Here is a 132,585-nt window from a genome sequence, read left to right as displayed (position 1 = left end):
CCCCTCTGCACACCCCCATCCCCATGCCTTACAGTCACTGCAAATCTGAGAGCCCAGATTCCTCCAGTTAAGGAGCCTGAGTATAGACCACAACTTTCCAGCTCTTCCCTGGAGCTCTATAGTTCCAAGAAGGTGAAGGGGCCACGAGGAGGAGACTGGGACGGCAAGGCCTTGGGAGCCATACACATACACATATACTCACATTGTGCTTCAGCAAGAGCAGCTCTGGTTTTCATCTATTTTATATTGTAGTTTTCCACAGAAGATTTCATGGAGAATAGAAGCTTCCCTGCTAAAAAATAAGATATCTGAAAAACACTGGTGTAGCCCATGTACTGGGACTATGATCTCTAGGAGGGCAAGAGGTCAGAATTGTACCGTTCATTACCCCCCATACCTGGCACAGTGCCATAAAATTAAGTAGGAAGCACCTTAGTGGCACCAGGCGAGAAGTGCCAATAACCCGAGTCCTGGTCCCAGCTCTAGTAGGAACCAGTTCGGTGAGCCCCTTCTCTGAGCTTCAGTTTCCTCATTTTCAAAACAAGGGGAGGGCACAAAGAGAGGACACTCAAACTTACAGCAAAGGCACAGGATATGCAGGACACTAAGTAACAGAGACTGCAGGATCCCCAACATATCCCAAAGAAATCTCAACCTTGGCTTTAAGGGCTGAGGTCTGAGTCGCTGCAATGCCTCACTCACTGGCAGCCCGGCGATGCCGGCTCCTAGTTAAATGGGCCGACGCCGTGGGGCCAGGTGGCCCCATTTATGCGCAAGTGCGGGCTCCAGCTCGACAGTGTGACTCCAAAGTGCCGAGCGCAGGCACGGCAGCGGCTCGAGGCTGCGCGTTAGAAAACATATATATATATTTTTTATATTAAGACATTGAGCTGTACTTTGAAGTGTTTGAGAAAAGAAGAATTTACCTGTACTTTTATATACTCTATTTTTATTTCATTATTAAAATTTTCAACTGTTTTAGCCAGCTTAGGCTAAGTCATGCTGCAGTAACAAATGATCTCAAACCTTGTTGATGACACAATAAAAGTTTATTTCTTGTTCAAAAACAAAACAAAACAAAAACCAAGGGATTTGTCCAGAAGATTCTAGAACACCACTGTCCAACAGAACTTTCTAAGAGGATGGAATGTTCTATATCTGTGCTACCCAATATGGTAACCACCAACCATATGTGAATAGTGAACATCTAAAATGTGGCTACTGAGACCAAGAAACTGGATTTTAAATTTTAATCAATTTAATTTAAATTTAAACAGCTATATGTGGTAATGGCTGCCATATTGGACAGCACAGCTCTAGAACATGATCTCCAAGAACTCTTTCAGCTCTGACATTCTAGAACTCTCTAAATAACCCTGCCGCCACCTCACTACTCCCACCACCAGGCATTGTGATTACAAATCCCTCCCACTAACAAACACACACACACACACACACACACGAACACACACACACACACACACACACACACACACACACACACAACATTGGATTCAAAGGACTAAAGTTAGCTGTCTTCCTCAAAATGAACAGTAGGTGTCTCCCTTACCCTGAAACATCCACTGCTGCAATTACCTCAGAAGCTTCGGTGATTAAAGCAGCCGTAAGACTCAGGGATCTTAGATGGGCAAACTACCCAGAGCACCATAAGACAGAGGGAGAAAGGAAAACCAGATTGGAGGGACTCCATGATTCTTCTCCAACCGTGTGTCTGACAGGGTCTTGGTGCTCCAGCCAGGTGTCAGGCCTGAGTCTCTGAGGGGGGAGAGCCGAGTTCAGGACATTGGACCACCAGAGACCTCCTGACCCCACGTAATATCAGTCAGCAAGAGCTCTCCCAGAGATCTCCATTTCAACGCTAAGACCCAGCTCCACACAACGACCAGCAAGCTCCAGTCCTGGACACCCCATGCCAAACAACTAGCAAGACAGGAACACAACCCCACCCATTAGCAGAGACGCTACCTGAAATCATAATAAGTTCACAGACACCCCAGAACACACCACCAGACGCAGTCCTGCCCACCAGAAAGACAAGATCCAGCCTCATCCACCAGGACACAGGCACCAGTCCCCTCCACCAGGAAGCCGACACAACCCACTGAACCAACCTTACCCACTGGGGGCGGACACCAAAAACAATGGGTAGTTGCAGGTTCGTAGCCTGGGGGCTGCAGGCTTTGAACCTGCAGGCTGTGAAAAGGAAACCCCAAACACAGTAAGTTAAGCATAATTAGAAGACAGAGAAATACGCAGCAGATGAAGGAGCAAGGTAAAAACCCACCAGACCAATAAATGAAGAGGAAATAGGCAGTCTGCCTGAAAAAGAATTCAGAGGAATGATAGTAAAGTTGATCCAAAATCTTGGAAACAGGATGGAGAAAATACAAGAAACGTTTAACAAGGACCTAGAAGAACTAAAATGCAAACAAACAATGATGAACAACACAATAAATGAAATTTAAAATTCTCTAGAAGGAATCAATAGCAGAATAACTTAGGCAGAAGAACAGATAAGTGACCTGGAAGGTAAAATAGTGGAAATAACTACCGCACAGCAGAATAAACAAAAAAGAATGAAAAGAATTGAGGACAGTCTCAGAGACCTCTGGGACAATATTAAATGCACCAACATTCGAATTTTAGGGGTCCCAGAAGAAGAAGAGAAAAAGAAAGGGGCTGAGAAAATATTTGAAGAGATTATAGTTGAAAACTTCCCTAATATGGGAAAGGAAATAGTCAATCAAGTCCAGGAAGCGCAGAGAGTCCCATACAGAATAAATCCAAGGAGAAACACGCCAAGACACATATTAATCAAACTATCAAAAATTAAATACAAAGAAAAAAAGCAGCAAGGAAAAGCAACAAATAACATACAATGGAATCCCCATAAGGTTAACAGCTGATCTTTCAGCAGAAACTCTGCTAGCCAGAAGGGAGTGGCAGGACATATTTAAAGTGATGAAAGGGAGAAACCTACAAACAAGATTACTCTACCCAGCAAGGATCTCATTCAGATATGACAGAGAAATTAAAACTTTTACAGACAACAAAAGCTAAGAGAATTCAGCACCACCAAACCAGCTCGACAACAAATGCTAAAGGAACTTCTCTAGGCAGGAAACAAAAGAGAAGGAAAAAACCTACAATAATAAACCCAAAACAATTAAGAAAATGGTAATAGGAACATTCATATCGATAATTACCTTAAATGTAAATGGATTAAATGATCCAACCAAAAGACATAGACTGGCTGAATGCATACAAAAACAAGACCCGCATATATGCTGTCTACAAGAGACCCACTTCAGACCTAGAGACACATACAGACTGAAAGTGAGGGGACAGAAGAAGATATTCCATGCAAATGGAAATCAAAAGAAAGCTGGAGTAGCAATTCTCACATCAGACAAAATAGACTTTAAGATAAAGACTCTTACAAGAGACAAAGAAGGACACTACATAATGATCAAGGGATCAATCCAAGAAGAAGATATAACAATTGTAAATATTTATGCACCCAACATAGGAGCACCTCAATACATAAGGCAAATACTAACAGCCATAAAAGGGGAAATCGACAGTAACACATTCATAGTAGGGGAATTTAACACCCCACTTTCACCAATGGACAGATCATCCAAAATGAAAATAAATAAGGAAACACAAGCTTTAAATGATACATTTAACAAGATGGACTTAATTGATATTTATAGGACATTCCATCCAAAATCAACAGAATACACTTTGTTCTGAAGTGCTCATGGAACATTCTCCAGGATAGATCATATCCTGGGTCACAAATCAAGCCTTGATAAATTTAAGAAAACTGAAATTGTATCAAAGTATCTTTTCTGACCATAACACTATAAGACTAGACATCAATTACAGGAAAAAAATCTGTAAAAAATACAAATACATGGAGGCTAAACAATACACTACTAAATAACCAAGAGATCACTGAAGAAATCATAGAGGAAATCAAAAAATACCAAGAAACAAATGACAGTAAAAACACAATGAACCAAAACCTATGGGATGCAGCACAAGCAGTTCTAAGAGGTAAGCTTATAGCAACACAATCCTACCTCAAGAAACAAGAAAAATCTCAAATAAACAACCTAACCTTAGACCTAAAGCAATTAAAGAAAGAACAAAAAAACCCCAAAGTTAGCAGAAGGAAAGGAATCATGAAGATCAGATCAGAAATAAATTAAAAAGAAATAAAGGAAACAATAGCAAAGATCAATAAAATAGAAGCTTGTGCTTTGAGAAGATAAACAAAACTGATAAACCATTAGCCAGATTCATCAAGAATAAAAGGGAGAAAACTCAAATCAACAGAATTAGAAATGAAAAAGGAGAAGTAACAACTGACACTGCAGAAATACAAAAGATCATGAGAGATTACTACAAGCAACTCTATGCCAGTAAAATGGACAAATTCTTAGAAATGCACAACCTTCCGAGACTGAATCAGGAAGAAATACAAAATATGAACAGACCAATCACAAACATTGAAATTGAAACTGTGATTAAAAATCTTCCAACAAACAAAAACCCAGCACGAGATGGCTTCACAGGCGAATTCTAGCAAACATTTAGAGAAGAGATAACACCTATCCTTCTCAAAGTCTTCCAAAATATAGCAGAGGGAGGAACACTCCCCAACTCATTCTACGAGGCCACCATCACCCTGATACCAAAACTAGACAAAGACGTCACAAAAAAATAAAACTACAGACCAATAGCACTGATGAACATAGATGCAAAAATCCTCAACAAAACACTAGCAAACAGAATCCAGCAGCACATTAAAAGGATCATACACCATGATCAAGTGGGGTTTATCCCAGGAATTTGAGGATTCTTCAATATATACAAGTTAATCAATGTGATACACCATATTAACGAATTGAAGGATAAAAACCATATGATAATCTCAATAGATGCAGAGAAAGCTTTTGACAAAATTCAACATCCATTTATGATAAAAACTCTCCAGAAAGTAGGCATAGAGGGAACTTACCTCAACATAATAAAGGCCATATATGACAAACCCATAGCCAACATCATTCTCAATGGTGAAAAACTGAAACCATTTCCACTAAGATCAGGAACAAGACAAGGTTGCCCACTCTCACTACTATTATTCAACATTGTTTTGGAAGTTTAAGCCACAGCAATCAAAGACAAAAAAGAAATAAAAGGAATACAAATTGGAAAAGAAGAAGTAAAACTGTCATGGTTTCCAGATGACATGATACTATACATTAAAAATCCTATAGATGCCACCAGAAAACTGCTAGAGTTAATCAATGAATTTGGTACAGTAGCAGGATACAAAATTAATGCACAGAAATCTCTGGAATTTCTATACACTAATGATGAAATATCTGAAAGAGAAATTAAGGAAACACCCCCATTTACCATTGCAACAAAAAGAATAAAATACCTAGGAATAAACCTACCTAAGGAGACAAAAGACCTGTATGCAGAAAACTATAAGACACTGATGAAAGAAATTAAAGATGATACGAACAGATAAGAGATATACCATGTTCTTGTATTGGAAGAATCAACATTGTGAAAATGACTCTAATACCCAAAGCAATCTACAGATTCAATGCAATCCCTATCAAACTACCAATGGCATTTTTTCACAGAACTAGAACAGAAAATTTCACAATTTGTATGGAAACACAAAAGACCCCAAAAAGCCAAAGCAATCTTGAGAAAGAAAACGGAACTGGAGGAATCAGACTCCCTGACTTCAGACTATACTACAAAACTACAGTAACCAAGACAGTAAGGTACTGGCACAAAAACAGAAATATAGATCAGAGGAACAGGATAGAAAGCCCAGAGATAAACCCACACACATATGGTCACCTTATATTTGATAAAGGAGGCAAGAATATACAATGAAGAAAAGACAACTTGTTTGATAAGTGGTGCTGGGAAAACTGGACAGCTACATGTGAAAGAATGAAATTAGAACACTCCCTAACACCATACACAGAAACAAACTCAAAGTGGATTAAAGACCTAAATGTAAGGTCAGACACTATAAAACTCTTAGAGGAAAACATAGGCAGAACACTCTGTGACATAAATCACAGCAATATCATTTTTGACCCGTCTCCTAAAGAAATTGAAATAAAAACAAAAATAAATAAATGGGACCTAATGAAACTTAAAAGCTTTTGCATAGCAAATGAAACCATAAACAAGACAAAAAGACAATCCTCAGAATGGGAGAAAATATTTGCAAATGAAGCAACTGACAAAGAATTAACCTCCAAAATTTACAAGCAGCTCATGCAGCTCAATATCAAAAAAACAAACAACCCAATCCAAAAATGGGCAGAAGACCTAAATAGACATTTCTCCATAGATGATATACAGATTGCCAACAAACACATGAAAGGATGCTCAACATCACTAATCATTAGAGAAATGCAAATCAAAACTACAACGAGGTATCACCTCACACCAGGCAGAATGGCCATCATCAAAAAATCTACAAACAATAAATGCTGGAGAGGGTGCGGAGAAAGGGAACCCTCTTGCACTGTTGGTGGGAATGTAAATTGATACCGCCACTATGGAGAACAGTATGGAGGTTCCTTAAAAAACTAAAAAAAGAACTACCATATGACCCAGCAATCCCACTACTGGGCATATACCCTGAGAAAACCATAATTCAAAAAGAGTCATGTACCAAAATGTTCATTGCAGCTCTATTTACAATAGCCAGGACATGGAAGCAACCTACGTGTCCATCAACAGATGAATGGATAAAGAAGATGTGGCACATATATACAATGGAATATTACTCAGCCATAAAAAGAAATGAAATTGAGTTATTTGTAGTGACGTGGATGGACCTAGAGTCTGTCATACAGAGTGAAGTAAGTCAGAAAGAGAAAACAAATACGGTATGCTAACACATATATATGGAATCTAAAAAAAAAAAAGGAAAAAATGGTTCTGAAGAACCTAGGGGCAGGACAGGAATAAAGACACAGACATAGAGAATGGATTGAGGACATGGGAAGTGGGAAGTGTAAGCTGAGACAAAGTGAGAGAGTGGCATGGACATATATACACTACCAAATGTAAAATAGATAGCTAGTGGGAAGCAGCTGCATAGCACAGGGAGATCAGCTCAGTGATTTCTGACTACCTAGAGGGGTGGGATAGGGAGGGTGGGAGGGAGACGTAAGAGGGATATGGGGATATATGTATATGTATAGCTGATTAACTTTGTTATACAGCAGCAACTAACACAACAATGTAAAGCAATTATCCTGCAATAAAGATGTTAAAAAATAAATAAATAAAACAGCTGTTGTCCTCCCCAGTGTGTTGTCACTCAGCTATAACTAGGCCCAGGAATCAAGTCGCTCTATGGAAACTCTCCTATATGCCAAACTGTTGGGGAGTTACCCCAAGAAGCAGAAAGTCAGGCTACTCGCAGGCCCCCGGGCAGTTGTCCAGCCATTCACCACCAGAGGTTCTCCCTACTCCCCTGAGCCCCAAGGTCCCCTCCACACTTCCTCATAGATTCCCACACTTTGTGGAAAATGGTGACAAAGAAATTGTAGCTTGGTATGTATTTGTCCAAGATGACATTCTGCAAACAAATTTTTGCAAGTCATTCACCTAGTCTCTGAGGCAGTGCCAGGACATCATGTCTAACTATCCTCCCACGAAAGAGACAGAAATTGTAGCTGCCAAGTAAATAAATGTATTAGAGTGGGGGCAATCCACAGGGCACTGAGAGAGTCAGGGCAAAGATCCAGATTCCCTGCAGCTTCCCACCCTTTGTAAACCCAGGCTGACTTGGTTGACCAGCTCCCTCATTTTAAGGAGCTAGTTTCAGACATCACTGTTACACAGACATTGCTACTACACAGTGATTAACGGAATGGGCTCTGGAGACAGCCTGGATTTGCATTCTAGGTGCACAGTCAGTGAGCTGTGTTACTTAACCTCCCTACTCATCAGTTTCCCCATGTATAAAGTGGATAGTTGACAAAACTGCAAGAGATAATCACAGTGGCTGTCTTCTACTTGTATGTTAGATATTATTAAAGAAGATTAGTTCTTTCTTGTAGCTCGGCTATATGATAACTGCTGTTCCATCTTACTCTTTAAAAATTTTGCCACCAAATTAGAGATGAAGCTGGCCTTCCTTCTGGGGAGAGCGTCTGGCCTGAAGAGAGTCTGTGACTAAATCCTTCAGGAGTCACTGCAAAGTCTGGGGTGGATCTGCAGAGCCTGGAGCCTCTCCTTCCACCCATGTTCCTTGTACGGTTTGAGAAGAGTGGAAGACTGGGGGAGTCACCTTGCTCCAGGTCAGCTGGACAAGTCCTGCGAGTACATAGGCAGGAAATTTAGCTCGTACCTGAGTGGTCTTCTGGAGGACACAGGCTAGCAAAGGGGCCAAAAGTCCCTCTCATTTGGAGGTTTCAAAAACAGTAAGATCCTTTACAAAAGGGATATAGATGGACAAAAGGCACAGTATTAGGAACACAACCTTAGATGGGCCAGTGTCTTATCAAGTCTCTGATCCAACGACTCACCAAACTTTATGGGCATTGGTCAGTTTTTGGGTCAGGTAGTACTGGGCTCAAATTCTGATTTATCAGCTATTAGTGGTGCAACTTTGGTCAAGTTATTTACCTACCTGAACTTCAGTTTCCTCATCTGTAGATTAAGAATAAACAATTCCTCTTTCACAACAACAACAAATGGTGCCACTCTGGAGATATTCCTGTTTAACATCTTAGTAAAACTATCTCTTTTATTATTTTCTCAGCTTAGTTGAAATTCTTCATTTCAACTAAACACATCCTAATGAAGCCTTTGTTTTGATAATTGGTCAGCTTACAGCACACACATACATATACACACACTTTCACTCCACACCATCCCCCTACACCTCACCCCACATCCCACTGCCCCAGGCCACCCTGGGACCCCAATCCCATCCCTTTCCAGATGTCAATTAAGAAGATAAAGAGGTCTCATTCTCCATTTACCCTCAAACATCTTCTTGAGAGATAATTTAATCTGATCTAATAAAGTGGCCTGGTGGACAAAGCAAAAACAATAACTCAAATTACTTAGTGCCCACAGGAGCGCCCCAATAACTAGCTCTATTCTCCTCCAAAATCAATGTGGTTTTCATCCTCTGAACATTTACTCTAGTAGGATGGGTTGTGTCTAACTCAAACAGCTAGGGAGCTACCACTCCCTGCCCAACAGCTGTGCTTTCAAGTTATGGTTCAGTTTCTGGCCACATAACTGTGTCTATATTGCTCTCTATGAAGCTATAAAAAGTCAAATATACTATACATCTCTTCAAATTCACCCAGACCAAAAATAAAAGATCAGTTATCTCACAGATTATCTATAAAAAACTCAAAAAATCCGAATAAAAACAGAATAAACATTTAAAATACACTAAAAAGGAGTTTAAAGTTTTTTTACATTATAACTCATAATTAGCCAAATTCTTCTGGACTGTTGATACGGGATATTTGGTAAACTGGCCAAGTTCAACGATACCTCTCCCTATGAATGGCAAGAATATACTAAAAGGTCACTCTTCTTCTGTCGAATAATACAGAAAGCACAGGAAAGCCAACAAGGACTTTATTTTGTAATGTCCAAAAGTATAAAGAATAATATATATGAATCCCTATATATCTATCACCCAGCCCCCATCACCAGTTAATTATCAACTTTTGCCAATTCAAAGACTTTTGAAAGGAAGATTTTTTTTTTTAAAGGACTAGATTTTTTTTTTTTTTTTTTTTTTTTTGGCTATGCAGCTTCATTGCTGCACTCGGGTTTTCTCTAGTTGCGGCGAGCAAATCCTACTCTTCATTGCGGTGCACGGGCATCTCACTGCAGTGGCTTCTCTTGTTGTAGAGCACGTCTCTAGGCACGCTGGCTCCAGTAGTTGTGGCTCACTGGCTCTAGAGCTCAGGCTCAGTAGTTGTGGTGCACGGGTTTAGTTGCTCTGCAGCAGGTGGGATCTTCCCGGACCAGGGCTCGAACCCAGGTCCCCTGCATTGGCAGGCAGATTCTTAATGAAAGGTAGATTTATACCATCATCTAAAGTATGTGTTTTCACAAAAAATAAAACAGGCACCTGGTTGTTTTGAGTGAGAGGAAAGACTGGATTAAATTTCGGAGAAACAAGAGGAAGGCACTACCTATGCTCTGGCCGAGAGTAAACTGCAGAAGTGTGTTGCCTTGAACTAAAGTCCTTGATCTCTAGGTGCTGAGAGAGGCTGGGGAGGAGGGATTATAAAGTTCTAACCCACTATGTTCCTGGGAAACAAGTCTCAGGCAGCCACAGCCCAGTCAGTCTCTGACTCACTGGCAGCAGACTTTCTTCCTTCTGACTCCATCCATTCCCCACCCCAGTCACAATAAAGAAGAAATCAGCCTTGCCCTCGGGGCTGCAGCTGGCCAGGAATGTGAACTGCAGGTGATTCCAGGTTAGTCCAGGAGGTGCACCAACATTGCTGAGTGCCGTCTGTGTGCCAGGTAACACTTTACCCCAGCACTTCTCCACGCTGACTACTGCTTTATAATCACCTGGGAAACTTTGGGAGAAATGCCTGGGATCACCCCAGACTAAGTATCTCAGCGCGAGAACCATTACTTTACAGCAGTCCTTTCAACAGCCCAATAAGCTAGGTATCATTGTGCTCAGAAAGGATGTGGATGTTAAATGACAGGGCCAGGGTTTAGAGGCAGGGCTCTCTCATTTCCAAAATCCTGCTCTTCTCACTGACCACAGCACCGGACATTAGTATTTCTAAGTCTCTATTTAGGCCATAAGATCCATTCAGACAGTAACTCCCGGATCTAGCTCATGGTAGGTACTTTATACATATCTTAAATTGAATGAATAAGTGAATGGATATTTCAGGGTTAAGTGGGTCCACATAGTCCAGATCAGTGAAACAAAGAATCAGATTGCAAATGTAGGCTCAGACTAACAAAGAAAAGTGCAAAGACTTTCATGCCTTCACCAGGGTTAAGTCTTATCCTATTAATTACCTCTTCAAGTATTTCTTCTGCCGCCTTGCCTCTCTTCTTATTTGGATTTCAATTACATGACTGTTAGTTTGATATGGTCCCACGGGTCTTGCATGGCCTGCTCTGGGTTAATTTGTTTCTTTTTTTCATTTTTCTCTTTGTGCTTCAGTTTAGACAATTTTGATTGACTTATCTTTAAGTTCCCTATTTTCTCAGCTGAGTAAAGTCTCCCAATGAGCCCATCAAAGTGATTAGTCTTTCATCATATTTTTCATTTCCATCATTTCTATTTGGTCCCTTCTTAGTTTCCATCTCTCTGCTGATAGCCTTCCTATGGTCATACAGTTGCCCATCTTTTCCACTAGAGACTTTAACATAATAGTTATAATTATTTCAGCTCTCTTTCTGATAACTCTAACCTCCAAGTCATATCTGAGTCTGATTCTGTTGATTGCTTTGTCTCTTGACTGTGTGCTGTTTTCTTTGCTTCTTTGTGGGTCTCATAATTTGCAGTGTTTACTAACACTGAGGTAAACAGTTTCATGTCTGGATATGTGAATAACTCTTCTTTTTCTAGGCCTCTACTGTGAGGAATTGAGTCAGTCTAGTGAGGAGTTGATCTGGGTTTGCATTTATTGTTGCTACAGGTACCCTCAGGACACCTCAGGCTAGAAATGCCTCTGGCGTTACCTCATACTTCTGGCTGGGTTTCGGTTTCCAGAGAGCATTTCTCAATGTTCTGTTCCACTTCAGCCTTAGGCTTTGCCTATGTCCCTAAACCTCAAAGATATTTTCTCCCCTCATTTTTGCCTCCACCTAGTAGTAGACTATTGTTATTTGTTACTCAGTTCTTGCTGTCCTTGGAGTGGGAAGTGGGGAGACATTTTCTGTTGTCCATATTCAGGCCCAGTCCTAGGCAGGCATTGTGTGCCTTAGTCTCAGGTGTGTGACCATCTCAGTGATCCTATCTCTGCCCTAGTGGCAGAGGCTCTTTTCCTGCCTCTCCCTCAGAAACAGAGGGTTGGTTTTTTCTCTTCCCTTCTTCTAGCTACAATGTGTCTTCACCTCGACCCTGAGGGTGAGAGTATTTGCTGCCCTTTCCTCAGAAACTTAGGGCTTTTGCTCTGTGAAGAAGGTAGGGGTAAAGCATCCTGGCAGAGCTTTGTGCCCTGCCTGCAGAGGTGGCTGCTCTTGTCCCCTGCACCAAAGGGGAGGCTCGTTCCAGTCACTGCCTTGCCCCCAGCTTTCTCTGGTGAGGTCCATGGAGAAAAGCCTGCCAGCTAGTGTCAATTCTCCTTATGTCTGTAGCTCCCAGGGGTGCTATATTTTTATGCTAAGCCACACTCAGCCCTTAGGAATTCATTTTAAAACTTACCTGAACTCTTCCGATCAGCTTCTATGATGTCCAGCACCTCTTCCGATCATGCCTTTCTCTGGGTAAGCAGGTCCTCCCTGGAGGTACCTGTCTTCCCTTAGATTTCAGCCTACTTGTTTGACCTGCAGCCTCAAGTCTGAGAAGTTAAAGAAAAATTATGATTTTGTAGATTATCCAGATTTTTCTTTGTTATAAATGTGGAATTAGCACTCTTTCCAACTTTCTACATCCTAAACAGAAACCAGAAGTCTGCAGCTAGAGTGCTGCAAGGATCAACTACTTGTATACTGAAAGTCCCAAGAATTAAGACATAAGTAGGAGTAGAGAAAGTAACAGGAAGCTAGGATCTAAAGTTGTCAAATAAAGGGATTCCTCAAAAAGCTTAACATAGATTATCATATGACTGAGCAGTTCTACTCCCAGGTATATAACCAAAAAGCAGGGATTCAAACAGATATTTTTACACCAATGTTCATTGCAGCATTATGCACAATAGCCAAAAGGTGGAGACAACCCAAAAGTCAATCAGCCAATGAATGGATAAACAAAATGTGGCATATAAGTACAATGAAATATTTTTCAGCCATAGCAAGGAATGAAATTCTGATCCTTGCTACAACTGAAATAACCTTGAAGACATTATGCTAATTGAAATAACACAAGCAAAAGGACAAATATTATAAGACTTCACTTACATGAAGTATTGAGAATAGGCAATTTCATAGAGACAGAGGGTAGATTAGAAGCTGCTGGAGGCTGGAAGGAAAGGGAGATGGGGAGTTATTGCTTAATGATTACAAAGTTTCTGTTTAAGATGGCTAAAAAGTTTTGAAAATAGACAGTGGTAATAGGTGCACAACATTGTGAATATAATTAATGCCACTGAATTGTATATTTTAAATGGTTAAATGGCAAATTTTATGATATATATATATATATATATAAAAAACCACAATTTTAAGAATTAATAGCTACATATCAAGAACCATTGAATTGTACATTTTAAATGGGTGAATTGCATGATATATAAATTATATCTCAATAAAGTGGTTTAAAAAAAATGAAACGAAGGGGACTGTCCCAGTGGTTGCAGTAGATGCAGCAACAGTGAGGTGGTGAGTGATCTAGTGGGGTGACATGAGATGCAAAGCTGGGGGTTGCGGAATGGGGGAGGAAAATAGTTTGTTGCTTCATTACCTAGAAAACTCACCACATAGAAACCTCTGACCCTGGACCACATCTAAATGACCGAACTATAACCAGAAAGATTTGGTGGGAACCTCATGAAGGTCTCTTCTCACTCTAAGAGTTCACTCAAAGCTCACTCTAAGTCCAAAGCTCAGAAAATCAAAAAAGTTACAATTACCACTTTGCCACCTGCCCTACTTCAGGGAAATCCCGTTCCCACACGTGTCCTTCTTCACTGGAAGGCAGGGGACAGGGCTACCCAGATCCCACATCACAGGGTAGGAGAAGCAAAAAAGCCCACTGCCCCTCCACTCTCACCACTTGCCACCACCAATGGAGTCCCCAGTGTTTCAGTTCAGTGAGTCATTCAACTCCAAATCCTACTTTGTGGGTCTAATTTACAAGGTCACTCCCAACTCCTAGTGCCACTCCCAACTGTCAGCGTGAGCTCCCGGAGGGGAGAAGTTATGTTCTACCACTGTCTTAGAGATCAAAATACTTGAGAAGGGGGTAGCAGGTGGTGTGAAGGGAGAAAAGAGGAGTGTTGAGGAGAAGCACAATACAAAGGTGCATGGCTGAACAGGAAACCTCTTGGCATCAGGCACAACTTATTGCTCAGACTATCTTCCAAGAACTCTAAGAATTAGTGCTTCAAAGAATAGCTTATTTATCAACTAGATTCCATCTCCTACTAATCAATAGATTTCCCTAAAAGGCTTGAATTCCCCTACATTTCTACATCATACCCTAGATCTCAGCAGCAGCAGTGGAGTCCAGTGGTGGAGGCAAAAGCTGTATCATGCAGGCATGAGGCAAGGTGCTGTCAGGTGGTGCCCAATATGGTACAAGGCCATGCAGAATTGGTCTCCACAGAGTAGGTGGAGAAGAACAAGTGGCCAAGGTCCATGGATTTTTTTAAATATTTATTTATTTATCTATTTATTTGGCTGCACCAGGTCTTAGTTGCGTCACGCAGGATCTTCAGTTGCGGCATGCAGGATCTTTAGTTGCAGCATGCATGAGGGATCTAGTTCCCTGACCAGGGATCAAACCTGGGCCCCCTGCATTGGGAGCATGGAGTCTTGGCCACTGGACCACCAGGGAAGTCCCAAGGTCCATGGATTACATGAGGCCAAGGGGATCTGTGGTGACACACAAGAGGTGTCTGATACAGCAACATTTTTGTGATCACTTTCCATGCTATTTAGTGGTTGCACAGAATGGTTGTACTAATGAATTATAATTTACTTATTATGATATGCAGAATAATGTTCCCACCCACCCAAAGCTGCCCACATCTTAATCTCTAGAGTCTATGAATCTTAGTTTACTTGGCAAAGAGGAAATGAGGTTGTAGATGAAACTAAGGTTGCTAATCAGCTCACATTAAAATAGGGAGATTATCAGAGTGAGCCCAATGTAATCACAGGAGTCCTTAAATGTGGAAGTAGCAGGCAGAAGGAAAGTCAGTGTCAGAATGAGAAAGACTCCACCAGCCATTGATGCCTTTGAAGCTGGAAGGGGGCCAAAAGCCAAGGAATGCTGGCAGCCTTTAGAAGCTGGAAAAGGCAAGGAAATGGATTTTCCCTTAGAACCTGCAGAAATGAATGCAGCCCTGCTAATACCTTGGTTTTAGCCCAGGGAGACCCACATCAGACTTCTGACCTACAGAACTGTAAAATAATAAATTTGTGTTGTTCTAAGCCACTAAGTTTGCAGTAATTTGTTACAGCAGCAATGGGAAACTAATAGGCTTACCTAATTCCTTACTTGGGGGCATTTAGATTATTTTCAACTTTTTCTCATTAGGAACAATAATGCAATGGAACTCCTTATTGCTAAATTTCACAATTTTTTAAATTATGAATCATAAACATGACTTGTTGGGTCAAAGATCATGCAAAATTTAACAACCCTTTCATATGTATTGCCTTCCAAAAAGATAGCAGCAGTTTGAAATACCATCAACACATGAGAATTTCCAACAACAGAGAGTATTTTTTGTGTGTTTTTTAATTTTTAGTAATTTGACAGGCAAAAATAGTACCTAAATGTTTTAAATTGCATTTTTATTACAGATAACTTGTGCTATGTGATTATGCATTCCTCCATAGGTTAGGAAGATAGGAGCCATTTTTATTTCTTCTTTTGTAAATTACTTGTTCAAATTCTCTGACCATTTTTCTTTTCAGGTGTTCATATTTTCTTATTGCTTTATAAAAATATCCATTTGTGTCACATAGATTGAAAATGTTTGCAATTTGGCTTTGTGTTTGCTGTGTTAAGGTACAGAAACTTCAATTTTACATCATTGAATCTATCAATCTCTTACAAATTCTGCCTTTGATGTCATATCTCAAAGTCCCTTTCTCATTTCTACATGTGTGTGAATATCTGTATCTTCAGTTAGTGCTTTTATAGTTGAATGGTGTGCTTTAAGAATCTAACTTCAGTTTTCCCTTGATGATTACCCAGCAATCTCAACAATGAATGCATCAAATATCTGTCCTTTCCGCCACTAGAATAGGTTTAAAGATGCTATTTCAAAATAATTTCTTATACAGACTTGAATTCTCAGATTTTTAAGATAAACTCATATTTGAAAGTGAAAAAGTTGCCAAAGAAGAGCAATTTTCTATTTAATGTTCTTAATTTAAAATAGTCCCCATGGCTGATCTGCTTCGTTGTGCAACAGAAACTAACACATTATTGTGAGGCAATTATGCTCCAATAAAGATGTATTAAAAATAATAATAGTAAATAAAAATGAAACAGTCCCCATGGCTTCACATTTACCCTTTAAGGTAGGAAAGGTCTAACCCTGAAGGAAATGTGAAACAAATAAGTAACCACACCATCTCTAAAATAAAGCTATGTTTTCCAGTAATAAAATACCAAACTCTTTAGCCACATAGCAGAGAAAGATAAAAAGAAAGAACCCACATCCTTTGTGTTTCATTATATATGACTAAGTCAGTACCTGAAACTAAATAGTCTCCATATGTGAGTAACAGAAGCCATGAAAATTCCTTTCCTTTTCTCTTTTCCCACTGGCATGTGTCTCCTTCTAATTCCTGGAGGTAAGACATATTTCCATATGCTTTTTAGTTTTGCTTATAAGAAAATAGACTTTTATATTGCTTTAATTTTTGTTTAATATTGTGTAAAAGGGAAAAAGAAATCACAACTTAATTTCCAATAATTTTTCATGTTACGTTTTTTCTTTGCTATCTAAATGGTATATTGGCTTTTTAAGATGAAAACATACTCTATTGTGTCTACAGCAAAAATATGAAAGCATTAACTATATCTGGAGGTTATCATAAATTCAGGCCAGATCTACAGAGCTCAACCTTCAAGTGAAAAACCAACAAAGCCATTAAATTGGGGATGGATAGATTACTTATTAACTGGAGGGCTCAGTCATACAGATACAACTGAGTAGTCATAGCTCTCAGATAAATCTTAAAACTTTGGTTTTCAGAAGGTATTTGTGAGTGCCTATTTCCAGCAGTGGGGGTGGTGAAGAAAGCAATAACATCAATGTAAAATACTCTAATGAAGTGTGTGTGTGTGTGTGTGTGTGTGTGTGTGTGTGTGTGTGCGCGCGCGCGCGCACCAACACTGCATAAAACTTACAATGAAGTATAGCAGTATTCTATGTGGTTTACTTATACTCTTCTCAAGTATCATTGTTATCAGCCCATTTCATATATGAGGAAACCAAGGCACAGAGAGGTTAAGTCCACTTACTAAAGTCATCAACTAGTAAGTAGTAGGGCTGGGATTTGAACCCAGAGTTCAGGTTCTTAACCACACACTATGATATCTTATAGCTCAATGATACCTTCAGAGCTGGGATTCTTAATGTGGGATCCATGAGCTCCTTCAAGGCCATGGATGGGCATCAAGAAGTCTGTGACTCTCCCAAAACTGTATGCAAATATTTACATGCATCTGTGTGTCTGTACTATATCAGATTCTCAAATGGCTCTATATTTCAAAACTAACAAAGGTACAGAGCCACTACTTTAGGCAAACAGTACATCACAATGGAAAGGATATGATTTTTCATGATGCGGAACTGTATTAGAAGACTGCTTTGCTATTTATTAGTTGTGCAAACTTGGGTGAGGTAATTGCCCTGTCTAAACTTCATGTTCCTTATCTCTACATGGGAATAATAACACCCACCTTGCATTGTAGCAAACATCAGAACCAGTGTCTGAAACTAACCGGTGCCTGGTAAATCATAGATGCTTTCATTATTATTGCTACTATAGTTGTTGATTTTTTTCTTTGAATTTAATATAACTTACCAAACCATCATTCCAAATAATAATCTCACCATGGAACACTGTGAGATTTTTAAGGTCAATAACACAGTGTCCCACCCAAGACTGAGAAAATGCAGCCTGTAATAGGAAGTGAACAGACTAGTAAAGGCAGAAACAGGAGAATGGGGTTTCTCCCCAATCTGCTTTTACTGTGTGATGTTAAGTCTTTAATCTTTTTGCTTTTTGAGCTTTAAGAAAAGAGACTCTATTGCCTGACATTTTCTACCTCCTAGGGATAGGAAGGAGACAGACATTATGTTAAAGGTGTTTTGCATTCTTGAGGAAGAGAAGATTGTTTAAGTTCAAGATGCTATTATACAGAGCTGTCATGGAAAATTTTAAAAACTCTGTGCCACCTGGACTGCTTCGATCTTCTCTCCCTGACGCAGAGTGCACATCTATGTACTCGATCTCGATCTATTCGTTATATCAGAACTTTTCAGAGGGAAGCATGACTTGGTAAGATAGGATTTCACTCTGGATCACTCTTTTAGTTTTTCCAGTATCCTGTGAGGGAATTATAAGAGGAAAAGAAGTACCACCTCACACAAGACGCTACATGGCTCTAATCAAAGGGCTGAAAGTCTGTGCAGGGGCTTTGATCAAAGAAAACTGGGTGTTAACAGCTGCTCACTGTGACCTGTAAGTAATTCTGAGCTCCTCTCATTCTCAGGCAGTTTGCGGGGTGGGGTGGGGGGGACAGGGGCTGTGAAAATGAAGTCCAAAACCAAAATTAGGTAGGGATGGAGAAGAAAGTACACAAGCACATTCACTGATATGTACTATTATTAAGTTTATCTCTATAAGCAAAGGCCAGATCCTATAGAATAAAATTGAAATACATGACCATTTTCTCATATTATTTAAAAATATTTTTCGCTATAAATACCAATATTATCAACATTTTGAAAAAAAATGGTGAGAAATAGCACTCATAATCTTATCAACTTCACACAATCACTGTTAATGTTTTGCTATATTTTGTTGCAGGCTTTTTCCATAAGTATATTTTACACAGTTGAGCAAGTTAAGTGTTCTCTATGATTACAAGCGATTTACTTAATATTATATAATTAGTTTTGTCCCATGTTGCTACATATTAGATTGAACCGTAAGAAATTACTGATATTTAACTGTTTGACTTTACAAAATAGCCATTTCCTATGGTTCAAACTAATGTTTTTCCTAATTGTGATTTGAAAGTCAAAATAACGTTTATCACAAGGATATGCTGCTGTTTTCTTTAACAGTACCTGTTGTTGGTACCTACTATTTCCCTGCTCACTTTTGCATAAATTACATGAATAAAAGAAGAGACTTAAAAACTAGCTTCCCACAAAGAAGATCAAAAGAGATCTGCATTACGTTGTTGTATCAAATGAGAATTTATCAAGTAGGAAATTCAGCACAATGTACACTGTGAAGATCACCACTGGCACTTTTGATTAACAGACCCACTTGGTGCAAAGTCTGTCCGGCAAATCAAGAAATGCTTGCACCCACCTCTCCCAGATTAGCTATCATTAGGTTCACAAACTAGACTTGGCGGCTAGCGGTTTATTCGCTCCTGTGTGTGTGTGTGTTTAGATTCAGCTTTAAAATTTCACTATAAAGTTGATTCATTTCTTCAGTCTTACCTATTAAAAGCCTGACTCTATTCCATCTTTGTCATCTTTTTTTTTTTTTTTTTCTGGTACGCGGGCCTCTCACTGTTGTGGCCTCTCCCGTTGCGGAGCACAGGGTCCGGACGCGCAGGCTCAGCAGCCATGGCTCACGGGCCCAGCCGCTCCGCGGCATGTGGGATCTTCCCGGACCGGGGCACGAGCCCGTGCCCCCTGCATCAGCAGGTGTACTCTCAACCACTGCGCCACCAGGGAAGCCCCATCTTTGTCATCTTTGAAGACTTAAGCAAGGTACACGGTCTCCCTGAAACACAGAAAAGCAAACCCACTACCTCTGCTCTCACTCTTAGGTTTAGTCTCTAGGTCTTGGGTTGAGTCTCTTCCATTAGGTGTTGATTCCACAAATCCAAGGCAGATGGAGACACTGGCAGCTCCTCTTCCTGCAGCAGTCCTCTTTGGTCAGCACCCAAGCATACCTCTCCAGGCCTTGCCAACCAACGCTCTTGCCTCTGCCGGAAGACCTGGGATTTCTCTCCTGTTGCTTCTTCCTTGAAAAGATGTGAAGCTGAAGCACCTAAGATAACACGTCTTGGGAGTTTTAGGTAAAAATAACTAAAACAGGGCTTCCCTGGTGGCGCAGTGATTGAGAGTCCGCCTGCCGATGCAGGGGACACGGGTTCGTGCCTTGGTCCAGGAAGATCCCACATGCCGCGGAGCGGCTGGGCCCGTGAGCCATGGCCGCTGAGCCCGCGCGTCCGGAGCTTGTGCTCCGCAACGGGAGAGGCCACAACAGTGAGAGGCCCGCGTACCGCAAAATAAATAAATAAACAAATAAAAAGTAACTAAAACACCAAAAGAAAAAAACCTCATAAATTCCCCCCTGCCTTGCTGTGCTTGTTTATAAATAGGAAACCATCTGAAATAACTGGTCAGATTTAATAAATTAAGTTCATGCTTAATTTCATCTATTCTCTCACATAAATGATACATCGTCCTTGTTTTTTTCCAGGAAAGGCAATCCTCGAGTTATTCTTGGGGCCCACTCTACCTCCCATAAAGAGAAATATGACCAAGTATTTTCCATTAAAAAGGCAATTCCCCATCCATGCTTCAATCCACAGACATTTGAAGGGGATCTTCAACTCCTTCAGGTAAATATGGCGTTTTTTTTCAATAACTATTTTGAAATTGCAAAATTTTGAAATTTGATCAGTTTAACTTGAAACTAGTTTTTACACACTGGCCTCATAGCCAGTGGTTGGCTAATGCCAGGATGTAAGGGTAAGAAGTACAGATGGGACCCAGCGCAATTGTACAGATGTTCACCCTCTTGGAATTCAGTTCAATTTAACAGATATTGACAGAAGTCCTACTGTGGTAAGACCTGTCAATCCAAAGTGGTAATGCCACCAGCAACTCAACTGCAGACAAACCACATTGCATTTATTGATTCTTGCTCAGCAAGGGAGACTGTACACCATGAGGAACCATAGGGTGGCTCAGTAAGAGAGTGTTAGATGGGGCTTATCCTAGGATTTGTCGGATGAGGGGGAGGGTTCTAGGAAGTAGGAGTTTGCTCTGAACTGACTGTTGTCAGGAAGTGGGGTAATTCTATGACTGAGTATCTCAGTGAATCTTACTTATCTAGGAGGCTAAATCTGTGATTGATAAGAAGCAGCAATCACTCGTTTTAGCCTATAGGGGGCGCTTGGTCATTTTTGTGGTGGGCACAATGACCTTGCTTTTGCCTGTACTCAAACCTGACTGCAGAGTGGCCTGGGTTTTGCTCCCTTCTTGAGGCTCACCCTGTCTGATATTGGTGCTCTATGACAAGTGTTCATGATCAACAGGAAAAATTGTGGCCCAGCTGTGAGTGCCAGTAAGCTTTTCTCTTCCTCATAAGATAAATAGGTTCTGTTCTCAAAGTGTTCACAGTCTAGTGGGAGAGACAGACACATATATCAACAGCTCTGATCTGGTGGTATGTGACTCATCGGTGATGGAGATGACTAAGACGGGGACTCTACGGGAGCACATGGTGTGTCCAGGCGGTCAGGGAAGCTTTCTTAGAGAAGGTGCAGGGGTTAGTAGGAAAGAAGGAGGAAAGGGCCTTTTGGGCAGGAAGAGCAGTGTGTATAAGAGGAGTCTTTCTGGAAAATGCATTTGGAAGAAGGGAAGAAAGGGAAGTTAGCATGAGATCTGAGAAAGCGGGGACCCACATATTGTGAACCATGGGAAGAAGTTTGAACTTTATGGGGAAATGGGAAAGTGTTTTAAGCTGGGCAGTGACATGATCAGACTTGTTTTTAGAAGGATTATCTGGCTGCTGTGCAGAAAGTATAACAGAAAAGGCAGAACTGGAAGGCAGAGTGTGAGCTGAGGTTCACGCTTGTCCAAAGGGGCTTGATGAGGAGCTTCCCTAGCAGGAGTCAAGAGGATGCTCAGGGGATCCACACACCCTCATCAGTAGGAGTAAAGACAGGGTCCTAGAGTGCCATGTGTTTCCGGCAAACTCCCCACATTCCCTGCTCCCCAGTACTTATCAGTGACCCCCATACTATCTGCCTTGAGACTCTCAGGCTGGGCCTCTCTCTCGGGTCAACCCTCCTCACCCATACTCTAATTCCCTCCAGTCCCGCTCCCTGGGCAGGGAAAGGCAATTCCCTCCCCTGTCCAGTAGAGGGCACTCCTTGGCCTACTTCCCTCCTGCGGTGTTTCTCCACAGCACGCGCTTCTTTTTTTTTTTTTTTTTAACATCTTTATTGGAGTATAATTGCTTTACAATGGTGTGTTAGTTTCTGCTTTATAACAAAGTGAATCAGTTATACATATACATATGTTCCCACATCTCTTCCCTCTTGCGTCTCCCTCCCACCCTCCCTATCCCACCCCTCCAGGCTGTCACAAAGCACAAAGCACCAAGCTGATCTCCCTGTGCTATGCGGCTGCTTCCCACTAGCTATCTGTTTTACATTTGGTAGTGTATATATGTCCATGCCACTCTCTCACTTTGTCACAGCTTACCTTTCCCGCTCCCCATATCCTCAAGTCCATTCTCTAGTAGGTCTGTGTCTTTATTCCCGTCTTACCCCTATGTTCTTCATGACATTATTTTTTCCTTAAATTCCATATATATGTGTTAGCATACCGTATTTGTCTTTCTCTTTCTGACTTACTTCACTCTATGACAGACTCTAGGTCCATCCACCTCACTACAAATAACTCAATTTCGTTTCTTTTTATGGCTGAGTAATATTCCATCGTATATATGTGCCACATCTTCTTTATCCATGCATCTGATGATGGACAGCACGCACTTCTGATGTACCTTAGTTTGTTTGTCTGCCCCCCTCGCTGGAATGTAAGCTTCAAAGAACAGATATTTTTGTCTTTTTATTTGTATGCCCTGTACCAGGTAGTATAGTTCCTAGTACATAGCAGGCCCTCCATAAATATTTCCTGAATAATTTTGGATAAGGGATGGAATTAAGCCAGACAGTGGCAAAGGTCATCAAGAGAAGAGATTCTGCGCTCAGGTTTCAAGAAAGTGGTAGCAGTTGTCAAGTCTCCTTCAGGAACTAAAACTCTTACCTTTACGATAGTGTGGGGTGAGTAGGGGGTGCGAGGGGTTCTTGGTCTTGAAGTAAAGTCAGGAAACTCCCCCTCACCTCTGACACTGTGGCCAGTGGGGTGATGTTGCTAGAGAACTCATGAAGAGGGCATCAGGACCTCCGGGCGGTCAACCTTCCACGGTTAAAACCTACCGATGTGCTCATCACTGCTGTGTGTGCCTGACCCCAGGAGAGCTACTTACAAACATATGCATCCCGACTCCAATTCTGATCCATTCATTCAGACCTGAAGTCCTTTCTGGGGGTTCTCCTGTCTCCTTGTCCATCCAACCAGATAACAAGCATGAAGGCTGTGAGAAAGCATGAGTAGGAGAGAAGGAGAGACGTTGCATGTAGGTATTTGAAGTCATGTTCTATGGAGAGATTTTAGACTACGGCCATCTCACTTTCTAAATGCTAGCACGGTAAGGGTTGGGCACACCAGCAACTCAGAGTGGGCACTGAGGAAGTGGGAACTGTCTAATGTCAGGAAGTGGAGCCTGAAAGCAATGCAATGATAGGAATGTGACAGCGGCCTTTGCTGCTGTGCTCTTATGTTTTTAGAAGGTCTGTAACACCAGGACTCCCTACAGCTTGAGGCAAGAAGAAAAGAAAGAAGTAGAATTATCTTCCTCTACCCTCTACTCAACCTTGATCACACTCCCTGCTCTCCTTGCCTTGACTTTTCAGAAAGAGAGAAAGCAAGGTGGTGAGCCAAGAAGAGAGCTTTAGTGAGTCAAAGAAAAGGGCAGAGCGTGGGTGAGCCCCCAAAGGCAGTTAGGCTGGTTAGCACCTGCTCAGAAGCGGGGAAGCCACATTTCCACGTGGAAAATGAGGACACTGGCCCTTTTCCCACCCCGCCCCACTGCACCTGGAGCCCTGGCTTCCTTCCATTGGTCTCAGTACCAGTCAGTTCACAAACCTAAGACCACCTGAATAAAATAATGATGGCACTCTCCAATACAGCTTTTCAACCACAGAGCTGTCAGCCACCACCAACATAATTTCATCACTGACAGGTCAACTGGACTGAAGTTTATCTAGACTAGTCTAGCAAAACATGCATGAAAAGGTGTGCCGTGACTTTTAAAAAATCAGTAACTGATGGTCAATTAGGTTGGAACAGGACTTCGGCCACGTCCTTCGTAAGAACATGCTAAATAAGCAAGATATCTATTTCAGTCAGCGCTGTTTTCTGGGTTTGGTTACTGTTGTCCTTCCCTAAAACTGCATCTCCTGCCTCTTTTCTAGCTGGATGGTAAAGCAACTATGACCAAAGCTGTAGGAATACTTCGGCTACCGAAAACAGGAGACGATGTCAAACCCCACACCAAGTGTCATGTGGCAGGATGGGGAAGCACCAGAAAAGACACGTGCAAAATTTCAAGTGCCTTGAGAGAAGCCAACATTACTGTGATAGATAGGAAAATATGCAATGATGCCCAGCACTATAATTTTAACCCAGTTATTGATCTCAGTATGATCTGTGCTGGTGGTAGAAAAGGTGAAGATGATTCATGTGAAGTAAGTAAATTAAAAATTTTAACCGTTTGGGGGCTATAGGAAATCAGGCTAAATAGAGTGCCTAGGAACAAGATGGCGGACTGTCATTATTACTTTTTACGTGTGAGGCCTGCAAGAACGTCAGCTTGACACTGGGCTGGTGTGTGCTCCTTTGTCTCAAGGGAAACATTCTGCCCAGGGAAACTTCTCTCGTTCCTAATAATCAGGATCCCATTTAACCACCGCTTATGGATGCTTTTCAGCCCTCTCAGAACTGATCACATCAGCGGGCATTTATCAGATGGCAGGAACTATATCAAGTCCTATACTCTATGCCACTTGATCCTCAAATAGCCCCATGGGATAGACACTATTATTACCAACTCTATTTTACAGATAGGGAAATTAAGGCTTAGAAAGTTACTTCCCCAAGTTAGATAACTCGACTGTCAGTGGGGAGGACCTGGACTTAGACTGGGGCCATCTGATTCCCAACTCCTGCGTTGTTCTGCCTCTCCATGGGCTTGACTACAGTTTGGCCCTATTTGGAACTCATGATCCAGAAGTGGTTTGCAAGGTCAGAGAGAATATGAAATGAGGGCTGATGAAAACTGGAAAAGATCCCTAAAAATTGAACTATCACAAGTACTCCTTGGTCTGAGACGGCTTAACCCATGTCCTCCTTCAGAGCAGGGAGTAGCTCAGATCCCATCTCATGCCTTCAGGCAGCGCCTACATTCAGTTTTTTCCGCTAACATCTACTGACCAAGAAAAGGGGATACAGGTCAACTGAAGGAGACAATTATTTTCACAATTATTTTAAAGGCTTCCTTTGTTATTCTTTCTTTGTTTTACTGATGAAAATGAGTTTGTACATCTTCTCCAGAATTGCCTTTTGCAAAATGAAAATGATCGGAAAATATAAACAAATCTGTGTTAATTGATGCTGAGGGCAGACAATTAATAAAAAGAGATATAAAATTAGCCTTTAAAAAGGAAAGAGAGAAACAATGTGTGAGCGAATGAGTGAATAAATGAATGACTAAAAAGGTAAGTAAATATCTTTGGAAAGCACTCTTGTTTAAAACATATGACTTTCTTTTCCAGGGGGATTCTGGAAGTCCTCTGATATGTGATAACGTTTTCAGAGGTGTCACTTCCTTTGGGAAGTGTGGTAACCCCCAGAAACCTGGCATCTACATTCTCCTTACCAAAAAATACCTCAACTGGATAAAGAAAACCATTGCAGGAGCAATATAACATTTCTTCTTCAAAGTAGAAAATTGAGGTAACCAAGTAAAGGGTGTTTTAACTTGACCTATCTGAAGAAACACCTCACAACCCTCTTAACCTCATGTACAAATGACAGTCTGTCTGAAATAAAATTAGCAATGAAAGAAATAACCTCCTGCCTTCACTCTTCCACGACTAGTGAAGACTGATTCATCACATGTTCTCTATCCATGGCAAGAGATGTCCCTGGAGAAAAAGTTCCCCAGTTCAGTGATTCTCTGTTTTATTCAGAATTTGAGGATTGTCACTTTTGTGTTCATCCGTAAAAGGAAGTCAGTCTCAGGGAAATTTAGAATATTCTTCTTTCTTCCAAATGAAACTACAAAATATTTGTGGCCTTAGGAATTTAGAGCCTGATATTCTATTCCATGTTGGAATAAGGACAGAGATAAAGAGGGATTTTTCACTTCCTACTCTATGCTTCTGTATAGTTTAACTTTTTACAAAAACTCTAATTATAAATACAGTGGGAAAGATGCAATGTGTGTTTTAGATAGTTGGAAAATTTGGAATTTGAGGTTAGAGATAGTTCAGGACAATTGCATCATTTATTAATTATAAGTAGACTAAAATTTCATAGACCAATAGGCCACAGTCCAGCCAGTATCTTGATATGTATTTTGCCTTAGCTAATCAATTTATACATGCAAGCACTAAGCTTCATTCTATGTTATTCTTTTTTGGGGGGAGTATAATTGCTTGACAATGTTGTGTTAGTTTCTGCTGTACAACAAAGTGAATCAGCTGTATGTATACATATATCCCCTCCTTCTTGAGCCTCCCTCCCACCACCAGCATCCCACCCCTCTCGATCATCACGGAGCGCCAAGCTGAGCTCCCTGTGCTATGAGGCTGCTTCCCACTAGCTATCTATTTACACATGGCAGGGTATATGTGTCCATGCCACTCTCTCACTTTGTCCCAGTTTACCCTTCCCCACTATGTCCACATGTCCATTCTCTACGTCTGCGTCTAGTTCTATGTTATTCTTAATAGATTGTGATATGTAATAAAGGAAAGTGGCTTTTTTATCACCTACCATTTGTATCTCATCTTTTTGTTGTGTTTTTCTCCAAAGAGTTGATTTATAATAAACTCATTCTCTAATAATCCTGGGTGATTTATCCAATTTAATTCCTCAAACATTTCCTGAGGGCCCACCATGTACCAGTCATTGCGTCCAGATTTATAAATACTGAGACATGACCACTGCCCTCAAAATATTTGAAGTCTAGTAGAAAACTAGGAGAAATCCATAAATAAGAGGACATCTGCTTCAGGTTCTGAAGAACACATAACAGAGTAAGGCTGTCTACTGTGTTGGGAAGGTGATGGGGGAAAAGATAAATAATATTTCACACTCCCAGCAGACCTCACAATTAGCCCTCAGAGCCTTCCTGCTGAGATCTTCCCTGTATTTAGACAGACCAATAAAAATTTCAGATTCCTGACTAGAATGCCACAGACATCACAACAGCCTGGTGGAAAGAATCACTGGTCCACAAGTCAGACACCAATTCCATCACTGGACAGTATAAGACCTTGAGCAGGGAATTAGTCTGTGCCTCCATTTTCACATCTGTAAACAGTAACATAAAAGGGTCTAATGGGAGGTGCCCCCAAAATCTGAAGTTGAGTGGTCCCGTCCTCCTAGCTCACACCTCCTAGGATGGCTGTCGTCAAAAAACAGACAATAACAAGTGTTGGCGAGGATGTAGAGAAACCCTCGTACAACACTGATGGGAATGTGAAATGGCACAGACACTGTGGAAAAGTTTGGCTGTTCCTCAAAAGGTTAGACATTGTGTTAACATATGACACAGCAATCCCACTCCTGGGCACATGCAAAAATCCGTGTCCTCGCAAAAGCTTGTATATGAATGTTTATAGCAACATCGTTCATAATAACCAAAAAGTAGAAACAACCCAAAGTCTACAACTAATGAACAGATAAACAAAATGTAGTATGTCTATACAATGGAATGTTATTCAGCCATAAAAGGAAATGAAGTACTGATACATGGTATCATGTATGAACATGGCTGAACACAGCTAAAGCTTGAAAACACTATTCTAAGTGAAAGAAGCCAGACAGAAAAGGCCACATGTATGATTCCATTTAAAGGAAACGTCCAGAGTAAGCAAATTTATTGACAGAAAGTAAATGGGTATTTGCCAAGGGGTAGAAGGAAGTGGGGGTTGGGGAGTGGCTGCTAATGGTTATGGGGTTTCCTTTTTGGGAGTGATGAAAATCTTTGGGAATTAGATTATGGTTATGGGTGCACAACCCTGTGCATATACGAAAAACCATTGAATTGTACACTTTAAAATAGCCAGGTTTATGCTATGTGAATTATATCTCAATTTTTTTTAAAAAAAAAAGAGCTGTCTGTCTTCTAAGAATGAAACTGGAAGCAGCAACTTTCAACGGGTGCACAGGGGTTACCCAAGCATCCCACCCAAAGGGAGGGAGTTGTCAAGAGCCCGCTAAATAGACTTGAGAAGAACAAATCAGACAGTATCTCCAAAGGGCATCCTAGAGATTGAGAAATAGCTGAAGAAAGCTATTCTGTTGTAATCTAATCCTCTCTGTTATCACCAGTATGTCTGAGGAAAAGAGACAGGAGAGACAGACCACTTGCTGAAAAAGGAGAGATAACGATGAATCATTTGTCAGTGCTTATTGTTGCAGAATTACGGTATGCTGATTCTGGAGGCCTGATGTCAGCTCCTTTGAGAGAGACAGCACTAGATCAGCAAGGCAAAAGTCTTACTGGAAGGAAATGTGATTTCAGATTCGGGGTAGGAGTTAGGGGAGTTATAAAATCCTATCTAACCAAGCAATCTTCTGCCTTCAAGCTGATGTGCCTTGCGAGGAGAGAAGACGTGCCCAGAGCAAGTGAAAAATGCCATTCTTCTGTCACACGATAGTGTGCTAAATCTGCTCTCCATTTTAAACATTACTCTCCTCCAAGTTTGGGTACGAGGGTTAGGCCTCCAGAGCTTCAGCAAAGAGCAAACTGCAACATGGATTTTAAGGAGTGCCTCTCACCAACTCAAAGACATCAGCTCCAGCAATTCTGCATCCCTCCCCAGCCCGCCACCTCATCCCCAATTTTTTCCATTCCCATAAGCATATAAACATGCTTCTACCCTCCCCAGCTTAAAAAAAGAAAACGAGACTCCTTCTCCAGGCATTTCCCCCATTTCTCTGTTTTGCTTTATGTCAAAACTCCTCAAATGAGATGTCTATACTCCAATTTCTCTCCTTCCATTCTCTCTGAAACTGCAATATGGCTTTTGCCCCACACTCTACAGAAATGGCTCGTCAAGGGCTTCATTTTGTTAAGCCCAATGGTCAGTTTTCAGTCCCCTTTCACTTGCCTTCCCAGCAGTATTTGACACAGTGGAGCTCTTCCTCCTCTTTTTTTCGGTAGGCGGGCCTCTCACCGCTGCGGCCTCTCCCGCTGCGGAGCACAGGCTCCGGATGCGCAGGCTCAGCGGCCATGGCTCACGGGCCCAGCCGCTCCGCGGCATGTGGGATCCTCACGGACCGGGGCATGAACCCGTGTCCCCTGCATTGGCAGGCGGACTCTCAACCACTGCGCCACCAGGGAAACCCTCTTCCTCCTCTTTGAAGCGCTATCTTCACTTGGTTTCCAGCACGCCGCCTTCTCCTGGCCCTCCTCCTGCTTCACAGGTCCCTCCTCCTCAGGCTGGACCTCCTCTTCTCTTCTACCTCTTCATGCTGGGGTGACCCGCAGCTAAATCCCGGGACTTTTCTGCTCCGTCCTCACTCCCTCTCCCATGGCATTTAGGTTCTATGACTCTGGAGATGGTGCGCCATCTACACGCTGATAATTCCTGATCTGTCTTTAGCGCAGACATCTCCCTAACTTCAGGCTGCTAGAGCCAGCTGCCTTACTCTGAAGCTCCACTTGGGTGTCTAGCAGACATCTGAAGCGCAACCTGTCTGGAGCAGACCTCCTATCTTCCCTTCCAAACCTGCGTCAACTCTAGACTTCCCCATTATTTCATGGCAGCTCCATCCTCCAACCTCCCCATTGCTCAGACCAAAAATTCTGGAGTCTTTTGGACTCTTCTCTTTTTCTTTCACTGCACATCCATTCTGCAAGGGAATATTACCTGCCCTACCTTCAAAATATATCCAGAATCAAACTATATCTTATGACCTCTGCTGCTACCTGCTGGGTCCAGCCCACCATCCTCTCTGTCCTAAATCACTGCAATCACCTCCTAACCTCCCCGCTTCCTCCCTTGCCCGCATTCGGTCTGCTCCCTGAACTGCAGCCAAAGTGATCCTGTTCAGACACTTCAGCTCATGTCTGTCCCCTGCTCAAAGCCCAGCAATGGCTCCTGTTTCTGTTGGGGTCAAGGTCCCATGAGGCCCTCACAGTTTTGTCTCCAGCATTCCCCTGACTTCATTTCCTTCTGTGCTCGCCTCAATCTCCTCTCTCGAGCCATGCTGGCCTTCCTGCCCTTCCTCATACTCACCAGGAACCCACTTAGGGCTTTTCCCCTGTTCCTGGAAAGTTCCCCCCAATATCTTCATGACTAGCACCCTACCATCCTCCAAATCTTTGCTAAAGTGTCACCTTCTCAACACACCTTCCTAAATTTCCCTGCTTAAAATCGCATTGCACACACATCCAATTCATGCTCCCTCCCCCTCCCCCTGACCTTTATTTATATAGTTGACCCTTGAACAACAGCAGGGGTTAGGGGCACTGACCCTCTGGACAGCCGAAAAATCCATGTATAACTTTATAGTTGGCCCTCCATATCCATGGTTCTGAACCCGCGGATTGAACCAACCTAGGATCAAGTAGCACTGTAGTGCTTATTTAGTGGGAAAAAAAATCTATGGATAAGTGGACGCTCGAAATTTAAACCCATGTTGTTCAAAGTACAGTGCCTGGAAGGCACACCCAGCAACCTCCACTCACTGAAACCCAGCGTGCATAAAGCCCATGCTGAAAGAACCCCAAGTGATCAAAACCGTGGTTTCAGAAACCCACACCCTGGCCTTGTATATTCACTGACTGTTAAGCCTAGAAGGGCTCCAAAGAGCACTTAGTCCAACTCTCTCCCTCACTATGTAGAGAAGGATGCTGAAGGCTGGAGCAGTTCAGAAGCCTTACTTGCAAGAAAATACTTTCTGAAATGTCAGTTTTCCTGCTCCTTCCCTCTCCAAGTCTAAATTATCTCTTCTTTAAAATATGTAGAAATAGACATTTCTGTGTATCCAATGAGACAATTCCAAATATTGAATGCTTGTTACCTACAAGGCACTCAGCCCTGAGCAATCTCCCCCACTGAGAACACTGAGACAACTTGTACAAAAAGAACTGTACCTTCTCTAAGCAGAAACCCAGCTACAGAAGCGATTTGTCTGCAGCCCTGACTGGCAGAGTAAGAGGAGCAGTGAACCTGGGACAGAGCTCCTGATCTCACTCTGCCTCTGACACACCCCAGGACTCTGAAGAAACCATTCAAGCTCTCTGGGCCTTGGTTTCCTCAATCTGTCATGAGCGGAGAGGACAAGAACATCACCCTGTTCCAAAAGTGTGTAAATAGAATGTCCTCTAACAGAGGCCTTTTCACAGACATTGAGAACAGATCTGAACTTCCCATGGTGTACAAGGCCCTGCTCGAGCTGGAGTCTCTGCCTCACTCACTCCACTCTGGCTGTGCCAATATTCTTCTCTCAGTTCCACACATACACACACACACACATGCACTTTGTGAGCACCCACCTGCCCTCACACATACACTCTCACATACGTCCCCATCCCCACAGGCACTCACATTCACACCTGCACACACACTCACTCCCCATAAACTAGGTTTTCTCAGGTTGGCACCCTTTCATCCGGCAGTTCTGGGCTTTAACGTCAGCTGCTCATCTTCTCTGAGACAGACCATCCCTTAGTATTCTCCATTTCGGCACCCAATTTTTTTCCTTTATGTTACTTACAACAATTTAAAATCATTTCACATGTCTTCCTTAGTAGACTCTATGCTCCATAATGGCAAAGATTAAATGTGTTTTATTCACCTTTGCTTCTTATCCCCAGCATTTACACTGTGTCTGGCACCTGAGAGGCATTCAATAAATATTTATGTAATGTATCAATCAGTATGATTCCAGGCCTTTTCCCCAATAGCTGATTCACTCCTCTATGACCATGGAAAGAGGACAGCAAATTCAAATACAAGTGCATGTAACAGCATGCATTGCTTTCTTGAAAAATATCAATTCATTGGGTTATGTAGATTTTCCAACTGTTGACACATTCATTGCACAGTATGTTTTAAAATACATTTGTTAATGTCACTACCATCTCATTGGGAAAGTCCTTAAGTGTTTGGAAGATGTCAAGCTTGTGATAGCAGATACAAGTGTTCCCAAAATTCTAATTTTCACTTGAAAGCTCTAATTTTATCATTAGCAACACATTGTCAGTTGTTTTCTCTAAAGCAACAGGCTCACTTCATTCATGTTTGAGAAAATGTCTGTCAAATACCCAAGTCTGAATAATCATATTTTGTCTGTTAGCATTCTTTCGAATAAAAATAGTATTCCATGAAAGAGATAGATAAGTTCACAACTCAACCAGTTGCACCAGTGCCTTTCCCCAAAGCAACCATTGTACTTTCATGTGTAACCAACGTGTTTCGTGCATATTTTGCACAGTTCCCACATCACAGAGAATATTAAAGAGACATTTACTACAGGGTAAAGATGTGTTACATTTTTTTTTAATTTTCCTGTTTCTACTGTCTCATCAAAGGCATTCTTTTTTTTTTTAATTTTTATTGCAGTATGGTTGCTTTACAATGTTGTGTTAGCCTCCACTGCACAACAAAGTGAATCAGCCATACACATGCAGATATCCCTTCCCTTTTGGAGTTCCCTCCCATTTAGGTTACCACAGTGCATTAGGTAGCCTTCCCGAAGCTACACAGTATGTTCCCATTAGCTGTCAAAGAAATTCTTAGTTGAAACTGGTTTTCTCTTCTGAGAGTGTCTGACAATGAAGAATACAGTGACTACAAGTACAGTTTGGTGCTACTGCACTGACTTGTGCTAAGGCACCAGCAGTTTTATCTGTCCTTCCCTTTGTGACATCAGTGAAAATGTCAACACAGATGAAAAACCAACACCTTAGTATTATTATGAAAATAATTTTAATCTTGCAGACCCCTGAAAAGGTTTCAGGAACCCCTAGGGGTTCACCAACCACACTTTGAGAACTACTGGCTTACAATAGTGCAATGGCTCACTCACAGCTGGAATAAATTAAAATTTTTCCCAAGAACGTAAATAAACAGCCTTAATACACAATTTTTAGAATTTACACTTTACAGTCAAAACATCTTGAAAAAGATTGTTAGAATGAACAAAGTTAGTGGGAAAGTTAGTGGACACACACCTTTCAATTTCAAAACTTTCTACAAAGCCTCAGTATTTAAGATAGTATGGCACTGGCATAAGGACATACGCCAATACGGTACTGACATAAAGACAGATAATGTTATAAATTGAGAGTCCAGAAATAAACTCTAACGTTTATGGCAAACTGATTTTTGACAAAGGGATCAAGACAATTCCTTGGGAAAGAATAGTCTTTTTAAGAAATCATTCTGGGACAAATGAATATCCACATGCAAGAGAATGAAGTTGGACCCCTACCTCAAACCACACACAAAAATTAATTTGAACCAGACAAAATTTTAATTAAAAAGGCGACCTAAATGTAAGTACTAAAACTGTAACACTCTTAGAAGAAAATCTAAGAGTAAATCTCTGTGATCTTGGATTAGTCAGTGATTTTTCAGATGTGAAACTAAAGGCACAAGTGATAAAAGAGATGGATAAGTTGGACTTCATCAAAATTTAAAACTTTTGTGCTTCCAAAAGACACCATCAAGAGAAATAAAAGACAACCCACAGACTGGGAGAAAATATTTGGAAATCATTTATTTTATAAGGGGCTCATATCCAGAACATATAAAGAGCACTTACAACTCAATAATAAAAAGACAAATAAGTCAGTCAAAAAACAAGCAACATTTTTGAATAGCCATTTCTCCAAATAAGATATACAATAGCTAGGAAGCCCATAAAAAGAAACTCAACATTAGTCATTAGTCATTACAGAAGTGCAAATCAAAACCACAATAAGAAACTGCTTCACACCCACTAGAATAGCAATTATAAAAAATACTAATAGCAAGCACTGGCAATAATTTAGAAACCTGGAACCTTCATTGTTGATGGGAATGTAAAATGATGCAGCCACTTTGGAAAATAGTTTAGAAGTTCCTCAAGATGTTAAACGTAGCTCCAATATGACCCAGTAATCCTGCTCCTAGGTTTATGCCCACACCCCAAATGAAAACGTATGTCCACCCAAAAATTCGTACATAAATGTTCATAGCAGCATTATTCATAATAGGTAAAAAGTAGAAACAACCCAAATGTATATCACCTGCTGAAATGGTAAATAAAATGTGATATTTCCATATGATGGAATATTATTTGGCAATAAAAAGGAATAAAACACTCATACATGCTATAATATGGATAAACCTCAAAAGCATTATGCTAAGTGAAAGAAATCAGTCACAAAAGACACATATTCTACGATGCCATTTATATGAAATGTCCAAAGTAGGCAAGTCTAAGGAGACAGAAAGTGGATTAGAGGTTGTCTAGGGCAGGGGAGTGGGGGAAGGAGGGTAATGCTGAGTGACTGCTAATGACTATGAGCCTTCTTCGGGGAATGATAAAAATGTACTAGAATCAGATTATGGTGATGGTTACACAACTCTAGAAATACACTAAAAGCCATTGAATTATACACTTCAAACGAGTGAACTTGATGGTATGTAAATTATATCTCAGAAAGCTGTTAAAAGTCAACATGAGTCTAGGAAAGGTAACCATAGTCACATAAAAAGAAACAGAATTATCAATGTTTCCTTTAGGAAATTTTCAGTAGCCGTAGTCAATTAAAATTTGATTTTTTTTAAAGTCTGCACTAAAATTATTCACCAAAAACAGAAGCAGGGTATCCCACTGCTTTACTGAAAATGATTCATCTTTGATACCCTAGTAATATCTGGGAAAAGGAAACACAGGTATCTCAGTAGGGCTTCCTTCCAAGGTCATGTGATTTCTGAAAAAGCAACTTCTGAGTCTGAAGTCATCAGGGTGTTAATTCTGGGGATGGCTGGTTAACACCAAACACCCTGATCAAACCTATGACCATACACATGTCATATAATAAAGACCACATCCTCAGCTCAGAAAAAGAGCTAAAGACATTTCTAATAGAAAGCACACTGAATACTGTTCGTTCAGGGACTGAGGATGATCCTTCTTAGAGTGAGATATTTTCCTTACTGAAACAAAGTAGCCATGTCTGACACCCATTTTCCTTTCTTAGCTAAATCCAGAAAGAAGGAAGGAAGGAAGAAAGGAAGGATAGGAGGGAGAGACAGGAAGGGAGGAAGGAAGAAGCAACTCAGAGATACTTCCATATGTCTAAAGTTGTAAACTCAAATGATCAGGGGAAGCCCGATCAGGGGACTGGAGAGAGCTAACCCTCCCTACCGCACCAGCCTCTGTCCCCACCTGCCAAACTCCAGACAGGGACACAACAAGTTACCCTCCACAAAGTGGGGAAGGAAAATCCAAGCAGGAGCTTATGAATAAATAAGCCTCCATCCTATATTTCCACGTGCCCTTAGCTGATTAATCCTTACAAAATCCAAGGAGATGACTAGAAAGACACTTGGTTGGTGACCAACTTTTAGGTTACCAATTTTAAATCTCTGATTTAAGTCTTTAAAGAGCTTTCATTTGTGGATAGAAAAGATAATGTTGCTGCTGATGAAAACCAGAATCCACGAAATCTCAGCTGAAACATTTGGAGTCTCTTCTTGTATACTATGTTCTGATGGCAACGAGGGCCCGTTGTCCCCACCCACTCTGTAGAATTACAACCCTCTCCCCTCGGCAATCCTAGCCAAGGAAAGCATGCCCGCAGATGAGTGATTACTCACTGTTCTCACTTGTGGCTTGTTTTTTCTTTTTCCTAAAACTCAACTTTGAAATTGGAAAGAAAGAAAAGAAAGGAAACCACATCCTTTGTACTCTCGATATATAAATAAGAGCCAATCAAGAACTGAAAACAGATTTTCACATTGATTGACGTGGGGACACCAGCCACAATGAGGAACTCCTCTACCTTTCTGGCAGCCACTCTCTCAATGGTCATTTTCCTCCTTCTAATTCCTGAAGGTAAGACTGATTCTTGTCATTTCCATTATAGCAGTTAAGCAAAATGGAGCAGACTCTTTGGCAGTATTAGCTAAGTGTACTAAGAGGAGATTTTTTTCTCGCAAGCCTTAACATTCTTTCTTGGATTCTACATATATCTTTATTTTAGAAAGAAAAACAACCTTCTTTCCTCTTTACAATTCCTTTACAAAAGATAATAGAACCACCAGTGCTGCCAACTTGGGGCTTGAAAACTGCCAAAAAGGACACTGTAAAAACAAGTAAACAAACAAACAAAAAGTTCTTAAGTTAGGAAAACAAATAGGACCTTTCAGGGAAGGAATAGTGATGCCTCAGCCTTTCTTGCTGCAGAAAATGCATAATAGCTTTAATGACAAAACCGACTATACTTCAATAATAAATAAATAAATATATATATTTTTAAACCTGACCTAGGCACACCCCAAGAATCAGGAATGATTCGAATATTTATCATTATTTCTCTAGGTTAGTGTGTCCTTGGGAATACATTAGGACATTGGGAGCATCCCCGCATTGACTCTTTGGAAGTGCTATAGTATTTTGTATTAAGCTTATTCTTTGATGTACTAAGTAGTAACCAACTTGCCTGGTTTTGTGTGAGTTGCACATGCATCAGTTTGAAATGCTGCAAAAGTCATGGGATTATCACTAGAAGGGTAATAGCCCCGGGGTAGCTCTAGGTGTTCCTTAAAAACTTTCTAGGCAGTGAAAACACTCTGGGGCTAGGCTGAACTGTGCTGGACAAATGTGGAGCAGCCATGGGTTTTCCCCACCTCCCGGCAGCTTTTGGAGATGGAAGTGGTGGGCAGATGCTGATGCAACAACATATCTTACCAAAAATTCCCAAGGAAGTTCTCTAGTTTATCTTGCACCTAAAAGTTTTAGAAATAATAAGGTTACAGGGCATTAGAAACAAAAGGGTGGGCAGAGTACTATAAGTATGACATAGTACGACTATGTTCAGGCATGTCAAACCCTCCACAACAGTGAAAACAGAGCAGATTTTAAAAATCCAATCTTATCTTTTCTTCAAAGGAAACAACAAAAGCAACTTACTCTTTGTTTCCTGTGGGCAGAGAGAGCAATGTGGGTCCCTAAGAGGAACAGACACAGCAAAGCAAGACTTGATGCTCTGGATGGGAGGTCTCAATCCTTCTACACGTTAGAATCCTCTGGAGGGTTTGAAACAATGCTGATATCCCAGCCCCAGTGATTTTAATTTATTGTGATTCTGGGTGGTCACCAAGAATTGCTAGTTTTAAAAGCTTCTCACCTGCTCTAAATCCTATTCCCGAATCCTAGGTTGTGGGATATGGGGACTTTTTCTGAGGTGGTATTTGTGCTCACCAAACACAGGACTCTGCAAAATGAACTATTATACTGAGTTTATGATTTCTGCAGCCCAGACGGTCCAAAGATGCATCTTTGAAATCCATCTATTTGTGATACACCCCAGGAAAATTGAGATGTAGGTGAAGTTCTCTTGGTTTCTCTAAGTTCCTTATCTTTTTACTTCCAGAGTCTAGGACTTCTCCTTCCCAACTCCCTTCTGGAAACCCACTTCCCCTTCCCCCACTCTCATCATTTACACCTCATTGTAAATCTGGCAATGAGTTAGCTTTAATAATGGAGTAACAGGCACTGTGCCCTATTGAAGCAAACCTGAGTCCCAGCCAATGGTCAGGAGAAATGTCTGGGGAGAACCCAAGAACATCTGGTGTAGGAAGGTGATGCTGAGAGTATATCACACGGGCACAAGATCCTCTCAAACAACATGTATGGTTTGCCTCGTGCTTTGGTCTCACTGTTCGCTAATAGTGAATCTCTACTCTTGTTCTATCACCAAAGAAATTTTACTAAGGCAGAATTCTCTCCCTATAGCATCTTCTCTCCTCTCTTCATTGGAAAAGGGCTTAAATTAAACCATGTGGTTCAGTCTGGAGATTGAAGGGGAGCTTCAGTTGCAAAAGATATTATTCTCTCAATTTATGAATGAGAAAAGTGCAAATTTCAATAAGCAAAAGTCTCACAATGACCAAAGAACTCAAGGGTAGGGTCACAGCTAAAAGGTACTAATATCAGTTTGTAAGCTGTGGGGTTTTTCAAGGGCTTGGGGCAAAAAGGGTGGTTTTCAAGCTTCTAAAAGCCACTCTGCTTCCCCAAATTAATACTTAGCCAGAAAGGGAGAGGTGTGGGAGAGCACTCAAGGTTGTCATCATCACCAGCGGCTCCTTGTGTTACTGGTATAAACCCATGCACAGTTGTCTGCCTTTGCAAGCCCTGAGGCCTGAGGTCAGCGGTTGTGACAGATTTCCAGCCTGATAATCCCTGGAACAACCAAAGGCATGGTTTCTGTGGATGAAAGAGCAGGACCTTCTCAGAAAGTCCAACAGGAATGGGATTTACATTCAGATATCTGAAATCCACATGAAGATGGGGAGGATGCCCTCATCTCCCCTCCTCTCTAAGTGGGAAATGCATGTCTAGTCTTAGAAACATGGCTTTAGGTAGAACTCTTTGGAGGGGTCACTGATATGACTTGTCTTTTTCTTTTTAACAGATCTCTGTGTAAAAATTATTGGAGGAAATGAAGTGACTCCTCATTCAAGACCCTACATGGTGCTACTTCAAGACAAAGGTATCTGTGCCGGGGCTTTGATTGCAAGAGACTGGGTATTGACTGCAGCTCACTGTAACGTGTAAGTGCTTGGGTTTAAAAAACATTTGTGGAGATATTCTAACTTGGGGGAATATTAATGAAGACAGTAAAGCCACAGGATCTTTACATCGCTTACATCTTTGACAAATTGCTTTACCCCAAAAGGGAGTTGAGCCCAGGCTCGGCCCCAAAGAATCCGACCAATGAGGAAGCAGCAACCAGAGCTCTTCCGGAAGATCTCCCCTAGAGCTTCCCTAGATGCTTCTGATCTTGACTTCATGATGGTGCGGAAGGGTGAAAATTTCAGTGTCCCCTCAGGGGCCTGAGCACCACTGTCAATCAGAGAAAGCTTCTTTTGAATGCCTTCCTGTTTTTCTTATGAACTTCTCACGCCTTCAGCCATCTCTTAACCACCGTCAACCACTGCCTTCAAACCTCTTCCAGGGCTGGTCTTTTCTCCGCTCCCTAAATCAAGCTTCTAAACCTGGGCTGTCTATTATGATAGCCACTATCATGCTGGCTATGTAATTACCTATGGCTATATACAATTTACATTAATTAAAGTTAAACCAAATTACAAATTTAGGTCCTCGGTCTCACTGGCCACATTTCGAGTCCTCAGTAGCCTACACGGGGTTCCGTATTGGACAGTGCAGATTTATAGAACATTTCATCATCAAAGTATAGTCTACTGAAAGCACTGTTCTAATGTCTTAAGTGAGACTAATATCAGCTGTGTAATGGAAAAATAGCAATGTGAATATATGGTTGGTGTAGTTTATACACTAAGATGTGAGTGATAATGGCCTTCATCATTAATGCATCAGAGAGGATCTTGATTTTATTAACCAAAATGAACCTTTAGCATGGAGTAATAAAAGGAAAGAATGCTGGGACCCTCCTGCAGACCACCATCCCCTCAAACACACACTCAATGCCATGCAAATAGGGTCTTCCACTAAGCGATCTATCTCTGAAAGTTTTCCCATTTAAGTCTGCTGTTCTCTTACAAAGATTTCTTCAGTGCATTAGTCTACAACTATCGAGTGTCTTTTGCTTTTGTCTCTAGACTACTGAGATCTCTGTTTTCCAGTCATCTGCAACCTGATTCTCTATGACAACTAAAGGAAGGTTGAGGGGATGGCAGTAAAACCCCAGCAAAGATCCCAAGACTTGGCTTAGCTGCCATGGAATTCTCTTATCATTTGTTTTTCGGTGAAACTAGTTTAGCTTGTTATAAATAAGCTGCAGGTGATCATGATGATAATGGTAATGATAAATTCATAAACAATTCACTTTTTATTCTTTAAAGTACACATTTTTTTCTGAGCCACGAACAAGTATTTTCACAGCTAGCGTATTTACAAATGGGACAATGAAACTGATCAGCACATAATATGCTCAGCTTCTGATTTAAAGAGTAAACCAAATTAACGGTGCTGTGTCTGTTTTCAGGAACAGAAGATCCCAGATCGTTCTTGGGGCTCACTCAATAACCAAGAAAGAGCCTGAAAAACAGATCATGTTTGTTAAGAAAGTGTTTCCCTATCCATGCTATGACCAGGACACGCATGAGGGTGATCTTAAACTTCTACAGGTACGAACCTTTGATTATACTTTTGATTGAAAGTATAGAAGCTCCTACAGTCTGGCCACCTACATGGAAACCTTTCTCAGTGCCCCGATAACTACAGACTGTAGCTGCGTAAGGGGGTGGGGGGTGGGGGTCCCTGAGGGTTCAGCTAGAATTTAAATAAAAATGTGCAATTTTTATTTTTTTTAATTCATTTTTATTGGATGAAATTCTTAATTATCTCATTCTGTTAACTTTTTGCTTGTCTTCCAACAGCTGAACAAAAAAGCAACAATTAATAAAAACGTGGCTATCCTTACTCTCCCTAAATTGGGGGATGATGTGAAACCTGGAACTATGTGTCGAGTTGCAGGGTGGGGTAGGTTTCACAATAAGTCACCTCAGTCTGATATTTTGAGAGAGGTCAATGTCACCGTCATAGACAGAAAAATCTGCAACGATCAAAGCCACTATAATTATAACCCTGTGATTGGACTGAATATGATTTGTGCCGGAAGCCTCAAAGGTGGAAGAGATTCCTGCAGTGTAAGTAAAATAAGATCCCAAACTCTAGCTGTTGGGTTAACTCATGCAGATGTAGAGAACGTGAAGTCACTCTTTGCCTTGTCATGACACTGGCTTCTACAGCGTCCTAGTGCTTTTAAAAAGAAGTTTGATAGGGCTTCCCTGGTGGCGCAGTGGTTGAGAGTCCGCCTGCCGATGCAGGGGACACGGGTTTGTGCCCCGGTCCAGGAAGATCCCACGTGCCGCGGAGCGGCTGGGCCCGTGAGCCATGGCCGCTGAGCCTGCGCGTCCGGAGCCTGTGCTCTGCAAGGGAGAGGCCTCTCACAACAGTGAGAGGCCCGCGTACCGCAAAAAAAAAAAAAAAAAAAGAAAAGAAAAAAAAAAAAAAGAAGTTTGATAAAGCTCCAGTCAAATTAATTAATGTTCTCAGCTCAGGTGAGTTGTTCATCATAAACCACGCTAGTGCCTGGGTTGAACTACTACATCTTCTTGATTTTATATCGAAAACCACTAAGAAGCTATTTTTTCTCATTTTTCATATTAACATATATAGATCTAAACTGAAAAATATATAACACTGAGGAGAGCTGAAGTCAGGGTTCCTCTAGGGCCTTCAGTACATTTTCCCCATCTGATCACCCCCCAAAAATTCCTCTGCCATTTAACCAGGTAAGTCTGAAATGCCTGCATTCCCAAGACAGACTCAAGGTCTCCGGGGTAAACCCCATAGCTTCCTAGAGCTGAGCTCAACCCCTGGAAACAACTTCCAAGCATGATCCATTCCAAAGTACACACAAGCCTGCCTACCATATGCCCTGAGAAGGGCTGGGACTGGGCTCCGCTTAAAGATAGGAGTAGAAGAACCCTTGACAAAGGTTTAAGCTCTGAGCACTGGTTTGTCACTTCTCACTTCACTGGGATGGAGCTGAGCCTTCAGAGCCTTGCATTTGCAGAACTCTGTGTACAAGCCTCAACAGCCCTTCATCTGGCACCACCCATCTCCCTAAAGCCGGAAACAGCCAAGCTGGTCTCTAGACCTTAAATACATTTAAATATGCTGATTCTAAAGTTCCTTGAGAGAATACAAGGTCACATATTGGGTGGCTCACGTACAAGAATAAAGCATGATTTACAGCTTACTGAAGCCTCCCTCCTAGTGGAACCAGGCAGTACCAAAGTGTTATCACTGACTTCCGGGAGCATCCATCTAGCATCAGATGCTCTAAGGAGACTCGGGAGGAAAATCAAAGAGTAAGGTAAATTCCACGAGAGCAGTACTTTTTGTCTATTTTTTTTCTTTTTGTCTATTTTGTTCACTGATTTAGTCCTAGTGTCTAGAAGACTACATGGCACATGGTAGATGCTCCGTAAGTATTGACTAAATGAACGATGTTTGCTAGAAAAGAATGGTGTTTGTGGGAGTTTGAAGGAATTGGCCTCCAAGGTCTAATTTTAATGTTCATTGATACTATGTAGGGTGAGAGACTGGCAGATTAATAACGCAAGTTTTAAAATGTAATTTTCTCTTCAATGATTACTGTATTGATGAGTTGAATTTTATTTTGAGTCTTTCACACTCAATACGCTCTTTAGAGATACTGTTGTATAACTTATTTCATTAAATGTTTCTTTCTCATTAAAAAAAAAAAGGAGACTCGAGGTAGCAATTTCTGTCTATTTGAGAAGGGGAAGGAAAAGGTTGCTTCGGTTTTGTTCCTTCGGGAAGACAATTATCTGCTGGAGGAACTAGAAAACATGGCTTTTATTCTTTGCCTCAGTGGCCAATCTGCATTTGACTATTTTATCCCTTGAGCGATTATTAAACATTTTGAGAAAATGACAAACAGGAGAGTTTCTAAAGCAGAGAATTTGTCTCAACGTTAGTGGATTACACAAATAATACAAGTTTCATTTCAATTTTCACTGCTTCATAAACAAATCGAGAAAACCAATTTGAACATATTATTGTATATTCCCAAACATTTGGGTTTTTTAAGCACTAATTGTCAAGTAAGTCAGGGTTGGTCTTAACTTCACCTTAAAGGCTCCACATTAAATGGAATTTCTTCCATTCTGCTAGTGGTCATATTTGGTGCTGGTCTTCATCATTCCTCTTGTTTTCCCCCAGGGAGATTCTGGAAGCCCTTTGATATGTGAAGGCATTTTCAGAGGCATCACTTCCTTTGGCCTTCCAGGGAAATGCGGAGACCCTCGAGGACCTGGCGTCTATACTCTTCTCTCAAAGAAACACCTCAGCTGGATAGCTAAGACTATGAAACATGCAGTTTAGATAACCGTATTTCATTTCATTTGCTGTTACTTCTTTTTTTAAAATTTTTATTAGAGTATAGTTGATTTACAATGATGTATTAGTTTCAGGTATACAGCAAAGTGAATCAGTTATTCATATACATATATTCACTCCTTTTTTTTAGATTCTTTTCCCATATAGGCCATTACAGAGTACTGAGTAGAGTTCCCTGTACTATACAGCAGATTCTTATTAGTTATCTGTTTTATATATAGTAGTGTGTATACGTCAGTCCCAATCTCCCGATTTATCCCTCCTGCCCCTTATCCCCTGGTAACCATAAGTTTGTTTTCTTTATCCATGACTCTACTTCTGTTTTGTAAATAAGTTCATTTGTACTCTTTTTTCTTTTTAAGATTCCACATATAAGCGATATCATATGATATTTGTCTTTCTGTGTCTGACTTACTTCACTCAGTACAACAATCTCTAGGTCCATCCATGTTGCTGCAAAGCATTATTTTGTTCCTTTTATGGCTGAGTAATATTCCACTGTATATGTGTACCACATCTTCTTTCTCCATTCCTCTGTTGATGGACATTTAGGTTGCTTCCATGTCCTGGCTATTGTAAGCAATGCTGCAATGAACATTGAGGTGCATGTATCTTTCTGAATTATGGTTTTCTCCAGGTATATGCCCACTGCTGTCATGTCTTAATTTTATCATAAATAAAATCAATTTGTATCACTGTACTTGTTGCTCTCCTATAACTTTAGCAGGCAGATCTCCACCAGCAAAGTGAACCAGAGTAATATAGAGACCTTGCGGATAATGCAAAGGAGAGATCAGGGACCAATGTCACCTGTGTCATCCATGTGACAAGTGACATGCAAACTTGGCTTGAAATATTCACTTCACTGATTCAGTGGGGCCCAGCAGGAGGGACACTAAGGTCAGTCTGTCTAGTAACAAGTACAGTGAAGGGCTCAGCAATTCTGCAAGAAACAGAGACAGCCAGTCTGGAGCGTTTGGATTAAAAGGAAATGTTTGCCCTTCAAAGGCCATTGTTCCACATCAACACCTGCTATTCAGATTTATATGTAAGAACCTGAGTCGATGGGAGAAGTAGAAACAGAAAATGCCTTACAGTATTTTCCAAAGGCAGGTGAGAAACAGAAATTAAAATTCTAGGGGATATTAATGAGGCACTTAGCTAGCCAAAAAAAGGATACAAGGAAAGTCAGCCTCCTTTCTCAGTAGTTTGAATAAGCCTTGGATTATCTAGGTGATTTCTTGGTTCCCCTTGTCATTGAGTCTGGGTAGGTCTAATCAACATGGTGGTTACAGTGACTGCCATCTCATACTAGGGAGTGAGTGTTGAATCGTGGCCTGAAATTTTCCTTTGGGAAAAAACTCAAGATACTTATTCAGCGTATTGAACTTAGTGGATAGTCATCAGCCCAGTAGCCACTTGAAGATGAGATTATGTGAACAGATTCCTCTGATTTCCATCAGTTCCCTTTGGAATATAAATCTTATATGTGTGTGCATGTATACATACATAAACATATACATACACACACACACGGTATATCCAAACTAAGAACATACAGCAACACTAAGAGACAGCTTCTTAAAACAAATGAAGGAACATAGCTTAAAGACTGACCAGAATACTGGTCCTTTGGTTTTCAACCATGGCTGCCCATTAGACTTACCAGGCTCTTTAAAATGACCAATGCTCAGGTCTCACCCTTAGAAATTTTTATTTAACTTGATGAGAACCAAGACAAAGTATTCTTTTTATAAGCTCCCCAATGATTTTAATATGCAGCTGGGGATGAGAACCCCTATATTAGAAAGTGAAGTCTCATGCTGATATCTAAAAGAGATGCTCTAAGAGGATATTTTAGATGCCTGCTATAATCCCTAATTAGGATTTTAATAGCAATAAGAGGATGGATGGCGTATTCCCTACTGGCAACATTTATTACAGATTTTGAAGTCCACTTAAAAAGAGTTGTATGAAACCCTTGTTCATTGCTGGTAGAAGGGTAAATTGGTAGAGCTTTTCTTAGGAAAAGTGGTAGTGTCTATTAAAACTGAATGAACACATATGCTATGACCTAACAATTCTACTCCTGGGTATATACCAAACAGAAATGAGGGCTTTTTTTCCACCAAATACGTGTTTGAGGATGTCCATAGCAGCTCTATTCTTAAAAGTCAAAATTGAAAATAACTCAAATATCCATTCATAATAAAATGGATAAACAATTGTTGTATATACAATGGAATATTACACAGCAGTGAAAAAGACCAAACTACATGCCTGTGTCATGCATGAATGCAACAATATGAATTACTCTTACAAATCTAAGGTTGAGTAAAAGAAACCAGACCAAAAAAAAAAAAAAAGAAAGAAAGAATATTTATGGTATGATTACATTTATCTGAAGGTTGGCATGAGGCAAAACTAATTCATGGTGACCGAGGTCAGAATAATGGAGGGGTATTGACTGAGTGGACACAAAGTAGTCTTTGGGGGTGAAAGAAATGTTCACATCTTGATCTGGATGATTTATTCATATGATCTTGATCTTATTCATAAATTAAACACTCACTGAGCTGTACACTTAAGATTTATGTGCTTTATATGACTTATCAGTCAATAAAAGTTTTATATCACAAAATTTTTGTAGCAGAGGCTTCTGTTTTGTGTATTATCTGTAAGTTCATTTTTTTCTTTACTGAAACCATATTCCAGACTTCCACCAAAACTAACAGTAGTAAAAGATAAATTGCTATTTTTCTTAAATGAGAGCCTAGTTCACACACCAGTATTAATTGAGAGAAGTGATCTTTGGTCATGTCATAGTGCCATGAGATTGTTAAGATAGAAGTAACCACGTCAGAATGGTGGGGGACACTGGAAGTGGCCTCACCATTTTGCTCCTTTCCCTGCTAAACTTTTTCTTATAGTTTATACCTGGCTAAATAAGAAGAAGATCAAATGAAACCCATTTTCTTAAAGAAGAAGAGTGTGTATTTTGGGAATGTAGCATATTTGCAGCTTTTGGTGACCTAAAATTTTATAAGGTAAAAATTACTAGCACTACCAAGCAGATTTTCTGAGTTTAAAAACAGGGAAAAGAACAGAATGTATGGCAACTTGTCAGGAGAGTCCTAACACCCCTTGTATTTACTATTCCACTTTTCAATTATCAAGGCTTTTATTTGGTTTTTCTTTTTTTTTTTAGGAGGGGTATTAAGGGAGTGTGTATGTATTGGTAAAAACCATTTATGACAAAGCAAATAAATTAATCAACATATGTTAGCTGACACATGCAAAACATTCCAAAGGACACTAAAACATATAACATCTTGACACTAAAAAGCACGTCATCTTGTTTGAGTCTCATGACAACACCATGGAGAAGGCAAGGCCAATATCCCTCAACTCCTCAATCGAATTGTCCGGAAGAAATAAGCATGTTAAAACTTAAATAAACAAAGATTCACATAGTAACAAAAGATTTTTTAAACACAACTAGAATAGTTATATTAACACAAAGTAGGTGATACAGACTGATGCCAAGAGTTAAAGCCAGGTAACATCATTTCAAAACACTTCCTGGAGAGGTCAGGACTTATGTGAAGGTGCAAAGCAAAAGAAGAGAGGAGCAGGAATTCCAGATTAGAAAGAAGAGGTCTAACAAAAGCATAAGGCAGGAAATCACAAGACTTAGCCCAGGGTTAACACAGGAAGGAGTGAGGATTAACGTTAAAAAGATAGAACAGTGGGGCTTCCCTGGTGGCGCAGTGGTTGAGAGTCCGCCTGTCGATGCAGGGGACACAGGTTCGTGCCCCGGTCTGGGAAGATCCCACATGCCGCGGAGCGGCTGGGCCCACGAGCCATGGCCGCTGAGCCTGAGCGTCCGGAGCCTGTGCTCCACAACGGGAGAGGCCACAACAGTGAGAGGCCCGCGTACCGCAAAAAAAAAAAAGATAGAACAGTGGCCTGATCAAGCTCGAAGAAACCTTAGCAGTTATCGAATCCAAATTCCTATTCTTGCAAATGTTGTGACATACCCAAGGTCACCCAGCAAGTTTATGGCAGAGCCATAACTGGTACAGGTCCCCAACTTCAGGTTCTGGGCTCAGGACTCCGAGGTGGAGGCCTAGGGGGTTAGGTCATGGGAGTCACTGAGAGTCTATGAGCAGGGGACGGGAGGACCAGCACGATGCTTTTAGAAATGTAACCTAGCAGTAACGTGGAGACCCATGAAGAATAAAGACAGGAAGCCAGTTAGAAGGCAATTACTACAAACTGGTCATCAGGTATGCAGGACATTACAAGGGTAAAACAACAAACAGAGAACAAGGGGTAAACTGAATAACCAGGAGGCTCCCTGAATAATGGGAGGACCAGGATAAAGATGACACCATGATAAGAGAAAAGGGAGTCCCACAGAAGTCCTCTTTTTGAGAGGAAATAATACGCATGCTTAACATAGGGTAGCACTTTAATCAATGTTTTTCAAGTGAATAAGTTGTGTTTTTAATGTATTGAGTTTGAGCTAAAGACAAAAAAAGTATCTCAGAAAAGAAATATCCAGAGACAGACAAGTATGAGGCTGGAGCTTGGGAGAAAAGCCGAGTGACAAAGAAGCGTTTAGAAATCTTTGCTGTAGATAGTCTTGTGACTATAGCAGTGAAAATGCACCTCTAACGAGGAAAAGACAGAGAGAGAAGAAGAAGAAAAGGGGAAGAGGAGGGGGAAATCAGAGAGAGAAGCATAGAGTCAGAGACGGTGTCTGGGAAATGCAATGGAACGAAGCAGAGCAAGTGAAGTAACCTGAGAAGGAAGGTCGGGAGAACAGGCATTCACCTCAGGAAAAGCACGTCATCTTGTTTGAGCCTCTTGACAACACCATGGAGAAGGCAAGGCCAACATCATTATTCTCACATAGAAATCAGGAAGCTGAAGCTGAGAGGGGCTGAGTGACTAGCAGCAACTCCACACACAGGCCGTGCCATCAGCTGCGGCAGAAAAAACCCGGGTCTGGTCTGGACTCAAAGCCAGGTGCAGCACTCTGCCTCGGTGGCCTGTGGGAAGAAGGACAGGCAGCTCACGTTCCACATGTCAAGGGCTGTTGCTGAGGACAGGGAAGCAACCTAAGCTGGGGCCAGGAATCCCATCCAGGATAAAGGGCTTCTCCAAACCCCTGCCACATTCAGGGCTGGCGCTCCCACTGCGCCTTTGCCATGGAAAACACCAGTCAGAGAGGGCTCTGGGTAACACCCTAAAGTGGCTAAGGTTTTGCTTCACTGTTGCCCTTCAGAGCTCTTCCCCCTTGTTTTGGTTCCCTAAGGCTGCTGTAATAAATTACCACAAACTGCACGGCTAAAGACAACGGAAATTTATTCTCTCACAGACCAGAAGTCCAAAATCAAGGATTTGGCAAGCAGGGGAGATTCTATTCCCTGCCTCTTCTACTTTCTGGCAGTCATTGGCCATCCCCAAATTGTAGCCACATCACTCTAATCGCTGCTTCTGTGGGCACATCATCTCTGATTCTGTGTGTCTGTTCTCCTCTGTGTGCCTCTTATAAGGACACTTGGCATTACATTTAGGGCCCATCTTGATAATCCAGAATGATCTCATCTCAAAATCTTCAACTTAATTACATCTGCAAAGACCCTTTCACCAAATAAAGTCACACTCACAGGTTTCTGGGATTTGACGTGGATAGCTTTGACGTGGACCAGTTTTTAGCTCACCACACCCCTCATGCCTTATACCATTATTAGTTCTATCTTCTCTAACCCACCAACACCCAGGGATTACCATGGCTGTGCTCCTACCACACACTCTATCTCTCTTCTTATCCTTCCTTGAAAGTCATCCTTTTGGGATCTTGGTTTCAAGAAACTAATCAAGGGCTTCCCTGGTGGCGCAGTGGTTGAGAGTCCGCCTGCTGATGCAGGGGACATGGGTTCGTGCCCCGGTCCGGGAGGATCCCACATGCCGCGGAGCAGCTGGGCCCGTGAGCCATGGCCGCTGAGCCTGCGTGTGCGGAGCCTGTGCTCCGCAATAGGAGAGGCCACAATGGTGAGAGGCCCGCGTACCGCAAAAAAAAAAAAAAAAAAAAAGAAAGAAACTAATCAAATAAACTGATGCAGCTTAATGGAAAAGGACCCAAAAATCTGTCTCACAAAACATACATGAGTCTTTCATATGGAATTCTGAAGACAATACCCTCTTTCTATTATCTATCTGATCATTTCTCAAAGAACACTCTGTGGAACAATAGTTCTATACGAGGTTGATAGGTATTAAAAATGAAGAGTCTTTAATGTTCACATTAATTTGGAAGCTCCAAGTTAAGAAAATTATACAGGATTCCTTATTTCAAAACTGCTATATGCATTAGAAATATTTGGAAGAAGAGGCTATAATAGGCAGCATTTCTGAAACTTATTTCACCAGAGTCCTTTTGACTTGAACATCTCAAAATACTAGGGTTCCTTGGAAAATACTTTCCAAATCCATCCTAATCCAACAGTAACTTTCACGATCAAAAACTTCAGGCCAAAATCCACAAAGCTGACTCCGTGAAAGAAAGCTGGGACTGGGAAGATGAGAGGAAAAAAGAGGTTGGATATGTTTTTGACTGGGTAGGTATTTGGGGGCACAACTAAAATCAAATGAGGTGGGTGGCCACCCCCTCATAGGAGGAGTACTGCTTACAACTCAATTGAGAGCTGGAATTTCAGAAATAATCTTGTTCTCTGACACAAGATTCTCAACAGCCAGGAGTGCAAATACACTATCCCACTCCCAAAGGAGACATTTCTTAGATACTTGGGGCTTTTTCCATCTAAACACATAACTCCCAATGCTCTCCTTCATGCACACACACACGCACATACACATACACACGTGCACAGACACACCACCAAGGAGACATGGGATTGGCCCTAGGCATGTTGGTGCATTAAAAATGTTTAAATTTATAGATATAATGCCGTCTTCTTATTTTACAGATGAAGAAAAAATTTAAGAATATCGAGCAATTTGTTTAAGGTCACACAGCTGATTAATGGCAGAGCCAGAACTAGAATCCAATTCAATGCTTTAACTGTTTACCACGCTCCAAATCCAACGCAAAGAAGAATCTCTTTTTCTAATGAAGGCCAGTATCCATTAGTTTTTAAAAATTAAAATTTTTTTAATTTGAGCCATATAAATGAAAAGCAACTTAATTTAGTTAGGAAAATATAGATCATTATACCAATGCTTTAAAATTAAACCTATTCAATAAATATAATCAGTGATAAATACTCTTTCATTCTTTATTATGATGTGTTAAGATGAAGAGGAAGGAGGAAGAGAAAGTGGAAAAAGGAATAACAGGGAAAAAATCCCAAATGTTTTGTAGAGCAGGCTTTGAAAAATATCTTGACTTAAAAAATGGAGAGCTGCTTCTAGAACTTGTTAGGAATATGGCATTTGGATGGAAACAAAAACATTCTTGAAATACATTTTTCACATTAGTGACAATCTTAGTTTACTAGATAGTGGGAAATGCCACCTTATCTCAGATGAAGGTCCTCTTTTAGGATTTACATCTCCACGTGCCAAGAGTACTGTCACTGAAAGCATTCAAAGTTTGGTTTTCTTTATGCAGCTGCATCCATAAATGAGACCACATACTGACGTATGTGCAATGGACTGATGAAACCCAGTCAAAGGCCAGATCTCACTTATAGACTAGAAAGTTACCTACCGCTGTTTCAAACCTTGGAAATTACAACTCTCGGGGGGGTGGATAGGAGGGGGAATTATAAGGTATCTTTCTTCTGTAGTCAGGTGGGTGAGACCTCTTTAACTAACATTTTCCCCCAGAGAATTATGACTGTGGGTAACAGGGTGAGACTTACTAAGGGCATGACCACAATCTAGAACAGCTTTTTTCCAGCTTTATGATCACAACTCATTGTCAAAACTACATTCTATGCAGTGACCCCATACATGGACATGCAAATGTACTGATAACTATGACAAAAGTTATTCACAAAAATACCTACTTTTCCATTTTTCCATTCTATACCATTCTATTTCTTTTTTTTTTTTCAGTGCTGATCTTGACCCACAATGGAAACATTGACAGACAGTAAAAACACATAGAAGCTGAAGACCTCAGCAGCCCCATGCCATGTGGCAGTGCCCCCTGAAGCATGTTCACCAAGCAAGAACCCCAAGATGCTCCCATACAAAGATTTCCCAGATGAATTTGGGAAACAGAGAATGCTGTAACTCCTCTTGGAGATTCCCAAAACACATAACGTATCAAAGGCTTTGAGACATTCTTAGGAAAGAAAAACTGTTCTTGTTTAACCCAGAATTTCCAAATTTATCTGACCACATGATGTGAGTTTGTAAAACAATCTTCCTGCTAAACACTTTGGGGAAATCTCGTACACAGCAGAAACTACTGAGTTAGAGATGAAAATTAGTGTCTAAAAGTTCAAAATTAACTGCAACTTCTCCAGCCAAAAGCATTTTAAAGGAAGGAGAAAAGGTTAAATGTACCTTTGGATAGCTCTCTAATATCAATGAAAAAAATTCACAAGTCATTAAAACTAGAAAAGTATAACTTATTAAGGACAGAGAAACAAAAACGCACTAAGTACATTCCTTATTCTAAGCATCAGCAAATGGTTCAAGTATCTATCAGTACTCCCACCTAGCTGATGGACCTATCTAGCTGCTGGAATTATAATTTTGTAAAGAACTGGGTTTTGAGGCTTGATTTTAAGTGTTTGTCTAAACTGAAAAGGTCTGGTGAATTGTGATTAAATATATGCAAAGGACCAACTCATGCTTCTCCTGCACTCTTGCTGGTACTGAAGTGGCTCTGTCAAGAGCTGCCTGTATTTTTTTTTTTTAACGTCTTTATTGGAGTATAATTGCTTTACAATGACGCATTAGTTTCAGCTTTATAACAAAGTGAATCAGCTATACATATACATATATCCCCATATCTCCTCTCTCTTGCATCTCCTTGCCACCCTCCCTATCCTACCCCTCTAGGTGGTCACAAAGCACCGAGCTGATCTCCCTGTGCTATGCGGCTGCTTCCCACTAGCTATCTATTTTACATTTGGTAGTGTTTATATGTCCATGCCACTCTCTCACTTTTTCCCAGCTTACCCTTCCCCCTCCCCATGTCCTCAAGTCCATCTCTAGTAGGTCCGCGTCTTTATTCCCGACCTGTCCCTAGGTTCTTCAGAACCATTTTTTTTAAAGATTCCATATATATGTGTTAGCATATGGTATTTGTTTTTCTCTTTCTGACTTACTTCACTCTGTATGACAGACTCTAGATCCATCCACCTCACTACAAATAACTCAATTTCATTTCTTCTTATGGCTGAGTAATACTCCATTGTGTACATGTGCCACATCTTCTTTATCCATTCAACTGTCAATGGACACTTAGGTTGCTTCCATGTCCTGGCTATTGTAAATAGAGCTGCAATGAACATTGTGGTACATGACTCTTCTTGAATTATGGTTTTCTCAGGGTATATGCCCAGTAGTGGGATTGCTGGGTTATATGGTAGTTCTATTTTAATTTTTTAAGGAACCTACATACTGTTCTCCATAGTGTGCCTGTATTTTTATTCACCTAGTCACACAGTATAACAGCTGAAGGATATATACTCATTTTGAGGCTAACCTGAGCTCCAGCCAGCCTGACCGCAGAAGCAGGAAGTCCTTCTGTTAAGGGTGTTTTGTTGTGGCCAATAACATTCTCAGACTCTCCAAAGAGAGTCATGGTATTATCACTACCTAATATTGTATATATTTGGTTTTTGTCTGTCTGCTCCCACAAAAGTGTGAGCTCCATGAGGGCAAGGATATTGTCTGTCTGGTTCACCTGTGTATTCCCAGTGCCATAAAAAGTGCCTGGCACATAGTAGATGCTAAATAAATAAATGTTGAATAAATAACTTCCAGGGATGACCAGAAGACAAGTTGAGTGGCAAGAGGAAGAAGATAGAATATGTAATCAGAGGTCTACAAGAGACTGGATGCCAGTGCTCTGTTCCTTCATTAGCCAACACTTCTGTCTCCCTATTTCCCTAAGCCCCCTTTAACATTTCAGATTGCACCAAAGAGCATTTAAGGTTCTTGAGGACAAGGCCCGGGTCTTGTTCTCCATCATGGGGTCTTGCTCTCAAGAAGTAACCAGTAAACATTTACAGAACTACGCTGACAAAGAACAGCAGTCTGCCTTGAAAGGGCAGAGGCTCCCCAGAGTCTCACAGTCTGGAATGGTCTCCCCACATACAACAATGTCTCGCCCTTTTCATACTTCCTTATCTCCCACACATTTCAGCTCTGCTGGTTCTTCTGCAAAATAGGGTAAGATGAGTCATAATGCTAACTCCAGAGTTCGGAAACACATTTTGAAAACTGTCCACAATCATCACTGCATACACGAATGCAAGAAGACATGACAGTTATAAGTGACGAACAATCAAATTCAGAAACACTCACACCAGAGGTGTGGTGGGTGTAGGGCTTTTTCCTCTAATAAAATATATACTTCAAAGAACCAGAAGGAGAAAGTCTTCCATTCATGGATTTTTCCACCAGTAGCAGCTCACTTTGCAATAGGGACATGGAATTTTACTTACCTATTTACTTACCAAAAAACCCACGTGACCTGGCCAGAGCAGGACAGGACCACACAGTCACATCATTCTTAGGAGACCCTTGACCAGTTGCGATCTCCTTTGTCTTAGGTAGCCAGACTAGGGAACAAATCTGTAATAATGACCCCCAAAATATAGAATTACGGCAATTTCTGATTCACTGAATGTATTTTAAACTGATTCTAGGCAGTGTGCTCTGTCCATATCTATCCTCCAGTCCATATGTGGGGTTAGGTTATTAGAGGAATTATGTTAGTTCTAGGAAAGTTTATCCCAAGGCAACAAAAGACTAAATATACAAATAGGCTTAGGCACAATGAACCTATGAACTGAAGTGGGCTATGATCACTGTCCAGGAACAGTCAGACTACTCTCAAGTTTCTCAGTCAAAGCAGTGCTGAGAAAGAAGGGAAATGAAAAAGAAAGGACACACAAGTTAAATTAACTTTCAACTCACAGATGAAGAAGGTTTTACAAAAAGAAACTCTTAAGAACTGAAATTCCTGTAGACTTAGCAGGTAAAGAGAGGTGTGTTTGGGTCCTATGCTCTATCATAAGTTACTTTCACAAGATTCTGGAAGACCAGAATGAAGGTAAACTCCCTGAGAGACATTTACCTGTGAGTTTGTGCTTGGGGTCTGGATGCTCTGCTCAGTATTGATGTCCAGGATGTGTAAGTGTCCATCCTTCATTCCTCCTCCAACAGCGAGGATTTCAGACTGCCAGGGACACCAATCCATGGCCTTTAAAGTTCCAAATAATTACACAGGCAGGTCAGCTTTGGAGAAGGTGAAATCATGAATGAGCTGCACGCATATAAGCAGAAGCTCCAGAGCTCTGTCCCTGTGGCAGATTTCCAGGACCTCTGATCCAAAGGCAAGAGCTACTTTACTCTCCAGAGATTACTTCTCAGGGACTAGAAATCACATATTGGTGCCTTCTTCAAATTTAGATAACAATTGCAAATATTTTAAACATAGAAAAACCACACAATAATATGTTTGAAAAACTTCATTCAACACATCCTCTGGGGCAAAAATCTGCTGCTGGAAGAGTTGACATGTGCCCCTAGCATCTGGTTATAAAATACAGTCTTCCTCTGGTTTGTCTACCTGTGTCCTTAGGTTCTAGGTCAGAGAGGGAATAGAAAAGAATGGAGAGCTATACATGCTTGTTCACAACACAAGAAAATCTGATGTATTTCAAATCTTAATACATTTTAGAAAATAAAATTGCCTTTTCTTTAGTTATAAATTGTTATTGTTAATTCTGAAAAACAGAATTTAATATTATACATTTATACTGATAATTGAAATGACTAATAACAGTAACTTTAAAAAACATTTTAACAAATATTTCAGTCATATTTATCTGTATATCCTTATCAATCATCCTGGCAACTATTCTCATTTTTACATATTATCTTCTATATGTAAAAGTATTTTATAAAGTACTAAGCATGATGTATATACTATTTTATTTTTCTGTTGTTTTCACTTACTATATGGCTTTCCATGTTTATTTTTCATAGTTATCATTTTTAGTAATCCCACAATATTCCATCACGTTATTATACTCTAATTAATGTTTGTTCTAATTCTGGACTCAGGTTGATTTTTTATCTTATTTTGGTTTGGTTTGCATTGGCTTGGGCTGAGTTTTTTGAAAAGAAGTGGATTTGGGGGGATTGTGTTTTTGTTGTTTGTTTTTATAAAGAATACTTTAATAGGGTTCAAGATGGTGGAGCAGAAGGATGTGCGCTCACTCCCTCTTGTGAGAGCACTGGAATCACAACTAACTGATGAACAATCATCGATAGGAAGACATTGGAACTCACCAAAAAGATACCCCACATCCAAAGACAAAGGAGAAACTACAATGAGATGGTACAAGGGGCGCAATCACAGTAAAATGAAATCCCATAGCTGCTGGGGGGGTGACTCACAAACTGCAGAACACTTATACCACAGAAGTCAACCCACTGGAGTGAAGGTTCTGAGCCCCAGGTCAGGCTTCCTAACCTGCGGGTCTGGCAATGGGAGGAGGAATTCCTAGAGAATCAGACTTTGAAGGCTAGTGGGATTTGATTGCAGGACTTTGACAGGACTGGGGGACACAGAGACTCCACTCTTGGAGGGCACACACTAAGTAGTGTGCGCATCGGGACCCAGGGGAAGGAGCAGTGACCCCATAGGAGATTGAACCAGACCTACCTGCTAGTGTTGGAGGGTCTCCTGTAGAGGCAGGGGGTGGCTGTGGCTCACCACGGGGACAAGGACAGTGGCAGCAGAAGTTCTGGGAAGTACTCCTTGGCATGAGCCCTCCCAGAGTTGGCCATTAGCCCCACCAAAGAGCCAGGTAGGCTCCAGTGTTGGGTTGCCTCAGGCCAAACAACCATCAGGGAGGGAACCCAGCCCCACCCATCAGCAGACAAGCGGATTAAAGTTTTACTGAGCTCTGCCCACCAGAGCAACACCCAGCTCTACCCACCACCAGTCCCTCCCATCAGGAAGCTTGCACAAGCCTCTTAGATAGCCTCATCCATCAGAGGGCAGACAGCAGAAGCAAGAAAAGCTACAATTCTGCAGCCTGTGGTACAAAACCAAATTCACAGAAAGATAGACAAAATGAAAAGGCAGAGGATTATGTACCAGATGAAGGAACAAGATAAAACCCCAGAAAAACAACAAAATGAAGTAGAGATAGGCAACCAGAAAAAAATTTTCAGAATAATGATAGTGAAGATGATCCAGGACCTTGGAAAAAGAATGGAGGCAAAGATCGAGAAGATTCAAGAAATGTTTAACAAAGACCCAGAATTATTAAGGAACAAACACCTGTAAGAATTAAGGAACAAACAAACAGAGAAGAACAATACAATAACTGAAATGAAAAATACACTACAAGGAATCAATAGCAGAATAACTGAGACAGAAGAACCTATAAGTGACCTGGAAGACAGAATGGTGGAATTCACTGCTGTGGAACAGGATACAGAGAAAAGAATGAAAAGAAATGAAGACAGCCTAAGAGACCTCTGGGACAAAATTAAACAACATTTGCATTATAGGGGTCCAAGAAGGAGAAGAGAGAGAGAAAGACCCGAGAAAATATTTGAAGAGATTATAGTCGAAAATTCCCTAACATGGGAAAGGAAATAGCCACCCAAGTCCAGGAAGCACAGAGAGCCCCAGGCAGCACAAACCCAAGGGGAAACATGCTGAGACACAGAGTAATCAAACTGACAAAAATTAAAGACAAAGAAAAATTATTGAAAGCAACAAGGGAAAAACGACAAATAACATACAAGGGAACTCCCATAAGGTTAACAGCTGATTTCTCAGCAGAAACTCTACAAGCCAGAAGGGAGTGGCACATGGCACAATGTATTTAAAGTGATGAAAGGGAATAACCTACAGCCAAGATTACTCTACCCATCAAGGATCTCATTCATATTCAACGGAGAAATCAGAAGCTTTATGAACAAGCAAAAGCTAAGAGAATTCAGCACACCAAACCAGCTCGACAACAAATGCTAAAGGAACTTCTCTAAGTGGGAAACACAAGAGAAGAAAAGGACCTACAAAAACAGACACATAACAATTAAGAAAATTGTAACAGGAACATACATATTGATAATTACCTTAAACATGAATGGATTAAATGCTCCAACCAAAAGACACAGCCTTGCTGAATGGATACAAAAACAACACCCATATATATACTGTCTACAAGAGACCCACTTCAGACCTAGGGACACATACAGACTGAAAGTGAGGGGATGGAAGAAGATATTCCATGCAAATGGAAATCAAAAGAAACCTGGAGTAGCAATACTCATATCAGATAAAATAGACGTTAAAATAAAGAATGTTACAAGAGAAAAGGAAGGACACTACATAATGATCAAGGGATCAATCCAAGAAGAAGATATAACAATTGTAAATATATATGCACCCAACATAGGTGCACCTCAATACATAAGGCAACTGCTAACATCTATAAAAGAGGAAATCGAAAGTAACACAATAATTGTGGGGGACTTTAACACCTCACTTACACCAATGGACAGATTACCCACACAGAAAATTAATAAGGAAACACAAGCTTTAAATGACATAATAGACCAGATAGATTTAATTGATATTTATAGGACATTCCATCCAAAAAGAGCAGATTACAAAAAAATTAGAAATGAAAAAGGAGAAGTTACAATGGACACCGCAGAAATACAAAGCATCCTAAGAGACTACTACAAGCAACACTATGCCAATAAAAAGGACAACCTGGAAGAAATGGACAAATTCTTAGAAAGGTATATCCCTCCAAGACTGAACCAGGAAGAAAGAGAAAATATGAACAGACCAATCACAAGTAATGAAATTGAAACTGATTTAAAATCTTCCAACAAACGAAAGTCCAGGACCAGATGGCTTCACAGGCGAATTCCATCAAACATTTAGAGAAGAACTAATACCCATCCTTCTCAAACTCTTCCAAAAAATTGCAGAGAAAGGAACACTCCCAAACTCATTCTATGAGGCCACCATCACCCTGATACCAAAACCAGACAAAAATACTACAAAAAAAGAAAATTACAGACCAATATCACTGATGAATATAGATTCAAAAATCCTCAATAAAATACAAGCAAACAGAATCCAACAAGACATTAAAAGGATCATACACCATGATCAAGTGGGATTTATCCCAGGGATACAAGCATTCTTCAATGTACACAAATAAATCAATGTGGTACACCATATTAACAAATTGAAGAATAAAAACCATATGCTCATCCCAATAGATGCATAAAAAGCTTTTGACAAAATTCAACACCCATTTATGATAAAAACTCTCCAGAAACCGGGCACAGAGGGAACCTACCTCAACATAATAAAGGCCATATATAACAAACCTACAACAAACATCATTCTCAATGGTGAAAAACTGAAAGCATTTCCTCTAAGACCAGGAACAAGACAAAGTTGTCCACTCTTGCCACTATTATTCAACGTAGTTTTGGAAGTCCTAGCCATGGTAATCAGAGAAGAAAAAGAAATAAAAGGAATACAAATCAGAAAAGAAGAAGTAAAGCTGTCACTGTTTGCAGGTGACATGATACTATACATAGAGAATCCTAAAGATGCCACCAGGAAACTACTACAGCTAATCAATGAATTTGGTAAAGTAGCAGGATACAAACTTAATGCACAGAAATCTCTTGCATTCCTATACACTAATGATGAAATATCTAAAAGAGAAATTAAGGAAACACTCCCATTTACCATTGCAACAAAAAGAATAAAATAACTAGGAATAAATGTACATAAGGAGACAAAAGACCTGTATGCAGAAAACTATAAGACACTGATGAAAGAAATTAAAGATGATACAAACAGATGGAGAGATATACCATGTTCTTGGATTGGAAGAATCAATATTGTGAAAATGACTATATTACCCAAAGCAATCTACAGATTCAGTGCAATCCCTATGAAATTACCAGTGGTATTTTTTACAGAACTAGAAGAAAAAAATCTTAAAATTTGTATGGAAAAAAAAAAAATTTGTATTGAGGCACAAAAGACCCCGAATTGCCAAAGCAGTCTTGAGGGAAAAAAACGGAGCTGGAGGAATCAGACTCCCTCACTTCAGACTATACTACAAAGCTACAGTAATGAAGACAATATGGTACTGACACAAAAACAGATATATAGGTAAATGGAACAGGATAGAAAGTCCAGAGATAAACCCACGCACCTATGGTCAACTAAGCTATGACAAAGTTGGCAAGGATATACAATGGAGAAAAGACAGACTCTTCAGTAAGTGGTGCTGGGAAAACTGGACAGCCACATGTAAAGGAATGAAATTAGAACACTCCCTAACACCATACACAAAAATAAAATCAAAATGGATTAGAGGCCTAAATGTAAGACCAGACACTATAAAACTCTTAAAGGAAAACATAGGAAGAACACTCTTTGACATAAATTACAGAAAGATCTTTTCTGATCCATGTCCTAGAGTAATGGAAATTAAAACAAAAATAAACAAATGGGACCTAATGAAACTTAAAAGCTTTTGCAAATCAAAGGAAACTACAAACAAGATGAAAAGACAGCCCTCAGAATGGGAGAAAATATTTGCAAACAAATCAATGGACAAAGGATTAACCTCCAAAATATATAAACTGCTCATGCAGCTCAATATTAAAAAAACAAACAATCCAATCCCAAAATTGGCAGAAGATCTAAATAGACATTTCTCCAAAGAAGACATACAGATGGCCAAGAAGCACATGAAAAGCTGCTCAACATCACTAATTATTAGAGAAATGTAAATCAAAACTACGATGAGGTATCACCTCACACCAGTCAGAATAGCCATCATCAGAAAATCTACAGACAACAAATGCTGGAGAGGGTGTGGAGGAAAGAGAACCCTCTTGGACTGTTGGTGGAAATGTAAATTGATACAGCCACTATGGAGAACAGTATGGACGTTCCTTAAAAAAACTAAAAATAGAAGTACCATATGACCCAGCAATCCCACTCCTGGGCATATACCCAGAGAAAACCATAATTCTAAAAGACACATGCACCCCAATGTTCATTGCAGCACTATTTACAATAACCAGGTCATGGAAGCAACCTAAATGCCCATCAACAGAGGAATGGATAAAGAAGATGTGGTACATATATAGAATGGAATATTACTCAGCCATAAAAAGGAACGAAACTGGGTCATTTGTGGAGACGTGGATGGATCTAGAGACTGTATACAGAGTGAAGTAAGTCAGAAAGAGAAAAACAAATATCATATATTAACACATTTATGTGGAACCTAGAAAAATGGTACAGATGAACTGGTTTGCAGGGCAGAAATAGAGACACAGATGTAGAGAACAAACGTAAGGACACCAAGGGGGGAAATTGGGGGTGGGGGGGTGTCATGAATTGGGAGATTAGGATTGACATGTATACACTGATGTGTATAAAATTGATGACTAATAAGAAACTGCTGTATAAAAAATAAATAAAATTTAAAAATTTAAAAAAAGAATACTATAATAAATACATTCTGGCATATGTCTTTTGTTTCTCATATATTATTTTTTTAGGTAAATTCCAAGCTTCAGAAGTGCTGATATAGGTTTCAAATAGTTGTAACTTTTTATAACACCAGCATCAAATGAGTACATTAATCTCATCCTGAGTTTAAGCTTAATTGGAGTTAAAAATTAATCTCCCATCCCACATACCCTTTACCAACATCCTCCATCAATATGTGGAATCTCATTCTACTCCCTTTGAATCTGGGAGGGCTGTGACTGGCTTACAAACAACAGAATGCACCAACAGTGTCACTGCATCACTTGTGGAATTAGTTATAAAAGGTGATGCCGCTTTCACCTTGTTCTCTGAAGCACTGGCCCTGTTGCCCTGAGCCACAAAGTCCAACTCTCTTAAGACTGCCATGTTGTGAGGAAGCCCAAAGTGACCCAATGTGGAGAAGCTCTGAGACCACATGAAGAGGGAAGGATGACTAGCCAGCCAACAGCTGCGCCAGCTCCCAGCACTTTTAGCTTCAGTCACTGTCTGACTACAACCCCATGAGAGACCCTGAGCCAGAACTGCTGAGAAGAGCCCTTCCCAAAGTCTGACCCCCAGAAACCATAAGAGATAATAAAATAATCGTTGTGTTAAGCCACTAGGTTTTAGGGTAATTTGTTACATAACAATAGATAACCAGAATAAATACCATAAATAGAAAACGTAAACAGTGAAATATGGTTGTAGTTCATATAAGAAAGACAGTGAAGAACTCTAATCAGTCAACCTACCTTCAAAGTAAAGACCTTGACCTTGTATTGTGAATAAATGTACAATTTAATTTTCAGTTGAAATAAAATATTTGCAATATATATGTATCATATCTTATGGTTACCTACCTTAGTAGTCTTTTTTAAATAACCATTCAGCTACACCCCTGACTGGGCTGGATAAGAGGGCTATTTCAGTAAACACAAAATTTTGCATACAATTTGAAAAGGCTGAGAAATTCTCCTGAGCCCATGGATCCCAGTTTCATCATAGAATATTTTTATGTTTTTTAGAGAGTATCTTTGTGTTTATTAGCAATCATTTTCTTCAATACCCTACTTCCAGTTAGCTTTTACTATAAACACGCTGTTTTGGCAAAACTAGAATCTCCATCATGAGAGAAATCACACAGATGTCAACCTCTGAGTCTGCTGCTGCTCCTGCTATACTAGTTGGCTAGTCGGTGGTGAGTGTGAAAGTATTTACACTAGTGACTGTTCTTATGATTCCCCAGGTAGTAGCTGCCACAAGGTTTGGCTTGCCCAGGTCTCCAGAAACTCTTAGTTCAATTCAATGTATTTCTGATAAGACATCGAAGAATGTAAGCAGCTCTTTCCAGGTAACAGCTCTCTGCAGATCTTTTGTCTTGTCACTTCAGCAAAACTATATGTTAACTAACTTTACACCAGATGCCCCATGCTTAACTAACCTCCAGCGCAAGCACACCTTTCAAAACTGTTGGATTTATTACCTTGACTGCTGTAGGTTGGGGTATGACGTTTAGCGGGTGACCCTGTGCATTCACACCTGGATCATGGGGCCATATAGTCAGCAGTCCGTCACTACAGCCACTGGAAAGCAGCCTGCCACCCGGCGACCACTTCAGGGCACACACAGCTTGCTTGTGGTGAAGAATTCCAACATGGTGCTGGGCTACCCGAACATCGTGATGATAAACACGGCCCAGTCTCGACCCACTGCCCAGAGGTAAAGGGGCAGGTTTAGGACAGAAAACTTGAGCCCTAATGCTGCATAAGCATTACGCAGAAAGTATTGTTCAAACTCCTGAAAGACCCCTTAGGACAGATTCAAAACATAGACATTTCTTGAGTTAATAAGGATGGAGTATTCTGCCTGGGTGATTCTTACCACAAGTGAAATAGATGTGCTTGGCAGAGTTTCAAAACTGGATATTTAAAAGATATATTTTGAAAGATAACTCTAATGGCTTTAATATGATGCTTTAAAGTTAATGGCTTTAACTTTAATGGCTTTAATGCAGGCATGGAAAAAATAAATTTAGAAGATTATCATATTTTCCCAGATAGTAGTTTATATACTGAACCCAGGAAATATTACTTTTGTGGAATTCAGAATATTTCATATTATCTTAATGAAATGGCATATGTGTATGATATATGTGTTAGACATAAAAATGTATTATTTCCTTTTTCTATTAATCTACAGATCTACTATTAGTTTGCTCATGCTACTAATATCTAAAAAGAATATAAAACTATCTGAATGTCACAGCAAACTGCAATATGATTCAAAATCACTGGATAATGTCTCCACTCTCAGTGATTCGGATCCAAATGATGATAAGGGTCCTGTCTCACAAAGATAATGAACTCTTTCTGGACTAGTTTTCTACAAGGAGAAAGTAAATAACTGCCTACAATTATTTCTGAAGTTTCTCAAAGCGCAGTATCAGATTTTTAAAAACAACTTAGGCACAGCCCAGATAGCATTTTGATGAACAGTATGGACTCTGTGGCCAGACCACCTGGTTCGAAGCCTGACTCTTCCCCTTACGTTAACCATGTGACCTCAGGCTGGTGTCTCAGTCTACTCCTCAGAAGAAGAGGGTGGGGGGATATAAACCACTTTATAATGTCATTGCAGGGATTAAAACGTGATTACACACCTAAAGAGTTAGCACATTGCCTGGCACAGAGTATTCTAAAATGTTAGCTGCTATGATTATAAGAAAGTGTTTGTTCATGTTCCTCATGGATAATGAAACTAAACTTAAGCAATGTAAATAGATTGTAAAAGGAACTCGAGTATAGAATTGACCAGAGTACAACAACTTCACAGGGTAAATATTTAGGTCTATATAAGAGCAATTTGCTTAAGTAGTTTTAAGTCTGGCCTATAATCACAAGGTATTAAAATACCAAATTTACATCTGTGCTACTTAAAGAAATTGTAAAAGGCTTCAAATTTTATTTAAATTTAAATCTACTTTAAGAAATACAGTATGAAGATGAATGACTGTTATTAAATACGTATTTAGACCAATTATGTAGGCTCACAGGGACAAGTCGCTTAACGTTCCTGGTCAAAAAGAAGCAGTTAGATGACTAAATCAGTAGTTCTCAAAAGTGATAAAGTGTCAGCATCACTTGGGAAATTAGAAATTCATATTATCAGCACACCTCAGACCTACTGAATCAGAAATTCCCAGAGTGAGAGCAGCAATCTGGGTTTTGAGGAGCCCTCCAGGGATTCTGACACACTCTCAAGTCTGAGAATCACTGAACTGGTTAATCTATGAGGTTCCTTCCAGCTCTAACCTCTGTGGGTCTGTGAATTGGAAATGTGCCCCCCAGAAAGCTTAACATATTCCAAATTAGTGATACTGATATCAATAAATACCCATTTCAAAAAAATATCCCTCTAGTAGGTATTACTTGGTACAGAGAAACTTTTTGCTTAAACAGAGTTTTACATTTTATCTGAACAATCTAATGAATCCTGAACGTCACATCTCAGTATGAGTACATGCTTTAGGCACAGAGCCACCATGGTACACGCGGCCACTGGACTGCTTATAGCACCAGGTCTGAATACCTGACAGGTAGAATCATAACTGTTACTAATCACGTCTGCTTTGTTTTACTTTGGTTTTGGTTTTAAATATTGCAGTTCTGTTCACTCAGCACCCATAGTCAATTGGTGATGCAAATATAATTGGTTCCAGTAAGACACTACTCACCTGCTAAGGATGTAGTTATTCCAGCTTAGAGCCCCAACTACTGACAAATGACCAAGCATATTTCTCTGTCGCTTTTTAGTGACCACATCCCATAACTGAAAAAAATGAACAAGCATGGTTATGTAGCATTTTCACAACCCACGGTCTTCTCAAAGGCCTGATAGCCAACTAGTGTTGATATAGCCAGTCCTTATGCTAAGTGAAAGTTCAGCACCTCTAACCCTAGTCAGCAGTTTTCAATGCTGTCTGCATATTAGGATCATTGAGGGAGCAGGCTATGGGTGCTAGCCATTCTGATTTAATGGTGGGAGTAAGAGCCTGGGGATATGGCATTTATTTTAAAGTTCTCCAGGTGAAGTCAATGGGCTGCAAAGGGTTGAGAATCACTATGACACTTCTAGTTCCTTCAAACTGTGGGAATTCCAAACCTGGAAATTCACCTATAGTTATCAACAAATAAAATTTGAGTGCCTAGATACTTTGTAAAGTCAGGAATTCTATTTACTGCTAAGAGACTCCTTTTCTGCCAGCTATCAATGATATTCTGACCCATATTAGGAATGAGAACTTTGGCATAAGAAGAAATCATGACATAACCCTCATAGTATCCAGTATCATTACAGAGATGAGAAAACAGTAGAGCCATCTGTGGCCCTCCAAAGTCATTGAACACCTGAGCGATATTGTTTACACTATTGCTAATAAACAACAATAACAATAATGGTACATGAGAAATTAGATAGATTGATGGAAACTTGGTAAGCTCCCATTTCAGAGAGCCTATTAGAAAAAAAATTCACTCATTTTAAGTAACTCTACTCCTGATCATGGCTTAAGGTGAGAAAGGAAGACTGGAAGGTTGTTTTCTTCTCTCCAAAGTCCTAAAACTGGGGATCTCCTAAGTCCAACTTTAGTCCAAGAGAAAGAACGGAGGGGGAAAAAGGAAATGTGACAGAAAGAAAGCTTGTGTGAAAAAACTAAGCAGAGTATCCCTACATCCTCATTAAACACCATTCAGAAAAGACCCAAAATGGTATATCCTCTTACTCCTCATAGCTTCAAGTACCACATCTACTATAGTTTCTTTATTTTATAATAAGATGTTATTAAAAGTCAATCTCAGTTATCTAGCAACTATACAGAACACATTATGAGAAAGAAAAAGCTGACCAGTACTTGCACTTCTCCCTCGCTGGTGCCAACTGCCAGGCAGGTTCCCTCTTTTGTCCAGGACACAGAAGATATATAGTTACAAGTGACACTTAAGTCTATATTTTCAATCCTATTGTGATTATCCCCATTCCAGATGTATACAGAAGATCCAAGGGCTATAGCAACAAGATTATGCAAGTTCCAGTCTAGGATATTCAGATCTATAAGAAAAGCATTTCAAATTAGGGTGATTATACAGCCAAATAAAAATATTTTCAAATAACTTTATTTATAGGTAGAGGAGAAAGATTGATAACTTCCCTATGGTCGGCTGGAAAACAGAATCATGGATCCAAGCAGACCATGAGAAGTTCAAAAATGAAAGCTGGAATAGAATCTTGTATCAAGATACACAGTGTAATAAGCAATAACACTTACCATTTATGCTCTTATATACTTACTTAGAGGCATTTAGAAAACTTGGCAGTTTCATCTACCATTTTAAATATAAATGGATTTCATCTAACAGATCACTAAAATTTAAAAGCATGTAATTCTTATGGAGACATCCTCAGACCTAGAATATACATATGGGAGATGACACCATCATTGCTAATCAAAAGGCAACCCAATTACAGTATATCTAGAAGAGGTGATCTCTGGCTTATTTATGATATCTAGAAGTTCTTAGTAGTATTCTCTATCTTACTCTATAAAAATCATATGACTGCTCAGAGAAACCATATTTGTATGACCACATACTAAACTGTACCCTATCTTATTTCTTATAAGACAGAAACTCCTATCCTGATTGACACATATCAGTACAAAACTATGAAGCACACCAGTTTCACTAGAGCAGCCTAATCCCCTATAACTCATCCTTCCCACTGATGCAAACTACAAACTCTGAACAAAATTCAAAAAACAAATACCTGAGAACTCTGGAAAATCAGCAAAAGCAGGTAAACCAAGTAAGGGAGTGAAAACTTGGAGAAGCAACCTGCCCAGGGGTGAGTTTTCCATTTTTTTCTTCACACGGCTTTACCCTGAGGGTGGGCCCCAATCATGGAGTAACACCAGCAGCTCAAACTCTGACAGAAAGCCCACCATGTCGCTAGTCAAAGAAACCAGAGAAAGGAGCCTGAAATGGCCAAAGTGTGAGGAGAAAGCCTGGGAGGGATGGGAGGGGAGCCACAGAAAGGCATCCTCTAATTGTGAGTGTATAAACCCACACACATCTCAGCCTAACCCCAAATCTTGTAAGTGCAGGGAAAGCTCAAATTATCCAATCTAAAGAACATGGAGGAAATGTAAAATAGATAGCTAGTGGGAAGCAGTCACATAGCACAGGGAGATCAGCTCGGTGCTTTGTGACCAGCTAGAAGGGTGGGATAGGGAGGGTGGGAGGGAGGGAGATGCAAGAGGGAAGAGATATGGGGATATATGTATATGTATAACTGATTCACTTTGTTATAAAGCAGAAACTAACACACCATTGTAAAGCAGTTATACTCCAATAAAAACATTTAAAAAATAAATTAATTAAATAAAATAAAGAATATGGAGGGGAAAAAGTGTTAAAGAAATGGACAGAACCTCAGGGATTTGTGGGATAATATCCACAGATCTAACATATGTGTAATTGGAGTCAGGTCTTGGAAGCAAGAGAGCAAGGTTTCAAAGGAGTTCTCACCAGAAACCATAGAGGCCAGAAGTCAGTGGAACATCTTTAAAGTGCTGAAAAAATACATCTGACAACCCGGAATTCTACATCAAGCAAAAATATCATGATAAGGGTAAGAGAAGTCTTTACCAACAGACCTGATCTGCAAGAAATACTAACAGAAGCTTTTGACTGAAAGGAAATTATATAAGAGGGAAATTATATAAGAGGGAAATTTCTTCAGGAATGAAGGAGAATGTTGTAATTGGTAAATATTTGGGTAAATACAAAGGACAATTTTTTCTCTCTTAAAATATTTAAAACACAAATACGTATGGCTTTTTAAAGTAAAACTTAACGATGGTGGAGTTTTCAATGCATGTAGATTTAAAACATAGACAACTAAAGTAACTCTCCCAAAAAAGTTGGGGGCTGGGGAGACACATATGACTGCAAGATTTTTACATATTGTGTGAAATATGCAACAGTAATTCTAAGTAGACTGAGAAAGTTTAGATTGCATTGCAATCCCTAGAGCTACAACTAAAAACATAATACAAGGAGATATAGCCAGAAAGCCAATAGATCAACTAAAATAGAATAGAAGTCGAAAAGAAAAGATGTCCAAGGAATGAGACTTGGTGCATTCCAAAATTTAGGAGGCAGAGAGATAGAAGAGGAAGAGAAACCAGCAAAAAAAAGACTAAGAAAGAGTGAACAGAAAGCTAGGAGGCAAACCAAGACAGTGCAATATCAAGCAGGAGGGAGTGACCAACTGTCTCCAATGTGGCTGATAGAATTAAGTAAATGAGCTCTAAGAAGTGACTGCTGGATTTAGAAATGAAGAGTTTTGGGTGATGTTTGGAAGGGCAGTTTCAATGGAATGGTGAGATTTAAGAACTGACTAAAGCAGATTCAAAGACAATGGGGAGAGAAATAAGAAATTGTGAATATAGACATCTTTTGACAAGTTTTGCTGTCAAAGGGAGGAGACAAAAGGGGTTATGGCCTGAAGAGGAAGTAGGCACAAAAGGTTTTTGTTTGCTTTTTTTTAACATGAGTGTTGTACTTTTTAAACATCTATTGAAATGAATTCTTCAATTTTTATTAGTCATGGCAATAAATTCTCTTAGAGGTATAGGAGGAGAATGGTAGGAGAACTGTTCCCTTTAATGATTTTGCTTTTTCCTGCTCATTCCTCTCTGTGAATGCTCCCGAGAAGCAGACCTCTTCCCTCTGCTCCTTTCTCCCTCACCAGGAGAGCTCACCAGGGCTCTCAACTTCAATCATACTCATCTGACCTACACTCTAGCCTTTCCCCTCTTTCAACTACAAACCTCATTTCTAATAACCTGCCAGAAAATCTTGTATATCTCACTGCCTCTTCAAGTGTAATATTGCAAGAATAATCTTCCCTCCTCACATGACTTCTCCTGCTAACTTGTCTTCTCAGTGACACCATCCTTCCCCTGCTTCAAAATGTGGAATAATCTTAAACTTGTCCCTCTTCCCATATAGTTTTCCTCATGGAGAGAAAACAGTCCCTTACTTTTTGGTAGCTCTCCTGCTAAATGCATTCTGCATACTCTGCCATGAATTTTCCTTTGATATTTCTCCTAGTTGAGAATTCCCACAACAAATCTAAAAATCTACATCAGGATTTGAAATATATCCATAATCTGCATCCACCTCCTATTCACTAGTCCCCAGTGTATCCTCTTCATTGCCATTAATTACCATGAATTACCAACATCCTGCCTTTGTTCATGCTGCTAACACCACTGAAGATGCTCTATCATCTCTCTTCCACTCCTCCAAGTCCTACTCATCTTTTAAGATCCATCTCAAGTCTGAATGTCTCCACAAAACCTTTCTGAACAAATCCAAAGATCAGCAAACTAGTTATAGTCCTTATAACTCCTTAAACCCCACAATTTATTATTTATACTCTACATTGGCATGTTGGTAGCAGGTCAATGTGGGTTAGTCCCATCTTCCCAACTAGATCACAAGCTAGTGACATAAGAAGAAGCTAGAGACAAAGAGCCAATGTGGTTGTTTGTCAAGATTTATCCATGTTTAAAATATAAGCAAAAAGAATGGATATATGTATATGTATAACAGATTCACTTTGCTCTACACCTGAAACTAACACAACATTGTAAATCAACTATATTCCAATAAAAAAAAATTTTAATAAAAAATAAAAGTTGTGAGTGTAAATAAATAAATAAATAAATAATATATAAGAATAAGAACAGGCCACCATTTATACACTTCATTCTCTTTTTTTTAACATCTTTATTGGAGTATAGTTGCTTTACAATGGCTTGTTAGTTTCTGCTTTATAACAAAGTGAATCAGTTATACATATACATATATTCCCATATCTCTTCCCTCTTGCGTCTCCCTCCCTCCCACCCTCCCTATCCCACCCCTCTAGGTGGTCACAAACCACCTAGCTGATCTCCTTGTGCTATGCATCTACTTCCCACTAGCTATCTATTTTACGTTTGGTAGTATACACTTCATTCTAATACAGTAAAACATAATGTGTAGTTCTTGTGCCTCACCAAGACCAACAATACCCATTCCTGAACATGAAAATTCCACAATGAAAAAACCACTATATTAACCATATTTTGATGGTACACCATTTAAGCATGAGGCACAAGGCCATCTGGTTCTTCCAGAATAAAATTTCAAGTTTATGCCAGAGCACAGAATACATTTTGTCATTTCAACTTTTCAATTCATGATCTAAGCAATAACTTACAATAGTCATTTCGAAGAGCGGTAAGATGAATCTTCACCTCTGGTTGGAGTATGGAATAGTTTATATCACTGAACCTTTGAATGTGGAAGTATTCATCTCTGACTCCATCACTGCAGCCTACAAGAAATGAACAGTTCTACACTATAATCCTGAAAACAAAATCTTTATCCTTGCAGGTATTAAGAGATAAGTGGGTGAAAAACAAAGTGGTCATCATGATAAAATTGAATTATAAGTTGCAGGGGGAGGAAAGGAAGAAAAAGACTTCAGTATTAATTTAAACAATTTTTTAAAAAATATTCATTGACATTTTCTAATAAAAAGCACATGAATACCAGGCCTAAATGTAATGACAGATTTTGCGGGGAGCACACAGAGACACTACATCATGCTTTGAATATTTATTCTGTCACTTGAGATTTTAAAACCAAAGTAATGTTCACATATCCATGTATCTATAACATCAACAATTATCTAATAGACCTAAGCCCTACACTGAGTCTTTGTCAATAAGACTGTTGAGTCATTGATTTTGGCTCTTTCTCTCACTGTTTCTGTACCAGAGCACACAGAGTTACTTTTGGCTAGTGTTACCCATGACTATCTGAATTCAAGGTTCTATCCTGTGCTCAGTTTTACTTCTCATCAAATGACCCCACTAAGCCTAAACCATAAGCCACTGTCTTTTCATCTTTCCAACCACTTGGCTTGTAATCAAACTGAGAATGACATGATCAACAGGAAATGAGCCCCACCCAGGTAACTTGTGGTCCTAGGACCACATGGTTTCTAATAAAAGAATGAGAGCTTCACAATGCTATACCAAGAAGCCAGATTGTTACTCATAGTTGCAACGTTAGCTATGAAAACCTGCAGTTGTGGGCAGAACTACAAGGTTACTAGAAATACATACTCAAGCACTGCTGATAAAGGTTCAAAAAAAAAATCAAGTACAAACTTCCAGTTACAAAATAAATGTCATGAGAATTTAATGTACAGCATGTACAGCATCTTCGAAAGTTGCTTAAAAAGTAGATCTTAAAAGTTCTCAACACAAGAAAAAAATTCTGTAACTATATCTGATGACAGTTGTAAACTAAACTTATTGTGGTGATCATTTTGCAATATACACAAATATATCATTACATTGCACACCTGAAGCTAACATAATGTTCTATATTAAAAAAAAAAGCAATACCCAAAGAATCAACAAAAAACTCCTGGAACTAATGAGTGATTATAGAAAGATATAAGATTAATATACAAAAGTCAACTGCTTTCTTATATACCAGCAATAAGCAATTGGAATTTAAAATTAAAAGCACAATACCATTTATATAAGTACCTCAAAAATGAAAAACTTAGGTATAAATCTAACAAAATATGTACAAGATCTATACGAGGAAAACTACAAAACTCTAATCAAAGGAAAGCTAAATAAATGAAGACATATTCCAGGTACATGGATAAAAAGACTCAGTACTATTAACATGTTAGCTCTTTCCACCTTGATTTATAGATTCAGTGCTATACCAGTTAAAATCCCAACAAGGTATTTTGTGGACACTGACAAGCTGATTTTAAAGCGTATATGGAGAAAAGTCAACACAATATTGAAGGAGAAGAACCAAGCTGAAGGACCTACACTATCTAACTTTAAGACTCACTAAAAAGCTACAGTAATCAAGACAGTGTAGTACTGGCAAAAGAACAGACAAATAGATCAGTGGAACAGAATAGAGAGCCCAGAAATAGAGCCCCACAAATACAGTCAACGGATCTTTGACAAAGGAGCAAAGGCAATACGATGGAGAAAAGTTAGTTTTTTCAACAAATGGTGTTGGAACAACTGGACATCCACACGCAATCTGGAAAAAAAAAATAATCAAATCACTTTGCTGTACACCTGAAAACTAACACAATATTGTAAATCAACTATACTTCAATTTAAAAAAATGTATCTAAACACAGACCTTATACCCTTCTCAAAAATTAACTCACAATGGATCGTGGACCTAAAAGTAAAACACAAAGCCATAAAACTCCTAGAAAATAACACAGGAGAAAATCTAGATATCCTTGGTTTTGGCAGTGACTTTTTTTTTTTTTTTGGCCACACCACACAGCTTACAGGATCTTAGTTCCCCAACCAGGGATTGAACCCGGGCCCATGGCAGTGAAAGCACTGAGTCCTAATTCACTGGACCACCAGGGAATTCCCTGGCAGTGACTTTTTAAATACAACACCAAAAGCATGATCCATGAAAGAAATCACTGATATGCTGGACTTCATTAAAATTAGAAACTTCTGCTCTGCAAAAGATATATCTAAAGAATGAGAAGATAAACCACAGACTGAGAAAAAATATTTGCCAAAGACATATGTGATAAAGGACTGTTATCCAAAACATACAAAGAAACTCTTAAACCTCAACAATAAGAAAACAAAAAACTCAATTTAAAAATGGGCAAAAGATCTGGACACCTCACCAAAGAAGATGGCAAATAAGCATAAGAAAATGTGTTCAACATCATATTTCATTAGAGAATTGCAAGTTAAAACAATAATGAGACACCACTGCACATCTGTTAGAATGGCCAAAATCCAAAACACTGACAAACACCAAATTCTGGCAAGGATGTGGAGCAACAGGAGCTTTCATTCATTGCTGGTGGGAATGCAAAATGGTACAACCACTTTGGAAGACAGTTTGGAGGTTTCATATGAAACTAAATATGCTCTTATCATACAATCCAGAAAACGCACTCCTTGGTATTTACCCAAGTGAGTAGAAAGCTTATGTCCACAGAGAAACCTTCACACAGATGTTTATAGCAGCTTTATTCGTAATTGCCAAAACTTGGAAGCAACCAAGATGTCTTTGAATAGGTGAATGGATAAATAAACTGTGGTACATCCAGACAATAGAATATCATTTAGTGCTAAAAAGAAATGAGCTATGAAGCCATGAGAAGACATAGAGGACACTTAAACGCAAATTACTAAATGAAAGAAGCCAATCTGAAAAGGCTACACACTGTATGATTCCAACGAAATGACATTCTAGGAAAGGCAAAACTATGGATACAGTGAAAAGTTTGCCAGGGTTAGAGGAAGAGGGAGAGATGAATACGTGAAGTACAAAGGATTTTTAGAACAGTGAAACTACTCTACGTGCTGTTATAACGGTGGTTACGTGTCATTACACATTTGTCAAAATCCACAGAATACTCAACACAAAGAGTGAAAGCTAATGTAAACTATGGACTTTGGGCGATAACAGTGTGTCAATGTATGTTCATTGATGATAACAAATGTACTATTCTAGTGTGGGATGTTGGTAGCGGGGGAAGTTGTGCATGTGTTGGGGCAGGGATATAGGAGCACTCTCTGTATTTTCTGTTCAATTTTGCTGTGAATCAAAACTTCCTAAAAAATAGGATGGATGGATGGATAGATTGTAGACAGATAGATAAATACATAGATACATAGAGATAGATAGATTTCCTAGGATAACAAAATAATACAGGTACATTCTTTCTGCCTTTATAGAATATACAATTTCTATTCTACATCATATCTTCAGCATGTTACAGAAACACAAACTTGTTGCTGATCAGATCAGAAGAAATGGGAGAGCTAAGGTAAGACGTGTCCCCAGATATTTTATTTTGCTTTTAAGAAATTATAACTCTAAAATAAAGAAGTAAAGGATAAGTTTCACTCATTCATCCAACTGTACATTCCTAAACCTCCCAAAAGAATATTCAGCAGGCCTTAAACTTTTTCTGCCTATTTTTATGCATCTAACTCTGTTTTTGTCCCTTTTATACTGCTGGGAAACAGAGGCATGAAAAATACACATGCACAAAGTTATCTTATCCCAGAGGGAAATTTAACAGGCAAGTTTCCTTGGCATTTATGAGTTGAAGTTTCTCTCACAGAGCTAGGCTCCTAATCAATTATTTTCCAACTATGATAACAATCTCATGAATGACACAAAGACTTCCAAGATGGAAAGAGGAAGTAGGAAGGAGAACACATGGGGTGCAGGGTAAATTTGACTTTGGGAGCACTGAATGCAGCATGGAAGGAGGACCTTCTAGAAACTGCCACAGTAGCAATATCTCCCCACTGCATGGCTGCAGAGTCGCCCTGATGCACACATGACATCACCACCCAAAGATTTCTACCAGCTTTGGCCCCGATAGGTATACTTACAAGGCACAGGAGGTGCCCACTGTGAGGTTTCAGAGTCTTAGCAAATATGGGTGAGGCATGAAGAAATACTTTATATGCACAGCACCTGGATAAAATTTGTCCCAGTGATCCACATGCCTAAGAGTAGTTACCTGGCTTATGTGGAATCTGTTTCACACTTTAAATCCCCTTAAAAGAATTAAGAACAGAGCCCTTCATAGAACATTCCTTTCAATTAGACTCTGCTTCCAACAGCCCGCCCCTTCAAATCTTCCTCAGTGCTGCCACCAAAGTCATCTGTCTAAAGCAGAGCAACAGACTTGCAAGTCAAGTCCGAAGAATGGCCACGTAAGTGTATTTCCTCTGCCTCCTATTTTCAACCTCACTAGAATGACAGCAAATGACTTTTTTAAGGTGTGAAGATATAAGAACAAAGAGTATGGGAGTGAAATAGCAGTACGAAGACATTACAGTAATTTTCTACAAAACTGATAAAGATTTGATAACTGACCAGGAGGAACATAAGAAATGACCCTCAAGTGCCTATAGAGGGGCCGTGGTGAAGAGAAGCAAGCTGATTTGTCTTGCAGAAACCCCACAAGGGGTCAGGGCTCAGAGGCACAGGGAAGGTTTAGAATGAGATGAGTTTGGTTTTAAGACTGTCAAGTTCACACACACACACAAACACCCTGTACATACACACATGTGCACATGTCAAAAGAAACCAGATGTTTACTCCCTGAATAAACCAAAAAAATGACAGCCTCTTAACTCAAGAGCACCAGCAAAAACAGATAGAGTGAAAATTGTCATAGTGAATTTGGCAGGTCACAGGTCTTTACCTTAGTGCTATTTCCAGAACACACATTTCAGGAAGCTTCACTGAAGCTTTCTTCACTCTGAAAGAGGGAAACCAAAACTACTGTGGGAGGAGCTAAGCAAAGAAAGACAATTCAGGAAGAAGAGCAATCCTTCCAAAACTGTATGTGAAATTTTTTCAGAGAAATAAGAGAAAATAGTATATACATGAAGCATGAACAGGATTCTGGAAAGAGAGAAAGAGAGAAGGAAGGAAGGAAGGAAGGAAGGAAGGAAGGAAGGAAGGAAGGAAGGGAGGGAGGGAGGGAGGGAGGGAGGGGTATAGGGGAGAGAGAGAGAAAGAGAGGCCTGACAGTGTCTAAGAAACTTTAAAATTAAAACTAGGATAGCCAAAATAAAAACTTTATTCTCAAGGCTAGTGGACAGAATGAGGTAACCACCTACAAAGTAGAAGAAAAAGTGAGATGAAAAATAGAATAGAAAAAAATAAGAGAACTAATCCAGAAGGACCAACAATTATGGTCAACATTTCAGAAAGAAAGAAAAAAGAAACAAAGGTGAAGAAATTACTAAAGAATATTTCAAGAAACTTTCCAAGAATTAAAAGACATAGGTCTCCAAGACTGAAAAGATTTACCGGTGGGCTTGTCAGTTATAATGAGGTTTTTTTTTTTTATTCTGCACGAAGCTTTATCATCATGAAATTTTAAAACACTAATGATAAGAGATTTTTCTATGTGCATTCAGAGAGAAAAAGCAGGTGGCATACAAAGGACAGGAAGTCACAACATCATATAACTTCTCAGCAGCAACAGTGGATGCCAGAAAGCAATAAAGCAATACCTTTATTCACAAAATTCTGAGTGAAACTAGAATCTGTAGCCAGCCAAACTACGAATCAAGTATAAAAGTAGAGTAAGCACACTTTCAGACCAGCAAACCCAGAAGGAGCACAACATGGCTGCCTGGAAATAGCGGATCTAACATCAGAGAAGAGAAGTCCCAGATTCACAACTGTGGGACTGGCCAAGAGAGCAGCGTGTTCAGCAGGCTCTGGGTAGGAGGCCACCAAGGAAAACAAGAACTGATGTGGGTGGGTACGTGGAAAGTGTTATTGATGGCTGTGGAACAAAACATGGGAGCATTTAGGGAAAACAGTCATAATTTCACAGGTATCTAATAAATGAAAATATAAAGCAACTTTTTCAGTCTAGGAAAAAAGGTTATACTAGAAAAGAGGCATAGTTATAGTACACTATTTGGCTTGACAGGAAATAATAGTTTTATAGTAATATGATGTAAACGTTAAATACTAATTTTACTCTTTAAAAGTGTAATATAAATAGACAGAGGGAGGTGAATGAAACAGCAGGAGAGCTAAGTTCTTACTATGCTAGAAAGTTGTGATAAAGTCTAAAATTGTAAAAAAAAAAAAAGCAGTTTACAAACATTATTTAGAACATAGATGTAAATAGCAGGGGGTATAGCTGGAAAAGCTAAGGGTGGTTGCCTCTGGGAAATAGGAAGTGTTGGTAGGGATGGTTAAGACAGAGGATCACGAGAATTATCTACATTTTACAATTATGGTGAGTTTGTTCTAATAAATATAAAAATAAAATAGTTTAAGACAAGGAAGAAATGAAGGAGGCAGGGAGAGAGGAGGGTAGGAAAGAAGGACAAACAGAAAATCTTTGGCCCATACCTTTCCAAATGCATTGGGATTGCTCGCAGAGCTGCATTTTCCCATTAATCTGCTGAGCCACTTTCTGGGTCGATAACAGCTGGTTTAAGCATTTCTGAAAACAGACACAAAGAGATTACTTATTCAGAAACATATGTGTACATCTCAGATGTGTTGCATGGTATAGAATTAAAGCTGCTAATTCACTACAAAGTTCAAAGTCTACACATTACCGAAACCAAAACTAGAATAATTGCCATTATTTATTAGCTAACCACTGTGTAATAAACACAGTGCTGAACCTTTTACTGCTATATTATTTCTTATCTCCCCAACAACTCCAGAGGGAGGGTAATCACTCAGCTACAATAAAATCCTCTTTTATTCTTCTGGCCTAAAAATCCTTTTAGCCCACAAACCAACCATATGCCAGTGACATCATCAAAGCCTGCAACAACTGAAATGTCGTATTTCTAGTACTCTCTGAAATTAAAAGACCTCCTCAAAACAATAAAGTTGAGGGCTTCCCTGGTGGTGCAGTGGTTGAGAGTCCGCCTGCCGATGCAGGGGACACGGGTTCATGCCCCGGTCCAGGAAGATCCCACGTGCCGCAGAGCAGCTGGGCCCGTGAGCCATGGCCACTGAGCCTGAGCGTCCAGAGCCTGTGCTCCACAATGGGAGAGACCACAACAGTGAGAGGCCCGCGTACCGAAAAAAAATAAATAAATAAAATAAAGTTGAGTATTAGTAAGAATGCTTTCCCCAAGAAAGATTTATTGCAAGGGGTGCCTCTCAGCATCCAACCCAGAGATGGTCTCTCAGTCTGTTACTGAGATTTTCTCTGGACCTCAATTTTCCTCATCTGTAATATGTTGGGATTAAACTTATTATCTTAAAGGTCCTTTTCCACTAACACCTTTACCCATGAGAACTGGGACTATCAAGTCAGAGACAGCTTAAGTAAATTGCCTAAATTTCCATGAGCACAAAACTCTGATTGCTATCTCTCTGGGCCAGTATAAAAAGAGCACTCCTGATGTTCTTACTTCCAGCTCCAATCAAAAACAGATGGGCAAATTAGTAAAAAGGGAAAGAAAAGTACTTATTCTAGAAATACAATAGTAAAGAGTTAAAACAGAGAAGATTCTCTTTTATCTCTTTCACAACAATACATTTAATCACTGGATCACCATAATTCAGACAGAAGTCTCTCTGCTGAGCATCATTTTGATATTTTGGGTTTCTTCCCAGATATTGTATCACATAATAGGCATTGCCAGTCAATGAATCATGGATTTTTAGGTATTCAAAGTAAAACAATTAATTATAAAGCAGGGCTTCACAACTTCAGAACTATTGGCAGGTAATGCATTATTGTGGTCTACTAGATACCTATCCCTGGTTGTGATCATCAAAAATGTCTTCAGGGCTTCCCTGATGGCACAGTGGTTAAGAGTCCGCCTGCTGATGCAGGGGACACGGGTTCGTGCCCCGGTCCGGGAAGATCCCACGTGCCGCGGAGCGGCTGGGCCCGTGAGCCATGGCCGCTGAGCCTACGCGTCCGGAGCCTGTGCTCCACAACGGGAGAGGCCACAACAGTGAGAGGCCCACGTACCACAAAAAAAAAAAAGATGTTTTCAGACTTTGTCAAATGTCCCCTGGGGAGCAAAGTAGCCCCCGTTTGAGAAGCAGTGGTATAAAATAACATTCCTACAATGACCTGATGGTCAATAGCTCAATGTAACTCTTCACAGATTCACTTATTCAGAATCCCATAGTTACCTCAAAGCTGACCAAGGCATTGCCCAGACAGTGTGCTTCTGCTCAGTATAGCCGGGGATACTCTTCCCTAGGTGAGATCCACTTATTATTGGGTTGGCCAAGAAGTTCATTCGGGTTTTCCTGTAAGATCTTATGGAAAAACCCAAACGAACTTTTGGGCCAACCCAATACTTTAATGAGCAACTTGGCATACAGCCGACTGGATATGAGAATTCTGAAATCTCTAGAGTTAGGCAGGTCTCATTGCGGAAACACCCCCCAGGTGATCTCTAAGGACCACATGAAGACACACGTTTACTGTCGAGGTAAAAGACCTCACTTTATATCTGCACCGTTCTTGCTGATGTTTGACTTCCAATTAGTCGTGACAACAAATGCTCTCCATAAAGTAGTAAAAAGGCTTCCATTATTCCCTGCCCAGGTTCTTCAGTGATGCTGGGATGATGTTCTGGCTGGATAACAATTGCTATAACAATAGTAACTTGCCAACACCATCGTGACCCCACAGACAGAGCCACCAACTTTGCTGCCACGAGTTACCAGACAGCACAAGGGGAAGGAAAAGGGAAGTCGTGATGGCCAGGGCAGTAAAAACTCCAAACAGCACTAGAGGGTGGAAAGGACAGGTGTGTTAATAGCCGGGACTGGGCATGAGCTCAACAGCACCCATAGTTACCTCAATAGAACCCCTTGGCCACCCACCCACCCCAAACCCTTACCCAACAATAAGCACCCAGCAAAAGACCTGCTCTAATAACATTTGTTTCCAACTGCATATGAGTTCAAATAATTAAAATTTACATTCACAATATTTTATTGTTCCTCCAGCAAGATATATATGCCAAACACAGGAAGCACACACTCAATGAGTAGTAGCTTTGCCTAAACTGAGAATCTATGACATTCCTAGTTCAAAGTTTTCTAAATGAAACATTGATTTCTTCAGAGGCTCTTCATGCGATTTGATAAACCTAAAAACATGCTACTGATATTTAATGTGCACAAAGGATTTAGGGCAGACTCCTATGATCTTAAAACCATAATAAATAAGATACTTAAAAGAATTAAATTAACTTAGTAGAGAAACTAAAAAACAACAAAGACATAAGGGAAATATTTAAAAGACCATCTTATAGACGAAGAGTCAAACTGATCCTGAGACACCCCAAAGGGCAGACCAAGTCACCACATACTTTCCAAATAGTTGGGAAATGATCGTACAAGAGACCTTTGGGCTGAGAGGAAACATACCATAGTACGTATAATTTTATTCTATTTTTAGTCTTTACCTTGTTGATGGTTAGTCTCATTTTCACTTTTTTACTGATGTTAATTAAACACTTTTTTGTGTATTTGCCAGGTATTCTATTTCTTTTTGGAAATGCCTCTTTTCATGTCCTTCACAGACTCATTTTTTTCTATTAGGAACCCATCATTTTCTTATTGATTTGTCATAGCAGCTAAGCCAGCTCTTACCTCACATTTGGGACTCAGTTGTCTGAGCTTCTCAAGATGTGGGATCTTCAGTTTTCCCTCTTTACCTACCTGGCCTTTTGAGGCAACAGTTTTCCTCTTGCCTCTGTCCAGTGCATGGGGTGCCTTGCAAAAATGGAGAGCAGAGCTATTTGTTTCAAAACTTCCTTTGTTGGGGGTCTTCAGTGGCTCTTTGTAGGATCCTGCCAGAAAAACACTTAGCTTTGAATTTGGTTTTTAAAACAATATAATCTTTTAAACCTTTGGTTGGAGGTCAGCCCTTGGCATGTACCATAGAACAGAATGTGAAGATACAGGCCCTAGTCTCTGCAAAATCCTGGGTGGGGTGGGGTGGAGAGGGCGGCACAGGGCCTATGCAGAGCACTGGGTTCATAAGTGAACACTGGGTAAGAAAGTGCCTCAATGGCTTCCAAAACCGGGAGGAAATGCTAAGATTAAAGACCTGACCCCAACAGCAGCAGCAGCAGAAATGCTTTATGTCTGCCTGGAAAGGACACATTTGCAGATTTGAAGAATGGATACAAACAGTTCAATAGTTTAAAATGATGGAGCGAAGCATACCTGGTTTGCCCAGGCTGTGATCATCCTGCCAGGAAATCACTATGGGATGCTTGCTTTCCAATCATTGACGTTCACTACATGATCATAAGCAAATCACTTTGCCTCTCCCTCTTCCTATTGCACAAAGATGTAAAGCTAGTTTGAGATGACTTTAGTAAAATACTTCCTAAGTTACAGTCATGGAAGAGTCAATGTTATTTGCATTGTTACTGTCCATTTCTATTCTCTTCTCACAACTGAGAAAGCCCTTTACCATACTTAACTGCACTGAAAACTTTGACAAGTCATCTTCTAAAGCTAAATATCTGCTATATCACTTGTTCATCAGCGGAACCGAGGGACCACTAGATTAAGTAACTTGGCCTTTTGCGATATGACAATCCCTTCTTCATTTGGACAAGTGTGTGCTAGATAAACTGTCACTAATGTTCCTAGAGCCCAACACCGCAATTTCTGGGCTATCCAAAGTCTAAGAGGAAGGAGGAATCCAAAATCTAATTTCAAGGAGGAAAGAGGGATGAAAACATGAAATGTTCTGCAAAGTTTTATTTTTTTTAAAGGCTTTTTTATTTTAATGTATTTTATTTATTTATTTATTTTTGGCTGTGCTGGGTCTTCGTTGCTGCGTGCGGGCTTTCTCTAGTTGTGGCAAGGGGGGGTTACTCTTCGTTGCGGTGCACAGACTTCTCATTGCAGTGGCTACCCTTGCTGTGGAGCACGGGCTCTAGGCGCGCGGGCTTCAGTAGTTGCAGCACACAGGCTCAGTACTTGTGGCTTGCGGGCTCAGTAGTTGTGGAGCACAGGCTTAGTTGCCCCGCAGCATGTGGGATCTTCCCGGACCAGGGATTGAACCCGTGTCCCCTGCATTGGCAGGCGGATTCTCAACCACTGTGCCACCAGGGAAGCCCCTTCTGCAACGTTTTAGATCTTACTCTTTGTCTTGCAAAATTATGCATCCTTGTTTTGTCCTATTTGTAGACAAGTAAAGAGGAAAAGAAGCCGTCTCTCTGAACCTCAAATGAGAAATAAAACGTTACAGTTGGATGCTAGTACTGACAATCACCCCAGTTATCAACAAAGAGGTCAGGTCCACCAGCCTAAGGAATCCAGGACCTCTCAGGTTTTGTTCACAGAGCATGATTGCAAATGAACCTCTCTGCAAACATCCCTTTTAGGATGGGAGGGTCTTCAGTGTTCACCCTTCTGGAACAAAAAGAAAGAAACCCCACCAGCAAAACTTTGAGAAACCAATGTTTCTGATTAATATGCAGTATTAACTTAATAGAAAATGAAATATATTTTCTTGTAAAATTATTTTGACTGATAATCTCTCTTAGAATTCTGAATTTCTCATGCAATGCTTTATTTGAAAATAATTAATTAATTAAGGAACTATGAAGGAAAAGGGAGCCCTTAATTTTAGCCAGAAATTCCTCTGATACAATTAGCATTAAAATCACCCCTCAATTAAAACATCTTTCAGAAGATAGCCATAAGAATGACCTTTCTTACAACCCTTTATCTCCTACTGTTTCAATCAGCTATTTTCTGTGTTGATACTTACTATTACAGGAAAATTTCATTGGTTTAAAAACGATTTGAGGCCTTTCTCACCTCTGAGATGGCCCACACTCTGTCTGTGGAGTGTGTTTCTCTCTAAATAAATCCACTTCTTACCTATCAAAAAAAAAAAATGATTTGAGCTCCCTTTCCATCTGCAGGACTATGGTGCCTCACTGTGTCTAATGTCATTGAGAAAAGAGTGGCAGTAAGTTACCATTTGTCTTAAACATGCTGATAAGACAATGAATTACATTGCCTAGGATTTTAAAAAGGAAGAACAGAAATTAAATCACTAAGTGTCAAGTTTTGCTTCTGAAGGATGGGAATAAAAAAGGTTGTGCTCCTATTGGTGGGAAGGTAAATTCATGCAGTCACTATGGAAAACAGTATGGAGGTTCCTCAGAAACGTAAAAATAGAACTATCAGCAATGATCCAGCAATTCCAATTCTGGATACTTATCCAAAGGAAATGAAAATAGGATCTTGAAGAGATATCCACAGTAGCCAAGATATGGAAACAACCTAAGTGTTCATCAACGGATGGACAAAGAAGATGGGGTACATAAACATACAATGAAATATTATTCAGCCATGAGAAAGAAGGAAATCCTGCCATTTTCAACAACATGGATAGACCCTGAAGGCATTATGCTAAGTGAAATAGTCAGACAGAGAAAGACAAATACTGTATGATATCACTTATACCTGGAGTCTAAAAAAGCCGTACTCAGAGAAAGAGAGTAGAATGGTGGTTGCCAGGGGCTAGCGGGTGGGGAAAATGGGGAGGTATCAGTCAAAGGGTACAAATTTCCCATTAGAAAATGAATAAACTCTGGGGATCTTATGTATAACATGATGATTATTGTTAACAATACTGTATTATACACTTGAAAACTGTTAAGAGAATAGATCTTAAATGTTCTCACCACAAAAAAATGGTAATTATGTGACGTGATGGCAATGTTAACTAACTCTATTGTGGTAATCATTTTGCAATACATAAGTGCATTGTGTCATCATGTCATACACCTTAAACCCACACAGTATTATACGTCAATTATTTCTCAACTGGGACTTCCCTGGTGGTCCAGTGGGTGAGACTCAGCACTCCCAATGCAGGGCACCCGGGTTTGATCCCTGGTCCGGGAACTAGATCCTGCATGCATGCCACAACTAAGAGTCCACATGCCACAACCCATGCCACAACAAAGACCCAGCACAGCCAAAATAAATAAATCTCAATAAAGCTGGGAAATTTTTTTTTAAAGTTGTGCTAATGAGACATATTTTAGAAGGAGAGCTTGTGTTTCAAAGCTTTGACAGGTTAATCCTGGATCCCTGCCCACCAGATCACAGCTTTGCTGCCCATTCCCCATCTCTGTCCCAGGCAGGCATTAGACTGTCCCACTCTCATCTTTCCTTCTCTTTGCTTCCCTCTTCCCTCTTTCCCTCTCTTCTTGTTTCCCTCCACTCCCCTCATCTCTTCTCTTCTTTCTTCTTCTTATTCCTCCTCTCTCTCTGTCTCCTCTCTACTCTCCATCTCTCTCCTCTTCCTTCCTTTTCTTTCTCTTCCACTCATCCTCTCCTGTTTTCATCTTTTTCTTCTATTTCATACCTAATTATTTCATTACTAATACATCTTTTTCCTGACTGTTGTAGACAAGGAATCTTACCAGAGTCATCAAAAACTCTATACTTTACAAAACATAAGAGAAACATATTTGTGTGTATACATATGTATACATACACATATTTATACATACTTAAAGTCTTTACAAAAGCGATAATCTACCAGTGCAAATCTCAGAGACACACTTAAAATACAACACACTTTCTTCTGGTTTTGTTTCAGGCCTCCCCTTCCCCCTGCCCGTGGAAATTTCTTATTCAAAGGGAGAAAAAGAGAAAAGCAGTTGACTAAATGTGACATCAGATATTTCTGTAAGACAAAGATTCTCTCAGGAATACATCTTTTTTTTAAGATTTCAAAACTGGCCTGTGGCATTTTTATTACCTCACCTGGAATCAAGGTCTCTTTCTCAGGAGTTATCTTCAGCACAGTTTCTGGGAGGTCAGCGGTTGAATGCTCTCCCCCAAAGGAATGGGCTGCCACATCCCTGGTTTGGCTTTGCCGCCATCTTGTGGTAATTGGGCTACTGGCAACAGGAACTTCAGCCGATAGCCTCTTCGCAAAGTTGCTCTTGAAGTTAGAGTATGTTGGATTAACTGCATCAAATACCTATTTAACAACAAACAGATACATGATTTATAGTAGCCTCAATGATACAAAAGTTAAAATCCTTAAAAGAGAATTATAAACAACTCACCTAGTACATTTTATATATGTATGTATATATATATACCACACTTAGAGCCTCTGCTCAAGGGTCTGAAGACATACCAAAGCAGTTTCAGGAGTAATTATGTTTATGCTTATTACTATTACATACAAATATAAAATATGAAGTTGAATAACACTATATACTGATCATAGAAGATGTTAATATAAAATCATAAAATTTCATAAAAGCATAAAATATCATAAAGTCTGGAAATAAATAGCAATTTTCTAGTCCAATCCCATTTTTCAGATGGGAAAACTGAGGCCTAACTTGCTCAACTTCTGTCCATCCCCTCTGAGAAACACCAAGAGTTTGGTATTTACAGATCCTTTAGTGGTGAGCCATGCCATGTAGTTATGTGAAATTAAAATGCAAATGACAAACAGAAAATGAATTATTTTTTAACAAAATGACAGGCATGTTAGGTTAATATCTTTGTATAAAGGGCTCTTATAGAAATTTAGACAAGTTTATCATCCCAAGAGAAAAGCATGGGACATAAAAAGACAATACATTAAAGAGATATATAAATGCCCCAAATATATTCAAGCTCATTAATAATCAAAAATGCAAATTTAAAACAATATTGAGATGTTAGCAATGATTTTTTAAATGACAATTCCCAATGTTGAAGGTTCTAGAAACAAACACTGGCATACAGTGCTGGTGGAATGTCAATTAGTATCTGGAAAGGACAATTTGGCAATGTGTGTCAAAAGCCCTCAAATATGTGCCTAACCTGTACTGACCCAGCAATGTCACCTCTAAGAATTTAAGGAAGAAATCAAAGATTCCAGCATCTATTGATTGCATACCACATACAAACCCATATGTTAATGGCTTTATGCACATTCATATTTAATCCTCTGAAACACTTGGTGAAGCAGGTCTGTTATTTATTCCCATTTTACCAATGAAGAAACTGAGATTTAGAAGTTAAGTGAATTGCCTAAGACCACACTAGGAGTAAACGGAGATGCTATACCCTAAACTCATCTGTCTGACTCCACAGTCCATGCTTTCAACTGAGAACGTGAGGGTGTGTACTGAAGTATATATGTAAGGGCAAAAAGATGAGAGGGACTCAGTGTTTACCAGTGGAGAATTGACTAGGTAAACTATGTGGCATCCATAAAAGGGAATACTCTGCAGCCATTAGAAATTAGGGAAATGAAATCAAAACCACAATGAAGCACCACTTCATACCCACTAAGAAGGCTATAGTCAATCAGTCGACCTACCTATAACAACTATTGGTGAGGATGTGGAGAAATTAGAACCTCTGTACATTGCTTATGAGAATGCAAAATGGTGCAGCTGCTGTGGAAAAAGTTTGGCAGTTCCTCAAAAATTTAAACCTCGGGCTTCCCTGGTGGCGCAGTGGTTGAGAGTCTGCCTGCCGATGCAGGCGACACGGGTTCGTGCCCCGGTCCGGGAGGATCCCACGTGCCGCAGAGCAGCTGGGCCCGTGAGCCATGGCCGCTGAGCCTGCGCGTCCGGAGCCTGTGCTCCGCAACGGGAGAGGCCACAACAGTGAGAGGCCTGCGTACCGCAAAAAAAAAAAAAAAAATTTAAACCTCGAATTACCATATGACCAGCAATTCAACTCTTAGGTATATACCCCAAAGAAATGAAAACAGGCACTCAACTACAGGTACACAGATGTTCACAGCAGCATTATTTATAATAGCCAGAGGTGGAAATGGATAAACAAATTGAGGGGGAATGTATGTGTGCAATGGAGTATATATATGCCTGTATAACAATGTGTATATGAATATTACTCAGCTATAAAAAGGAATGAAGTACTAATAAAATGCTATAATGTGGATAAACCTTGAAAATATTATGAAAAGTGAAAGAAGCAGACACAAAAGAAGTCACATATTGTATGATTCCATGTATATGAAATATCCAGAATAGGTAACTCCATAGAGGCAGAACACAGATCAGTAGTTTCCATGGATTGGGGGAAGGAGGAAATGGGGAGAAACTGCCTAATGGGTACGGAGTCTTTTTTTTTTTTTTTTTTGAGTCTTCTTTTGGGATGATGAAAATATTTTGGAATGAGATAGAGGTGGTGGTTGTACAACACTGTGAATGTACTAAAGGCCATTGAATTTTTCACTTGAAAATGTTTAATTTTATGTTTAATTTCATGTTTTTTAATTTTTATGATTTCACCTCAATTTAAAAATCTTTAAAGATAGGATTAAATTCAATAAAACACAAAAATGCTTATACTATACTACCAAGTGAAAAATGGACACCATAAAAGAGTATTCCAATGTGGTCTTACTTCCTATCTATAAATGAAAGATAGGAAGGAAATATGCCAGAACATCAAGGCAGTGAATATTGGTTTTGTTTGGGTTTTTTAGTAAGTGTGTGTAAGGTGATCACCTGGTGGCCTGCAGCCACTCCAGCTGGTGGGTGGAGATCTCTCCCCTACTGCTACTCTGTTTTCCTCCAGAAACTGCACCAAAAAGGGCACCTTCTCCAGAAAAAGAGAAGTCAGGAGCCCGAGGCCTTTGCTGTTGTGAACAGTGTTGTTTGGGGTCAATTTTTTTGCCTTTCGATTGTTCTACCCTTGTTCTTGTTTTTGAGTAGGAACAGGAAAAGCTGAAAAGCGGGAAAGATAGAGCCCTGGAAACGTAAATCTGGCGTCTCATCCTCAGAAGCCCAGACAAGGGAGCAGCAGGGAAGGAGCTGGCAGAAGTGGGCCTGGAGGGAGAAATGTGGCCCACTCAGACTTTCATCTCCTACTTCTTGGTTTCTCTCAGACAAGGAAACCACAGATCCAGCTCAAAGACTGGAGAGACTCAGCCCCAGTCAGAAGGAGACTGGGTGGTGGGAATCTCTCTCTGATCAGAATGCTCGTGTTTCAGCAAGAAAGATAGTCAGAGGGGTACATTGTCCCATGTTTTAACAGAAGTTATAAATTGAGACTTTTCCTTTCAATTTCCCTACTTTTCAAAGTTTTCAAGTGATTCAAAAATTTTAAAACGCGTGGGATTAAGCAAAGCATGTCTGTGGGCCCCATTCAGGCTGTGGGCTGGGCTAGGTCTGCAACCTCTGCAAACACCAGCGAAGCAGCCCTCACCCTTCTAGGCAGCAAGAAAGGGAGCAGCCACCATATTTGAAGATATATTTAACTTGCAACAAACATGATACTCTTGATCAAGGTTTTCCTGGAGTCCCAAATTTAAATATACATTTAAAAACAAAATAATCCTGAGTTTAAAAGAGGGAAAATAAAGAATTTGATATGTCAGCTAAGAAAAATGATTTAAAAATTTCACACTGAACTGACAATGAGCCATGTTTCTCTGGCTTGTCCACTGTCACTCTCTCCATACGGTTTCCCCACCTGGGATGCTCTTCAGCAGTTCTCTAGCCCACCCTCATGGCTGGGGTCAGCCACCAACTCCTTCAGGAAAGTGTCTCTGACATTCCTTTCCTCCGCATTCTAAACTGGGTTGGGCAGCCTGTGGTGGGCTATATAATTGTGATGGTTAATATTATGCATCAACTTGATTGAGCTAAGAGATGCCCAGATAGCTCATAAAATGTAATTTCTGGATGTGTCTGTGAGGGTGTTTCTGGAAGCATTTGATTCAGTAGACTGAGTAAAGAGATCCACCTTCACAAATATGGGTGGGCACCATCCAAACCACCAGGGCCCCAAATGGAACAAAAAGGCAAAGGAAGGGCAAATTCTCTCCCTTTGTGAACTGAGACATCCATCTTTTCCTGGCCTCAGACATCAGAGCTCCTGGTCCACAGATCTTCAGACTCCTTAACATACAACAGCAGTCCCCCAGTTCTCGGGCCTTTGGACTTGGACTGAATCATACCACCAGCTTTCCTGGTTCTCCAGCTTGCAAATGGCAGGGTTGTGTGATTTAGCTTCCATAACCTCATGAGCCTCTTATCTATATCTATGTCTATATCTATACCTATAACTATATCTCTGTCTATATCTATATATCCTATTCATTCTGTTTCTCTAGAGAAATCCTAATACAATAATGGCCCCATAAGATATCCATATCCTAATCCCTAGAACCTATGAATGTTACTTTCTATGGCAAAGGGCTTTCGCAGATGTGTTTAAGTTAAGAATCTTGAGATGGGGAGAACATCTTGGATTATCTGGGTAACCCCTAAATGAAATAACATGTCCTTCTAGAAGGAGGCAGAGGGAGATTTGACTACACACAGAGGAGGAGAAGGAAATGTGACCACAGAGACAGAGACCGGGGTAATGCACAACCAAGAAATGCTGGTTCGGGCTTCCCTGGTGGCGCAGTTGTTGAGAGTCCGCCTGCCGATGCAGGGGACACGGGTTCGTGCCCCGGTCCGGGAAGATCCCACATGCCGCAGAGCGACTGGGCCCGGGAGCCATGGCCGCTGAGCCTGCGCATCCGGAGCCTGTGCTCCGCAACGGGAGAAGCCACAACAGTGGGAAGCCCGCATACCGCAAAAAAAAAAAAAAAAAGAAATGCTGGTTCACCAGAAACGGGAAAAGGCAAGGAATGGCTTCTCCCCTAAAGCCTCCCCTGCTGATTTCTTGCCTTATGCCAGGGAAACTGATTTTGGACCTCTAACCTCCATAATTGTGAGAGAATAAATGTGTCCTGTTTTAAGCCTCCAAATTTGTGGTAATTTGTTACATCAGTCATTGGACGCTAATACACAGCACTCCTGTGCTTCTATAGCTTCTATAGCTGTGTGCTTCCAATAGAGCCTGGTCACATTTTATTAATAATAACAGCATTTATCAAGCACTCAATAAGTGCCAAGCACTGAGATAAATGTATTAGAGGGTTTTTATTTAAACTTCATCACAACCCTATGAGATAGGTACAATTATATCCCCCATTCTCCAGAGTCGGAAAGTGAAGGTTAATAGGTTTGAACAAGGATAACTTGAGAAAAGATATAGTGCTGATAAGTAGCGGATCCAGGATTCAGACCACTGCACACAATTGTACACAACATTGCCTTTATGAATGGCAGCCCCTGGAGCATGCAGTGCACAACCTCAAAACCAACCAGGGTAACCCAAGGTTTAAACTCACAAAGTGATTCAGTCCCTGTGCTTTTAGCACCTCTGCTCATGCTGTAGTCTCAATGTTTGTGTCCCTCCTCCCCCCACAAAAAAATCATGTTGAAATCCTAACCCTTAAAGGTAATGGTGTGAGTAGGTGGGGCCTTTGGGAAGTGATTAGGTCATGAGGGTAGAGCCCTAATGAATGGGATTAGTGCCCTTATAAAAGAGGCCCCACAGAGCTCTCAAGCCCCTTCTATCATGTGAGGGTACAACAAGAAGTCTGCAGCCCAGAAAACAGCCTTCAACCGACCATGCTGGGACCCTGACCTCAGACTTCTAGCCTCCAGAACTGTGAGAAATAAATTTCTGTTGTTTATAAGCTACCCAGTCTATGGTATTTTGTTACAGCAGCCCACAAAGACTAAGATGGCTTATATTCCACTTTTCTGATTATTTTTATGTCCTTCTACTATATTATCAATTCATTAAGACCAGAGACTTTGTATTTTCTCTTACTATCCTCAGATTATAAGACATTTAGGGCATCTAGGAGCTCATGAATAAATGAATGAATCTCTTCCCTCAGAGGCAGCGAATCCTAAAAAACCACAAGGGATTTAAGAAAGAATCCAGAGGCAAGGAAATAAGCTATTTTCTTTCTTTCTTTTCCATTAAGAAGAATGATTTTCAAATTGGACAGGATATAATAAACATTTCTGCAGAAACTGGAGAGTGAGTTTTAATTAAGCAATAGATATTCATCTGGGCAATTTAAATAAGTTCAAGTCTCTGGAACCAGATAAATGAAACCTCAGAACACTGACGACACTTCCAGAATGGATACTGATTAGTGATCTATGATGACAAGTGAGAAAATGCCCTCCCCCCCCAAATTTAGATAGACAAGTGTTCTCCATGGTTTTCCAATAGGAAGAACAAGTAACTAGAAATAAGTAGCTTTTGTCACCAGTGGCCTGGATCACACGAGTCTTACTGGATCCATGTTGGCCTGAATGAATCCACCTGTGATGTACAGAAGGGGTTCTGTCCCTGGCATAATGCTGTTGAGTTTGTTATCAGTAGTTTGAATGGAAATTTATTTATCGAAATGGTTTTTCCTAAGGTGAGAAGAGAGTTAAAATATTAAAGGACAGAGTAGGATTCAGAATAAAGTCTGGGACAAAGACCAAAATCAGCAAAATTCAATTCAATAAGAATATGTGAACATTTTTCCCGTTTAGATTTTTTTCACAGCACAGGCCTAACATGGGAAAGAAATGATAAGAAGTGAAAATGATGGGCAGTATTAGACAGCCACATCCAGAATATGAGTCAACAGTATAATGCAATTACTTTTTTTTAAGTAGTACAATTCTAGGCCTTGTTAAGAGAAAAACAGTGTCCAGAAGAAAAGCAAGCAAAATCTGATTATCTCTGCACCGGTCAAAACTCATCTGGAGAACCGTGGCCAGTCTCAGAACTGTTCTTTCGGAAGGAGATGGACAAGCCAGGATTCAAAACTTGATTTTATTTGGAGGAAAGAGACTGCAGTGATAGGAGGGCAGGGAACACACAGTAAAAGAGCCACACGTGAATGGAGTGAGGGCACCTGGGGTATCTAGTCCAGAGGAAAGGAGACCCAAAAGGAACTCTCTTCTTTAAAGAGAAGCAATTTATGACAAAAAAGCAAAACTTATTTTGTGTTGCTCCCTATGACAAAACTAGGACCAATGCATGGGAAGAGGCAAGTCTGTATTCAACACAAGGAACGTTCAAAGAGTTAGAACGCAATTGTTCGTAACATTTTGAATATATTGTTCTCAGTCAGCCCCTCCACTAAGGACATAATGGTCTGTAATGGCACAGATGAACATTTTTTAATAGTTATGTATTTTAACGTGCATTTTTTAATGTTTTAAATTTTTCATTGTTGATAGAAAATTTTCCCTTATAAAAATTAATTTGAGTAAAATAAGTGACTCGATTTGGACGAAAAAAGTTAAGTAACTAACAAATGGTATGCAGACAGGGCAAATCACTGAGGCAGTATGCAAATAACTACAGCTTAGGAAACACTGCTGTAGGTTGTGGTATTTCATCTTCAATGTTTTTAAACTTCTGTTCCAGGATCTATCTCCTGCTGAGGAAATGCCTGTCGCATAGTTTTAAATGACTCAAGTATTTATTAATAGAGAGGAAGAGGGAGATAAGGAAAATAAGACAAAGAAGGGAAAAGGGATGAATGACTTGATACTCCAAGCACATCAGTGTGCCTTGTTTACCTTTAGAGTTCACATCATATTGACACTAAATCGGGAGGAATTCAGGGCACCGGGGCCAAAAAATAAATAGAAAGGAACCTAGAGAGGTTAAAAATAAGGTCAGGAAGTAACAAAATGAAACAACTGGGAAAACAGAAACAAATATATATCTAGTGATAAATAATCTGACACACAAACATTCAGTGGGTGGGAAACACCTAGACATTCCAAGGAAAGACATGCTGGTGATGCCAGGGTCTTTCTAGAACCTTATGGCAGAGACAAAAGTAACAAAGATGGTCCTTAGCTCTCAGGCATATCCCCCCAACCGCTCTTCCTTAGCCTCTGAATGTCTGCCCTTCCCACCTGCCCCACCAGCAGCAGCCCAACACGGCAGCATTCTGTCCACAGGACATTTCGAAATCAGGGTCTAAATATTATTTAAAATTGATCGTGAAGAACAAAATATCTACCGTCTCATTTTTTAACCTCCAATGCCCCCTCATCCTAGGGAGCAATACAACCCAAGCAAAAACAATCAAGGTCAGATATCCTTTATTCTGCATTGCCAACACCTGCCACTGGGGGCTCCAGAGTGTCTTTAGCATCTACCCCTTCCTTTCTATCTCCCTCATCAAGGTTGCCTTCGTTAAGTACACTATCATCTCTCAGCTTGACTTGTTGCTCTGCAGGCTCTGACCCCTTCCACATAACTTCAGTACACGTGGCCAAGGTTTTGTTTGTTGTTCTCCATTCCCTCCCCTCTTCAGACCCTTACAGTGATTTCTTATAAAACTAAATGTCGGGACTTCCTTGGCGGTCCAGTGGTTAAGACTTCACCTTCCAGTGCAGGGGGTGCGGGTTCCATCCCTGGTGGGGGAGCTAAGATCCCACATGCCTCTCAAACAAAAAAATCCAAACATAAAACAGAAGCAGTATTGTAACAAATTCAATAAAGACTTTTAAAAAACAATGTACCACATTAAAAAAAATCTTTAAAAAAAATCTAAATATCTAGTGATGAATAAAACCCCTTCACCAGAGTACTACAGCAATCTCACATATCACATTTTCTTCTAAGTAAACATATTTTGTCTATCACAGAGAAATAGTTTAATGTCATTAAAATAATTTTGGTTATAAAGTTGAAAGTCCTAAACTCTAGTCTTGGTTGTCCCACTTACTAGCTCTGTGATCCTGGGTGAGTTATTAACTTCTTCATATTTCAAAGAATTGTTACATAATGTCTGTAAAGAGCTTTATACTACACTCGATCCCCTGTGATGTAAATATATGCATATTTATATACTAAATATTAAAAATAGCTTTCTACAAACATGTTATTTGTTTAGAATCATGGGTAGTACAAAGCTCTTACCAACATGTCATTTCTTTAGCACTTGGTTATTTGCTGCCTTATAATTGTTCCCTTGTTTCATGTGTGTTTTGTCTCCAAGCTTGATTTCATACTTGTGTGAGGCTGCTTACATCACTTACACTTTATTGTATCTTCCGCAGTGCCTTAGTTGGTTGACTGAGTCCACTGCTTTATCCCATTTTTGACCCAGTAGCTTCCCTTAACCTTGACCTTCTACCTCATCAATGTCTTCCCGTCCTTTAGGAAGCCTTCCTAGAGCTTCTGAAAGAGAACTGGTGGGTTTTCTAACATATGATCCCCTAAGCAGAGTAATTTGCAATGTGGATTTATTTATAATCTGAGGATGGTCTTAGTATAGACAGAACATGTAAGCAATGATGATGATCCCCAGAAAGCTGAGAGATGATGAAATCAAATATATACAGAGAAAGACTCTAGCAAGGTCCAAAATCTATCTGTGGTCACCACTGTCTAGGGTGGGTGTTCTCCAAACTACTGTCTTAAATGTTTGGTTAATGGGCCTGTATGGATATTTAGATATCATAGATATATATATACACATATGTTTATATTTATATCTCATGCTCCTAAGCCTTAAGAATTATAAAATTAACAAACTGGCTCTGATCTGATTTCGTCCTTGACAAGAGACTTACTTAAGCTTTCCAAGTAGTTTTCATATAGAGTGAATTTTCTGGTCAAACGAACAGGAAACATCAGGTCTGCACAATTGTTTTATTTCTGGTTGTAAAAACTGGCATGCTTATATAGCAATCTCTCATAAGTTCATACAGCGTAATATTGGCCTTCTCAAGTCCTTTCAGCTCTGGATCACTCAATGGGAGATTCATAGAAAACAATGGACTAGAAGCTAGCATAATGATTTTATCAAAATAATATCACCCTATGGAGTCCTGCCTGGGAGATGGTCAGTCAACATCCCTTCCAGAGTTATCCCTCTGTCTCCTCCCTCAAAGCACAGTTATAATGGAATGAGTTTACATGGTTCAAATTACAACAGGTTCTATGAATTAACTTTTAAAGCTATTTGCTTAAACAGCCTGCAGAGTTAAAGTAGCTAGTGTAGACACAGAGACACGAAACACATCTACTGTGGAAGATAAAGGGAAACCAAAGAAGCTTGTTACTCTGCAAACCAGAAAAAGATTGAGGTCTAATTTCTCAGACTTAAATGTGCATTTGAGTCATGAAGGGATCTTGTAAAAATGCAGATTTTGATTCAAAAAAGGCTGGGATGGGGCCTGAAAGGCTGTGTTTCTAACAAGCACTCAGGCGATGGCAGTGCTGCAGACAAGGACCTGACTTGGAGGAGCAAGGGCAGAGAATTTAAGCTACGTAGCAGTGTTCGGAGGTAATATAAACACAGGCACTTTGTCTCTTTCAACAACTCAGCTAGAGAGCACCAAAGTAAAGTTATCACAGTTAAGAAGTGATATAATACATTTTGTATTAGTATTTGTATTTCTAGTTTTTACTAGAAATTATATTTACAAGAGAATAGTTTTCTTTTGTATCCATTCTTATCAGGTCCCAAGAGTGGGAGTGAAGTGGTTTATGTTCTCTGACAGGTTTATGTGCTTAAGCCGTGGGCTTTGCTCAGCTACCTCCAAACACATACCCCAGGAGCAGGGACCAGAGCAGGGCTGATAGCCTCCTTAGCATGTCCTCTAAAGCTCCAACTACCTAACGATGATGGGAAGGGACTCTCACAGCTTCTCAGATCATTCTGTGCACTTTTCTAGCACTTTCTGGAAACGTACCACAACACCAACAGTCAGGTCCTAGTGGAACAAAGTACCTTCATTCAAAACCTGCTATGTGTCCTAGAACAAAAAATTTCACAATTTGTATGGAAACACAAAAGACCCTGAATAGCCAAAGCAATCTTGAGAAAGAAAAATGGAGCTGGAGGAATCAGGCGCCTGGACTTCAGACTATACTACAAAGCTACAGTAATCAAGACAGTATGGTACTGGCACAAAAACAGAAATATAGATCAATGGAACAGGATAGAAAGCCCAGAGATAAACTCACACACATATGGTCACCTTATATTTGATAAAGGAGGCAAGAATATACAATGGAGAACAGACAGCCTCTTCAATAAGTGGTGCTGGGAAAACTGGACAGCTACATGTAAAAGAGTGAAATTAGAACACGCCCTAACACCATACACAAAAATAAACTCAAAATGGATTAAAGACCTAAATGTAAGGCCAGACACTATCAAACTCTTAGAGGAAAACATAGGCAGAGCACTCCATGACATAAATCACAGTAAGATCATTTCTGACCTACCTCCTAGAGAAATGGAAACAAAAATAAGCAAATGGGACCTAATGAAACTTTAAAGCTTTTGCACAGCAAAGGAAACCATAAACAAGACGAAAAGACAACACTCAGAATGGGAGAAAATATTTGCAAATGAAGCAACTGACAAAGGATTAATCTCCAGAATATACAAGCAGCTCCTGCAGCTCAATATCAAAAAAACAACCCAATCCAAAAATGGGCAGAAGACCTAAATAGACATTTCTCCAGAAAAGATATACAGATTGCCAACAAACACATGTAAAGATGCTCAACATCACTAATAATTAGAGAACTGCAAATCAAAACTACAATGAGGGGCTTCCCTGGTGGCACAGTGGTTGAGAGTCCACCTGCCGATGCAGGGGACACAGGTTCGTGCCCCAGTCCGGGAAGATCCCACATGCCGCAGAGTGGCTAGGCCCGTGAGCCATGGCTGCTGAGCCTGCACATCCAGAGTCTGTGCTCCGCAACGGGAGAGGCCACAACAGTCAGAGGCCCGCGTACCGAAAAAAAAAAAAAAAAAACTACAATGAGGTATCACCTCACACCAGTCAGAATGGCCATCATCGAAAAATCTACAAACAATAAATGCTGGAGAGGGTGTGGAGAAAAGGGAACCCTCTTGCACTGTTGGTGGGAATGTAAATTGATACAGCCACTGTGGAGAACAGTATGAAGGTTCCTTAAAAAACTAAAAATAGAACTACCATATGACCCAGCAACCCCACTACTGAGCATATACCCTGAGAAAACCATAATTCAAAAAGAGTCATGTACCACAATGTTCATTGCAGCTCTATTTACAATAGCCAGGACATGGAAGCAACCTAAGTGTCCATCGACAGATGAATGGATAAAGACGATGTGGCACATATATACAATGGAATATTACTCAGCCATAAAAAGAAACGAAATTGAGTTATTTGTAGTGAGGTGGATGGACCTAGAGACTGTCATACAGAGTGAAGTAAGTCAGAAAGAGAAAAACAAATACCGTATGCTAACACATATATATGGAATCTAAAAAAAAAAAAAAAAATGGTTCTGAAGAACCTAGGGGCAGGTCAGGAATAAAGGTGCAGACCTACTAGAGAATGGACTTGAGGACATGGGGAGGGGGAAGGGTAAGCTGGGAAAAAGTGAGAGAGTGGCATGGACATATAAACACTACCAAATGTAAAATCATTAGCTAGTGGGAAGCAGCCTCATAGCACAGGGAGATCAGCTTGGTGTTTTGTGACCACCCAGAGGGGTGGGATGGGGGGGTGGCAGGGAGATGCAGGAGGGAGGAGATATGGTGATATATGTATATGTATAGCTGATTCACTTTGTTATAAAGCAGAAACTAACGCGTCATTGTAAAGCAATTACACTCTAATAAAGATGTTAAAAAAAAAAACTTGCTTTGTGCTCTAAACAGGGCATTTTCTAAGGTGGCTAAAGGAACCATGGATTTCAGGATATGCAGCCCTCAATTCCCTTTCCATATCTGCCCCTAAAGTTTTCAACAAAGTTAGGCCTCCTGTAGAAAGCCACAGAAAAAAATGAAGATAATAAGCAACTAGGTGATGCACCCAAGTAGGATGGGGGATGGAGTGTTTTTGCCTTTAGTGTAGAAATATCTTATTTAATTATTAAAGTCCTGCTTTATTATACAGTTCAGTATCTTTCTATCTACAGTTTGCAGCCCATTGGTGAACCTTGAAATCATTTTCATGGTTCAGAACCAGGCTGTTTTAAAAATGCAGTAGACCAGGGTGCAACGCAGTTCAAAGGGGAAGTATCATTTAATGAAATGTCTCAGTTACACCTGTCTACGTACTGAGCTATACTGTAAAGTGCATTTCTTACTATGCATCATAATCAAAAATTTGAAAAATCAATGAACTATAGCTTGCTTTATGGTAGAGGAGGGTTTTTTTAGAGCCATCATTGTTTTTAATCTATTTATTTTTACTATATTCACCTGGCATTGCCTTAGCTAGATGAGGTCATAGCGAGTAGCCTTTTCAGAAATTTCACTGCCCTTTCCACTATAAATTCCTTGAACTCATATAGCATGCTTAAGCCATATGCATTATATATACACATATAATATTAAATTCCTATAGATCATGTGTCATACTAATAGACCAATTTAATTGACACTCTGAACTATTCCTGGGTATTATACACCCAATTCCCTACATCCAGTCAATTGCTGGGAGCACCTCACAGCTTTCAAGTTACAAGGGCACCATCTTCTGGTGAAATATTTTCTTTGTTGGGCCGATATTAAAGAGCTACCAAAAAATGTCCTGATTTTTCAAGCAAAAATTGCAACTGACATCATATATACATTGATATTCTTTAGAGCTTTTTACTTCATTCAGGAGTTTCACTCCATTCCCATTCTGAGAAAGGTCTTTCTATTCCTCAGCAGTGAGAGGAGCTAGTCTGTCCTTCCTGACTTTCCGTTACACTAGGCTGGTTTCAAGTTTCAGCTCCTCCTTGAATTCCAGCCTGCTGAGACTTCCCTCTAGAATCATCCAAAATGGAGCCTCTCACAGCCTACCCTCTGAGATGTTCAGGGCCCAAAGCAAAGGTATTTGCAGTTTTGCTGTCTATGGTTCTATGTACAGTAATGTTATTTCTTCTACAACTAAAATTCCTAAAACCTAAAATCAACAGCTTTTATACATTTGAAGTGAAAGATGCAAATGGAAGAACGGTTTCTCTGGAAAAGTTTAAAGGCAAAGTAAGTTGTATCTTCTGATTTTTATTTCTGTTGTTTGTCCGTGTTCTCTGCTTATTCTCTTAATAGTCCATTTTTCACTGTTAAACGGTCATGTTATAATTTAGTCTTCAATGTAATGTTATTAGTATATCACTTTAGCCATCAGAGCTCTCAGTTTATATACTTCTAACTGATAACTGATTATGTTAACTGTTTGCTTTAAGTGATGGATCAATACTTTAAGTTGCTTAGGAAATTCTTAGAGTTAGTAATGTGAATATGGAGTATTCCATATAATGTGAATATGAAAGTATTAATTCCATAATCTAACAACATTAAAAAGTACTCTATCAATAATCATATTTTATCTTTTATTTTTTAAAAAAAACTTTAGTTGAGTACATAGGGCTTTTTCAATGGTTGTGATTTTTCAGAGTTTTAACTCATGCATCCATGTTATGATTTTCAGCAGAATTGGGTATATCTAAAAATATGAGATAACCATCTATCAAAGGTTGTATTCCTCCAAAATGGTTTAGGATTTTAACTACTTGCAAATATTTCTTTTTAATCTTTTATTTGCTTCACTTTCTGGTTGGATTTTTTTCTTTTTCCGGGAGGTTGCACTAGTTGTAAACGTGGCTAGTGACTGCCAACTCACAGACAGAAATTACTTAGCACTGCAGGAACTGCACAAAGAGTTTGGACCATTCCACTTCAGCGTCTTGGCTTTTCCATGCAATCAGTTTGGAGAATCGGAGCCCCGCCCAAGCAAGGAAGTAGTATCTTTTGCAAGAAATAACTTCGGAGTAACGTTCCCCATCTTCCACAAGATTAAGATTCTAGGACCTGAAGCAGAACCTGCATTTAGATTTCTTGTTGGTAAATATCTACCTTGCCTCACCAATTTAATGATTTTAATTGCTTTTCGTTTTTAAAACAAATATACCAGGACAATACATTCATTTGAAATGTTTTAGTGGGGAAGTTTTATAAAACTATCAAAGAGCTAGATTCTCATCCTTTGTGACTTTCTAGAAGTTATGCTTCCCTGAAATCAATGTTTTAACTTCTTGGATGGCAAAATAAATCTACTCCAGTGTATTTTATTTTTATGATCATTTTCCTGAAGAATTTACTTTAAGTGTGGTCATGGCTATTTTCACAAAATATTTCAATTCTCATTTAACTAACATGTGGGCAAATATCCCTCCCCAATATTAAAGCTATACGTCCCACATCAATATTGCTGAGCATTATTAGTTGAACTTATCTTTGTGGTTATTTTTATGTTGCCTTACTTATCTAAGATGTTATCCTCAAGGGTGAATAATATCTGTTTGCCAGGTGGTTTTTGGCAAAATTCAAAACAATATATCTTGATTTTTTTTGGAGGAGGGTAGTGTTAGGCTATCTCTGTAATTAAGCTAGCTACAGAAACCTATTTAAAGATTTTCCAGCATAAACGTGGTGCAGTATAGTGACTAAAAGCCAAACTTTGGCCCCAGTCTGTGTTGAAACCCCTGCTCCTTTACTTTTGCTGGGTGGCATTAGGCACATAATTTCTCTGTGCCCGTTTCCTCGTTTGTAAAATGACGTTATCAATAGTATCTACCGTCTAAGATTGCCTGGAGGATTAAGTGTGTTAATAATAAAAGTAAAGTACTTATTCACATACAGCTTACACTGTGGCAGACACTATTCTAAAGGACATTCAGCTCATGTCCTCTTATCTAACTTATATAGATGACAGCCTCAGTCATTTTCACTGTGGGTAATTTGAGTTTTGCTAAAACCATGACCTCATCCAGGCAATCAAGCTTCCAATCAAACAAACCAGCTAATGATGTCCTATAATATTTCATTTAAGTATGAAATCAGAATCATCCAAAAACATTATATTCAGTTTCTAGGGAAAGTCAATATAATGCCTAACACCACAAATAGCAACTAGAGTGAGGTCTTCATTCCTTTTATTTCCAGGGTGCACAGGAAAAATAAAGCCAGAGCATGTGCCCTGTAATCATCTCTCAATTACAGCAGGCAAATATTTGGGCACAATAGCTCCTAGGTTCTTCCCCTTTGTCACCGAGAAAGCTTCTGAAACTCCACTTACCCTGTGTGATCAAAACATAACAGTGATTTAAGGTTTCACTAAAGTTAGATGAAGCTCCAGAGACAAAGATTATGAGTTGACGGCCAAATGAAAATTAGATCTTTGAAAACTGGCCACAATGGACAGTACCTGATCATGCACTCACAAACAAGATGGCTCTGTACAGGTGTACAGGTTGTCCACTAAACAGGAGTAAGTAGGCAAACGGGGGCTGAAACACAGGCGAGTGCAAGGTATGTGCCGAGGGACTGTCCCCACCTGGAAGGGTATCTTTTTCTAATTCACACGAAGATGTTACACTGACTAGAGAGAGCCCTGCCCTGATGGGCATTATCTTTAAAAACACATTTTCCATCATAAAAATGGCTATTTTTCAAAGCGATTTTAAGAAGGCTTTAGTTAATAATATGATGTTCATACCAAGTCACTGATGTTTGAGCTAATCAGCAACACTATTAAAAATGAAATAACCAGTGTAAATGCTTGGCACAGTACACAAAATAAAACACGTATAAGTAAATATTAGGCTACTTTTCATTCATTATTTTTAACCTGTGCTCCCGCATTTGTTCTTTCCCCAGCATAAAGCAAAGTATCCCTCAATTTTAAAAACTCTAGGCAGTGTGTTCCTTCTACCTACCTCATCAGCAACGTTTTTGAAAGGATAGTTAACATTTGTTTTCTCCACTTCCCTGTCTCTGCTTCCTTCTTAGATCACTGTGTTTGGCCTCTCACTCCATAACTCTCCTGAGCCTGGTGGGTCTCGTTGCCTGTGACTTCTACTCTGGCCCCTTCTCTTCCTCCCTTGCAGGTTCCTCTTTTCCTCCACCCTTAACGCTACTGATCCTCAGGATTCTGCCACATCCACATGGGCTCTCCTTACTCTGTCCCCTTTCCCTGGGGGAGCCCTTGCTCTTAAGCTCCGAAGCCTCCTCTGATTGGGTGTCCCACATAACCTGAATCTCCTTGTGTACAAAAATGAATTTGTCATCTTCCTCCTAAAATCTTTTTGCTTTGCCATGTTCCCTATTTTAACAGCACGAGCTCTGCAAATAGGAAGGTCTAGATATCAATCCAGGCTCTACCACTCACTAGCATGTGACTGTGAGTCCAGGCCTCCATTTGTCTCATCTGCAAAATGGGGATAATAATAATATCCAATGTTTACAGGGTTGCTGTAAAGATTAAAGGAGAGGATCCATTTAAAGCACTGAGCATACATTACTAGGCACATAATAATTATATTTTTTCTCATGTTAGTCAATAATAATGCACACAAATCCTGTATGATATAAATAGAAAAAAACTTCTACATTTCTTACCTAAATTAAGATGTATCAAAGGATATCTACAATTATTTAGAATTCCTTACTATATAATATGCAACAATATTAAAAACATATATATATTTACTACAAAAAGTAATCCATACATTCCTATTACCAAAGACATTTAGAACATCACTTTATCTTTAAAAAAATGTTAAGAAACTGAAAGTTTTCACCTAGTGACAGGGTAAATTTTTTGTGGTGGAGATCAACAAATCTAAAATAAACTAATTTATTTCATTTCTTGATTCTAGGTCAGTAGAATCATCAGTGAAGTCACCAAGTATTTCTATAAATCTGTTTACACAAACTTTGAGTTGTTTTGTTTGGGTGTTTTGCTTTTTGTTTAGTTTGGTTTTTGAAATGATGACAATACTAGAACTTGATTCTAAAGTAGTAATTTATGCAGATACTAACAAAAATGAAAATCTTGAAAAAGAATTTACTCATGAAAATATATTCTGATATTTTAGATTCGTCAAACAAGGAACCAAGATGGAATTTCTGGAAGTATCTGGTCAACCCTGAAGGTCAAGTTGTGAAATCTTGGAGGCCAGAGGAACCCATTGAAATCATCAGGCCTGAGATAGCAGCTCTGATTAGACAAATGATCATAAAAAAGAAAGAGGATCTATGAAAATGCCATTGAATCATTCTAAGGCAATAGTCAGAATACAGAAATGTCTCCATGAGGGTTTGATCCCATTTTAAATACTCTGACAATTAAATGTGGCACTGAAGAATGGCTTTCCTTTTATGTCATCTTGTCAGTGACTGGTAATGAATGTCCCCACGATAGAGATGTTACCTAAAGCAAAAATGAAGAGTAGCCAAAGACTCTAAATGAAATATATTAAATACTTCATCTGACCACACTAAATAATTCAGAATACAGTCACCAATGTGCTTCAATATCCTATTGTCTGACTTGACATTTTCTAGTATCGTTCTTGATGGAAATGCCAACACACTAGACCACTGCTTGAATTCAAGACACTGTGTGACATTTCCAGAGTAACTAATTATAAATGATTATTTTTATGTAATAAAAAACAAAATAAACATTGAAAATGTGAAATATAGATTCTAATCCTTATGTATTTTTATTTGTTTCAGGTACAGGATTTTGGGTTTTTGGGGTTTTTTTTTTTTTAAGTACAGGTTCATGGTATGTTTTACTACACCTGGCCAAATAGTCACTTATAAATGACATTATCACAACATTTGAAAAAGCCTTCATCTTTCTCAATATTTATTATTTTCTAGAAGCAACTCAAATTCCATAATTAGAATATTAACACTTGAGTCAGTCTGTATTTTTGAGTGAAAATCCCAAGTGTAAGAAAAAAGCCATGAGTATATGATCATTCAGCTTGATTCCCCTTCAGGTTAATTTTGATAAATTCGTTACAGGTTAATTCCTTACGGGTTTTGGTTAATTCTTTACAGGTTAATTCCTTACAGGTTCCTTACAGGTTAATTTTGGTTGCTAATCTAGTCAGACTAGATTAGCCATTTGGAAAGAATTCAATGCTGCATCATTCTCATGGCTGTAGTAAGAAGAATCAACTGCAAACAGTCAAAACTCTTAACGAAGAAAAGGGAGTGATTGCAACTACATGAGTCTTAGAAACATCAGCAACCACTGAGCCTTTTGATAGAGTCACAACATACCTTTTCTCCCAAAGTCCTGATCTTTACGTTTTGTCAGGCTTCTAATTATTGGGAAAAAAGCAACCTGCCAAGTTGATGAAGGTTAATTATTGCCCCATGAAATATATATTCATTTCATAAAGGAGTTAAACAGGAATACTGGAGCCAAAAACCAGTGTGAAAAAACAGTCATGTAGAATTTGGCTAAGAAGGAAGACCCAATCTAAATAACTGTGAATTGGCTCTCCAATTCTGACCTGATGAGTGAAAGTGAAGATTTTTTTTTTATGGTGAAATCAGTAGTGCCACCTCAGTAATTCTGCAAAAGTGTTTAAAGTTCTTAAAAAAATCAAATATATTTCCCGGAATACCTTCTACTTCAACATAGATGTCCAACCCCCAGCTCTGAATGTATTTAGTAAGCTCTCTGATGGGGGCGGAGGTGTGGTTCCCCTCAGGTCAAGAGGATGTGCAGAGGCACCTCAAGAATAGCAGTCAATATGGTTAAAATAGTATGTTTTATATTATGTGACTTTTACCACAATAAAAAAGACATAGAAAAGAAAAAAAAAAATGGTGGTCACTGTGTGAGCAAAGCCCGCTTCTACCTCTCACCAGCGGCAGGTCCTTGGGCCAAGCTCGACTACTTTTCAGTTTCCTCACCTATAAATTGGGGGTGGGGTCAAAGTGAACAAAAAGCCCCTTCCAAGTTCCCAAGGGCTTTCAAGTGATCAGGAATCAATACTAACCTGGATTGTTGTTGAAGAAATGGAAGCCACCTCACTAGTCTATCTGTCTTTTGCAAGCTTGCCCCAAAAATGCCTGTTAGCAATTTGAATTCTGGGCCTCTAAGCAAAATTTTATGTAGGATAATCCCTCCAAGTGTTGCTTCTGGAACATTCTTGGTGTTTACCCCCGCTTACGACTTCCATGAATTCATATCTGTGCTCCAGGACGGCTGGGGTGTTTATGTGCTCACAATCAGGGTGTGAGCAGAAGTGTATCTGCCAGCACCACAGAGGTTACATAGACACCCCATTGCCAGACAGAGGGTAATGAGCTGCGGGACGACCAGGACTGTCCCAGAGAACGCAGTTGAGGTGTCCATCCTGCCCCAAATCACTAGTTCTCTCCAAAGCCATAAAAAGTGGGTTTTTCACTTATATATCTCCAAACTTGGTTGCCTTATTCAACCTATGATCTCTGCTAGGTTAGGCTTGATTCTCTCCTCTTGCCCCTCTGAGTATGCAGGGAAGGCAGGTAGGGATTTGAAAGTGTGTCGTATAGGTGTCCATTCAGGGTTCTGCAACAACCAGGCTATGTGTGATGAAAGAGAGGAGAGCCATTTGCTGATGTGCCGCCACCCAGACCTCAAATGTCTCATATGAATACCGTCAGGCAAACGCACAGAGGGAAAAAATGCATTTTTCTTGAACAGAGCACAATACCTTCTCTATCTCAGCAACAAAAACCCTGGGACAGGGCTTTCCTGGTGGCGCAGTGGTTGAGAGTCCGCCTGCCGATGCAGGGGACATGGGTTCGTGCCCCGGTCCGGGAGGATCCCACGTGCCGCAGAGCAGCTGGGCCCTGGAGCCGTGGCCGCTGAGCCTGCGCGTCCGGACGCTGAGCCTGCGCGTCCGGAGACTGTGCTGCGCAACGGGAGAGGCCCCAACACTGAGAGGCCCGCGTACCGCAAAAAAAAAAAAAAAAGTCTGGGACATAAACTGCTACGAGCTGCCTGAACTGAGAAGTATAACAAAAATAGTAGGCATCCCATAAAAGAGTATTCAGCAGTTGTCCTCCTGACAAAGGAAAGGGACAAAATCAAATGCTTTTAACTGTGGTTAATAATTCACTGACGAAGTTTGTTTTTGTTTGTTTTGTTTGGGAAGTGGAGAGGAGTACTTCCTACTAACTTCTGATCATCATCTTATGGCAGATGTAAAAATACAGAGTGTTGAAGAGTGGAATAAATATGAATTTGCCTGAAATATTCCCAAAAAATTGTACTTCATTTTTGAAACTGCGTACTAATTATAGCATACCTATAGTATGTATATATGTACATATACATAATTCTTAATAACTATAGTATATATAGCATATATACAGTGATGACTGGTAAACGTTTAACAACCAAATCTCTGGAGGAGGAATCCCAATTTGCAGCATTTGCAATTTCTATGGTGTGAATGCTCCCACATGGTCAATTTTAATCTACTAATGGTTTGATAACTGGCTTGTAAAATTTCTGAAAATTTAACAATCATTTCTCACAGACCAGGAGAAGCTGGCTCCAGCACAACAAAATTTTTAAAATCTGACTTACGGTAATAAGGATCTCCACAGAGAAAAACCTAAAGCAAAAACATATCACATATACTCTTTATTTTTATTACAAATATATTATTTTGACAGGTTATATATAAATGTGGATGTATATGCAGTTATACTGAATTATGAAAAGCTGCTAACATTATAACTGTATAATCACACTATAATCGAACGACGTAACTGGATTGCCTGCAGGTAATTTCAAGTAGGAAAACACTCCAGTAAAAAATAAGAAAAAAAAAATAGAGAGAGAGAGAGAGAGAGAGACAAAGTCTAAGAAGGAAAACAAAAACTAGTTCTCTACATTTATTTTCTTTAAACATATTAACTGTTTCAAGACTGCCCGATGTGAGCGGGAAGGTCTTGGGTGATCCCTGTACAAAATCATGTGTATTCCTGCTAACGTGTTCCTTTGAAAGAAAAATGTCATGTTTGGGTGCAGCTAACATGGGGACGCTCTGTATTTATCCCTCAGCTTGACTTCATGTTCCCCAGGGAATAATAAAATCCTAATAACTGTTACACCAAGAAACTAATACATCACACTTCTTCCCACTCTTCTTGTTCCCTCCTCCCTCTGAACGGTTAAGGCCACACCTTGCCAAGGGAAGCATTCTCTTTTGGGGGCAGAGGCTGGTGGGGGAGAGCCATTAAAGAGCACTGAGAAACTCGGACATTTTCCAGAGGGTGTGATGGGAAGCAATTACATCCCCAGCACCAGTGAACAGCAGTGGCTGCCCCCAGAGAAGATACTTCCAACCAGCTTTGCCTCCCTCCTCCTCTTTTTTCCAACCCACTTCCGTCTTCTCTTCCTCTGACATCCCAAGTGTGGATCCCTCTCTTTCCTTCTCACTCTTACGAAAACGTTTTCTTTTTGAATTTAAACATTCAATCACCTCCTTACCCATTGACCTCCTTGTTTATCTTTACTACACTCGATTCTTTCTTTCCTTTCTCATCATCTCAATAATAGGAACTGAACTATGTATTCTTTTTATTGAGTATAAATGTTGGCATTTTATGTCTTGCTCTTTAAAAAAAAATTTTTTAAGTAAAACACAAAGGACAAGCCTTCTAAATTTAGTAGGTTTTATTTTTATCAACAGATCAGTGATTTTCTATAGAAAATAACATGTTGAAATTTAACCTTAAAAAAAAGATGAAAATAATATTTACATTAAAGGAATACTTAAACACAAAGATGCTGAAAATGGAATGATACTAGGCAACAACAAAAAGAGGATGAGATTTGAAAGTAGCAATATGCATAAGAATCAAATTATAGTTACCTCTTTAACCCATGGTTCTAGAAATGTTTACATTTAAATAAGGTAAGAATTTAACTTTACCCATAACTTATAGTCCAATGCAGTAGAGAATGTGATACATTTCTCATTTAGGGTGTAAATAATTGACCAGACCACCAAAGTCAGTTCCATGAACTTGCTGCAAATGTTTATACAACCACAGTGTGTCTGGGACACAGCACACACCTGACACGGCTCCATGAGTCAAAATGGCCTCCAAGGGAATGAGAAAATATTGTAAATTATATTGTGCGGTCAATTCTCCCCCTTCACAAGCTAAATATCATGCTCTCTTCCAAACACTGTATGAGTCTGTGATTTTACAGAAAATGAAGACTCAAGGCAAATCTTCCAAACAATTTAGCCCCATCCCCTAACCCCCAAAATCCCCAATTCTCTTGATATTCAAGTGAAAATGTTTTAGTTGACTGACTCATCTGGAAAGTTACTTCAGTTCTCCCTTTAGCTGTACACACCCTTGGTAACTGAAACCTACGCTAATGTCAAATTAAGAAACTAATGATCCAGAAAGAATTCTAAAGACTTAGTTGAAAGTTGAAAATTTGAGGAAACATTTTAGGTTTTCCGTTCCAAATTGTCATTATATTCTAAATTTTATATTTAAAATAAATATATAATTTCACAAATACTTTAATACTGTCTACAAGTATTAGAGACTCCAGAATATTACCTGAAATTTTTAAAATAATTAATTGGAGTAGTTTCTTCAGCATTATAAAGCTGTTTGTTGTATTTATAACTGAAAAGTAGTAATAAACATTATGGTAAAGAGTGACCCGGTTCATGGCAAAAAGTACACATACACACAAACATACACACATATTACTTACAGATTTAATTATACTCTGATGTTCATTGTACATGCAATGAGATAGCAGTTGCATGTTAGCTGATGCCATTCACATATTCAACCAGCTAACAATACACTGCCAACCCATCACACACAGGTAACCAGTGTACTTCGTTAACAAGAAGAATTTATCCAGAAGCAAGTGGCAGGGTAGTTGTGGCTGCTGAATTGACCCAAAGCAGCCAGCTAACAATACACTGCCTACCTGATTCAGGTCACCACTGCTTTTCATGGCCCATAAAGTCACTGAGGCTAAATTTGTAACATGAAACAGTGGCAGAACTTTCATCTTAATAGTCACATTAAAGAAAACTTACAGGCAAAACCTGTTCCTCCAAAAATACTATAAGAAATAAAACCAATATTTTCTTTAATCTATTCAAAAACTTAAAAAGAAAACTTTCAAAATACTTCCACTTAGGCTTTACAAATTAAAGGCTCAGATACTGCTATACAAGTGAATTAACAAAGTTATACATAACTGTAGCTTTTCCCATTACTTCTATTTACTGATGAAAAGACCAGTTGTGTGTATCAGGTAGTCAAATATCTAGGAGCCATGGTGATACAAAAGGTAGGCAAGACAAATCTTCAGCTTTGTTTGGGAAAAATAAATATTAAAGTATTTAGGGAATTTTAGGAGTTAAATGTCATTTGTTTTCTCTGGCTACAAAGGCTATTAGTCATTGCATTCTGAAAGTTATGTGTTCAATTTATTGTGTCACCAATTAAATACAGAAAAATTTAAAGAAGGTCTAGAAAAAAATCTATAAAACTGGTGATGGTTTTGAAACTAAAATCTATAAGTAAAGACTAAAGGAATGTGAACTATTTAGCCTAGAGAGAAGCAAGGTGAATCCTGATAATGATTTACACTGATTACAAGAGACGCTAAAGGCCTTTGGGTTCGGACTTTCAAGGTGAGAAAGTACTACATGGGATCAACTGTTAAATTACTAACCTAAGGACCGTAGATTATGCCACTTCTCCTCTTGACCACAAGATAGCACCATTTCCGTTTCTTTGGGGGGCAAGCTTATGAACGCAACAGAGGGGAGTGCAACTAGCAACTGTTAAAATGAAATTATAACAGCCAGCTAAAGATGCACTGCCTACCTGACACACCCAAGCTTCATCTTTTGCTGTAGAGGCAAAAACTAGAACGTAACATTCAGATTAAAATGATGACCATTATTTGTCAGTCAGAGATCTTCAGTTTCTTACAAAAATGTTTTAATATATACTCTTTAATATATAGACTGTAGTTAGTGATAGTATGAGATTTTTTAAATTTTTCGTATTTTCAGACCAATTCATACTTCCAGCAAATATCTTCAGCAAGAATTAGTTTGTTCGAGGTCATATTCAAGACAGAGAACTGGAATAAGCACTGGACACTCACCTTGGGAGAATCTTGAGCTCTCTTCTGTTTCATGTCTTTGGCGAGCACCCGCATGACCTCCTCCTTTGAAAATACAGACAACATATATGAATATAAACTGTTTAGGAAAATCATAATATTAGGCGTGGAATGTTTCTAGATCCTTACTTAGTCAAACTACATTCACTTTTCTTTGAAAGAAAACAGGCACCGCCAGAATATAACTAAATTACACAACTCAAAATTAAAATCAGGATTTAGAGTTTTGAACTACCTCTTGGTCCTAAACAGGTATTATAAGCGGTGCCTTCGACAAGAAGTCCCTTTAGGGAGTTGGGGCGAGGAAACAAAAGGGCGTTACTCACCCATAGGATCTCTTCTTCGGTCCGGACCCTCCTCCGGGCGGTGCGCTCAAGTTTCCACTCCATCTCTGGAGGAGTTTGCCCTACCTGGCTGGAGAGTAGCCTCTCCTCGACAGCTTTTGGTTTTGCCCCCCAGGTCTAAGCCAGTCTTGACTCTTAATCATCAAACCTCTGGAGTCTTGTCCCCCAGGACGATCATATTTAACCCCTAACCTCCCATTTTTCCCCACTCCTCCCACCGCTCTCAGCGAGCTTTCCCCAGGGTACGGTTTAAAAAGCCGGCGGGGCGGCAGCCAGAGCGGGAATCCCCCTCTCCGGCTTCTCATTGGCCGGCGCTTCGGTGACGTCAGAGCCCGGGAGGGCTTCCCCCTGCGCGCGCCTGGGTCCTCACTCTCTCTCTCTCTCTCCCTCCCCCTCCCGGCCGGCGGCCGCGCCCCGCAGCCTCCAGCTCTTTGTCCGCGGAGGCGCGCACAGGAGCGCCAAGCTTTGCCGCGAGCGGTGGCGGGCCTGAGCCCGGCCAGGAGCGGAGGGCTGGACAGCTGCAAGAGGCAAGGCCGTTGGCGGGCGAAGAAGCGGGTTCTGGGAATTCACGTTCTTTTCATTTTAGAAACAAAAATGTTCTGTAATAACGAACTCTGCTCCATTTTCCTCGGCCCCCACTTCTCATTCTCCAACCCCATCATCCTGCCTCTGCCTCTGAGGGATCGGAGGGGTGCATAACTCTCCGGCCTCCTCTCTTTTGACGCTAATCACCCTTTGCTTAAGCTACTGAGTCTAGGCGTGTTCCCTCAACGTGTCATCAGCTCTTCCTCCATCTTCAAACGGACAAGAAAACGTGGCAAGATTTCTATGCTAATGAGAAAGGGGGGGAATCATTGACATATTTATTCAAGAAATTCTTCTTTGCTCTAACCATTTGGCAGTGGTCATGTTCTCTCACTTCAGCTTCTGAGCTTTCCCTCCTAACAATGGTTAGTGAAAGTTGGTGAAACGGCCGGTGACGGGAAGGACCTGATAGGGAGTGAAGACCCAGCAAGAAAGCTGAGCAGACTGGGGGCTAAGTGATAAAGGAGACGATGATATTCGGGGTTGAGGGAGGGGTTTGGAGGAAAATAAGCCAGTTGGGCTGTGCACACCTGAGCTGCCAGGAGAGGAGAGCTGTGCCATATGGCATGGGAGGAAACTGTCTGGGAAACCTCTGACATTCTAGCAGTCTGCTTTTCCCCCCTCATTACCTCCTCCCTCCTCTCCACCACCCCCCCACAATTGACATTGGATTGCTTTCCCTCCTATGCAACATGTGGGTTTGTGCATTTGGGGAGGGGGAAGGGTTAATAGATATCAGATAGTCAAAATGGTCAGTGAGTTTTAAAATCTAAACTCATTTCTCCTGCTTTCCTTCATACTGAAATAAAAATGGCCTCAAGGCTAAGATCCAATCTTAGGCCAGTTCTCCATTTACATGACAAAGGGTTAGAGGAAATGCTGCACAGGGTAACTTAATCTTCAAATGAGATTTATCAAAATGCTTGCTAGTCAAATAACCTTCAGATTAAAAGACCTCTAAGTTTCACCCACAAGAATTCCACTTTCCTTGCAGTGCATTCAAAGGATACTCATTCCAACTTCCAGTAAATCCTTTCAGCAAACATTGAGGCTAAGTAAAGTGAAATATCGTTGGATGAGAGTCAGAAGTATTGTTGATTTAAAGGATTAGTTTTCAATACCAACTAAAAATAGCAATACATTGAAATAAAATTAAAAACTTCTAATCTTAGTTCTATTTAAAATACCATTTTATATTCACCCATTTATAAGAATGGGTACAAACATGGGAGTAATAAAAACCAATTCAGGGCTTCCCTGGTGGCGCAGTGGTTGAGAGTCCGCCTGCCGATGCAGGGGACGCGGGTTCGTGCCCTGGTCCGGGAAGATCCCACATGCCGCGGAGCGGCTGCGCCCCTGAGCCATGGCCGCTGAGCCTGCGCGTCCAGAGCCTGTTGCTCCGCAACGGGAGAGGCCACAACAGTGAGAGGCCCGCGTACCGCAAAAAAAAAAAAAAAAAAAAAAAAACCAATTCAATTAATGAGCTTGTAAATTCATGTAAATTGGGATTTCAGATCCCATGTTCCTTACAAGTACTAAGAATAGTGAATTATTCATTTAGAATTCAGTTATCTATAAGTAATACATTCAACAATTCTATTTTAGCCACTAATTCCATGGCATATCACACAGCCTCCAAATGCCTTTTCCCCCCTAGTGTAAAGTAGAAAAATATTAGTCAAAATCTTCCTTTTAAAAGTTATTGCGCATTTAAATATTCAGATTGAAATTTAACATCAGAATAATGTCAACAGAAAAATCACCATTTGGCAAACACCACATACTGTCTCAGTCAGGAACCATGAATGCTAAAATTGGTGTGCATGTGATGAGGATGTTTGCCTCCTATGATTAAATACAAAAAGAAAAATTACAGCTTTTCATTGGACAAACCTGGCAGACACCACCTTAACAAAGTAATCGATTAAGGTCACCATTAATGACACACGGACATCATGTGCCTCTTGATATAATGTACTGGGAAGGGTACAATATTACCTCTGTAATATTTTTGCCAAAAAAATTATAACTTGAATAATGAAAATACTAAACAAACCCAAATTGAAGGACATCCACAAAATAATTGGCCAGTAGTACTCTTCGAAAGGGTCAGTCATGAAGAAAGACTGAGAAACTGTCACAGATCAGAAGAAACTAAGTAGACATGACAACTGAATGCATTATGAGATCCTGGATTGAAATCTAGACCAGAAAAAAAAAAGGACATTTGTTGAATAATTGTAGAAATGTGAATAATATCTGTAGATTAGTTAATAGAGTAATAGTAATGCTAATTTCCTGTATATAATCATTTATTATGGTTAAGTGTTAATATTTAGGGAAGTTGGGTGAAGGATACAATGGGATTCTTTGTACCATTTTTGTAACTTTTTCTAAGTCAAGTTAGTTCAAAATGAAAACTTAAAATAAAAAAATTAACATCATGTGGTCATACAAATAGAAAAACTATGGTACACCTGTTTAGGAGAAAAAAGATATATTCTATAAACATTTTATCTTAATTTGTATCAAATATGTTTTAGGAATAATGGCTAGTTCAAATGTTCAGGTGCCTGTGAGTAATAACCTGTTTTCAAAATGTTTCCTCTTTGAGAGTGGGTTTGGAAGGTAGATTTATAATAATGAGAAAGGCTGTGAGGACTCCTCGGCAAAGGGCAAAGGCCACTTGGAAAGACTTCGAATAAGAAGGTGAGGGGGAAACAGGTAGAGTAGTGAGGCAGAGAGAAGGGCGAGTGGGAACAAGCTTTTCCTGACTCATCTCTTGCCGGTGCTCTGAGTCTGAGCAGGTCCCTACCTATGGGAAGCAAAAGGATAGCCAAGCTTCCCAAATGCAGATTATTTTTCAGTTACATGATCACATTTTCATGCTAAATAATAATAATGTTAAGTAGCTCAGAAATGTACAAAGTAAGCTCCCTCCCTTCCAGTGCATTTACATACGTACACATAGATAATTTGGCGCTGTGAATCTTTCTACATAAATGGGATCTTACTATACTTATCGGTTTTGCAACTTGCTTTTTCTACTTCACTGATTTCAGTTGCTTTCCAGAAATGCAAACCGGAGAGCCCCTCATCCCCAACTCCAACGGTCGGTTGTCGCGTCCCTCTGGCCGCTGCTCCTCCCGCCGGACTGGAGGCTGGTCCCGCGTCCCGGCCGGACCTCCCCCGGGCGCCCCACCTCCCCTGCGCCAGCCAGCCCGGCTCGCGCCCGCAGCTCCCGCGCTCCAGCCCGACCCTCCCTGCGCGCTCCTTACTGGACAAAAGGGACGGTTGGGGTTCGCTCCAACGGTCCCCGGGGCACGTGCCCCGCCGGGTGGTGGGTGGGAAAAGCGCCCGCTGATGGGGATGTATCCAGCTCCAGCCTGCGTGGGACAGGTGGGGACGCTGGATGAAGGGGGACTTCCCTCACTGCGGAGGAGTGAGGGGAAAGGAAGGGAAGGAGACCATCGTGTCCTGGACTAATAAACTCTCTGAGCAGGACTGCTCCCCAGAATGTATAGCTCAAAATAGCGCTGGGGAAGGAATCAGTGAATCCCTTATAATTCAGACTCAGTAGGACAATAAAAAAGTAACCTGAGACGGTTTTAGCAACGTAAAAAAGCCTCAGTCAGAAGAGCAGTCAATAAACTACGTCACCTCTGGTTACATGACTTATTATTTATCAATTATAAGTAGTTTGTGTATACGCATATTGTCCCGTTACTGAATGATTTCTAAGTAGTCTATCCTTTAAAATGTCTTTCTTCAATACAAAATAATATATGGTGAGCCAAATAACTTATGATGTATTGCAGTTAAACTCTCACCACAGTCACCAGAAAGTTCCAGAACTGAGCAGAAGTTCAAGATATGAGAATGTCTGGGTAACTTTGTAAGTAACTCAATAATAACTAGAAAATATTTTAGGTTGTTGTCCTGACACTTTCTAATTACCTTCTTACCTTATGAAGTACTTCTAAAGTTTTCAATAACTAGATTTAGAGAGCATTCGAGATTAGGTTAATTGTACTAAATGTATATATTAATTTAGAGATAATTACATATTGTAACATAATTTCTTCCCGTACAAGAACATGGGATGACTTTTCTTTTGTGCAGATCTCATTTTGTCTCTCAATAAATGTGCCCTCACTTTGTTCAAAAAAATAAATAAAATAAAATATCTTCTCCATCCATACCCCAGTTAATGAAGATGGGGAATAAAGTCTGCCCAGCTGAAAGTACGAAAATCATATCACTTCACCTCCAACCACTTCAAGCATTTTCCCCTTCTCTTTTTCTCTGTGGTATAGCTCTTGCATAGGGTACTAAGTTACCTCCCCATGATTTTAAGGAATGTAAGGAAACTATCAAACTGAAATGAGTACATATCTGTATAAAGCAACTGATGACGTCGGGCTTATGAACATGGTACCCTCCTCAAAAGAGGGCTCATAAATGCTCTAGACCTGATAATCCTTTTACTGGATATCCTACCAGCACTTCAAATACAACATAATCCAAACAGAATTGGGAATCTTTCCCTATTCCCATTCTCCCCAAACCACCTATTCCTCTGCATGCACCTTGTTCCCAGTATCACTTATCTTCCTTGTACAGCAAAGTCAAAGCCAGCCTTAACTCTCTCTTTCCCATGTGCCCAAATCCAACTATCAAAGACAGTCATTTTCACCTCTGTAGTATGGATTACATCTGTCCTCTTCTTCAATGATTACAAGAACCTAACTGATAATTCAACCTCCAGTCTATTCTCCTCTAGTCCATTCATTTAACATGTTTATTTGCACCCAGCAAGTGCCATGCACTAGGCAAAGTAGTGGAGATCCAGTGACAAAACTATAGAAGGCAATAAGCACGATCTTGCGCTGATCATATTTCTCCTGTGCCCTAAATCTGTGAAAGGATCTTTCTTACACATAGAATTAAGTTCTAAACTTCCTAGCTCACGTAAAAGTCCTCTATTATTTTAACATCTCTCTACCTTTCTTGTATCCTCTCTCACAATCCCACCAGCATCTCCGGTCCCCCACAATGTAGGGAATGCCCAGCACTCTCCTGCCTTCTGGCCTTTGCTAAGGCTGCCTCACCTTTGGGTTCTTTTTCCCTATCTTCTCCTGGCAGTCTTATCCATGAAATTTCAGTTCCCATTTCCAAAAACCCTTCTCAGATCTTCCTAGTTGGAATTCTTTTCTCTTCCCTAAGTTCCCATAGCATATCTTTTGTACTGTTTGTCTACTTAGTTCCAGCTTGTGTGTGTGTGTGTGTGTGTGTGTGTGTGTGTGTGTTCTCCACTATGTTGTAACTCCAAGAATACAAGGATCTTGTCTTTTTCATATTTGTGTCCTCTTCAGAGAATGGCTAACTGTCTTGTATATAGTAAGCTTTGTACATCATTGTACAATACAATAAATGTTTGTTGAATTGATTTGTAGATGAGCTTAGTACCTTTCCTAAATCATGGAACTAGGATTATAGAGTCACAAAAGAAAACCTTAATATGGCTATGCTTAGAATGTAATAAACTCAATTTTAAGAAATTTGTGAGTTAAAAGGTGTAGTGGAAAGCAAATGTGCTTGGGCAAGGTAGACCTGGGTCTTCCTAGGCCTGCCACTTGCTAATTGTGTGACAGGTATTGAAAATGATATTTTGCCCCTTTAAGTCTCAGGTTCCTCATCTGCAAAATGTGATAATTATTTTCTACTGTACATATTTATGATGAAATTAAGATAACTCATAGAAAGCCCCTAAAATAATAAATTTTTCTTTTGAGATAAAGTAATGGTACTTAGATGTCTAAATTTAAAAATTATTTGGATAATAAATATGTCTCTATAAAGCACTTGTCCAGAGAACACTATCCTTGGGCCCAGATCCTACACATAGTAGATGCTTGACACATAGTAGGTGGTCAATAAATTTGAGTGAATAAATTCTAAACTTCCAACCTCATTGTCTAAATAGAAATATACTAAATCAAGAGCAATCCATATGGCTTCTCTAGTTTGATGATTATGTCACTAGAATACACATTTATTTATTTGTTTATTACTTCTTTTGGCTGCACTGGGTGTTCGCTGCTGCACGCGGACTTTCTCTAGGTGCAGCGGGAGAGGCCTACTCTTCGTTGTAGTGCACGTGCTTCTCATTGCGGTGGCTTCTCTTGTTACGGAGCATGGGCTCCAGGGCGCACGGGCTTCAGTAGTTGTGGCATATGGGCTCAGTAGTTGTGGCGCGTGGGCTCTAGAGCACAGGCCCAGTAGTTGTGGCACTGGAGGAGTTGCTCCATGGCATGTAGTAGTTGCTCCATGGCATGTAGGATCTTCCTGGACCAGGGATCGAACCCCTGTCCCCTGCATTGGCAGGCAGAGAGAATACACATTTAAATGTGTTCCAATTCTGTGCTCACCAAGCAACCTTCTGATTTAAGACTTAAGTTTAAGTCTGGGAAGACTTACCCCTGACAGGGAAGTGCCCCTACTCTAGACAGTTACACACCTACAACTGGAAATGAATTGAATTGTGGTTTATCCACCGGATTTGAGCTTGGTTAATGTAAATCAGTATCCCATAATTGCTATGAATTGGGAATAGTTCTGGAGAAGTAGAATAGAACTGGAGTGGTGAAATGAACAGCGGACTTCTACTCCAAGCCAGATACTCTTGCTCTGCCATTAACTTGCACTGTGGTTTTGGCCAAGTTACTCCTCTCCCAAAAGTCAGATTACTTATAAAATGAGGAGCTCTAACATTCTTTCCACCTCTGTATCATACAGTTCACAAATTACCAATTGAAATTGGTACTATCAACTTAGTAGTTCTCTGCCTTAAGTCACAGCTAGTCATCTTTTCACCATATCTGACCATGCAACACGAATGCCCACTGGAACAGTTCCCACCAACATAGAAGTTAGTTTCCTCAAGTTTAGCATGGGAAGCAGAGTGCCATTAAGGAACAATTAGCCCTAAAGCAAGGGCTTCTTTTTACAAAGCCAGAAGGTAAAGAGTTGGAGAGGCAGCTTAGATAAATCCATGCAAAAAGTTCGCTAATTAAAAAATTCATACTTGTCCCTTCTTTCCTATTTTATGATTGCTTGCTCTTATACCTTCATTTTTCCAAGTTTTCTAGGAACCATTAACACATTAAAGTTTGTATCTAAACTTAGATACAAACTTTGGGGTCTGGGATTTGATCTTATCCTATTTACAACCTAATAAGTTAGCCTATTACTGTTTCATGTAGGCTGACAGAAGACACAAGACTCCTGGGTCAGAGACAAAGGATTTTATTACTCACAACACAGCAAGCAACATGAGCACCATGTTTATATCAGTTCACCTTGCCCCCAAATCCCACAGGGATTGCATGAAGGACCCAAATAGGTGCCTTCCCCCACAGTCGGTTGTATTAGAGAGGACTGCATTAGATTGGGGAATCCACTGCTTTTGCAGTAAGCAGAAGAAAGCCTGCTCTTTGCCCCAGATGGAGAGGTTACCCCATCCCTCAAGATTGCCTGTTGCAAATCAATTCTGAGAAATGGTTTAGATAGAGTCATCCAGACCTTGCAACCCATGCTTAGCATATTCAGCAAGACATTCAGGAACATGAGAGACCCATGTGGGAGTGTCTTCAAGACAAATGTTAGGGTTTCTGCTCCTAATCAATTTTATTTTTATTTATTTATTTTTTCTAAGCATTTTAAATTGATGTATCTTTAATTTACAATGTTGTGTTAGCATCAGGTGTATAGCAAAATGATTCAGTTATACATATATATATTCTTTTCCAGATTCTTTTCCATTATAGGTTATTACAAGACATTGAATATAGTTCCCTGTGCTACAGAGCAGGTCCTTGTTGTTTATCTATTTTATATAAAGTAGTGTGTATATGTTAGTCCCAAACTCCTAATTTATCTCCCCTACCCCACTATTCCTTCTGGTAACCATAAATTTGTTTTCTATGTCTGTGAATCTATTTCTGTTTTGTAAATAAGTTCATTTATATCATTTTTAGACTCCACATATAAGGGATATCATATATTTGTCTTTCTCTGTCTGACTTACTTGACTTAATATGATAATCTCTAGGTCCATCCATGGTGCTGCAAATGGCATTATTTCATTCATTTTTATGGCTGAGTAATATTCCATTGTGTATATGTACCACATCTCCTTTATCCATTCATCTATCAATGCACACTCAGGTTGCTTCCATGTCTTGGCTATTGTAAATAGTGCTCCTATGAACATTGGGGCACATGTATCTTTTTGAATTAGAGTTTTCTCTAGATATATACTCAGGAGTGGAATTGCAGAATCATACGATAACTCTAGTTTTAAGGTTTTTAAGGAACTTCCATACTGTTCCCCATAGTGGCTGCACCAATTTACATTCCCACCAACATTGCAGGAGGGCTCCTTTTTCTCCACATGCTCGCCAGCATTTATTATTTGTAGACTTTTTAATAATGGCCATTCTGACTGATATGAGGTGATACCTCATTGTAGTTTTGATTTGCATTTCTCTAATAATTAGAGATGTTGAGCATCTTTTCATGTGCTTGTTGGCTTCTTTGGAGAAATGTTTATTTACGTCTCCTGCCCATTTTATGATTGGGTTGTTTGTTTTTTCGATATTAAGCTACATGAGCTATTTGTATATTTTGGAAATTAATCCCTTGTTGGTAGCATTGTTTGCAAATATTTTCTCCCATTCCGTAGGTTGTCTTTTCCTTTTGTTTATGGTTTCCTTTGCTGCACAAAAGCTTTTAAGTTTATTTAGGTCCCATTTGTTTATTTTTGGTTTTCTTTCCATTACTCTAGGAGGTGGATCCAAAAAATATTGCTGCAATTTATGTCAAAGAGTGTTCCGCCTATGTATTCCTCTAGGAGTTTTATAGTATCCAGTCTTACATTTAGGTCTTTACAATTTTTTTTATTGCTTTATTGTCACATGTTTTATTTTGGGCATTATTCTTTTTTATTTTCACCTTTTGGCTCCCTTCACTCATTTCTCCTACCCCCAATTTTATTTTTATTGAATTTTATTTTTTTTAACTCGGAGTGAGACAAAATATGTGCCTTTTTGTTTGTTTGTTTGTTTTTGTTTTTGCGGTATGCGGGCCTCTCACTGTTGTGGCCTCTCCCGTTGCAGAGCACAGGCTCCGGACGCGAAGGCTCAGCGGCCATGGCTCACGGTCCCAGCCGCTCCGCGGCATGTGGGATCTTCCCGGACTGGGGCACGAACCCGTGTCCCCTACATCGGCAGGCGGACTCTCAACCACTGCGCCACCAGGGAAGCCGCATAATATGTGCCTTCTTGTCCTTCTGTTCCTTTGTAGCATAGAGTTATGAAAACACGAGACTTTGGAGCCAGACTGCCTGGGTTTAGAATCCTAGCTTTTTCATTTATTGCTGTGTGAACTCGGCCAAGTCACCTAACGCTCCCCTCCAGAGTCTCAGCTTCTTCATCTGAGAAGTAGAACAAATAATGGTAGGATGATATGGCTGACACTATTGCTTAAAGTAGATTTTAGGATTGTTTCTGTATTTCTAAATTCTTAAAACTATTCTCCTCTACTAGCTATATAGGTGGGAACTGACTATATCATGGTATATTGAATTAGACTTGCTATAATTAGGTATTTGGGTGTTGTGGTGGTAAAAGGAGAGGAATACTTGGAGAATATTCTCTGAAACCAAGGAGGGAACATCATCCCACCGATGCACTCACTGGGGGAATGGTTCTGTAACTGCGTAGAATCCTACAAATAGCCTGTGTGTCTTGAGGCTTTACAGCACAAATCTGGACTATGGGCTGAAGCAAGTAAGTGTAAATGGCAAAGTTCATACAGGTGTACTTATAGCAATTCATTTGCAGTTTCCTTCTATGTTGACTCAAATACCTTCACTCTTTTTTAATGGACAATCCTATGAGTGCTGACAAATTGATACAGTCCTGTAACCACCCTCACAATCAAGATGTAGAACAGCCCCATCACTTCCAACAATTCCTCAGTGCCCCTTTTACAGTCATTTCCTCACCCCATCTTCAGCTTCTGCCCACCATGTGTCTATTTTCTCTTCCTATAGTTTTGTCTGTTGCAGAATGTCACATAAATGGAATCATATGGTCTGTAGCCTTTTGAGTCTGCTTCTTTCACTTAGCATCATGCATTTGCGATACACCCACGATGTTATTTGCATCAGTGGGTCATTCTTCCGTGTTGCTGAGTCCATTGTGTGGATTTAGCACAGTTTGCCTATTCATTCACCAGATGAAGAACATCTGGGTTGATTTGGGTTGTTTCCAGTTTTTGGAGATTGCCTCTTACCTTTTACAAACCTTTCCTCAATTTCTTTTTCATTTGACCTTTACAGCAACATGTGAAGTAGATATTATTACTATTTCCCATGGGTCTCTCACATTCCTGCATGTCTTGTTGAATATGCTAAGGATGGGATGCAGGGTCTGGAATACTCTTTATCTAAACCATTTCTCAGAATTGATTTGCAACAAGCAATCTTGAGGGATGGGGTAACCTCTCCATCTGAGACAAAGAGCAAGCTTCCTTCTGCTTACTGTAAAATCAGTAGATTTCCCAACCTATGCATTCTTCTCTAATGCAACCCACTGTGGGGGAAGGCATCTATTTGGACCCTTTACATCATCCCTGTGGGATCTGAGGGCAAGGTGAATTGACGTAAACATGATGCTGAGGAGACCTTCAAGATGGCGGAGGAGTAAGACGTGGAGATCACCTTGCTCTCCACAAATACATCAGAAATACATCTACACGTGGAACAACTCCTACAGAACACCTACTGAACGCTGGCAAAAGACCTCAGACCTCCCAAAAGGCAAGAAACTCCCCACGTACCTGGGTAGGGCAAAAGAAAAAAGAAAAAACAGAGACAAAAGGATAGGGACGGGACCTGCACCAGTGGGAGGGAGCTGTGAAGGAGGAAAGGTTTCCACACACTAGAAGCCCCTTCGTGGGCGGAGACTGCGGGTGGCGGAGGGGAGAAGCTTCGGAGCCACAGAGGAGAGCATAGCAACAGGGGTGCGGAGGGCAAAGCGGAGAGATTCCCGCACAGAGGATCAGGGCCGACCGGCACTCACCAGCCCAAGAGGCTTGTCTGCTCCCCCGCCGGGGAGGGCGGGGCTGGGAGCCGCTTCGGTCACAGCGCAGGGAGAGGACGGGGGTTGGCAGCGTGAACACAGCCTGCAGGGGCTTAGTGCGCGCCACGGCTAGCCGGGAGGGAGTCTGGGAGAAAGTCTGGAGCTGCCGAAGAGACAAGAGACTTTTTCTTGCCTCTTTGTTTCCTGGTGCGAGAGGAGGGGATTAAGAGCGCCGCTTAAAGGAGGTCCAGAGACCAGCGCGAGCCTCGGCTATCAGCGCGGACCCCAGAGACGAGCATGAGACGCTAAGGCTGCTGCTGCCGCCACCAAGAAGCCTGTGTGCAAGCACAGGTCACTGTCCACACCGCCCCTCCCGGGAGGCTGTGCAGCCCGCCACTGCCAGGGTCCCGTGATCAAGGGACAGCTTCCCGGGGAGAACGCATGGCGTGTCTCAGGCTGTTGCAACGTCTCGCTGGCCTCTGCTGCCGCAGGCTCACCCCGCATCCAAACCCCTCCCTCCCCCCCGGCCTGAGTGAGCCAGAACCCCCGAATCAGCTGCTCCTTTAACCCCGTCCTGTCAGAGAGGGAACAGACGCCCTCAGGCGACCTACATGCAGAGGCGGGGCCACATCCAAAGCTGAACCCCGGGGGCTGTGCGAACAAAGAAGAGAAAGGGAAATTTTTCACAGCAGCCTCAGGAGCAGCAGATTAAAACTCCACAATCAACTTGATGTACCCTGCATCTCTGGAATACCTGAATAGACAACGAATCATCCCAAAACTGAGGTGGTGTGGACTTTGAGTCAATACAATCCTACCTCAAGAAACAAGAAACATCTCAAATAAATAAGCTAACCTTACACCTAAAGCAATTAGAGAGAGGACAGAAACCCCAAAGTTAGCAGAAGGAAAGGAATCATAAAGATCAGATCAGAAATATATGAAAAAGAAATGAAGGAAACAATAGCAAAGATCAATAAAACTAAAAGCTGGTTCTTTGAGAAGATAAACAAAATTGATAAACCATTAACCAGACTTATCAAGAAAAAAAGGGAGAAGACTCAAATCAATAGAATTAGAAATGAAAAAGGAGAAGTAACAACAGACACTGCATAAGTACAAAGCATCATGAGAGATTACTACAAGCAACTCTATGCCAATAAAATGGACAACCTGGAAGAAATGGACAAATTCTTAGAAAAGCACAACAGTCCGAGACTGAACCAGGAAGAAATGGAAAATATCAAAAGACTAATCACAAGCACTGAACCTGAAACTGTGATTTAAAATCTTCCAACAAACAAAAGCCCAGCACCAGATGGCTTCACAGGCGAATTCTAGCAAACATTTAGAGAAGAGATAACACCTATCCTTCTTAAAGTCTTCCAAAATATAGCAGAAGGAGGAACACTCCCCAATTCATTCTATGTGGTCACCATCACCTTGATACCAAAACCAGACAAAGATGTCACAAAGAAAGAAAACTACAGGTCAATATCACTGATGAAAATAGATGCAAAAATCCTCAAAAAATACTAGCAAACAGAATCCAACAGCATATTAAAAGGATCATACACCATGATCACGTGGGGTTTATCCCAGTAATGCAAGCATTCTTTAATATACGCATATCATTCAATGTGATAAACCGTATTAACAAATTGAAGGAGAAAAAACATATGATCATCTCCATAGATGCAGAAAAAGCTTTCGACAAAATTCAACACCCATTTATGCTAAAAAACCCTCCAGAAAGTAGGCATAGAGGGAACTTACCTCAACATAATAAAGGCCATATATGACAAACCCACAGCCAACATCATTCTCAATGGTGAAAAACTGAAAGCATTTCCTCTAAGATCAGGCACAAGACAAAGTTGTCCACTCTCAACACTATAATTCAACATAGTTTTGGAAGTTTCAGCCTCAGCAATCAGAGAAGAAAAAGAAATAAAAGGAATCCAAACTGGAAAAGAAGTAAAACTGTCACTGTTTGCAGATGCCATGATACTATACATAGAGAATCCTAAAGATGCTACCAGAAAACTACTAGAGTTAATCAATGAATTTGGTAAAGTAGCAGGAAACAAAATTAATGCACAGAAATCTCTTGCATTCCTATACACTAATGATGAAAAATCTGAAAGAGAAATTAAGGAAACACTCCCATTTACCACTGCAACAAAAACAATAAAATACCTAGGAATAAACCTACCTAAGGAGACAAAATACCTGTATGCAGAAAACTATAAGACACTGATGAAAGAAATTAAAGATGATACAAACAGATGGAGAGATATACCATGTTCTTGGATCGGAAGAATCAACATTGTGAAAATGACTATACTATCCAATGCAATCTACAGATTCAGTGCAATCCCTATCAAACTATCTATGTCATTTTTCACAGAACTAGAACAAAAAATTTCACAATTTGTATGGAAACAGAAAAGACCCCAAATACCCATAGCAATCTTGAGAAAGAAAAACAGAGCTGGAGGAATCAGGCTCCCTGACTTCAGACTATACTACAAAGGTACAGTAATCAAGACCGTATGGTACTGGCACAGAAACAGAAATATAGATCAATGGAACAGGATAGAAAGCCCAGAGATAAACTTATGCACGTATGGTAACCTTTTTTTTTTTTTTTTTTTTTTTGCGGTACGCGGGCCTCTCCCATTGTGGAGCACAGACTCCAGATGCACAGGCTCAGTGGCCTTGGCTCACGGGCCAAGCCACTCAGTGGCATGTGGGATCTTGCCAGACCGGGGCATGAACCCGTGTCCCCTGCATCAGCAGGCGGACTCTCAACCACTGCGCCACCAGGGAAACCCGGTCACCTTATTTTTGATAAAGGAGGCAAGAATATACAATGGAGAACAGACAGCCTCTTCAATAAGTGGTGCTGGGAAAACTGGACAGCTACATGTAAAAGAATGATGTTAGAACACTCCAAACACCGTACACAAAAATAAACTCAAAATGGATTAAAGACCTAAATGTAAGGCCAGACACTATAAAACTCTTAGAGGAAAACATAGGCAGAACACTCTATGACATAAATCACAGCAAGATCCTTTTTAACACATCTCTTAGAGACACAGAAATAAAAACAAAAATAAACAAATGGGACCTAATGAAACTTAAAAGCTTTTGCCCAGCAACGAAAACCATAAACAAGACTAAAAGACAACCCTTAAAATGGGAGAAAGTGTTTGCAAATGAAGCAAGTGACAAAGGATTAATCTCCAAAATTTACAAGCAGCTCATGCAGCTCAATATCAAAAAAACAAACAACCCAATCCAAAAATGGGCAGAACACCTAAATAGACATTTCTCCAAAGAAGATATACAGATTGCCAACAAACACATGAACGGATGCTCAACATCACTAATCATTAGAGAAATGTAAATCAAAACTATGAGGTATCACCTCACACCAGTCAGAATGGCCATCATCGAAAAATCTACACACAGTGAATGCTGGAGAGAGTGTGGAGAAAAGGGAACCCTCCTGCACTGTTGGTGGGAATGTAAATTGATACAGCCACTGTGGAGAACAGTATGAAGGTTCCTTAAAAAACTAAAAATAGAACTACCATACGACCCTGCAATCCCGCTACTGGGCATATACCCTGAGAAAACCATATTTCAAAAAGAGTCACGTACCACAATGTTCATTGTAGTTCTATTTACAGTAGCCATGACATGGAAGCAGCCTAAGTGTCCATCGACAGATGAATGGATAAAGAAGATGTGGCACATATATACAATGGAATATTACTTGCCATAAAAGGAAACGAAATTGAGTTATTTGTAGTGAGGTGGATGGACCTAGAGTCTGTCATACAGAGTGAAGTAAGTCAGAAAGAGAAAAAAAAATACCATATGCTAACACACATATATGGATTCTAAAAAAAGGAAAAAAAAGGTTCTGAAGAACCTAGGGACAAGTCAGGAATAAAGACGCAGACGTAGAGAATGTACTTGAGGACACAGGGAGTGGGAAGCGTAAGCTGGGACGAAGTGAGAGAGTGGCATGGACATATATACACTACCAAATGTAAAATAGATAGCTAGTAGGAAGCAGCCGCAGAGCACAGGGAGATCAGCTCCATGCTTTGTGACCACCTTGATGGGTGGGATAGGGAGGATGGGAGGGAGACACAAGAGGGAGGAGATATGGGAATATATGTATATGTATGGCTGATTCACTTTGTTATAAAGCAGAAACTAACACACTATTGTAGAGCAATTATACTACAATAAAGATGTTTAAAAAAATAAAAAAACATGATGCTTATGCCTTTTTTTTTTTTTTTTTTGCTGCGTTGGGTCTTCATTGTTGCACTCAGGCTTTCTCTAGCTGCAGCAAGTGGAGGCTACTCTTCGTTGTGGTGCACGGGCTTCTCATTGCAGTGGCTTCTCTTGTTGCGAGCTCGGACTCTAGGCACGCAGGCTTCAGTAGTTATGGCTCACATGTTCAGTAGTTGTGGCTCATGGGCTCTAGAGCACAGGCTTAGTAGTTGTGGTGCACGGCTCAGTTGCTCCGCAACATGTGGGATCTTCCCAGACCAGGACTCGAACCCATTTCCCCTGCATTGACAGGCGGATTCTTTTTTTTTTTTTTTTGTGGTACACAGGCCTCTCACTGTTGTGGCCTCTCCCATTGCAGAGCACAGGCTCCGGACACGCAGGCTTAGCGGCCACGGCTTACAGGCCCAGCCGCTCCGCGGCATGTGGGATCTTCCCAGACCAGGGCACGAACCCGTGTCCCCTGCATCAGCAGGCGGACTCTCAACCACTGCACCACTCTTAACCACTGCACCACCAGGGAAGCCCCATGCTTATGCTTCCTGCTGTGGTGTGAGTAATGAAGTCCTTTGTTTTCATCTGAAAAAAAAAAAAATTATAACTATGTATGGTCACAGATGTTCACTAGATTTATTGTGGTGATCATTTCCCAACATATACAAATTTTGAATCAATATGTTTTAGACCTGAAACTAATATAATATTACATGTCAATTATACTTCAATAAATTTTTTTTTTAATTTTGTTTAAAAGTCCTTTGTTTCTGACACAGGAGTCTTGTGTCTTTTGCCAGCACCCATTCAATCGTAATAAGCTAATTTTTTAGGCTGTAAACAGGATAAAATCAAATCAAAGACCCATGTCCTTAAGTGAGAAGTTTCATGAGAGACTAAAAGAGCAGAAAACTGAGTCTCATATAGCCATGGAATTTTTTATGCTTTCTCTTTTGGATCATTTTCATAGTTTGATTTCAAGATATCTGCAGTTGGCTAGAAATTTAGATGTCAGAGAAATTTAGTTAACCCCCAGGGTTAGTAAAATATTAACAAGATCAAAATTATTATTTCAGTCTCTGCAGAATTTTTTTTTTTTAATTCTGAAATTTTTTGGATACCTTCATTAAAAGTCAGTTAACTCAACTGTGGCAGATAAGAATTTTAAAAGCCCAATAAAATGCATTAAAAATTTGCATTCTAAATAGATGAAACTTGTTCCATGGTTGAAGTTTTCAATGTAATTCCATATAAGCCATCATATCCTCTTAGTATCCTAATTGAAATAATGTGTTCAAAGGACCAAACTGGCCTTTATACTCTATATTTTGATTTAAATTTTTAGTTTTATTCATTACATACATTTTAGTAAGAATGAAATAGGTCATATTCAACAAAATCATTTCTACTTTATTTGTTTTTGTTTTAAACTCTGTATTGTTCTACTTAGCAAATTAAGCAAATCTACTTGCAAACCATTTCCAAAGACTAAAGCTTGGTCTTTTAATCATTTTAATAAGTTATGGAGTGTGGTGATATAGAGTCTTTAAAAGTGGGAAGCATAGTCTTTGTTCAGTAATGGAAGACATTACTCTCTGAAATCCAGGCTCATCCAACTCCAGTGACATGTGAGAGCTTCACTAATTTATTCTCACCTTGTTTCACTTCTAGTTTCTTTCACTATAACTTGACCTTTAGTCTGAACAATTCTTGGTACTGAGAACCAGAAATACCAATAGCTTTATTGATTAAATAAGAGGATTTCCTTCATGAGGATATTAGCCATTTTTCTTAATTTTTTCATTTGCATTTTTAATGGAAATTTTTTTTTTAATGTAAGGTTACCTTTAAAATATTTATTCTGCACATGAGAAAAATCTCAGGTCTTTTTTCTTTTTTATGGCATGAGGGAATCTTAGTTGCCGGACAAGGGATGGAGTGCAGAGGCTTAACCACTGGACCACCAGGGAAGTCACCTCAGGTTTTTTCTTTTTTACTTAAATCCACACATGGTACTTGGTTTTTAAAAATGTTCATTCAAATACTTAAGCCTATATGAAGCACAACATAATGTCTTTGTTCCCATGTAGGAATTATTAAAGCACTAAATAACATAAGTACTCTAAAAAGCCCTCTTCTTATCTGAAATCATGTGAGGTACTTGGGATTATTAACATCCCAAATTTTACCTTTGAAAAATTAAAGGCAGGATATTATAAATAGAGGGTCTGCCTATTTAAGACTTCACTAGCCCATGGCTTATCATTTGTATTTTTTGGTTGTATAGTTTGCTTTTAAGGTACTGTTCAATCATCAAAAATACTCATAAGAGTTGAAAGAGTCAGGCTTCCCTGGTGGCGCAGTGGTTGAGAGTCCACCTGCCGATGCAGGAGACACGGGTTCGTGCCCCAGTCCAGGAAGATCCCACATGCTGCGGAGCGGCTGGGCCTGTGAGCCATGGCCACTGAGCCTGTGTGTCCGGAGCCTGTGCTCCGCAACGGAAGAGGCCACAACAGTGAGAGGCCCACGTACCGCAAAAAAAAAAAAAAGAAAAAAGTTGAAAGAGTCAACATGTCTGGAAGAATTAATTCAGTAGTATCAAAATCTAAAATTACCTCTCCAGGCTGCAACAATGTGCCAAAATAATATTTCATCAAGCTAAATATAAAATCTACACTTATTCTTAAAAAAAAACTCACAAACGGAACTTCGAAGAGGGAGGAGTAGGCAAGAGGTGATGAAGGGGGTGTGGGAAAAAAAAAAACCTCACAAACTAAAAAAACGAAAACAAAAACCATATTCTTCCAAGCAAAGGATGATTACGATGGAGAAAGAGAAGTAATGTTTAAAAACTACCACCATATAAGAAAGAATTGGGGGTTTTAGTTGACTACAAATTGGTATGAGTCAGCAGGATGATGTCAATGTGGCTACCAAAAAAAATGCAGGTTCTATTTATAGAAATGTAACGTCAGCACAAAAACAGAAATATAGATCAATGGAATAGGATAAAAGTCCAGAAATAAACTCACACACCCATGGTCAACTAATCTACGACAAAGGAGGCAAGATATACAATGGAGAAAAGACAGTCTTTTCAATAAGTGGTACTGGGAAAACTGGATGGCTACACGTAAAAGAATGAAATTAGAACACTCTCTAACACCATACACAGAAAGAAACTCAAAATGGATGAAAGACTAAATGTAAGGCCAGACACCATAAAACTTAGAGGAAAACATAGGCAGAACACTCTTTGACATAAATCACAGCAATATCTTTTTTGATCCACCTCCTAGAGTAATGAAAATCAAAACAAAAACAAATGGGACCTAATTAAACTTAAAAGCTTCTGCACAGCAAAGAAAACCATAAACAAAATGAAAAGACAACCCACAGAATGAGTTGAAATGGAGAAAATATTAGCAAACGAAGCGACTGACAAGGGATTAGTCTCCAAAATATATAAACAGCTCATGCAGCTCTATGTCAAAAAAACCCAAACAGCCCAATCATAGGCAGAAGATCTAAATAGACATTTCTCCAAAGAAGACATACAGATGGCCAAAAAGTACATGAAAAGATGCTCAACATCACTAATTATCAGAGAAATGCAAATCAAAACCACAATGAGGTAACACCTCATACTGGTCAGAATGGCCATCATCAAAAAATCTACAAACAATACATACTGGAGAGGGTGTGGAGAAAAGGGAACCATCCTACTCTGTTGGTGGAAATGTAAACAGGTACAACCACTATGGAGAACAGTATGGAGATTCCTTAAAAAACTAAAAATAGAGCTACTGTATGACCCAGCAATCCCACTCCTGGGCATATATCCAGAGAAAAACATAATTCGAAAAGATATATGCACCCCAATGTTCACTGCAGCACTGTTTACAATAGCCAGGACATGGGAACAACCTAAATGTCCATCGACAGATGAATGGATAAAGAAGATGTGGTACATATATACAATGGAATATTACTCAGCCATAAATAAGAACGAAATAATGCCATTTGCAGCAACATGGATGGACCTAGAGATTGTCATACTGAGTTAAGTAAGTCAGAGAAAGGCAAATTTCATATGATATCCCTTATACATGGAATCTTTAAAAAAATAAGGGTACAAGTGAACTTATTTACAAAACAGAAGTAGAGTCACGGATGTAGAAAACAAACTTATGGTTACCAGGGGTAAAGGGGGGAGGGAAAATTTGGGAGATTGGGACTGACATATACACACTACTATATATAAAAAAGATAACTCATAAGAACCTACTATATAGCACAGGGAACTCTACTCAATACTCTGTAATGGCCTATATGGGAAAAGAATCTAAAAAAAGATGGATATATGTATAACTGATTCACTTTGCTGTACACATGAAACTAACACAACATTGTAAGTCAACTATACTCCAATAAAAATTTTTTTAAAAAATAGAAATGTAATGTCCTCAGGAGAGAAATGTTACTCCTTCCTTTGTATGAGGCAGACCATATCTGCAGATATCACTTTTGAGTATCATACTTCGCAATGGTTATCAATTGTCATAACCAGAGAAATCTCACAAGTATATTAAAGTATCTAAAAATCATGTCAGAAAAAATTCATAAACTAGAAGGTAAATCTGAGAAAAATAAATCCAAGTCTGCCTCCTGGGAAACCCAACCCGTGACACCCTTTTCCTCATTCTCTCCTATGCAGTAGAGAAAATAGCCCTTCTCCTAAGGTTAATTTCTCTAGGAATTTTACCACCATCTCATCTCGGGATCCATACTGTAGTAGTATCTCCCCAGCCCTCCCTGTCCTACCTTGTTTACAACCTTTCCCTTGGATTCATCCAATAAGCACTGAAATGTGTATAAATCTCCAGCTATTATTCTAGACTATCCTCCCCACAGCTAAGCTTCTCAAAAGATTTGTCTATACCCCACTCTCGGTTCCTAACTCCAGCTCACTCCTCAACCTACTCACTCTCACTTCCCCATTGCTACAGCCCATAGGTCTCACTTTTCATCTTACTTGATAAAAGTGAGCAATATTTGAGATTACTGATCATTCCCTCCTACTTGAAATTTTTTCCATTTTCAGCAACACTACACATTCTTGGTTTTCTTCCTTCTCAGTAGTTACTACTGGTTCATTCTTCTTACTAGACTTTTGAAATGTTTAAGTTTTATCAGTGGCATGCTGATAATCAGCTGGGAGGCAGGGAGAGACCTAAAACTTGAAGTTTTTGCCAATTTCTGTGGTGTACATACTTCCACCATTGCCTATTTCAAGTTACCAACATGACATCATGCAGAGCAAATTGGCTCATGGAGCAGTACCGACCAGCTCCAGCCCACCACTAACACTGTACCTACCATCCATGGGTAATCTCAACCTTGTCCACAGTGTCAGTGACCCATACCTAATCCAGACCAATATGTTTCACAGGCACCTCAAACTTCTAGCTGGTCTGAACTAATGACCTTCCCCCCAAATCTTGGCCTCCTCCAATATGCACCAACTTAGTAAATGTGCCATAATCCATCCAGTGATATAAACCAGCATTTTAGGGGTCATCCTTGACATCTCATTCCTTCTCCCTGTTCAATCCATCATAAGGTCCAGTCAATTTTACCTCCTAAATTTTGCTCAGATCTTCACAGCCATCATCTTAGTCCAAGATACCATAAATTCTTTTTTTTAATTGGAAAAAAAAGATGATAAAAGTCACAAGAGTAAAGTAAATGGGAAAAAAAGACTAAAAAAATTACAGTGAATTTAATGGTCTTTCCCTAGTTGGATGTATTTCCATTGAAAACATACAGATAGTTTGGAATCTTAATCTGTAAAGGATCCCTTTCAGTTGCCCTCTTAGAAAAAGCACACCTAAGTTTTAAGAGGTCTTGATCTGCTAATATCAAGAAATGAACAGAGCAGCTTATGGGTCATCTGCAACCTGACAAGTGAAACCTGGGACACAGAAGATGAGAGAAAACGGATAAAGATTTCCAAAGGAGGAGATAATGAAAGGTCTGGGATTTGAAATCCTATGGCCCAAGTCTATGTATGAGACTAGGACAGGAACCCACCACTCTGAGATGTCTTCAGCTAAGCGTGTGAGCACCTTCCTTTAAGCAAGCTCTTACTAGAAAACTGTAGAGATTCTGCTGTGATATCCTCCTGCCCATCCTCCTCGACCTAGTGAACTTCTGCCCTTATTCCAGAGCTCAGTTCAAACATTACTTCCTTTCTTGACTTTTCAGACCATATCCCAACCCCCAATTATTTGATGTCATAGAACCCTCTTCTTCTCCTGCTTAGGATTTATCATAATTCATCCCAACCCAAATGAGGTGGTAAACTATATGAGACTCAGCTACAGGAGATCTTGGACAAGTCATTTAACTTCTCCTGTCCAGGAGATCTTGGCCTCATTTTTCC

General features: G+C 39.9%; 4 protein-coding genes across 5 annotated transcripts; 3 read left to right on the top strand and 1 right to left on the bottom strand.

Moving 5' to 3' along the window:
• The first annotated feature begins 16,633 nt into the window (after positions 1-16,633).
• On the top strand, positions 16,634-26,349 carry LOC113617547 (granzyme A). The gene is made up of 5 exons (XM_027101122.1): positions 16,634-16,731; positions 18,483-18,630; positions 20,620-20,761; positions 24,473-24,745; positions 25,832-26,349. Exons 1-5 carry the CDS (start codon positions 16,671-16,673, stop codon positions 25,982-25,984), a joined length of 777 nt encoding a protein of 258 aa, XP_026956923.1. The 5' UTR covers positions 16,634-16,670; the 3' UTR covers positions 25,985-26,349.
• Positions 26,350-36,174: 9,825 nt separating this feature from the next.
• GZMA (granzyme A) lies at positions 36,175-44,133 on the top strand. Its single transcript, XM_027101120.1, has 5 exons — positions 36,175-36,350; positions 38,932-39,070; positions 40,486-40,627; positions 40,880-41,149; positions 43,257-44,133. Exons 1-5 carry the CDS (start codon positions 36,281-36,283, stop codon positions 43,416-43,418), a joined length of 783 nt encoding a protein of 260 aa, XP_026956921.1. The 5' UTR covers positions 36,175-36,280; the 3' UTR covers positions 43,419-44,133.
• A 3,891-nt stretch (positions 44,134-48,024) lies between these two features.
• On the bottom strand, positions 48,025-110,310 carry CDC20B (cell division cycle 20B). The gene is made up of 12 exons (XM_027101116.1): positions 110,080-110,310; positions 109,736-109,798; positions 84,657-84,876; positions 80,565-80,695; positions 77,259-77,352; positions 70,537-70,653; positions 66,119-66,315; positions 64,943-65,037; positions 62,693-62,918; positions 54,730-54,855; positions 54,107-54,224; positions 48,025-48,490 (listed from the first exon to the last, which is right to left on the bottom strand). Exons 1-12 carry the CDS (start codon positions 110,140-110,142, stop codon positions 48,390-48,392), a joined length of 1,551 nt encoding a protein of 516 aa, XP_026956917.1. The 5' UTR covers positions 110,143-110,310; the 3' UTR covers positions 48,025-48,389.
• GPX8 (glutathione peroxidase 8 (putative)) lies at positions 98,513-103,250 on the top strand. Of its 2 annotated transcripts, XM_027101117.1 has the most exons (3): positions 98,513-98,745; positions 99,345-99,606; positions 102,642-103,250. In XM_027101117.1, exons 1-3 carry the CDS (start codon positions 98,542-98,544, stop codon positions 102,803-102,805), a joined length of 630 nt encoding a protein of 209 aa, XP_026956918.1. In that variant the 5' UTR covers positions 98,513-98,541; the 3' UTR covers positions 102,806-103,250. The 2 variants fall into 2 exon arrangements, with proteins under 2 accessions (XP_026956918.1, XP_026956919.1); XM_027101118.1 differs by lacking the exon at positions 99,345-99,606 and having other exon boundaries at positions 98,515-98,745.
• Positions 110,311-132,585: the final 22,275 nt, after the last annotated feature.

The sequence above is a fragment of the Aethalodelphis obliquidens genome, unplaced genomic scaffold, assembly GCF_003676395.1.
Source record: "Aethalodelphis obliquidens isolate GAN/ISIS:26980383/991018 unplaced genomic scaffold, ASM367639v1 scaffold4, whole genome shotgun sequence".
Classification (NCBI taxonomy): Eukaryota; Metazoa; Chordata; class Mammalia; order Artiodactyla; family Delphinidae; genus Aethalodelphis; species Aethalodelphis obliquidens.
The sequence above is the reverse complement of the archived record's forward strand: the minus strand, read 5'-3'. Positions and strand labels throughout refer to the sequence as shown.

Excerpts from the sequence above, each read along its gene's own strand:
- CDC20B (XM_027101116.1), bottom strand. The coding sequence starts at position 110,142 with ATGGAGTGGAAACTTGAGCGCACCGCCCGGAGGAGGGTCCGGACCGAA. Across the intron at positions 80,696-84,656 it reads GAAAGAGACCTTGATTCCAG|GATCCTACAAAGAGCCACTG; the intron begins GTGAGGTAATAA and ends TTTTTCTGGCAG. Across the intron at positions 65,038-66,118 it reads CCAGCGAGGGAGAAGTGCAA|TTATGGGATGTGGTCACTAA; the intron begins GTACTGGTCAGC and ends CATTTTTTTCAG.
- GPX8 (XM_027101117.1), top strand. The coding sequence starts at position 98,542 with ATGGAGCCTCTCACAGCCTACCCTCTGAGATGTTCAGGGCCCAAAGCA. Across the intron at positions 98,746-99,344 it reads TGGAAAAGTTTAAAGGCAAA|GTTGCACTAGTTGTAAACGT; the intron begins GTAAGTTGTATC and ends TTTTTCCGGGAG. Across the intron at positions 99,607-102,641 it reads TGCATTTAGATTTCTTGTTG|ATTCGTCAAACAAGGAACCA; the intron begins GTAAATATCTAC and ends CTGATATTTTAG.
- LOC113617547 (XM_027101122.1), top strand. The coding sequence starts at position 16,671 with ATGAAAATTCCTTTCCTTTTCTCTTTTCCCACTGGCATGTGTCTCCTT. Across the intron at positions 16,732-18,482 it reads TCTCCTTCTAATTCCTGGAG|TTTTTCCAGTATCCTGTGAG; the intron begins GTAAGACATATT and ends TCACTCTTTTAG. Across the intron at positions 24,746-25,831 it reads GTGAAGATGATTCATGTGAA|GGGGATTCTGGAAGTCCTCT; the intron begins GTAAGTAAATTA and ends TTTCTTTTCCAG.
- GZMA (XM_027101120.1), top strand. The coding sequence starts at position 36,281 with ATGAGGAACTCCTCTACCTTTCTGGCAGCCACTCTCTCAATGGTCATT. Across the intron at positions 39,071-40,485 it reads ACTGCAGCTCACTGTAACGT|GAACAGAAGATCCCAGATCG; the intron begins GTAAGTGCTTGG and ends GTCTGTTTTCAG. Across the intron at positions 40,628-40,879 it reads GTGATCTTAAACTTCTACAG|CTGAACAAAAAAGCAACAAT; the intron begins GTACGAACCTTT and ends GTCTTCCAACAG.